The sequence below is a fragment of the Hylobates moloch genome, unplaced genomic scaffold (assembly GCF_009828535.3).
Source record: "Hylobates moloch isolate HMO894 unplaced genomic scaffold, HMol_V3 SCAFFOLD_14, whole genome shotgun sequence".
Classification (NCBI taxonomy): domain Eukaryota; kingdom Metazoa; phylum Chordata; class Mammalia; order Primates; family Hylobatidae; genus Hylobates; species Hylobates moloch.
The window spans coordinates 61,948,589-62,081,950 of NW_026652289.1; the positions used below are offsets into that span (position 1 = coordinate 61,948,589).

Genomic DNA, 133,362 nt, shown 5'->3' on the forward strand with positions numbered 1-133,362 from the left:
ATTTGGGTGTGGGGATAAAAGGCAGGGAACTTGCCATGTCAATCTCTGTGACCTTGAGCAAAAACATCTGACTTTTGCTCCAAGTCTTGGTTTCCTCATTTGTAAAAAAAAAAAAGGAAGATGGAAACCTGCCCTCCAATGTCACAGAATGACAGGGAATGACGGAGATCTGGGATCAGCCCTGGCCCTGGGAGCTGTGTTGTTGCATCAAGTTAGTGATTCATCATGGTTCCAGACTCCCGCCCCAAATCAGCCTTCCATTCGCTCAGGATGTGGCAGATACCCCATGGCCCTCAAGGCCCTGAATGCCCCCATTCCTCCATTCTCCTTCTCTCTCTTCATTCATTCCCTCTTGCTTGCCTTTCTTTCCTGCCCATAGGACACAGGCCTAAGCTGTTCCTAGAAGTCCTCCTTCCTATTCTTCCTCAAGCCAACTCGGCTCACCTGTCCCATCTCAGCAGAAGGCCGGTCCTGGAGCAGCCGCTCTTGGTCTCCCATTTCCTGGGGTAGTGCAGCTTCTGGGCCAGAGCCAGGCCACACCACGTCTCCACTCTCCTAGCCGTGGATCTTGATCAAGGCTTTCCACATATTAAGACTCAGTTTTCTTACCTGGAAAATGGTGAGAGCAGAGGCACCCACCCTGCAGGAACATGGTGAGGATACAGTTACCAAATATTGAGTGCTTTGGATGCTGCAGCCTCACAGTAAGCCCTGGCCTTTAGGAAGAGTCAGCTCTCATTATCCACTCTTGTAACATCTCATTCTTTTCCCTCCACTCACTTGCTAAATTTTGTAATTTTGGTCAGGCGTGGTGGCTCATGCCTGGAATCCCAACACTTTGGGAAGCTGAGGTGGGAGGACTGCTTGAGGCCAGGAATTCAAGACCAGCCAGGGCAACATAGTGAGACCCCCATCTCTACAAAAATAAAAATAAAAAACTTAGCTAGGTGTAGTGGTGCATGCATGACTGTAGTCCTCCTAGCTACCTGGGAGGCTGCCCAAGTAGGAGCCTCCCAAGTTGGGCCGGAGAATTGCTTGAGCCCAGGATTTCGAGGTTATAGTTAGCTATGATCACACCACTGCATTCCAGCCTGGGAGACAGAACGAGACCCTGCCTTTAAAAAAAAATTGTAATTTTGAATTTATTTGCATTGATGTGTGTGGCTATTTGTTTAAGGCCTTTCTCCCCCATGTGGACTGTAAGCCCTAGGAGGGCAAGACTCACCCTCATCTGCAGCTGTATCCCCAGTGCTGGGAATAGAGAAGGGGCTTGAAAAGTGTTTGTGGAATGAATGATGGCATGAATGAATGGTGGATGAGAGGAAGGATGGACTGTGGCCAGGGAGGGCACAGACAGAGACCCAGTCAGGGGTCTGGCAGGAGTAGAAAAGGCTTCATTATCTTTGGCCAGCATGGCCTGACTGTTACAAGGTTCATCACTAAGTCTAATCTCTTTCTATCCGCAAATCTTAAATTTTACAGGAACCTGCCCCACCCACTCCTAGACCCTGTGCAGGGGATGCACCCTTCTCCTAGGAGTTGATCACCCTGGCTGCAGCCCCAGTCCTTGGTGCCCTAAAGCCTGAGGTCTCTCCCCACCACGTAGGGAAGATCACACAATCGGGCTCACTGTCCACTCTCCCTAACCCTCACAACAACCTGCCAGGGGGCTAAAACGGCTACTGCTTCCATTTCATACAGGAGGAAACTGAGATTCCTAAGTTACCGAACAAGTCTGTCCCACATTTCACAGAAATACCCAAGAAACTAGCCCAGAGCACCCCAGGTGAATGGATGTTGGGCAGTACCAAGCTTGGGGATCCACTGCCTGCCTGAGCCTTCACCCCTGAGTGTTCAGGAGAAAGAATCTCAGGCTGGAAGGGTCAGCAGAGATGGGTTCAGCCCTGACTCCTGCCCTTAAGGGTATCCATGATGGAGACTCATCTTCTGCAGCATTCAAAGTCCTCCACCCCCACCATCACTCAGGCCTATATACTCACCAAGCAGGCTGACTGCCTCAGCCTGGACCACAGCCACCCCTGGGGATGTCTCGGTTATTTTTGCCAACCACAAATGCTGATGGGAACTTATGACGGTCTTGGATCCCTAGGAATGGGAATGAGGATTTCATCCCTGTTATTCGGGAGTGCACTGACTTGTCTATACTGAGGCTTGGCTAGGCTCCTTTCTGCACACCTTAGAGCACTGTCAGGTGAGGCTCAGTATTTCCATTAGGCAAATGGGAAATCTGAGGCTGGAGATATTGAATTATTGGCCCAAAGTTACCCAACTAGGCAGTGATGGAAGTTGGGGTGTCTTAACTGTCAGTGGCTTTGGAACCATTTTCCACTTATTTGGGCAAATGTAGTTGCTTGGGTTGCCATAGGGGAGGGGAGGGAGTCATTCCCCTTTAATGGAATTTTTCTTCCTCAAGGACTTGTCTGGCAAATGGAAAGCTTTAAAAATATGAGATGGTATTGGGGGTGAAGTGAAATGGTTCCTTGGTGGATGTCCAGCCTTTATATCAGGCTCAAGTCTCCCCTGTAAAAGCCCCTGGCCTTTGCTCCTATTCTCTGGTCATAGAGAGCCCACCACTTCAGGGGGCAGGCCCTCCGTTGTGGCCGAGCATGTGGGACCTGCCCTCCTTGAGGTTCCCAGACACTGTCCTACTCAGAGATGAAAACATGTTCTCCTTAGACCCGGTGGCCTCGAACTTGTCTCTCATTTTCTGAGGCCAGCCCATTCCTTTCCTCCCAGGGAGATCATATGTGCTTGCATAATGGAGCTGTGGTTTCCACTCCAGCCTCTGAAGCCAAACTCCGAGGAGTTTGAAATATCCCCAAGGCCCCCGAGGAGGAAGGCCCCTGAGCATGTCTGGGGGAAAGGGCTGCATCTGGTCTGTGTTATCCAGTAGCTGCTGCTGCCTTGAACCCTGTCAGGGAATGGAGGCCCAGATCGAGGGGGGACCTGGAGGAAGGACCTGGAAGGAGAGGTCTCAGCTCCCTGCTAGCCTTCCTCCAGCTGTGCCAGCCCTTTCCATGGGACCACAAAGCTGAGGAGGCCCTCTGTGCATATTTCGACCAGATGCCCCGTTTCCCAGGGTGGAAGCTGAAGTCTGAGGTGGCAGAGGCAGCTTTGTGGCAGGACCATGAGGCACTCAGGGCTTCTGATACTAATCAAGAGTTCTTTCCACTGCCCCATGCCAGATGCTTAAAACATGGCAAGTGCAGGGCAGGGCCTTCTCTCTGGAGGGGGACACGGCCCTGCAGCCTCCTCACCAGTCACGCTGCCTCAAGATGGCACAGGCAGGCAGCTGCTGGCAGGCAGCTTGCGGAAGCAGAAATTGGCATTAGAGGTTTACATGACTTCAAGATGAAGTGGGGAAAAAACACCCCCATCCTGCAAGAAGAAGAAATGATTCACAGAAGACATGTGCTTCCCAAGCTAGGAACAAAAAGAGTTTCTTAAAAACTCATGCTTTTTCACCTGCAGAAGCTCCTCCCTAACCCAAGCCCATCTTCACAGACAGGGCTCAACCCACATTTCCTGAGCTCCTGCCCCAAGCCTGGTCTTCCCTCCCACCAGTCCCATGGGTCATCCTGGTGGGTTTTCACAACAGCTCCATTTCACAGATGAGAGAACTGAGGCCTCCTCTCTCTGAGCAGGGACCCTGTGCTGGGTTGGGGAGCCAGCATCACTGGCCTGGGTTGTGAGGATCTAGCCACTTATTTCAGTTTCTTCCCTGCACTTCTGAGCCTGAGCCAAGGCATGCAAAAGTCCCCTCCTGGGGTTTTCTGGCCTTGCTTCCTGGTGCCCCCCAGACCTTTGTCCTGGGGCTCCACCCAGGGCCCAGTGGGGAGAGGAGCAGACAGCAGAATGGTTATGACCTAATTTTGCTTGTGTGCTTGCTCTCCAGTCCTGCAAAGCCTTCAGGACAACATTTTATATAAACAAGAAAGAAAGAGGGTGTATTTTTGGAGATGAGTTTTCTACCTCCCTATGTACACCCAACAACCTAATGATTTAACCTTTTTAAGCACAAAAACTTTAAGCAGTGCTGGAAAAATTTAAGCAGTGCTCATCCGTTATCCTCAATGTCTGGCAAAGAAATAGAGAGAAAGAAAGGAAGAAAGAAAAAAGAAAGAGAGAGAGGAAGAAAAAGGAAGAAAGGAAATAAAAACCAAATGAAAATCTCCCAAAACTCATGGGAGCACAGAATAGAGAATAAGAACATCAGGCAACGCTGATACTGTCCTGTTCAGATTGCGCCTTGGGAGTGCAGAATTATTTGGGCTCCCTGCTCTACTATATGATCCTTTAAAAATGTCACATCCTGGCCGGGCGCGGTGGCTCACACCTGTAATCCCAGCACTTCAGGAGGCTGAGGCGGGCGGATCATGAGGTCAGGAGATAGAGACCATCCTGGCTAACACGGTGAAACCCCATCTCTACTAAAAATACAGAAAATTAGCCAGACGTGGTGGCAGGCGCCTGTGGTCCCCGCTACTCTGGAGGCTGAGGCAGGAGAATGGCGTGAACCCAGGAGGCGGAGCTTGCAGTGAACCAAGATCGTGCCACTGCACTCCAGCCTGGGGACAGAGCGAGACTCCGTCTCTTAGGGAAAAAAAAGCGACATCCTCAGGGCACATGGCCCAGCCCGACATTAATTCTCTAAACCTTTGGCTATATGATTTTTTATTTTTCCCCATTATGCTTCTGAAACAAAATTGGAAATACAGAAAACATTGGAAATGTAAATTGCCAATATTCCTACCATTATTGCAATCAAACACACATACACACACACATAATACATTGAGTATATTTCTTTTTTCACTTAGCGACAGACAGACTTCTGTTTAAACCCCAACTTCAGGCAAGTTGCTCTGTGCCTCTGTGCCTGTTTCCTCATCTATAAAATGGGGATAACAATCATGCCGTAAAGAGTATATGAGATAATGTGTGGGAAGTGCCTGGCCCATAGTGAGGAAGTGGTTCATTAATGCTTGCAGTTATTAATGCTGTCATCCTAGACACTGCCTCTCTAGTACACCTTGTGAGCCCCAGGGGACTAAGATGACCTCTACACTCATTCATTCCATAGCCACTCAGAGGGTGTGTGCTCTGGGCCAAGCCCTGCACTGGGTGGCAAAGGCACAGAGATGAGCATGACCAGGTCTTGCCCTCAGTGCAGGAAATAAGGCAGATACATAAACAAATAAGTGACAGTCTGACAATCTTGGGTGACAAGAGTGATGGTGGTCACATAGGTGGGTGTTGTGGGACTCCTTAGTTAGGAATCCACTCAGACTCTGCAGAGAAGGTGATGGAGCAACCAGCTCAGAGAAGAGGAGGAGGAGGAGATGTGTAAAACCACTACATGGAAGGACACTTTGAATAGACGGAAGAGCAAATGGCAATGCCCAGAGGCCCAGAGGCCCTTCCTGGGAAGAGCAAGTCCTCGACTCTGGCTACAGCAAATGATGTTGACAAGAAACAGGGCTGCAGGGCTTAGGCTTGAATGATATGTGGCTTTGGGGTTCATCTTCACACCAACAAGAATGCTTTCAGCTGCAAGGAACAGAAAACCCTGATACAACTGGCATAGCAAGTAAGTGATACAAGATCTCATATGTCAAGGAGATGAGAGGAGGCATCAAGAATTGGTTAATTCAGCAGGTTAATTCAAAATTCAACCACATCTTCAAGGACTCAGTTAATTCCCTGCCTCCACCCCACCATCTTCAGTGTGTCAGACTATTCTCAGACTTGTCCCCTCGTGGACCTAAGGTGGCTGTCATAGCTCTGACATATACAGACACATGCAATGTCCAGAGGTGAAGGAAGGGCTATAGCCCGTTGGGGCTTTCCCTTCCTCCTCCAGCTCTCTTTTACAATTAAAAAAACTATTTCCAGGCTGGGTGTGGTGGCTCACACCTGTAATCCCAGCACTTTGGGAGGCTGAGGCGGGCGGATCATGAGGTCAGGAGATCGAGACCATCCTGGCTAACACAGTGAAACCCCATCTCTACTAAAAATACAAAAAATGAACTGGGCGTGGTGGCAGGCACCTGTAGTCCTAGCTACTCGGAAGGCTGAGGCAGGAGAATGGGGTGAACCTGGGAGGCGGAGCTGGCAGTGAGCCAAGATTGCACCACTGCACTCTAGCATGGGCAACAAAGCGAGACTCCATCTCAAAAAAAAAAAAAAAAAAGAAAAAAAAAACTACTTCCAGCCAGGCGTAGTGGCACACACCTGTAATCCCAGCATTTTGGGAGGCCCAGGTAGGCGGATCACTTGAGCTCAGGAGTTCAAGACCAGCCTGGGCAACACGGCAAAACCCCATCTCTACTAAAAATACAAAAATTAACCAGGTGTGGTGGCATGCACTTATAGTCCCAGCTACTCAGGAGGCTCACTCGAACCTAGGAGGTACGGGCTGGAATGAGTCAAGATAGGCCACTGCACTCCAGCCTGGGTGACAGAGTGAGACCCTACCTCAAAAACAAACAAACAAACCTACTTCCATAATTCTCCCAACTTCCCTCCACTTTTTTTTTTTTTTTTTTTTTTTGAGATGGAGTCTCGCTGTGTCGCCCAGGCTGGAGTGCATTGGCGCGATCTCTGCTCACTGCAAGCTCTGCCTCCTGGGTTCACACCATTCTCCTGCCTCAGTCTCTCCGAGTAGCTGGGACTTCAGGCACCCGCCACCACGCCCGGCTAAATTTTTTGTATTTTCAGTAGAGACGGGGTTTCACCGTGGTCTCGATTTCCTGACCTCGTGATCCGCCCGCCTCAGCCTCCCAATTCCCTCCACTTCTAACAGGCCAGGAAGGTCTGTACTTGAACCAATCTCTGGCAAGAAGAGTGAACCGTCATGATTGACTGAAACCAACAAAGCGTCTACCCTGGAGCTGGCCCCTCCTAAAGCTCCAGTTGTGGGATAAGGGGGATAAAGGAACAATGCTACTGCTCTGCCAGTAAGGCAGAAATTCGGGAGTGCATGAGGAAGGGGCAGTGAGCAATGTCTGCTAATATCCTGAAAGCAATGGGGAGTCATTACTTAACTTATCTGTGCCTCCATTTCCCCAACTACAAAATGGGAATAAATAGTACCCACTTCAGAGGGTTATGTTGTGGATAAAATAACCTTTGTAAAGCCCGGAGAATAGTACTTAGCACGTATTAATCCATTATTAAATATGTTATCATCACTATCACCATCATTACACTACCCTTCTCCCTTATCAAAACTCTCATTCTCTAAGTTCATTAAGTCCGAAGATGAAAACAAATCTTGCAATGTGACAATTAGGAGGTCTCTTCCCCTCCCTCTGCCTGTCAGTTTTCTCATCTCTAAAGTGAGGTGGTTGGGCCAGGTGACCTCTGCATCCTGCCCTTTCAGTCCTGATTCTCTCTAGGGTCCATGATGTGCACTAAACTGCTTGCCAGTCCTGGAATACACCATGCTTTAGCCATCCTCCAAGCCTTGCTAAGGCCATCTGAGCAAGTTGCTCAGTTCTCACCTTGGAATAAACCTAATCTTTTGGGGCTTATCTCAAATGTCCCATCTCAGAGTCTCTTTCCAGCCTTACCCCTCAGCTAAGCCTGCTTCACATTGCACTCCTCCTGCAGGGAGTCAGTGGTTTCTGCCCCAGGAGGTTGGTAAGTGTAAGTCTCATAGACAGTGAGCCCTGGAGGAGGACCAGTGTTTGAACTTCTGAGTCTCCAGTGACCAGCAGGAAGTGATATACGGCAAGAGCTCAGTATTGTGTTCATTTTTTCTTACTAATAATGTGAGTAGGTAATATTTATTGAGGCCTTACCTCTAGCCAGGGAGTATTTGAAGCACTTTCCATGGAATGTCTTATTTCATCTTTGTAACACCCTACCCACAAGATAGTTACGATTATTGTCCCTACTTTAACAGATGAGAGACCTAGATCTGAGGCTCAGAGAGGTTATGTGACTGAACCAAGCTCACACAGCAGGTGACTGATAGAGTCAGGATTATATCCCATGTCTGTCAGGCTCCAGAGGCCCTGTTCCCTAAACAATGACTTGATCTCTGTCACATACTAAAACCTCCAGATGTTGCTTGGATGCCAAGTACACCTAGCCAGTGGTCACTGTCTAAGGCCATGGCACTCTGAAGAGCTGCCTTGCTGGTTTTTTTTTTTAATTAATAGGCTTTATTCTTTAGTAACAATTTTAGAGAATAATTAAGCAGAGAATACAAAGTTCCAATATTAACATATTGCATGAGCGTGGTACATTTTTTGCAACTAATGAACCAATATTGATACATATTAACTGAAATCCATAGTTTACATTAGGGTTCCCTTTGTGTTGGGTTCAGTTCTACGGAATATTGTTAGAAACAGAATAGTTTCATTGCCCCAAAAATCCTTTTGCTTCACCAATCATCCCTATCCCTAAACCTCGGGACATCATTAAATTTTTTAGCCTATAGTTTTGTCTTTTCTGGAACAGTTAGAATCATACAGTATGTAGCCTTTTCAGACTGGCTTCTTTCCCTTAGTAATAGGCATGTGAATGGCTTCTTGGCCTTTGGCTAAGATGAAGTGCAACAACATGCATTTGAGCTTCCTCCATGTCTGTTCATGGCTTAATACTTCATTTCTGTTTACCGCTGAATAATGTTCCATTGCAGAGGTGTACCACAGTTTATCCACTCCCTTATTGAAGGACATCTTGATTGCTTCCACTTTTTGGTAATTATGGACAAAGCTGCTCTATAAGCACTCATGTGTGAAGGTTTTTATGTGGACATACATTTTCAACTCAACCAGATAAGTACCCAGGAGTGTGATTGCTGGATTGTGTAGTAAGAGCATGTTTAGCTTTGTGAGACACTGCCAAGTTGTCTTCCAGAGTGGCTGAATCATTTTGCATTACCACCAGCAATGAAGAGAGTTCCTGTTGTTCCACATCCTGGCTAGCATGTGGTATTGTCAGTTTGGATTTTGGCCATTCTAATAAATCTGCAGTGGTATCTCATTGTTATTTCAATTAGCAATTCCTTACTGATAACTTAGGTTGATCATCTTTTTATACGTATGTCATCTGTATATCTTCTTTGGTGAGGTGCCTATTCAGATCTTCTGCCATTTAAAAATTGGACTGTCTGCTTATTGTTACATTTTAAGAGTTCTTCATATATACATTTTGAGACAAGGTCTCACTCTGTCACCCGGGCTGGAGTGCAGTGGCAGTGATCACAGCTCAATGCAGCCTCCACCTCCTGGGCTCAAGCAATCCTCCTGCCTTAGCCTCCTAGAGTAGCTGAGACTACAGGCATGCACCACCATGCCCAGCTAATTTTCGTATTTTTTGTAGAGATGGAGTTTCACCATGCTGCCCAGGTTGGCTTCATATATTTTGAATACAAGTCTTTTATCAGCTATGTGTCTTGCAAATATTTTCTCCCAGTCTGTGGCTTGTCTTTTCATTCTCTTAACAGTGTCTTTTGCATAACAAAAGTTGTTAATTTTAATGAAGTCCGATTTAAATATTTTTTCTTTCATGGTTCATAGTTTTGGCATTTTTTCCTGAAAACTCATTGCCAACCCAGAGTTACCTAGATTTTCTCTTATCTTATGGAAATTTTATAGTTTTATGTTTTCCATTTAGGTCTATGATCTATTTTGAGTTAACTTTTATGAAAGGTGTAAAGGTCTCTGTCTAGACTCTTTTTTTTTTCTTATTCATATGGATGCCCAGTTATTCTAGCACCATTTTTGTTGAAAAGACTATCTTTTCTCCATTGAATTACCTTTGGTCCCTTGTCAAAGATCAGTTGACTATATTTACATGGGTCTATTTCTGGGCCCTCTATTCTGTTCCATTGACCTGTTTGTCTATTCTTTCATGAATATCACACTGTCTTCATTACTGTAGGTTTATAGTAAGCTTTGAAGTCAAGTAATGTCAGTCAACTGACTTCTTTTTCAGTAATTATGTTGACTGTTCTGTTAATATCAAAAATAATTCACTGAGATTTTAATTGGGGTTGCATTGAATCTATAGAAAAAGTTGGGAGGAGTCATCTTAATGATAGTGAATTTTCCTACCCATGAACATAGAATGTCTCTCCATTTTCTTTCTTTTTTTTTTTTTAAATGGAAGCTTCTGACTTATTTCAGACAAAGTATTAGACTTGCCATTAAGAATCACCTCGAGGGGCATTCCAAGATGGCCAAATAAGAACAGCTCCGGTCTGCAGCTCCCAGCGTGACTGACACAGAAGACGGTGATTTCTGCATTTCTCTACTGAGGTATCTGGTTCATCTAATTGGGACTGGTCGGAAAGTGGATGCAGCCCACAGAGGGCAAGCTGAAGCAGGGCAGGGCATTGCCTCACCCGGGAAGCACAAGGGGTTGGGGGATTTCCCTTTCCTACCCAAGGGAAGCCATGACAGACTGTACTGGGAAAACTGGGACACTGCCACCTAAACTCTGCGCTTTTCCAACACTCTTAGCAAACGGCACACCAGGAGATTATATCCCGTGCCTGGCTCAGCAGGTCCCACGCCCACGGAGCTTTGCTTACTGCTAGTCCAAGATCGAACTGTGAGGTGGCAACCCTGGCTGGGGGAGGGGCGTCCGCCATTGCTGAGGCTTGAGTAGGTAAACAAAGTGGCCGGGAAGCTCGAACTGGGTGGAGCCCACCACAGCTCAACAAGGCCCGCCTGCCTCTGTAGACTCCATCTCTGGGGGCAGGGCATAGCTGAACAAAAGGCAGCAGAAACTTCTGCAGACTTAAATGTCCCTGTCTGACAGCTCTGAAGAGAGCAGTGGTTCTCCCAGCACAGTGTTTAAGTTCTGAGAACGGACAGACTGCCTCCTCAAGTGGGTCCCTGACCCTCGTGTAGCCTAACTTGGAGACACCTCCCAGTAGGGGCTGACTGACACCTCATACAGCCAGGTGCCCCTCTGGGATGAAGCTTCCAGATGAAGGATCAGGCAGCAATATTTGCTATTCTGCAATATTTGCTGTTCTACAGCCTCTGCTGGTGATACCCAGGCAAACAGGGTCTGGAGTGGACCTCCAGCAAACTCCAACAGACCTGCAGCTGAGGGACCTGTTAGAAGGAAAACTAACAGACAGGAAGGAATAGCATCAACATCAACAAAAAGGACATCCACACCAAAACCCCATCTGTAGGTCACCATCATCCAAGACTAAAGGTAGATAAAACCACAATGGGGAGAAACCAGAGCAGAAAAGCTGAAAATTATAAAAACCAGAGCGCCCCTTCTCCTCCAAGGGATCGCAGCTCCTTGCCAGCAATGGAACAAAGCAGGATGGAGAATGACTTTGACGAGTTGACAGAAGTAGGCTTCAGAAAGTCGGTAATAACAAACTTCTCCAAGCTGAAGGAGGATGTTCGAGCCTATCGCAAGGAAGCTAAAAACCTTGAAAAAAGATTAGACGAATGGCTAACTAGAATAAACAGTGTAAAGAAGACCTTAAATGACCTGATGGATCTGAAAACCGTGGCACAAGAACTACATGACGCATGCACAAACTTTAGTAGCCAACTCGATCAAGTGGAAGAAAGGGTATCAGTGATTGAAGATCAAATAAATGAAATGAAGCGAGAAGAGAAGTTTAGAGAAAAAAGAGTAAAAAGAAATGAACAAAGCCTCCAAGAAATATAGGACTATGTGAAAAGACCAAATAGACATTTGATTGGTGTACCTGAAAGTGACAAGGAGAATGGAATCAAGCTGGAAAACACTCTTCAGGATATTATCCAGGAGAACTTCCCCAACCTAGCAAGGCAGGCCAACATTCAAATTCAGGAAATACAGACAACACCACAAAGATACTCCTCGAGAAGAGCAACCCCAAGACACGTAATTGTCAGATTCACCAAGATTGAAATGAAGGAAAAAATGCTAAGGGCAGCCAGAGAGAAAAGTCAGGTTACCCACAAAGAGAAGCCTATCAGACTAACAGCTGATCTCTCAGCAGAAACTCTACAAGCCAGAAGAGAGTGGGGGCCAATATTCAACATTCTTAAAGAAAAGAATTTTCAACCCAGAATTTCATATCTAGCCAAACTAAGCTTCATAAGTGAAGGAGAAATAAAATCCTTTACAGACAGGCAAATGCTAAAAGATTTTGTCACCACCAGGCCTGCCTTACAAGAGCTCCTGAAGGAAGCACTAAACATGGAAAGGAACAACCAGTACCAGCCACTGCAAAAACATGCCAAATTGTAAAGACCATCAATGCTAGGAAGAAACTGCATCAACTAACAGGCAAAATAACCAGCTAACATCATAATGACAGGATCAAATTCACACATAACAATATTAACGTTAAATGTAAATGGGCTAAATGCTCCAATCAAAAGACACAGACTGGCAAATTGGATAGAGTCAAGACCCATCAGTGTGCTGTATTCAGGAGACCCATCTCACATGCAGAGACACACATAGGCTCAAAATAAAAGGATGGAGGAAGATCTACCAAGCAAATGGAAAGCAAAAAAACAAAAGCAGGCATTGCAATCCTAGTCTCTGATAAAACAGACTTTAAACCAACAAAGATCAAAAGAGACAAAGAAGGCCATTACATAATGGTAAAGGGATCAATTCAACAAGAAGAACTATCCTAAATATATATGTACCCAATACAGGAGCACCCAGATTCATAAAGCAAGTTCTGAGAGACCTAAAAGAGACTTAGACTCCCACACAATAATAATGAGAGACTTTAACATCCCAGTGTCAATATTAGGCAGATCAACACGACAGAAGGTTAACAAGGATATCCAGGACTTGAACTCAGCACCAGGCAGACCTAATAGACATCTACAGAACTCTCCACCCCAAATCAACAGAATATACATTCTTCTCAGCATCTCATCACATTTATTCCAAAATTGACCACATAGTTGGAAGTAAAGCATTAAAAAGTCAGGAAACAACAGGTGCTGGAGAGGATGTGGAGAAATAGGAACGCTTTTACGCTGTTGGTGGGAGTGTAAACTAGTTCAACCATTGTGGAAGACAGTGTGGCGATTCCTCAAGGATCTAAAACTAGAAATACCATTTGACTCAGCAATCCCATTAATGAGTATATATCCAAAGGATTATATATCATGCTACTATAAAGACACATGCACACGTATGTTTATTGCGGCACTATTCACAATAGCAAAGACTTGGAACCAACCCAAATGTCCATAAATGATAGACTGGATTAAGAAAATGTGGCACATATACACAATGGAATACTATGCAGCCATAAAAAAGGATGAGTTCGTGTCCTTTGTAGTGACATGGATGAAGCTGGAAACCATCATTCTGAGCAAACTATCGCAAGGACAGAAAACCAAACACTGCATGTTCTCACTCATAGGTGGGAATTGAACAATGAGAACACTTGGACACAGGGCGGGGAACATCACACACCAGGGCCCGTCATGGGGTGGGGGGATGGGGGAGGGATAGTATTAGGAGAAATACCTAATGTAAATGACAGTTAATGGGTGCAGCAAACCAACACAGCACATGTATACATATGTAACAAACCTGCATGTTGTGCACATGTACCCTAGAACTTAAAGTATAATAAAAAAATAAATAAAATAAAATTTATTTCTTCTAGTACTGAAAAAAAAAAAAGAAAGAATCACCTCAAAGCGATCACTATTATGGTCATTACTACAACAGCTAGTGAAGCAGGATGGAGGCAGACACCTGCAGGGCCACCAACATGCCTGAGAGCCAAGACCAGCCCTAATTCTTCACTTCTGCAGCCTCCTCCTCAGCCTTTCCCTTAGCCTTCTTCTTCTCCTCCACCTCTCCACCTTCTCCAGCATTGCTACAATCTCAGCCACCTGACTGGTAGAGACGTGAACATCTTTGTCCACAAGCTCAATCACCTTAATGAGGTTGTCAATGTTGACCTTGCCATTCTTATTTTTATCCAGTGTTGAGGCCAAGCTGATCAGCTTGTTTTCTGGAATGTTCTTGATTTACTTCATGGTGCTGATGAGCTCAGTGATACTGATGACTTTCTCTCTCCCGCTCCCCCTGAGCCCTCTGCCTGGCCCAGCTTGCCAGGCCTCTGATCCATCTCCAGCTGTGCCATCAAGCTGTCTATCCGCCAGATCACCTGCTGAACTCTCTTTGTCAGTGTCTTGCTGGCTTTAGATTTTTCCGCACATTTTTCTTTGCTGGTCTTTGAAACTTCCTTCTTGATCTCCTGCAAGTCATCACTATAGTCCTGGACATCCTCCTTCAGCAGCTCCAGCTCCTCCTCCTTGGTTAGGGACTTATTTTGCTCCTTCAGTTTAGAACACGTGTCGCTAAGTACACCCATTTCTTCTTCAGTTATTTTCTCTTCCTTCAAGGTCTCCAGCACAGGGGCAGTGTCCTTCAGGGCCTCTGAGGGCAGGGTCACATCAGGCACTTCTGGCTGCTGGTCAGCCACTGGCCTCTCAGGGGTGGCTTCTTCCACTTCGTTTTTTGAGAAAGCTTCTGCAGCTCATTCTCCCTGTGCTCCAGCTGGATGGCCATCTCCTCCTGTAATGTGGCCTCCATTTTCACTTTGTTGTCCACCTGCTCACCCTCCACCTTGTCCACTTTCACCTGGGCTCCCTTCACCACTATCTCTGGAAGAGTCTGCAAGGTGGATTTGAGCTGGTCAGTAGGAGAGAGGGTGTCTGGGAGATACATAGCTCAGGACAACAAGAGCAGTGATATGGGGATCTCTTGATGCAAATGCAGGTCCAGCCACTGCTTCAGCAGGCTCCTCGGGTGGTTTTCTGAGACCCCAAGGGCCCACATCCCTCGAGTTCTACATGTCGACAGCAATTCCTTGATATTCAGGCTGTCCACCCCTTCCTCAGCAATCAACTCATTGTCGGCCTTCATGGACCTCAACCTCATGGTGAGCTGGAAGCATAGGAAGTTGTTGGTGCCTATGGCCTGGAGACCCAGCAGCTCACACAATGCCACCAGCTGCTGGCAGGTGAGGTTATCCAGGGTCAGCTCATCCTCAAATAATTTGGGGAAGCGCATGATTTCTTTGTTGTTAGGTCTTTCCTGTCTCTCGGATCTTCTGGAAAAACATGGAGAAGCCTTTGGCAGTCCTCCCCCTGGCTTCTTTGTTCTTCACGGCCATCTCCTTGATGGTGTCCTGGAGAAATTTAGCCAGTTCCAGCTCCCCCATAGCTGCTTCTTCGGTCTCTCCTCCTTGATGGACTGGGTCTCAAATGTGGACAGCAACATGTTGGGAAAGATTTTCACTATGATGGGCAACAGCAACTCCATGAAAAGCACCACCGCAAAGATGAGGAGAGGGACCAGGCAAAAGAAGTCAGCACAGACATGGACAAACTCCCTGTGCTTCCGGGTCAGCACGTGGCCACTGAGAATCCTCCAGAGCATGTGTGTGGCTATCTTGGTGTCGATCCAGAGAAGGCAGAAGCCGTGGTAATAGTGCTTCAGCCCGTCCAGGACCCTCTACCCCACAGACTTCACTGGCACCTCCAGCGGGGCTGTACCCGGGGCTGCCTTCCTCCAGCTTCTTGTCCTTGTCCTTGGGGGACATGACTACGGAGTAGTCGCCAAGGTGGGGAGATGAGTGCCAGCAGCACGCAGGAAGGTCCTGAGGTCCCGTGACCACCAAACATGGCACCACCGTAGCCACTGTGTGCCAGCGCTCTGGCCTCACAGGCCAACCGATGAGGTGATGGCCTCTGAAGGAAGATACACCGGGTAGGCGGGGGTGCAGCAGCTAAATGGAACATTCGCGCAGCTTGTCAGCCCTGCGATGTTCGTCCAACGGAGACCAACACAATCCCCCAGGTCACCCCTCAGGGCAGCGACGTGGGATGGTGGGAGCGGGAGGTCACCCGGCCCTGACAGCTCCTCAGTAAGATGGATGACAGGGGCCTCCTGCAACAGCTTCCTCCTCCTCCTCTTCCTCCTCTGAGGCTCCTGGGCCTATGTTGCACCTCAACCTGGCCCGCAAAGATGACTGACAAAGGCTGTGGACCAACAAACAGGTCCAGGACCCAGCATCAAAGGCAGCCAAGCCACTCGCAGACTTCTGGGGACCAGGTGGGCAGAGCAGGGATGGGGAGGGGAGGCGGAGTTGCCTTCACCAATGGGCACTTCCACTCCTGCACACTCCATTTCTTTAGATGGTTGATCTCTTTCATTAGTTTTATCATTTCCTTGTGTAGGTCCTGTACACATTTTGTTATACTTATACCTAAATAATTCTTTTCTTTTTTTCCTTTTTTTTTTTTTGGTGTTACTGCATTTTTAATGTCAAATTGTAGTTGATCATTGCTGGTATCTATGAAAGCAATGGACTTCTGTATATTAACTTTTATTTTTTTTTTTTTGAGACGGAGTCTTGCTCTGTTGCCCAGGCTGGAGTGCAGTGGCTCAATCTCGGCTCACTGCAACCTCTGCCAAAAGAGTTCAAGCAATTATCCTGTCTCAGCCTCCTGAGTAGCTGGGTCTACAGGCACCTGCCATCATGCCTGGCTAATTTTTGTATTTTTAGTAGAGATGGGGTTTCACCATATTGGTCAGGCTGGTCTTGAACTCCTGGCCTCAGGTGATTCACCCGCCTCAGCCTCCCAAAGTGCTGGGATTACTGGCATGGGCCATCACGCCCAGCCCTGTATATTAACTTTGTGTCTTGCAACTTTGCTATTTGTTCTAGTCGTTTTTTTGAAGTTATTTGAGATTTTCTCCATAAACTATCATGTTATCTGTGAACAAAGACAGTTTTATTTCTTCCTTCCTAATCTATAGACCTTTTCTTTCCTTTTCTTATCTTACTGCATTAGCTAGAAATTTCAGTACGATGTTGAATAGGACTGGTGAGAGGGGACATCTTTGGCTTGTTTCTGACCTTCGCTGGAAAGTATCTAATTTCTCACTATTAAGCATGATGTTAGCTCCAAGGTTTTGCAAATATTCTTTACCATGTTGAGGAAATTCTCCTTTGTTCCTACTTTCTTGAGAGTTTTGTCATGAACAAGTGTTAGATTTTGTCTCTTTGCTTTTAACCTTTATAGTTAAAGTGGCTTCCTGTAGACAACAGAGAGCTTTTTTTATTCCTCTGACAGCCTATTTTTAATTGGTACATTTAACGCATTCGTATTTAAAGTGATTATTGATATAGTTGGATTATTAAGTATTGTGTTTGCAATTGTTTTCTATTCACTGCACTTGTTTCTTATTTGTTTATTTATTTTGAGATGGAGTTTCACTCTTGTTGCCCAGGCTGGTGTGCCATGGTGCAATCTCGGCTCACTGCAAACTCCGTCTCCCAGGTTCAAACAATTCTTCTGCCTCAGCCTCCCAAGTAGCTAGGATTACAGGCACGCACCACCATGCCCAGCTAATTCTGTGTTTGTGTGTGTGTGTGTGTGTGTGTGTGTGTTGGTGTTTTTTTGTTTGCTTTTTTGTTTTTGTTTTTTTTTTAGACAGAGTCTCACTCTTGTCACCTAGGCTGGAGTGCAGGGGTGCAATCTCATCTCACTGCAACCTCTGCCTCCCGGGTTCCAGTGATCCTGCTGCCTCAGCCTCCTGAGTAGCTGGGATTACAGGCACCCACCACTATAGCTGGCTAATTTTTGTATATTTAGTAGAGATGAGGTTTTGCTGTGTTGGCCAAGCTGGTCTCGAACTCCTGACCTCAAGTGATTCGCCCACCTCGGCCTCCCAAAGTGCTGGGATTACAGGCGTGAGCCACCATGTTTAGCCTGAGTTTTTATTTTAATCTTACTATAGCTGAGCTGTGTTTAAGGTTTGCTATAGCTATAGGTGCCAAAGGCTTTGGTTTCCTCTAATTTCCTTGGTTTGTTTTTTCTCCATGGTTAACTTTGGGCTTCCCTAAGAACTCCTTCTTAAAGAGTCTGTGTCTTACAGCTGTTTCATTTGTAATTCATTGTTATTATACTGAAGACCTGTTGTGGTGGTGGAAACAAAATGTTGGGGAGTGGAGGCATTCTATACTCTTATTATTAAATCTTAGTTTTTTTAGTTGGCCTGAGTCCCTGGGCTGTGACCCTCAGAAGCATTTTTTGGCCCCATTATTTTTTTCCCTTCTCCTTAAGACAGACAGGAAGGATGGAGGGGGTTGAGTTGTCTAATTGCTCCAGTCAGACAAGGCTCTGATAAAGTAGTTTCTCAGGAGGGTTGGCCTTTGTTACTGAGAAAGCTCTAGGGGTATTTCAAATGGTTATTTATCCACTCTTTCTGTCTGGAATAATGGTTTTTTTCCTCTGATCTCCCCAATGTCAGTCTGGTAGGGTTCCTGGAGGTAAAACCCACTTACGTATTGAAGGGAGACCTACAACTAGGCCCCCAGAAGTTTTTAATTTTCAAGCAAATTCATTCTTAATTTCCAGAAATTCATCAAAATTACAATTCAAGTGTTCCCAACAGTTCCTGGCTCCAGTGGTTTCTGCTTCAAGTAAGCTGATCTTGGCTGTATTCACTCATCTCCCCAGATTTCAGAGTGGCAGTTTGCCCTGTGACCTTAATTCTCTGAAGAGAATTAAGAAACATTGTTGACTTTCAGTTTGTTCAACTTATTTCATGGTGTGAGGTTGGGTGTGACAACTTCCAAACTCTTTATACATCAGAGCTGAAACCAGAAGTACCCCCTGCTAGCATTTTAACGTATCTGCCAAAGGCCTGCCTCCCAGTCATGGGACAGGGGGACAGAAAACTGTGCAGGGGAAGCAAAGCCAGGAGGAGCCAAACCCATGATAGGTCCATTCAGTAGACCTGTCCTGCTGCCCTGCAAAAAGGAGAACAAACCAGGGGAAACCAAGGCCCTAGGGAAGGAGCCACAAGCTTCATGCCCAAGAGCTCTCAGACTCCCTGTTCTTCTGCCAGCCCTGGCCTTCTGGATCCCCCTCTAGGGCTTGAGTTGGGTTGCAGTGGAGGAGGAAGCATGGGGCACATGAGGGTGGCTGAGGTTAAGCTGGCCAGGCAGACCCATCAAGCACTAGCTCCACCCCTCACTAACTGCAATACCTTGGCCTGGTCACTGCCCTTCTGGGGCTTCCGTCCCCATCTGTAGGATTATAAAATAACAGCACTATTCTGGTGTAACTTTGGAAGAGAAGAAAGTGCCTGGCACTGAGCCTGGCATACCCCAGTGTCATACAAACACATTTCCTTCTTCCCCCTACAGGAGTCACCTCCAGTCCAGTATCCCTGCCTTTGCACTGCTTTCCCTGACTCCTCACAGGTCAGCACCACCTTCCCTTCATCCCACCCCAGCCCAAGGGCCACCCAGAGGAGGGAATGATGGAAGGCTGATAGCAAATGACGAATGTTAATGGTGGTATGTGCCAACCACTCTTCTAAGCATGATGTATATATTTGCTTAGATATATGCTCCAAAAAAAGGTATGATCTAGAAAATGTGTTACCTCTATATTACAGAAAAGGAAAACCAAGGTGCAGAGAAGTTTAGCAACTTCCAGGATCACAGTCAGTAAGTGGCGGAGCCTGGGTTAGAACCCAGAGCCCACATTCTAGGAAAAGAAATAAAGGAAGTGAAGATCCTCCACCTTGGGAAGTGGCGACTCAGCAGGGTGAGAGCATCTCACTCATTATACTAGTTTGGCTGTGGGGTTTTAAGGACTGGAGGCTTCCTCCAGTGACCTCAGGTTCCAGGGTTAACTGAGGGGATGCTTGTGCCAATGAGAGAGCCAGAGCCCCCATAGAGCTGGACTGAGCATGGTGCAGATCCCAGATCCCCATTATCCTGTAGTGGGAAGGGGTCAGGGATCTGCTGGTGTGCCTCATCAAGTACTTCTTGAACTTGAATGTGCTCACAAATCCCTGGGGATCTTATTAACATGCAGATTCAGATTCAGCAAGTCTTGAGTAGGGTCCACAGTTCTGCATTTCTAATAGGCTCCCAGGCATTGTTGATGCTGCTGGTCCAGGGACCACATTCGGAGAAACAGTTCCCTATGGGACCCTGCATTCCTCTCAGGCCTCACTTCCTTCAGGCCTCTTCTTGCTTCTCTCACTCTACTTGCCTGATTCTCCAGTTCTGGAGTGAGGGTTCTCCCCACTGCTCCACCTCTTAGGTGGCAGGACAGCTTCTGAAGGGCATTTTAAGAAAATTACCCAGGGAATGGCCAGCCAGCTACCATACTAGTTAGCCAGCATGGGTCAGTCTATGAGTTGGGCCCGGGATCATCCATCACTTCTGAGATCCCAGAACTGTGGCTTCTGGTGAAAACACAGCATTTATATCACCTGTAGAATAGAGAAATGATCATAGAACCTGACCTCAATGGGTTGGCTTGAGGATTAAATGAGTTAGCATACGCAAAGCAGTCAGCTCAGTACCTGGCACACAGTGAGCACTACTTAAGCCTTAGATCTCACTTTGTTGAATGACTCTTTAAAGCAGATGTGGGTTTGATATTGGCCCACAGATTATTGCATGCAGTGGTCCTCAAACTTGAGCATGCATCAGAATTGCCTGGAGGGTTTGTTAAACGCAGATCGCTGGGCTGCTCCCCAAGGTTTCCGATGTAGTAGGTCTGTAGTGGGGAGCCGAGGATTTGCACCTCCCTCAAGTTCCCAGGTGCTGCTGATGCTGCTGGTCCAGGGATCAACTTTGAGAACCTCTGATCTAGGAGCAACTCCTGTCCCTGCCCCACAAGGAGCCTGAAGGCCAGAGCTAGCAGTGCTAGGCCAGGTCACACCCAGAGTTAGAAGCCTTACCAGCCAGGTATCTTGGGCTCCAAGAACACCAGAGAGGGGCTTGTCTGAGGCCCAAAGCCCCTCCACAGGCCTCTCCTGCAGGCTTCTGCCTCCTTCCTGGCCCGGTGCCCTGGCCCTCGGAAGGCCCCTCCGCCCAGCTTTGTTTGCATTCCTGGAGGCTGCGTCAGCCTGGGCAGCGGGCGTGTCCATGCGGGCTGGCCTGGTGCAGCTCTGATGGCTGGCCCCGCACTCCAGGCCTCCTGGGCTGGGGCCGCAGTGGCCACGCAGGGCTCACTTAGCAGGCCGGTGACTCATGCTTCCTCCCAGATTCCGGGAAATGCCTTCCTGCTGCTGCTGCTTTTTTCTTGTTTAATGAGAAGTTCTCTGCAGACTTCCATGGCAAACTCAGGATGGGGAGGCAGCGGGAGGAGGAGGCCAAATCTATTCCCAAGAGGGGCCCCAAGAATTCCCATCTCTCTCACACACGCACACACACCCCCACTTTATTGCCAGCCCTGGCCTGAGCCCCCAACCCACCATGGTGCTTTGGTCCAGGAGGGCCAGCCCCAGAAATGCTTGCTTTTATTAAAAAGGAATGGCCTCACAAAGGCACAACTGTAGGAAAGGTTGTAATTTGCCCAAATAAAACTTAATTTGATCCATGAAATAGCTGTGGTTTATTGTGTAATAGATGTGCTATGTGTTTCAATTTAATAGAAGCCAATATAATAGGGGGCCAGTGGGGGCCTCCAGAGGCCCACCTCTTCCCCTACTCACAGTAGGGCCACACAGCCCGCTCCAATGTTGGGACCCTCCACCAGGAGAGGACAGAGAAGGGCTGCCATAGACCTCTGGCCCAGACCACAGAGGCTCGTGGGAGAGACAGCTCAGGGACAGAACAAGTAAGAGTGCTTGAAGGGGAAAAAAAGGAAAGAAATGAAAACTGCCCTTTTACCAAAGCAAGGCTGCGGGTGCGTGAGTCTGAGGAGGGGGCCGTGGGGGCTGAGTCACTTTCCTGTCCACTGCTAGAATGGGAGGGCCTCTGCTAGGGGCTGTGGGAGAAAGAAGGCTGAATCTGTCACTTAGAGTATGTTGAGGGGATCCCTTTGAAGAAGGCTTCAGGGACAGTTCCTGGGGCAGTGGGCAGCTGCTTCAGCCCCCAGAGCCTGTGCGTGCCGCCTGTGCTCGGACTCAGAGCAAAGGTAATAGAAGCCAGGGGTAGGAGAAAGACAGGAATGGGGCTTAGTTGGGTCTGGTGAGGCTCCCAGAGATGGTCCCCTCCAGCATCCCCCTGCCCCCCGCCACCCTGGTGGTCCAGACTGAGGCCCAGGGAGGATAAGTGAGTTGCACAAGCTCAGCTGGTCCTCATTCCATAAATTCTTAGTACACACTGGTGCTAGATCAGGATGGGGGCAGGGTGGGATGCCAGGCTGGTTTCACAGGACCCACCCCCAAGAGTGCTAAGCAACTGACAGAGAGCAGCAGGGGAAGGGAAAGCAGGTATTGCTCTAAGCATGTCGTGTGCATCATCTCATTTAATCCTCATGACAACCCAGTATGCTAGGTATTGGTGGCCCCATTTTTCAGCTGAGGAAATTGAGGCCGGGGTGGTGGCTTGTCCAAAAATCAGTTACCCCTCAACCCCAATCCATCTTGTGAGTGGAGACAGTATCTACCCCATCCTCCCATCCTTCTGGGTTCTGGAACTCTGATCCCTACATCCAGGTTATTCCTCATTCATTCTTCCTGTTGGGTGCTTTTCTTTAAAAGGCCGTTATTTGGCCCAGTGTAACCTTAGACAAACTTCTGAGCCTCAGTTTTCTGATTTGTAAAATGAGAACTGCATGCATCTCACAAGGGCTATTCTAAAGATTAAATGAGATGCCACATGAAAAGCACCTTAGCCAGGGCTTGGCATTCAGTAGGTACTCAGAGGTACTCATTAAATCCATCTACTTCTAACAACCCCCATTGAGAATACCATATGCTAGGTTAAGTTCTGGACATTAATTTGGGAGGGAGAATAACCGGGATTTGAATTCCAACTCTGCCATATACTCACATAGTATTGGAACAGGTTCTCATCTTACCTTTCTGAGTCTCAGTTTCATCATCTGTAAAATGGGCATAACATGACCCATCACAGGGATGATGGGACAATTAAATGAGATAATGGATGGCATATAAAAGGTGTTCAATAAACAATAGTTGTTATTTCATCATTATTATTGCTTCCTAAATGCTTTTCGGTGGGCTGGCCTCCAGTGTAAATGACCAACATGTCTAGTGTGAGGCTTCCCCCTTGATCTTGGTTGTGTTGGCTCCTTTCACGAGAATTTTTCAGTCTGTCTGTGAGTTGGGGTTTCTGCCCTGAGGCTGAGAGAACGCTCTGTGTCCTCTCTGCCCCAGAAACAAATCACACATGAATTCAATGACTGAAGGAACTGAAGGCAGCTACCCTGGAAGCATTTGCAGGACACAGTCTTCTCTTTTGTTCTTCCAAGGAAATGCCGCCGCACTGCCAAACCCACTGTTGGGCTGAGAAGGGCGTGTTTATGGGGCAACAAGAGGGGGAGAAATTAGTCAGGGACAGCAGCAGGAAGCCTTCTCTGAAAGCCAAATGAGAGAGGAGATGCCCCCCATGCCCTCACAAGGACCCTGGGGTGCTCCTCTCCTCCCCTGTTGCCTTGCCAAATCCCACCAGTGCCCACTGGACCACAGGGAGGCCAGGATGCCCAGTTAGAAAGCTGTGCAACAGCTTGTTCATCAAAAGCTGTACCATGGGGCTTGTATGAGATTGAAGCCCTTGAAGACTGTGATTCACCCAAGGCCACAGCACATTTGTGTGCGTGTGTGTGTGTGTGAGTGTGTGTCTGCTATTTCCATATGTCGTGTGATCCCCCTTCATCTCAGTACCTCACAGGGGTGCTACAGAGATCAAGGGAGGCGGTCATGTGTGGAAGTCCACTATTAAATGATACAAATGTGAGGATTTATTTATTTATTTATTTATTAGACAGAGTCTTGCTCTGTTGCCCAGGCTGGAGTGCAGTGATGCAGTCTCGGCTCACTGCAACCTCTGCCTTCTGGGTTCAAGCGATTCTCCTGCCTCAGCCTCCCAAGTAGCTGGGACTACAGGCACGTGCCACCACGCCCAGCTAATTTTTTGTATTTTTAGTAGAGACGGGGCTTCACTGCGTTAGCCAGGATGGTCTAGATCTCTTGACCTCGTGATCTGCCTGCGTCAGCCTCCCAAAGTGCTGGGATTACAGGCATGAGTCACCTTGCCTGGCCTGAGGATTTATTTATTGTCTTTTAATAGAGTCAAACTTCAATTAAGCAAAGCACTGGCAGCCAGAGATGTTTAATTGAGATTTAATGGCAAATCCTTTTTGTTCAACATTTATCGTGGAGAAACTTTTTAAAATTATAATTCATAATGAAGTTTAATAGAATGAAAATGATATATGATCTGTGTAGGAAATTTCAAAAATGTGGGAAACTATAAAAGAAAAAGGATACAAAAATCATTCCTAACTCCAGAACCCAGATATAGTCACTGGTTATTATTTCATGTTCATACATGCATGCATTTATATCATTAATATCATTATTGTAAATTTGTATGCATATATATACCATTTTATTCTGCTAGGGACTGAATTCAGTGCTTACTACATTATCTATGTATATATGTATAAATGAAGTATCACATTATATATATGTATGTTTATCACCTGCTTTTTTTCCATTCAGCATTATTTAATGATAATTTTTCTATATAATAAAAAATATTCTAAAACATGATACTTTTCTTTATAACAATAATACATGTGTATGGTAAGGTAACTAGTCCAGAAAAACAGGACGTAGAAAGAAAAAAAGCCAGTTGTATCTGCATCTCCCGCCCCGATTCCCCAGATGCAAGTGCCATTAACAATTAAGCATAATTTTTAAAACCTGTATAATATTTTGACACATAGATGTGCCATCATTTCTGTAATTTCCTATTATGGGACATTTAGACTGCTTCAGAATTTTTTCTGTTATAGAAAAATGAATATTTCTCATGAAAGATCCCCAGAGGCAGCATTGCTGGAACAAAGGGCACAAATATTTTTAAGGCTTTTGATCCAGATTGAGAAACTGATTTCCTGAAAGCAGCTGCCATTATAGCCTCATCCGCATGGAAGGAGAACATGCCTTTTGCCCATCTCATTTTATCTCAGCCCCACTGAGTGTGACTTAAAAAAAAAATACTTTGGCCAAAGTGATCAGTGAAAAACAACATCTCCCTATTTTAATAGAATCTTTTGTTTTCTACTGAGATTAAGCATTTTTCCAAATACTTAGCCACTGAAATTTTCCCTTTTGATTTTGTTTTTTATATCCATTGCCCATTTTTTCTCATTCTGGGTTTTAGACATTTTTTCTTTTTGATTTGTAAGTGCTCTTTACATATTTCTTTTTATTTTAATTTTATTTATGATGTGTTTTGATGTACAGAAGTTTCCAATTTAAGTATTCAAATATATGCATCTTTTCGTTTAGAATTCCTTCCATTACTGCTGTGCTTAGAGAAGCCCTTTCCATCCAGAGATCAAAATCATGAACATTTTATGTTAGTTATTTTATGATTTCATTGTTTTCACATTTTGCAGTCTCATCCATCTGGAATTTATTCTGCTCTGTAGTGTGAGGTGAACATGGAGCTATTTGCTCCCCTCCCCACTTCCCTCCACCATCTCCTGGGTTTCCCTAGCTCCACTTCTTAAACAAAGCTCCCTTTCCAGGGGAGTTCTGTGCAATACAGCAGCTCCAGGCACTGTGCTGTCACTATCTGAAGACCCCTCAGTCCTCCAGCATCACCTACATTTGCCCACCATGTGCCACGGCCCTCGCCTCCTCCTGGGGACACAGACCCCAACACAACACAGTTGCCAATCTCAGGCAGCTCCTAGCCTAGGGAGACAGTAGGCCTGTAAACAGACAGTCACAATAGCATGTGCTAAAGTCTGGAACAACGACGGGTGTCTGGGGGCTGTACGAGCCCTCGGAGAGGACTCAGGGTTTACCTGTGCCAAGTAAGGGGAGAGCCGTAAGGGGATGCATCCCTGAGGAAGGGACAGGTAAGCAGGAGCATTGAGAAGCCAAAATAGTAAAAGACTCCAAGGCACACAACCAACAGGTAGCTCCAGGGGATCACAGTGGCTGGACCTAGGTGGGAGGAGCCAATTGTCACTATATGCCATTTGGTCCTCGTGCATGTATCTCCTAATAAAAACATTAAATGTTCACAAGAATCACCATTTTAAACGAACAGAAAAGAATTTCTGTTCCACAATTCAGCAGTGGAGTGGGTGAAGGGCCTTCTAGGAAGAGCATAAGCAAAGGCTTGGAGTCACAAACCAGGAAGGCATGACAGCTCAGCCTAGGGAGGGTGAGAAGCTGCAGACTAGGAAGGGCCTTCTATTCCCTGGGAAGAGCTCGGGCTTGGATGGGCAACCATGGAAGGCTTTGCACAAGCATTGACTTGGCCAAGGCTGCATTTTAGAAAGATCCATCTGGCTGCATCACAGAAAGAGGAACAAAAGTCACTCCTGGGATAAGCGAAGGGACCCAGGATGAGACGGCTATGGTGATGTCACAGATCGATGATCACCTACTCAGAGCCACGGTGGTCTGGGGCTGCCTCTTCCAGCCTGGAAGAAGGTGAACATGTGGACACCTGGCATTTAGTCACTTTGGGATCCTGCCATGGGGGAGGATTCTGGGTCTGCTCTGCCCTGGCCGCAGCCTCAGTGTGCTTGGCTTCTCTGGGGGTGAGAGTCAGGGGGCTAGAAAAGCTGAGGAGCCCCAAAACAACTAGTCTCTGTGGCAAGAAAGATCTCGATCCAAACCCTGACTCTGTCTCTTATTTCTCATGAGAACTTAAATTACTGAGATCCTGTCATCCTCATTTTTCTATATCTGCACAACAGGACAAAGGGGTTAGTTAGTGTGAGTACTCAGTGGTAAGTATCCCATTAGAGAGTGTATGTAAGGTTGCATGTGCATGGGCTCCCGTTATGTTATATGTAAAGTATAATACCACTGCTCTAAAGAGGCGGAGTGCTTTAAAAGGAGAGTCTAGGCCAGGCATGGTGGCTCACGCCTGTGATCCGGGCACTTTGGGAGGCCGAGGTGGGTGGAGCACCTGAGGTCAGGAGTTTGAGACTAGCTTGGCCAACATGGCAAAACCCTGTCTCTACTAAAAATACAAAAAAATAGCTGGATGTGGTGACACACGCCTGTAATCCCAGCTACTCGGGAGGCTGAGGCACGAGAATTACTTGAACCCGGGAGGTGGAGGTTGCAGTGAGCCAAGGTCGCATCACTGCACTCCAGCCTGGAAAACAAGAGCGAAACTTCATCTAAAAAAAAAAAAAGCTGGGCATGGTGGCTCACGCCTGTAATCCCAGCACTTTGGGAGGCTGAGGCGGGTGGATCACAAGGTCAGGAGATCGAGAAAATCCTGGCTAACATGGTGAAACCCCATCTCTACTAAAAATACAAAAAAAATTAGCCGGGCATGGTGGCGGGCACCTGTAGTCCCCGCTACTGGGGAGGCTGAGGCAGGAGAATGGTGTGAACCTGGCAGGCGGAGCTTGCAGTGAGCCGAGATCGTGCCACTGCACTCCAGCCTGGGTGACAGAGTGAGACTCCGTCTCAAGAAAAAAAAAAAAGGAGAGTCTGGAAGACGCACTGCTTAACTCAAAGCCATATCTGGAATTTCAGGCACAAGAAGGCAGCTCATGAGAAAACCCCAGCCCGTACTCTGATTAGCCCTTTCCACTCTGCCCTGTCCATCCCAGGCCCTCTGGCAAGCCTTTCATTCTCTCCTGGGCCATGTCTCAGACCACATCACTGTCCACATAAGTACCTCCCGTTTTCCAAAGCACTTTCCTGCTCCTGAGCTCATTTTGTCCTTACCACAAGATCTAAGCATGTCTTAGACCCATTTCACAGATAAGGCAATGGAGATTCCCCTGTGAGTAGAGGGCACTAGGGAGCCCACTGGCTGCTCCATGTTCCCCCAGCCTTCTAAGCCTCTCAAGGCTTAGATCTGGTGGTATCCAGAACCAAGAGACATGAAATGCCACAGGCCAGGGTCTGTGGGGCACATGAAAGAATCCCAGCACGTTGGAGGAGGGAAAAAACTACTGAGGCCGAATTTAGGGAGCACTGGAACTGAAGTCAGGCAGACCTGGTCACAACCCAGTGCCAACACTTGGCCGTGTGACCTTAAGCAATCGCATGACTTCTCTGATCTTTCGCTTCTCCCCTGCAAAGCAGGCACTATCCCACAGAAACTGAAGCATTACTGTGCGCATAAAACCAGAGGCCTGATGGTGCAAGAGTTATCTCTTACCTGTGTAACAAATTATGTGTCTTTGAAGAGACTGCCTAAGGAGTCGGTCCAATCTGTCCTGTTTGTCTACACCACCAGTCGGGTACCGTTCAGCACTCCATGGAATAATGCATGCCCCACCCCGCCCCGCCTTCTAAGGCATCCGACGAACAATGTGTGTGGGGCGGGGCAGACAGCCATAAGTGCTGACAGGTGTTTTGCATGGGAGGTGCAGGAGCTGGGCTATCTCATGCTATTTCCTAAAACTTCTTAGTTTTTCAGTAAGGTTAAGGGAAATGGCAATCAGATAATGGTTAGAGTCGTCTGGTGGAGGATGATCAACCCAGCAGTCTATTAAATTTAAGGCCCTTGCAACAGTTTGGGAGAGTTGCACCAGGGCATCTTCCATTGTGAGAAAGCCTCCTGAGATCTAAAGTGTCCACCCCTTCCCAGGTGCTGGGGTGTTGCTTTCCTTCCACTAACCCAAAAGCAGTGTGTTCCATTGCAGTAGCTGTAACTTCACCTTTTTTCCAATTGTGCCTTACTTGTATCCAGACTTTTCTTCCAGAAGGGTCAGGTACAAGAGCAACAGGATATTTTTATAAAATTTAACCAGAATTCAGTTTGAATCCCCAAGAGACCAGCATGGGCAACATGGCAAAACCCCATCTCTACAAAAATACAAAAATCAGCCGGGTGTAGTGGTATGTGCGTGTGGTCCCAGCTACTCAGGAGGGTAGAGGCGGGAGGATTGCTTGAGCCTGGGAGGTCAAGGCTGCAGTGAACCTCTTGGCCAAACTATCAACTGTAGGTTGTATCAACTAGGCTGGCCATTCAGGAGAAGTAAGAAGTACAAGGCCCAGGAATTTTTTGAGCAGAATCTCAAATTTTCAAAATTGATTTTTTCTTTCTTTTTTTTTTTTTTTTTGAGCCAAGGTTCTCACCTTGGTGCCCAGGCTAGAATGCAGTGGTGCAATCTTAGCTCACTGCAGCCTCAACCTCCCAGGCTCTCCCGAGTAGCTGGGAACATAGGCAAGTACCATTGTGCCTGGCTAATTTTTGTATTTTTGTAGAGATGGAGTTTTGCTATGTTGCTCAGGCTGGTCTCAAACTTCCGTGCTCAAGCGATCCACCCACCTTGGCCTCCCAAAATGCTGGGATTGCAGGCATGAGCCACCATGCCCAGTCTCAAAATTGGTCTTTATAAACCCCCCACCTCTTTCATCCTGGTCATTACCCAGAAAGTGGCCAAGAGTAAATGCTCCCTTTCTGGACAGCCAGAATCAATGACCAAACTGCCTTACTCAGGTGTGTAGACTAGGAGATGGTGAGACAGAGTTGGAAACCTCGACCCAAGTTTTGAGGAGGTTGTGCCAGTGGATGGCAGGATTGCTTTCTGCAATCAAACGTACACTCTTTTTTTTTTTTTTTTGAGATGGACAGGGATGTAAAGCTGAGCTACTGCTGGGGCCAGGTGAACTATGTTGATGAGTCTACCATTCCCATTGGATGAATAGAACTTGTTGGGCCCTTGCCACGTTGTTATTCATTGAATCTGAGTTGACCTACCCCAACTGGGAATATCAGACCATGCAGTCACAAGGCCCCTGTTTGGTTAGGTGTTCAATTTCACTAAGCCCAGTAGCAAGCTAACAGACAATTTATAAAGGAGTATAAATCACACAAAGCTTCTCCCTTTAGCCAGAAGCTTCAATCAGCAAAATCATCTGTCACTTTTTGCTCTTATAGCTCAAAGGGGTCATTAGGATTGTGGGGCCCCAAAGGTATCAGCACTTCTCTATGTATGAACTTTCCCCATTGAGAGAATCTCAATGGCCCTTATGGGACAGGGAAGCATGAGCATTGAATCACCAATTCCTGCCAGCCATTTAGATGTAGAAGCCACAATAGCAGTATATTGACATGGCCCAAAGTATTATGTTAGTTTCCCTTCCCGTCAATGAGCCCTACTCAAGTACATTAGCTGAATCCAGGCTCCCCTCCCGCCATGGGTAGGATGTTGATTTGGCTGCCTGTCTCCCGCAAACCCATAAAGGTTTGAGTTCTTCTCCTCTCTAAAGTCCCTTGGTGTGCTTGAATGAGAGCAACTTTAGCCCCCTTAGGAACAAGAAGACTTTAGCCCCACCCCAATCTTTTTTTTTGTTTTTTTGTTTTTTCTGAGACAGAGTCTCGCTCTGTTGCCAGGCTGGAGTGCAGTGGTGTGATCTCGGCTCACTGCAACCTCCACCTCCCAGGTTCAAGCAATTCTCCTGCCTCAGCCTCCTGAGTAGCTGGGACTACAGGCACACACCACCACACCCAGCTAATTTTTTTATTTTTAATAGAGACAGGGTTTCACCATGTTGGCCAGGATGGTCTTGATCTCTTGACCTCGTGATCCGCCCACCTTGGCCTCCCAAAGTGCTGGGATTAGATGTGAGCCACCACGCCCGGCCCCACCCCAATCATCTTACTCCTTAGATCAGTTAAGGTTGGGGTAGCAGAGGAGGGGGCAATCAGAGGTATGAAGGGAGAGAGTGCTTCAGTGCCAGTAAGCAAGGTGCATTCACTTTTGGCTTCAACCAGCATGGTGGTTGCTTATGGCCCAGCTAAGCAGTCCACTCAAAGCCCTATATTGGGACATTCTAATGTTAATGTATTAGGACATTCTTGCATTGTTTTAAAGAAATACCTGAATATGTAAGACCAGGTAATTTATGAGAAAAGATGTTTAATTGGCTCATGGTTCTGCAGGCTGGACAGGAAAACATGGGGCCTGCATCTGCCTCTGGGGAGTCCTCAGGAAGCTTCTACTCATGGCAGAAGGCAAAGTGGGAGCAAGCCTGTCACATGGTGAAAGCAGGAGGAAAGAGTAAGAGAGAGGTGCCACACACTTTTAAACAACTAGGTCTCACCCACTCTCACAAAGACAGCACCAAGCCATGAGGGATCCACCACCACGATCCAAAGACCTCCCACCAGGCCGCATCTCCAGGACTCGAGATTACAATTCAACATGAGATTTGGGCAGGGGCAAATGTCCAAACTATATTATACAGTCATCATTGTTGACACCTCTAGCTTAGTTTTAGTTCTACCTTGACTCAGCAGCTGCAGCCACATTATTTTCTGGCTGGGGCCACAGGATTTATGCCCAAAGACTAAGTTGGGCCTGACCTGCAGACAGTGCAGCAACTTGTTAAAGGAGATCACCTGAACCCAGGGCATCTGCTGCCCCAAATATAAGATCTTTCAACTTCTTATGTGGTTTCAAAATAAGGACTAGGGGAGTTTTCCAGGGTGGTGGGGTTGATAGCAAAAATTTATCTAGATTTATTTGGGTCAATTTCTCATTCTCTAGTCGGTCACCATTGGTATTGCAAACCCAACATGAAGGATTAAGAGCTCTAATATCGGCCAGGCATGGTGGCTCACGCCTGTAATCTTAGCATTTTGGGAGGCTGAGGCAGGCAGATCGTCTGAGGTCAGGAGTTTGAGACCAGCCTGGCCAACATGGTGAAACCTCGTCTCTGCTAAAAATACAGAAATTAACCAGATGCGGTGCCACATGTCTGTAATCCCAGCTACTCAGGAGGCTGAGGAATCGCTTGAACCCAGGAGGCAGAGGTTGCAGTGAGCCGAGATCGCGCCACTGCCCTCCAGCCTAGGCAACAGAGCAAGACTGTCAAAAAACAAAAAACAAAAAACAAAAAAAACAAACACACAAAAAACTAATACCAACCAATTCTTCATCTGTGGTTTCCTCCAGGTGTTTGTCTCAGAGAAATCCCCCCAAGCAGGCCAAAACTCCCATATATTCCCTCAGAGCAGCCAGGGCCCATTGTAAAAACAACAACAACAACAAATAAACAACAAAAAAACTGAGACCTATTGCTGTCATCTCCAAATGGATGGCATCTCCAGTTGGCACGGTAGAAGGCAGGGGGGGCTGCGTGTTGTCCTTCTTCCTTCACAAGCGTCATGTGCCCACCCCCTCATCTCTCCAGTGAACCTGCCTAAGTTGTAACAACCCTTCTCGTCTCTGCCCACAGCAAGAGTGAGTTTCCCTCCCTTCACCCTCTGTGCATGTGGCCATGTCTGTAATTGCTATCTGAAAGGCAGTGCCATCTTCTGCCCACCTAGGACAAAAAGCTTAGTGCTTCTTTGTTTCAGTGGGGGAGGGATTGAGGCTGGCCATTAGATTGGCAAGGAAGCCCAGAGAAGAGTTAACAACCACCAAGGCACTGTTTTGGCAGCTGTCTTTGAATCTATTCCCAGTACTCAACCTGCAACCATCTCTCCAATTCCTTCTCATTAACAAGCATTAAAATAAAATAGAGGGCCACTTATTGTCCATGTGACCATACAATTTGATCAATATGTTTGGTGCTGGTTTCCATGGACTTCCCTCAAATTGCATGAATTGCCTTGTGAGACCCTTATCTTTCCTCTTCAAGAAAGCTATTTCTCTGTCAGTGCCTCATCCTGATCACCAAAACTGTCAAGAACTGTGAAGAATCTGAGATTTTATCTATTTTTTAAATAAGATAAGAAGTTAGCTTGTCACTGTTTCATGAAAGACATGAGAAGACACAAGACTCCTGGGTCAGAGACAAAGGACTTCTTTCTGTTTCTCATGACACAGAATGAGTATCATCATAGTTTCCCTTGTGATGCCAAGAGAGACAGGTGATACCACACACTCAGTGGAAGTGCCTTATAGGAGATGAACCCTGGACTTAGGGAACCCAGATCTTTTATAATGGGCAGTAAACATGCCTGCCTGTTGCACCAAAGGGAGATACTGTATCTTCTAATGCTTGTGGCTCTCATATATCCTTGAAAATATAGTCCAGAACAAAGGCCATCAGTGCTTCTGCTTGCAATATTTGCAGAGAGACCCATGGAGAATTGTCTCTAAATGCGATATGCTTTCTCATTTGATTCCTACATGGTAGAAGATATCATCCCCAGTTTACATATGAGAAAACCAAGGCTCAGGGGAAACATGAAATGCCCAAATTCACACAAACTGGAAAATGATGGAGCCAGGATTCAAACCTGTGTCCGCTTTCACATCTCTCTGAAGCTGGCCCCTCCATCATCATCAGTAGCTCAGGCATAAGGCTTGATGAAGAAGGTAGAGAAATCTCTCTGCTCAAGGATGGTTTTCATTGGCTTTGTGGACTTCAGGTACCTAGTGCCTCCTCTTTCCCCAACCACGGAAAATTCAAGAACAAACTTACCTCAGAGGCCTTTGGTTTCTCCTGGTCACTTGGGAGTCCACCCCCAAGGCTTAGAAACTGTCACAGAAGATGTTTGATGACATCTCCTGCCTCCTCTAGGCCCGGGCCAGCCCTCACCTAACAGAGCACTCAGGCTCAGACTCAGACAGAACAAAGCTTCCTAGACATATGGACTGACAATTCCTCAATTTAAAAAATCTGCATGGCTTGGCCGGGCACGGTGGCTCATGCTTGTAATCCCAGCACTTTGGGAGGCCGAGGCGGGCGGATCACGAGGTCAGGAGATCGAGACCACGGTGAAACCCCGTCTCTACTAAAAATACAAAAAAATTAGCCGGGCGTGGTGGCGGGCGCCTGTAGTCCCAGCTACTCGGAGAGGCTGAGGCAAGAGAATGGCGTGAACCCGGGAGGCGGAGCTTGCAGTGAGCCGAGATTGCGCCACTGCACTCCAGCCTGGGCGACAGAGCGAGACTCTGTCTCAAAAAAAAAAAAAAAAAAAAAAAAAAATTGCATGGCTCAAGTCTGGTTCTTTTCTGCAAGCTGTGACAAGGACACCTCTCATCATGGCCAGGGTGGAGCAGAGACCCTAGATGTGGGCCCAGATGGTGCCAAGGGGCCCTAGGAGCTAGACCTCAGAGCCCCTGGGCGCTAGAGTGAAGAGGGTTCAGGAGCCACCAGGACAGACCCAGTGCCACTCAGCTTTCTGGGGACCTGATGTGGCTTTTGACATTCATTGATGTTATATTTGGGGCAGCACAAAGCAGAGAATTTTTAAAGGGTCAAAATAGTTGTCATCAGGGCCAGGAATGGCAAACATCCTTGCCCCATTGGTAGAGAAGGAAAGGAAATAAGGGGCCAGTAGGGAGTCACCACTTCCAAAAGATCAGCTTCTAATACACACACTGTACTTGGAAAACACCAAAATGCTGCCCATTTTAGGCAATTTAAGGACCTTGGCCAACATTGAATGGCCTATTTTGGAAGAGATTTTTTTTTTCTCCTCTACAAAGATTCATGAATAGTTGTGTTTCTGTTAAAATGTTCACGAAAATGCATTTTGGACTGAGCGCATATATGCAGGGGTGTTTATGTGCATGTTTTCCTAGGCGTTCCAAAAACTCCATTTTGTTCATTGCTCAATGATGAGAAATAGAAAGCAAAACTATTTTAAAAATAAACATTTCCAATTTGCTGGTTCAAGCAGAACTTACCCAAAAAACTGGCAACAGACATAATATTTTATGTATTTTATTTTTATTTTTTTTAAATTATAGAGACAGAGTCTCACTATGTGGCCCAGGCTGGACTCAAACTCCTAGGCCCAAGTCATCCTCCCACCTCAGCCTCCTAAGTAGCTGGGACTATAGGCGCACATCACCATGCCTGGCCCAAACATGATTATTTAAAAAAATTCAACAAATACTAAATGTCACTCACGATGGGCCAGGACCTGCTTAACTACTTCACAAATATTAACTCATTTAATTTAATTTCCCTAACTACTAACTATGCCCATTTTAACAGATGAGAAAACTGAGGCTCAGAGACTATAAGTAACATCTCTTAGCTCGAGGAAGAGCTGGGCCTGGAGCCCCAGAAGTTGGCTGCAAAGCCTGTGTGCTCAGCAGCTGTGGAAAGTCAGGTTCAGAAGTGCTGCCACCAGCAGGGGTGTGGGGGTAGGAACACCAGCTCTGGAAAGAGAGATCTGAGTGTGAGACCCAGCTCTGATACTTACCAGCTGTGTGACCTTGGCAAACTTGTTTAACTTCTCTGAGACTCATCTATAAAATGGGATAAGGATTACATGACATAATATAAACATAACAAGTACATAACAAGCCCCTCAGTAAATGATAACTGCTATTATTATCACTAAGCAAAGTAAGAGTTCTGTTACTAGCAATGGTTCCAGCTTCTCTTGGCAGGTTCAACGTGAAAGTCCACCTTATCTGCCTCTCTTGGAGCATAAGACTTTTGGGTGAGGGGCAGGGGTTCTCTTGAGCCCCTGAATTCCCCCAGAAGCCATCTGGCTAAGACTTTTCATTTGAAGGGCACTTGAGGCCTGGGAAGAGGGGGATCTCTCCCAGCATCACTTACCCGGGTCTCCCGTAGTACCCCAGAGAGTCCAAGGAGGTCAAGTTGAAAACCATCTCTCCTTTGCTCAGATTATGGACACCCAGTCTCAGGCTCAGAAATCCTGGGTACTTTATCTACACTCCACTAGCCCCATTGATAGTTGTTTTAAAAATGGTTAGAGAGGGCTGGGCGCCATGGTTCATGCATGTAAACCCAGCACTTTGGGAGGCCAAGGCAGTCGGGTCACCTGAGGTCAGGAGTTCGAGACCAGCTTGACCAACATGGAGAAACCCTGTTTCTACTAAAAATACAGAATTAGCTGGGCATTGTGATGCATGACTGTAGTCCCAGCTACTCGGGAGGCTGAGGCAGGAGAATCGCTTGAACCCGGGAGGCAGAGGTTGCGGTGAGCCGAGATCGCGCCATTGCACTCCAACCTGGGCAACAAGAGCAAAACTCAGTCTCAAAATAAATAAATAAATAAAAAGGTTAGACAGGCTACAAGGCTGTTCTATGTCACTAGTGGTGATCAGCCTAGCCTGAACACCCCTTCCCCAACCCCCCAACAGCCTCCTCCAAACCCCCAAATGGGCCAGGGTGACACACACCCTCCTCTAGGTTCTCAGGGCTGCTGGAAGTCATCAAGGGCTCAAAATCCCAGGGTGAAGGATTTAAAAACCTTCTCTTCATTTGCCCTTCATTAAAAAGCATAGGGAATGCAACAATGAGAATGTGCTTCATGCCACAGGACTGTGCACTTAAAAATGGTTAAAACGGCAAATTTTATGGTATATATATTTTACCGCAGTAAAATGTAAAAAACATGGGCAAGATAGAAAAAGTTCTGGAGATGGATGGAGGTGATGACTGCACAACAATATAAATGTATTTAATGCTGCCGAACTGTTCACTTAAAAATGGTTGAAATGGGACATTTTATGATATATATATATCTATCTATATTTCACCCCAATTAAAACAAAATGAAACACATGATCTGCACCCCAACTCTTCTTGCCTCTCAACTGCTTTGCTCAGGCCAACGCTGGCTTCCCAGAAGCCTTTGCTGCATTGCTGAGGCTGGCTCTGGAAGGAGCTTCAAGTCATGTATTGGCCTCCCTTTGCTACTGCCTTGCTGTGTGATCCTAGTTAGCACCCTGCCCTCTCTGAGCCTCAGTTCAGGGATAGCCATGGCACTAGACACACTCTGAGGCCTTTCCTAGTTCAGATGGTCCCTGAGTCTGTGGTTCTAATTCATCCAATGGACTGCTGCCCCCCCACCCCGCCCGCCTCCCACCACAAACCAGGAATTCTTTTTTTTCTCCTGTACTTTAACAGATGCAAACAGCAATTCTTGCTACCACACTCTCAAGAGGGTAGAATAAGGCTGCAGGCCATGAGCCCCCAGAGCCTGGGCCTGAAGGTGGGGGAGGGGTGAGTGATCTTAGGGGGCCTGTAGGGAGAAGCCAGCTGGGGGTTGTCATGGAGACACATGATGCTAATAAACATAACCCCCTCTACATGGCTGCTTGGTCCTTTAGAGTTTATATAACTCGCCCACATCCACTACCTCCATGGTCTTTTCATTCCACAAACATCCAGGGAGTCCATCCTTTGTATCCGCCACTGGGCTGGCCCATGGCCACGGGGGCCAGTGGGATATGAGATATATCTGGCTCTCAGGAGTCTCCGGGGGAAGAAAGAGTAGACAGCGGTGTGGTCAGAGCCTGGATGGGGTAGGCTGGGAGATGATTGAGAGGAGGGGACAACTTGGGCAAAGGCTTGGAAGACAGAGACAGACAGAGAAGTCTGGAGTGCGGTGTTTGAAGGGGGTTGTCTGGGGTTGAGATGGGGCAGAACCACATCACATCAGGGCCTCACAGGTCACTCTCAGAGGCAGATCTACATCCTGAGGGTACAGGGAGTCATGCTGGCACTTGGAGGAGGAGCGGGTCAGATTTGGGTGCAGATCATCCCTGCGGGTGGAGGATGGATTGGAGGTGGCAGGAGAGGGGCAGCAGCTGTTAGGGGAGGGATGTGACCATGGATCATTGATTCTACTCCCCAGCTGAGGAAACAGGGATTCACACAGGTCGGGTGACTGCCCAAGGCCACCAGCAAGTTCAGGAATCTGGATCTGAGTCCTCACACTTGAGGAGTCCCCACACCAAACCTTTACTCGCCTCCCTGAGCTGCCTTCCAGGCCCCCAAGTCATACCTGTGAACACCTGATGAGTGCTTAATGCAGGCCAGGTCTGAGTGCCTGACAGGCACGAGTTCATCTAATCCTCCCAACAACCCTAGGAGGTAGATACTCTTATATTATTATTCCTCACTTTTACAGATGAGGAAACTGAGACAGAGAACTCAAGTAACTTGCCCAAGGTCACACAGCTGCTAAGTGGCAGGGTCGGGATTAGAACAAGGCAGCTGCAGCCATAGGCAGCTGGGGCTTTTATGTCTCTTGCAATGTGTGGGATGGGAGTTTGCCGGAGGGGACAGATGGGCAGGAAGTAGATTATGGAAGTTTGGAGCACCAGGAAGTCCCCAGAGATTAATAATGTGTGTGCATGCTATGTGACCTTGGGCCACTCACAACCCCTCTCTAGGCCTCAGGTTTTCTCATCTGAGACAAGAACTCAAAATCTCCAGGTTCTCTTCTCTCTTCCTATCTGTTCCTCTCATTCCTTAGGTCAACCCTTCCATTCCTACCCTCAACATACACACCCAGAGACTAAAGCAGGGGAGGTGCTGGAGATCGGAGTGGGGTGTGGAATAGAGGGGAGAGGAGAACGTGGGGACTAACCCTTCCCCAAAAACCTAGTCAATTGCAGAAATCCCCCTGGGGCATCACCTTGGATTTGGGGGGCAGTAAGTCCTACCAATCTTGCCTCCCAGGGCCTGCTGGGACCGGGCTCCCCTCAGCACTCTGCAGAGACCCAGGGCTTGTTTAGAAAGTGTCTCCATTGAAGCCTGAGTCACCAGATCCCTGGGTGGTCTAGGGGAAACCACAAAGTTACTGTGAAGCAACAAGACTAGGAGAGGAGTGAGGACGGCAGGTCCCGCCACCGCTGAACTCAGCAGCCAGGCCAACTCCCAGAACTTGGTTTCCCCATTTGTAAATTGAGGAGTTGGAACTGGACTCTCAGACCCCCGAGAAGGCAGCCACAGGGCCTCTCCTTGACACTTGAGGCCACCCCAGGACCTCAGGGAAGTCCTCACCTTCGGAACAGGAGATAGTTTCAAGGTTGAGATCCCTGGGTCCCCAGAATTCAGTCTTTCAGGCATGCATATTGTTCCCCAAGAGACAAGCCCACTCCAGCAAAGCCAATCACAACCAGGGCATGGGGAGAGCTCCAGACTGGCATTTGAGACGGGGGCTTGTTGCTTCCTCCAGAGAGCTTGGACAAATGACCATTAATGTAAGCATCTGCTTCTTTATCTGTAAGGACTCCCAGGCAGTGAGTTGGTGTCACTAGTCATTGCTCCAAGCACATCCTCACAGAGCAGCCTGCTATGAGCCTGCAGAGTTCAGACAGAAGGGCCAAGGCCTGAGCAGTGCAGGGCAACAGACTGGGTAGGGAGGCATGGGGACTCCCACGCTCAGTTCGGGCCTGGGGGTTGCAATGGGAAGGGGTGTAGGAGTTTGGGTTGGCAGCAGAACCAGGAGAGTTTTCCTTGAAGGCCAGGGTGGGGCCAGTGAAGCTTAGCTCTAAGAAGCAAATGTTGGCCAGGCACAGTGGCTCATGCCTGTAATCCCAGCACTTTGGGAGGCCGAGGTGGGCGGATCACCTGAGGTCAGGAGTTTGAGACCAGCCTGGCTAACATGGTAAAACCCCGTCTCTATTAAAAATACAAAAATTAGCCAGGCATGGTGGTGAGTGCCTGTAATCCCAGCTACTCGGTAGGCTGAGGCAGGAGAATTGCTTGAAACTGGGAGGCAGAGGTTGCAGAGAGCCAAGATCATGCCATTGCACTCCAGCCTGGGCGACAGAGCGTGACTCCGTCTCAAAAGAAAAATCAAAAAACAAAAAGCAATGTCATGTGCCTGGCTGGTCGCCCTCTGAGAATCTGGGAGACAGGGAGAGGATGTCAACTTTCTATCTGCATGCAATAGTCTCCAGGGTAGGGGGCAGGAAACCTGGGTCACACTCCAGCATTCCTTGACTACAGGCTTGAGACGAGCACCTCCCTGCTCCGGGCCTGTTTCCTCACCAATAAAATGGGGCTCTCAACCCATGATGATGGCAGATTATAATGATCACTTCCACATCCAGGCATTGCAGGGTGACTGGCTGCTTCCTCTAATGGCAAGGAGCCCCTCTTAGGAGACTAGCATTGGTAGGCACCAGGCTCAAGGGGAGCCAGGAAGGGTTCAGGGCTCAGGGGACCCAGCAATGATCCTTAAGCTGCCCAGGTCTGCTCATCTCCCTGGCCCACTGAGAAGCAGCCTACCTTCTCCACTGCCCCCTGAAGATCACCCTAGCTCCTCATCTTGGTGTCTGAGGGTGGCCCAGCCCTTTCCAGCCCTGGCCCTGTGTGAATAATGGCAGCTGTGTCCTGGTGACAGACCAGGTAGTACGTGGCGTGCTTCACTCTCCCAATTCATACCTACTTCTGAGGTGGGGACAATCTTATTCCCATCTTACAGATGGGAACACCAAAGCACGTTAAAAAGTTATGAAGTCACGGAAGTCACTCTGAGTGGCAGAACTGGGATTTGAACTCGGGCAGCCTGGCTCCAGAGCACGAGTGTCTGGAAACTCCCCTCCTGCTTCGTGGTCTCTGCCACCCCCAAACTCTTTGCTCCTGCACCCTCTGCCACCCTTAGCCTGCCAGCTTCCTGCTCATTTGTCCTGTGAGGACCGGAGGTCGAGGCACTGAGCCTCCTAGGAGGCCTCCCGATTCTTCCTCCTCAGCACTCCCATGGAGTGGTTGCTTATTCCTTTTAACTGTGCACCCACAACTGCCTGTGAGCCTGAGGTGCCTCCCGTCCTGCCCCTATACCAAGAGCTCTCTGAATACTCCAGTGAGACAGCCATCTCTGCTGAGTGTCTTCAGGCCAGGGCCTCAGTGCAGAGCACCCTGGCATGGCCAGCTGTGGTCAGCCCAGAAGCACCGGCATGCCTCAGTATGAGGACAGAATTACAGGGGTGGGGACAGTCTATTCGTAAATAACTTTGGGAAACAAAGTTAAATGGTTTTTCTTCTTGGAGGATGTGGTGGCCATGATTCCTGTCTCCTGGTATTCATGTCCTTGTGTAGTCCCTCCCACATTGTAACAGAGATGGTTTGTATGACCAGTAAGTATGGCAGAAGCGATGGTATGTCACTTCTGAGATCTAGTTACAGAAGACAGCAGCTTAGGTTGGGCATGGTAGCTCACGTCTATAATCACAACACTTTGTGGGGCCGAAGTGGGAGGATCATTTGAGCTCAGGATTTCAAGAGCAGCCTAGGCAACATGGTGAAATCCCATCTCTACCAAAAATACAAAAATTAGCCAGACACGATGGTGTGCACCTGTAGTCCCAGCTACTCAGGGGGCTGATGCAGGAGGATCACCTGAGCCCCAGGAGTTTGAGGCTGCAGTGAGTCATGATGGGGCCACTGCATTCCAACCTGGGTGACACAGTAAGACCCTATCTCAAAAAAAACAAAAACAAAAACAAAAACAAAAAAACCAGCAGCTTCACCCTTGCTCTTTTGCATCACTTGCTCTGGGGAAGCCATGTTGCAAGTAGCCCAGTGGAGACGCCCCCATGGCAGGGAACTGAGGGCTCTTGCCAGCAGCTACATGAGCGAGCTTGGAGCAGGTCCCCCAGACCCAGTCAAGACTTCAGATGACTGCAGCCCTGGCCGACAGCTTGATGGCAACCTCACCAGAGACCCCGAGCCAGAACCACTTGGCTAAGCTGCTCCCAGATTCCTGACCTGCAGAAACTGTGGGAGATAATAAACGTTAGTTATTTTAAGCTGCTAAGTTGGGGGATAATTTATTATGCAGCAAGAGATAATACACAGGACTTCTCAGAGCACTTAATATGTTAATATAAATCTCCAAGAAAAAAGATATACAATGCAACATTCCTCTTAGTTATCTGGCCAAGGAGACTTTCTCTTTTTGAGAATATTCTTCAGAAAGCTGATCTAATGATATGGCTCTGGTCCTACAATTCCATGTAACTTCTAACCTTGATTTTGTCTCATGAGCAAATCATTTATCCTTCCAGAACCTCAACTTTTCCCTTTTACAAAGTAGAAATAAACCATCTGCCTTTACATAAATCATTAATACAGCCCTGGATGGGCAGATTCTGAGCTATTTTTGCCTGGGGGGTGGGAAATAGCCTGTCGAGGTCCTAAAAAGATCTACTCACCATGGGGCTCGAGATGGTTCTGCAAGGTAGCAGGTGGGCTCAAGGCCCATTTCAATCTTTGTTCCCCAGGCCATTTCCACAAAATGGTGAAAAATAGTGTCTTCTTTTAGCTTGTTCATAGCTCAAAGATGGGGGGCATGGACCTGGGCCCTTCTAGGCTAGGGCATGAACCTCCTCCATCAGACTGGAAGAGCTTGTCCAGGATAAATGGTCAGTGTATTCTCCCTTTCCCCACCGCCATCCCTATCCAATGGACACCCCATAGCCATGGGCAGGAAGGAACAACAAAACTTTCTCTAGTTTACTGAAGAGTAAATGTGACTTTCCTCCCTTTTCAATTTGTTCTATCTTTATCCAATAAAAGTAAAACTTGAAAACTGAGGTCAAGTTCCAAGGTACACGATGGGTCAGAAATCCGCTGAAGCTCTACCTGCCCCCTTCGTAAAAAGAAGACAGTTTAAAAAAAACTATAATGCGAATACTTTATTATCGAGTGACTGGTATTAGCTTTTTGTCTGGGCATTAATATCTCAAAAACCATACACCAAACCCAGGCTTTTCCACCTAGCTCTGCTGTATCATTTTCTTTATATATATATAAAAAAAGTAAAGAAGAGGAAGGAGGAAGAGAAAGAAAATATATCTGTATTGAAAGAATTATAAGCCAAAGTGCGTCTTTCTTGTTTTGTCCATATACACACATTGCACCATACATAAATAATTACATTGTAAAAATGACTCCATAATTACAAGTATAATATATATTTCCATATAATATATAAAACTTTATATTAAATCTAGGTAGATGATATCTGGGGGGTTTTGTCCGTGGGGGCTGTGTCTCTGGGCATCGGCCCCTCTCCAGGCCGGCAGGTGGCGGTGGCCGCGGCCTCCCACCTGCCCTTCCGCCGGGGCCGCCACTATCTGGGGTTGTTGAGGAGGATCTCCAGCCAGCAGGGGCAGGAGGTGATGAACTGCCGGGAGTAGCAGGGCCCCCAGCCCTTGGCGAAGCTGATGCGGACGCTGTTGGGGTCATAGGGGCCGTCGGCGGCGTCGGGCTCGGGCGCGTGCTGCAGGCCCGAGCGCTCAAAGTCGAACACCTTGATGGAGTAGCCGGGCGGCACCTTGCGCACGACCAGGGCGCGGCCGCCGGGCGCGTCCAGCGTCGGGGAGTTGACGAAGATGGGGTGCTCGCCGCGGTTGTAGGCCCACACGCCGTCGGGCTCCTTGCTGAGCAGGATGCCGAAGCCGATCTTGCTGCGCGTTCGCCGCACCGACTCGCTGCGCTGCTCCAGGTTGAGCTGGCCCAGGCAGAAGCCGCTGCCCTGAGGTAGGTCGTAGAAGATGCTGACGGCCTGGTCGTACACCGCGTAGAGGCGGCCCACGCGCGTCCGGTGCTCCCAGTACGCCACGCTGCACCAGTGGCTCGGCTTGGTGGCGTCCGGAGACATGCTGGCGTCTGCGGGACAAGCACAGGGACCGCCGCGTTATTCTGGGTGGGGAGGTGGGAGGCACCGGGGAGCGGAGGTGGGCACTGCTGTCTGCACAGTGGGAGCTGGGTAAGGTTTCCAGCATTCAGCAGTCATGTGGGCACCGACTGTGTGCCAGGTTGCCCTCAGGAAATATAGCCCACAACGGGACATCTCTTTCACACACACAAACTCACACAAGGAGAAAACAAAGGTTATGAGCCACAGAGTGCAAGCCAGAGAGCGCCTGTTGTGTGCTAGGTGCTGTGGACGCAGACATGAACCCTGCACACCCTGCCCCTGCCTCTTCATGCTAGCAGGAGAGACAGACAACTGCCTGCACGCCCCCAAAGGAGGGGCTGACTGTGGAGCAACCACCACGGACCAGGCGTGGAGCACTGTACTTCTTACTCTTCACAGCACACAGGACTCACTTGGTCCTCACAATCACTCTGCAAGGACGCCACCTTCTCCTCGTTCTACAGAGGAAGGCACCCCGCCAGAATTTGAACCCACTAGTCCAAGTCTCAACCTGATAGAGTAGGGTTAGGCTACTGGGGGATGGGGGGGGAGGTTGAAATCCCATTAGAGGACTCAAGCACAGGGAGGTGGGCTGGGGGTGGAAGGAGTTGCCCCCAGGATCCCTTCCAGCCTGGAGCAGTGGGATTCCTGTGGTAGCCTTGTTATAAATATGACTGCCTGACTGCTCCCTGCCTCAGTCTTAGCCTCCCAGTACCACCCACCTGAGTTGGCTTTCTTGGCAGGAAATGCAGGTTTGTACCAGAACTGCAGCCACTTCTGCATGGCAGAGGAGCTGAGGGTCCCTAAATGACAAAGAAAATGGCTCCTTAAGGGCTCTGGAGCTGCCCAGCAATCAAAGGTGTGTGCTGCTCCTCTCTGGGCCTCAGTTTCCCCACTGTAGAGCAAAGGGGTAAGGTAACTAAGACGTTACTGAAATCCCTTGTCACTCTGACTCGGGCTGTCTGTGTGTCTGGAGGAGTTTAACAATTTTCTGAGACCAAAGTTCAGACCAACACAGGCCAGGGTGCTCCCTGCTCTCATGTGGCCAGCTTCTCAGATTCTGACATCTGGCCTCTCTGAGCTCACAGCTCTGAGAAGCAGGCAGGCACCTATAACTGCCCAGTGAGGTGACATGATTTGCCTGCCATGCCTGCTTCCACACAGGTCCCTGGCCTGGGCCTCTGCAGAGGGAGGTGTTCTGCTGGAGGCTTGACAGAGCAAAGCAAAGCGCTTCATGGCTGTTTTTCTGAGGAAAACTGATCAAAGTCCAACCAAATCCCAGAGGACAACACTTCTAACAGCTTCACCTGGGAGCCCGAGTGAGGCCAGCTCTGGCTGCCTTTGCCTTGGTCCTGCGCCTGCCTAGAAGCCCCAGAAGAACAGGATGGCAGGGCCCCTGACATCCCCTTACACACTGGGAGGCCTGCCCAGCCACCCAGCAGGAGGCTGTCTGCCTCAGGGGCCTCCCGGAGGCTGACTGCTCTGCTATGGCTTTGGGCTGGGCACAGGCTTCATGAGTGTGCCCTTTGCCCTGTGCCTGGCACTGAGGTCCCAGACACAGGTCCCCAAGTCTGCTGGGGGGTAATCCAAGTCCTCACACCAGCCCACAGCTTGGATCATTTTGCCTCAGAGTCTCCAGCGAGGCCTCTGATGCTTCCAGCTGATGGTCAGAAGAGGAGGAAGAGGTCCTGCATCCTGCTCTCGACAGAGCTGCCCCTTAGCCACTGGGCAACAGTGACAGAGACAGCTCAAGCCCTTGGGAGGTCACCAGGCTGCGGGCATCAGGCCAGTCCCAGCAGGTGGGCAGCTGGGAACAGCCAGACTCTGAGCTCCAGCCACCCCACTCCAGTGCCCCTCTCCCCAGCTATCTATCTGGCACAGGTCTGGGAGTCCCCAAGAGCCAGAAAAGCAGCACCATGCCTTCAGAGGCCAGGGATCTTTAGTGGGGTTGGGGGTCATGGCCCAGGGTCACCGCCATGGAAGGTCTCAATAAGACCGTGGATGACAAGGCCCTTTGCAAACCGCAAAGCACTTTACAAATGTTAGGGGTTAGCCCCTAGCCTGTCATCTGTGGTGAAAGATGTGCCCGGTGAGTGAAGGAATGGAAGAATGAAGCAATGAATGTCTGAATGTGTAGAATGAGCCCTGGTTAGGCTCCGTTCTCTCACACACATATGTGCATTCAGATTTCATGCAGTGTGTCCAACACAAGCTGACATGCTCTCTGTGACACCATGAGTGAGAAGGTGGGCGCCCCCTAACCCACGGTCCCCACTCTGTTCTTCCCATAGCTGCACAGCCCCCTCCCCCTGTGCCTCTCAGTCACAAGCCTGGGCTGCCACTCAGGTGAGGGGACAGTCTCTTACAGAAGGATCTTTTTCTCCTCGTGGCTCCTAGGCTGTGGTACCACCATCTCCCACGGCCATCAGCCTAATTAGGAACCAGCTCTTTAATTGCAAATAAATACCAGGGAGTCAGACCCGAGTGAACAACATCAAAGATGACCGAGCTCTGACCGAAACTCCCGCTCACTACCCCCTGCTCAGGGCCTGGCCTAGTTCCCAGCCAGACTCTGGGTCCTGCTGGGAGGGTTCCGGGGGGAGGAGGAGAGGAGCTGTGTCTGGGGTGGATCTGGCAGAGTGGCACTAGCCTGGGAGGAGTCCTGCCTCCTGGCCCTGATCCAGCAAGTCATCTCCCTCCTCTGGCCTCAGTCTTCCCATCCGAACAATGAGATGATTACTCTCCCCAGCTCTAAATTTCCATGATTTAGTTAATGTTCCTAGGACTAGTAGCTCTAGTCCTAACCACCCGAACCCAGAAACCAGCTCAGATATCTATCAACAGAAAACCAATAAACAAAAACTAGGCACATCTAGCCAAAGGAACACTACTCACCAAGAAAAAGGAACAAGCTACCGAAACCTGCAACAAGGTGCATGAATCTGAAGGGCATCCCATTGAGCACGAGAGGCCAGACACAGGGTTCGTGGTGTGTTTCCACCGAGACAAAACTCTTGAGAAGGCAAACTAATCTACGGCGATGTAAATCAGAACAGTGGCCAGGCGTGGTGGCTCACGCCTGTAATCTCAGCACTTTGGGAGGCTGAGGTGGGTGGATCACCTGAGGTCAGGAGTTCGAGACCAGCCTGGCCAACATGGCAAAACACCATTTCTATTAAAAATACAAAAAAATCACCCGGGTGTAGTGGCGGGCACCTTAATCCCAACTATTTGGGAGGCTGAGGCAGAGAATCGCTGGAACCCAGGAGGCAGATGCTGCAGTGAGCCAAGATTGCACCACTGCACTCCAGCCTGGGCAACAAGAGCGAAACTCTGTCTCAAAAAATAAAATAAAAATAAATCAGAATGGTGGTTACCCCTGGGGAGACGGAGACAGCTGGGAAGAGGCACAGGAGAACTTTCCAGCATGATGGAAATGTCTTATTTCTTGACTGGAACCATGGGAACTTAGGCATCTGTGCTGTAAAAAGCCACACCCTGCATACTTAAAGAACGGTGGATTTCACTTTAGGTATGATACCTTGAAAAAATTAAAAAGAAGAAAGTGGCAATGTCCTGTGGCTGTCCTAGAGTGGCCCCAGCAGGGCTCCACAGTGGCCCAGGGGAAAAGCCCTGTTCCCTCCCAGTGGCACCCACATTCCTGCCACCAGAGGGTGGTGGCTGTCTGCGCCGAGGAAGAGGTGGTGACTGGTCCCAACAATAGGCCTTCTCCCCTGCACAGAAATCGGCCCCTCCGATGGCTGGCATTCTTTTCCCTCTCTGCCCAGGGAGGGTGCTGCGAGCCCAACATGTAATTTTGTGGGGGTGCAGGGGCACCAAGGGAGCTGACTGCAGTCTGAGGGAGGCGGGGAGTGCTGAAATCCTAAGAAAAGCCTTTCGCTTCTTCGAATCAGCAGTTTTCTGTCAAAACAAAGGGCAGGAACGTTCCTGCGTGCTCCCCCGTGGGCTGCATGCTCCAAGAGCCTGAGCATAAACTGCAGCCTGCTTTCTTCCGGCTTCCCCCTTTCCTTTTGGCCAGACTGCCTTGGACTCAGCCACTCCTGAAGGAACCAGCGTTGTGCCCAGCTTAGACTCAAAGATTCAGGGCATTCGTGGGAGGCTCAGTCCGAGTCCTCTGGGTCTTCAGGGGTCTGGGTCAACAGGGGAGCAGGTGGTCCCTACTCCTTCACCTTCCAAGTCTTTGCTGCTGCTTCACACCCACCTGGGCCATAGCAACCTCCCTGGCTCTCCCAGGGCTGGACCGAAAGGGCCTGCTCAGCCCCTCGTTGATGGGCCTGAAACAAGGGCAGACAGGCCCAGACCCTACCGAAAGCGAAGAAGAGATACTCAAAGTCTCAGAAGCCCAGAGAAGTTAAGTGACTTGCCCAGGGTCACCCAGCAAGTTGGTGGCAGAGCTGAAGAGGGGCCCAGGGCTGGCTTTTCCAATCCCCTTTGCACAGGGCTGCACTGAGGCCTCCTGCCCTCCTGGAAAACTCCTTTCTTCTGTCCCGTGTCATGCCTGTGGCTTCAAGTTCCAGTCCAACCGGCAGCTTTTCATCTGTGGCTCCCAGGCCTGGGAGTAATTACGTGGCCCTGCATCTGGTTAACCTAACACCCCTTTTAAAGCCTTGTTTGCCCATTAGATAAGTAGTTTTTGTTATCAAACTTAGAGGGAAAAAGGAGTTTCCACTTAACTCTCCTTTGTCGTTTTAAGCTGCAGAAATGGCTTCAGGTTTTGCAGCAAGTCTAGAGATGCAGCATTAATTAGAGGCTCTTTTTCTTTTCTTTGTGAAGGGAGGGGAAGACCAGTTCTTTATCCACCGGGCTCCGGCAGTAAAAGCAGAGAAGGAATGTGCACAGGGCCATGTTAATGGTCAACAGCTTAGAACGAGCCTCTCTGCTGAACTCTTTCCAAAAGCTGGGCCCAGCTGACAGGAGTTTCCTCTTACTCGCTCCCACCCACCCCTCCCCACCCCCCACCTCAGCTCCAGCACCTTTGGCTCCTAGAGGAAGCCGGGCTTCCAAGGGGAAGTTCCTAATCGGTCATTACATCACGGGCGGTCTGGCCACCACCACAGCCTGCCTGCACAGGGCCCACCTCAGGGGCTCTTTTGGCGGCTGGTCTCTACACTGGCCACCACCCTCCAGACAGCGGCTCAGCTAGTCGGCTGGGGGGTGGAGGGGTGCCCCTAAGACAGGGAGTGTGATGGGAACAGGAGGGCAGCATGACAGAACCAGGAGGAGGGAGACTGAGGAACAAGCCGTCCACATGGCCAAGGCACAAAAACAGGCTCAGAGAGGTAAAGTGACTTGCCAAGGTCACAGTGGAAATGAGCGACACAGCTGGGACCAGGATGTCTCCTGCATAGGGTTAAAAGCATGGACTAGGGAGCAAAGGTGCCTGCATGTGAATCCCAGCTCTGCCACTCAGCAGCTGTGAAATCTTGGGCGAGTGACTTCACCCTTCTAGGCCTCAGTTTCCTAACCTGTAACACAGGGATGCAATCAGTGGTTACTTCATCAGGGTGCTGGGATTAATTTCAAGTGTGTCAAATAATGCCTGGCTCAAAATAGGTATTGCATAAGTTAACAGCTATTATGATTACTAATATTATTACTACCATGCAGCCTTATCTACACATGTATATAAATTATATGATAGGTTGACTCAGCCTGTATAGTTCAGAAGGGTATTCGTATTCAGTAGTAACACCTGTGAACATAATATGTGCCAGTGGAGTTGAGAATCAAGGGGAAATAATAATAGTCATGATAATAATATAATAAACTAGCTCACATTTAAGAAACCTTTACCAAATACCAGGCAGTGTCTGAAACCCTTTAAATGCACTACCTCAACATAGGTTAATTCTCCCATCTTAAGATGAGGGAGCTGAGGCCTGAAAGTCCGGAAACATACCCCAACTTCTCAGCCAGGAAGCTGCAGAATTGGGATTTGAGCTTCCATCTATCTAGGCTTAGGGATGTGGACTCTTTGCATTACTCCTGTGGCTGCAACCTGTGGGCTGCAAAATCCCAGAGGACTTCAGGGCAATGGCACAGAGACCATGCTATAAGATGCTAGCCACGTCCACTCCAAGCCATCATGTGGGGGTTCTGCAAACACTGGAAGTGAAGAGGGATCCTCGGAGGTGACAGTGCTAACGACACTGCCCCACGACATGCTGCCCACCTTCCTAGGAGGGCGGTGGGCTTTTCAAATATCACACCCTAACAGCTATTTCTGGTCCCCTATGCAGCCCTGGAAACACACTTTCTGGCTTTTAAGTGTAGTTTCTCCCCCACACTCAAACATTCTACCCCCTAAAATACAAAAATGAGTATTCTGTAGATGGGCTACAATCATAATAATTGATCTTGGGAAAGGGCTGCTAGCCCTGGCTAGTCCCAGGGGAGTGGGAGGCGCTCTACACGCTTCATTCATGATCCTTTTTGAACTGTGCAAGTCCAGGAGGCAGAATCATCCCCATCCTCAGGACAGACCCAAAGTCAGAGTGCAGCGCAGGAATCCCGACCCTGAGCCCACCTTGGTGCTGCCTCATATGCTCCCTTAGCTCTCTTGGGTGGTCCTCAGAGTCCCCCAGTTGCAGGAGGGGTTTAGGAGTGATCTGGGGTATCCTGACAGTCAGTGGGCACCTAGCTGGGCTGTACCCAGCTTTCTGGAGGCCAAGGGTTTTCTGCAGGCTTTTCTCTGCAGAAAGGCCTTTCTTTCAGCCTCAGCGCCCTGACTGCAGCCTGGTTGGCCCCACCTCTCTGGCAGAACAAAGTGGCAGCCTGGGCTGTGATGGGTAAGGTTTCCATTCTTTTATCTCTTGCAGTATTCAAACAAATCCTGAACAGATGAACTCATCTTGCAACCCTGACACAAAACAAGCTTTTTTTTCACCCAGGTCCTCCTACTACACAGGCCTGCTCAGTGTCTCCTCCATAGACCGTTTCCCCAGGAGCTATTAAGCCTTACCACTCCAGCAGGCAAGGGGACCCACCAGAGGATGAAACCGGAGGCCCCACTCCCATCAGCATGCCTCTACCTGCGCTCCACCTGCAGCTCACCCGTCTGGCCATGCCGAAGAGATCGTCTCCCACCCGCTAAGACTGTTCCAGGTTCCCTGGGCCCAGACAGCATGGCTTTTCTCTCCAGGTCCCGGGGCTCTGTGGTACAAGCTCCCTTCACTACACTCTCCGCAGGCAGCTATCGCTTCGAAGAGCCACACGGAGGCTGGTGGTAGAGCTATCTCCTCCATCAGAGGACTCACCCATCAGACTCTGTGCCAGAAACAGTGGTGCTGCCCTCTTAAAAGAAACTGCAACTACTTAAGCCTGAAAAGAAGAAGACCACCTGACAAGCAAGGCAGGGAACCCCCTCAGGCCCTTGGGGAGGAAAGGAGCCCAGGTGGGGGAACTCTGGTTCCCTGTGTCCTGGAGGGAAGGAGGGTGGAAAGGGAGAGCCAGGGCAAGATAAGCAGATTATAAAATCAGCCCACATTTTGAGAAGGAACCAGTTTCTGTAACAAAGCCTCTGAACTTTGCTCCCATTCCAAGTCCTCTTTTGTTTTATCATAAAGTCAGACTCTGGAGTGTGTTTGTTTGTTTTCTTACTCAGAGACCACCTGAGGTGGGAAAGCCTTGCTTTCATTATTGCCCCTGGAAAGGTTCTAAAATAACAGTGTGCAAGACAATGAAGCTGGGTACCTCGGTCCCCAGGTGGCAGTTGTGAGATGGGAGGGGCCCCCAAATCCTCCCAGCTCCATGGGTCTGCACTGCTTATGGCCAAACTGCTGGGATCACATATAAACCAGGGCCCGCACCGGCCTTACATCAGGCCGCGCTGGTTCTTACATCAGGCTGGGCCTGAGTTCTCATCTCAGGCATTAAATGCCCAAGTTCACCAACTGAACCCAACTCTGAAGTCCCTGGTTAATCCGAGACCACAGAGACAAAACTGGCCCTTTGGGGGTTCAGATAGGGACAGCCTGGGCGTGCATCAGAGGTGCAGGGATGCTAGTTTATAGCAGATGATGGTAGGCTTCAAGAAAGCCCTTCTCGGCCGGGCGCAGTGGCTCACGGCTGTAATCCCAGCACTTTGGGAGGCCAAGGCAGGTGGATTGCCTGAGGTCAGGAGTTCGAGACCAGCCTGGCCAACATGGTGAAACCCTGTCTCTACTAAAAGTACAAAAATTAGCTGGGCACCTTGGTGGCAGGTGCCTGTAATCTCAGCTACTTGGGAGGCTGAGGCAGGAGAATCGCTTGAACCCGGGAGGTAGAGGTTGTAGTGAGCCAAGATTGTGCCACTGCACCCTGGGTGACAGAGCAAGACTCCGTCTCAACAAAAAAAAAAAGCCCTTCTCTGGGCACATTCTCCATCTTGCAGGTTCCCAGAGCTGAGAGAACTTGAGGCACCTCTAATTGTCTTTTATTTCCCAAATACAATGTGTTTTATTGGCAAACCTCCTGCCTTAGACTTCTTCTTGGACCTAATATAAAGCCATAAAAGCAAAGTACCTAAAAATTGCCCTCAATTAGCCTGTCTCAGCTCTCAGGAACAGGCACCCACACTGGTGTAGAAATGTCCCAGTGGGTAACCAGGTAAGGTACCCACAGCCCAGCTCCCTCAAATCCTTGGCCTCACCATCTCCTGCCACCAGGCCACTTAGCTCCCTGGGTTTTGAACACCCTACCCAGTGTGAATTTCATCCATCCACTCTCTTGATCTGGAATGCTTCCTGAGACCACAGACAATGGAGAGGTGAACTGGTGCAAATCTTCACAGCTATGTTACCATGGGCAGGTGACCACATCTCTGAGAACCAGGATCTGCTACCTACTTTTGAGGGCCAGTGAAAAATGAAAACGCAGGGCCCCTTGTTCCAAAATTAGGAAGATTTTCAAGATGGTGAAAGCAGAGCATTAAGTTAAGCAGAGACCTCTTCCGAGCAACAGCCCTGAGTTACCCCACACATCCAACACCATGGAGCTGGCCCTGCCAGGGGCTGGTTTCCTCTAGGTGATTACCTAACTCACAGGTTAAGGGGTTTTTGAGAAGGGCTTGACAACAGTACCTGGCACTCGGTGACCATGAGTTTCTTTCCCCATTCCCTAATACTTGTCAGAAACTTGCTTAACCACCCAGACACCACTGTCACTTCCTTTGGAAAGCCTTCCTCAGCCCCTGGGTCTGAATCACACACCCCTCTTCTGTGACACTCAAATTTATGCTGTCAGCAGAAGGGTACGTGTCTCCATCCAATTCATCCACCAGCAGGCTGGCCTGGGATTCAGCTGGCTTGATCTCCCCTCCCCTCCCCAAGGACCTGGTACTATGTGGCCTAACAGAGGTGCTCTTGGCAATGCGGAGCTGAATATAAAAACTCAAAGGCTGGAAGGGCTTTTGAAAAGTCATCTGCCTCCTTTCAAACCCAGCCCCAGGCTTGAAAAAGGCACTGTGGCAATATTGTTCCCATTTAACAGATGGTACTACTGATGCTCAGAGGTTAGGATGTTAGGTAGGCGAGGAGAACCATTGTCCCCATTTGCTGATCCTCCTGATGCAGCCTGGTTAACAGAATGGCAAATGAGCTTACTATGTGTGAGGCTTGTTTCAGTGGCTCGAAATAAAATGAAATAAAATAACATCACCTAAAGCCTACAAGTCATCTTACCTGGCCATGGGAGTGGATTTAATTTCTCTGGCTTGCTAAGTCTATGAAAGTAAATGGAACAGGGAACATAGCTTTGAATGGAAGAGCCAAAGAATGGGTGGAGAAGCTGGTTTTCTTATTTGCAAAGCTCTCAAACGTAAGCTTCATATCTAACTCCGGTTTGTTCTTATTTATCAACTAGACAGAATCAGGTGACCTTTGCAAATCAAATATACCTGCCTCGATTGACACTAAAGATGTAGGCTGGATATGGTGGCTCATGCCTATAATCCCAGCACTCTGGGAGGCCAAGGTGAGAGGTTCACTTGTGCCCAGGAGTTCGAGATGTGCCCTGGCAACATAGCAAGTCCCCATCTCTACAAAAAAATAAAAAATTATCCAGGCATGATGGCATGCACCTGTAGTCCCAGCTACTCTGGAGGTTCAGGTGAGAGGATTGCGTGAGCCCCAGAAGCCGAGGCTGCAGTGAACTGTAGCTGCACCACTGTGTTCCAGCCTAGGCAATAGAACAAGACCCTGTCTCCAAAAAAAATAAAAAATAAAAAATAAAAAAGATGCAGCTTGGGATAATCACTCCAAAATTAAAGGTACAAAGGTGGGACATTAGATAATAATTCCTGCATTAAATCCTTTCCTTTAAAATAGCCTTTTGTTATACAAAAATACATGATCCACACCTCTCTGGTGAATGCAGAGGCCTATATACTGAATTTTCTTAAAGTGAGGATTACCTCAATCATTCTTATGTGTTTCTGGAACAAACAGACATGCTTTATAATTAACAAAAAGCTAATATTGACTAGAAAGATTATTAATCCACAATTAAATACTAATATTTGCTGTAGAGAATGCAGTAACATGAGACTTAAGCGTTCCCAACAAAAATATCGCCGGGCGCGGTGGCTCACGCCTGTAATCCCAGCACTTTGGGAGGCCGAGGTGGGTGGATCACGAGGTCAGGATATCGAGACCATCCTGGCTAACACGGTGAAACCCCATCTCTACTAAAAATACAAAAAAATTAGCCAGGTGTGGTGGTGGGCGCCTGTAGTCCCAGCTACTCGGGAGGCTGAGGCAGGAGAATGGCGTGAACCCGGGAGGCGGAGCTTGCAGTGAGCTGAGATCGCGCCACTACACTCCAGCCTGGGCGACAGAGCGAGACTCCGTCTCAAAAAAAAAAAAAAAAAAAAAAATCGCAAAATGCCCTACTGGCTTGGCAGAAGTACATGGCTCTGCCATGGCCACCCATCTGTTCTCTGTGGCTGTGCTACTGTGCAGGCAAGTTGAAGCTGCTTGATGCATCCATGCCCAAGCTGCCAAGCTGCCAGGAAAGAGCTGGCTTGTTACAATGATCAGGGGTGAAGGGTGCAAAGGAGGGAGGGAGCCAACCAGTATATCCATCCCACCAGGCTAATAGGCAGACACAGCCCCACAGAGACCCCAGAACCCACACCTCTATCCCAAGTCCAAGACTGGTTTCCAAGGTAGAAGGAGGCCAAGCTTGTTTCCCACAGCCCATGCCAAGAAGGCAGTTCTATCCTCATTGATGGTGATGGTGGGATGTTCTTTTGAACTGTGGAAGGTTTCCCAATTCTACAAGCCCATTCATAAATGACCTTGTTTTAGCTTATGGAATACAAAACTCACAGAGGTTTGGTGACTACCCCACGGCCCACCAGGTTAATGACGAAGCAGGATCAGATCCTCCTTCCAATGCCACTGCCTCCCGCCCAGCATCTTGAAGAAGTTGAGTCATTATCTTAGTAAGAGTTTCATATTTCTCAGAGTAATTCTTTAGCCTGTGTCTGGATAAGAGCACACACTGTGTGACTAACACCAACACAGCAATAACATGAGGGCAGTGATCACAACTGTCAACCAGCTTCTATTTGGTCTTCTATTGCAAAGGTTAACTTTTCAGTGAAGATGGGCATGCCATGTTTTCCATGATCCAGTTCATAATTCTGGATTTCTTCTAGAAAAGACAAGAGTCCCAGGGAGACATCTCGGCTGAACTCGATTGTGGCAATGCCTAAGTGCCTTCTAGAACTGTTTCCCCCTCTGGAGGGCTGTTTGCAGCTACAGGGACCTGTGTGATAGGTGGGAGGGGGGGTGCCTTTCCTGAATCACACGGAAGCCTTGCTGGGGTCTACCCAGCAGGCAACTTACATGCATGGGCCCAGCAAACATTGGCAGAGATTCACTAATAGGGACCCTGTTTAGGTTGCTGCAGACACCCTCTATTCTCACTGGGTCTCCTATGGGAACCCAGTGGCTACTGAGAATCTATGTCCACATATCCCATCTCATTTAATGCTGAGAACAATCCTAGGAGGCAGGTATCATTTTACAGAGGAGAAAATGAAGGCTCAGGGAGGTTAAACCCCCAGCCTAAGTCACACAGCCGACAAGCCCCAATCCGAACCCGGGGCAGCCAGACCCTCAGCCACTCTTCCTGCCATTTCTCTTCACAGAGTGCGTCCTGGACGGTGCTCAACTTCTAGCCTGTACCTAGTTCCAACAAGCAGTCAACACAGTCCCTCTCCCTGACATCTCCCACGGGTGTGACTTGCGCCTCCTCCACGAGGCTGGCGCCTGCCCCCTGCCCCCCATCCCTTCCACCCCCCTTCCCCATGGGCACAAATGGCCCTGCAGGCCGCCAGTGTCTGCATTCCTAGAGCACATGCCCACTAAGGAGGATCCTGAGTAATTCAGCCCATAAATCATGGCCATTGTGAATTTCCCTTTTAGCCACAGGCAAAGTCAAACTTTTCCTTCCCCCACTGTAGTTAACCACTCTTTGTTCACTGTATCTCTCTCAGCTCCGTCTGGCTGGGGGCCAGCTCTCAATTATTAATTAATCTGGGAGGCGCAGGTTGCATTCCTGGCTACCTAACCACTTCCTCCTCGGTGGGGAACTTGCAGGCCGGGACTTTTGAGTTACATCAAGTGTCGCACAACATCCCAGCCCTGTCTTGTGGCTACTGCTGCAAGAAAGGACGTCTAACACCAGAGTTAAAAATAACAGCAGAAAACCCGAATACCCAGAAGTCGCCTTTCCCAACTTTATCCCATAGCCCCAACCCAACCTGCATGCCCCCATCATCATAAAGCCACAATGCGACTCGGTTTCTCATCTGTGAAATGGGGAGATGTTCTCCCATCAAGTAAGGCAGTGGTCTGTGTGTTTGTGTAGGAAGGGAGTAATCAGTGAAATCAACGAGCTCTCCCCTCTGGTAATTCTTACTAGCTGGAAAGGGATAAACCAAGACTTAAAGTTAAGAAGCAGTCCTGGCCGGGCATGGTGGCTCACGCCTGCAATGCCAACATTTTGGGAGGCCAAGGCAGGCAGATCACGAGGTTAGGAGACAGAGACCATCCTGGCTAACATGGTGAAACCCCGTCTCTATTAAAAATGCAAAAAACTAGCCAGGCGTGGCGGCGGGCGCCTGTAGTCCCAGCTGCTCGGGAGGCTGAGGCAGGAGAATCACTTGAACCTAGGAGGCGAAGGTTGCAGTGAGCCAGATCACGCCACTGCACTCCAGCCTGGGCGACAGAGCCAGACTCTGTCTCAAAAAAAAAAAGAAGTCCTGAGCCTGAGCCAGAGCAGGTGCTGCTTCTCACCTCATCCACTCGCTTTCTCCTCGCTGGCTGAAGGAAAGTGCCAGGTGACTGGGGTAGTGGGGATAGCAGGGGTGAGGGCTGCAACTCAGCCTTATTAAAGTCATTCAAGCATCTTAAGGGGTGGTGAGGGAGAGGATGAGAGTGTGATCCCTCTTTGCTAGGTCAAGTTTTCGGGAGGCCTTTGCATGGACAAACATCCCGAGAAACAAGGGGACCAGCCTTGGCGTGAAATGGAGCCCTATGGCGGTGAAACCCAGGGGTGGAATCTGAGCAGTGTCTTTAATTCCTAAAAGTAATAAAAGTCTTTCCCTCCTTTTAAGTTACAAGTTAGAATAGGTACTTGATGTCAGCAACAATGCTGAACCTTTGCTGCTAGCTGGATGGAAGACAAAATGAAGCCGTGAGATCAAAGAAGGACAAAAATGATGGAAGCAACCTATCATAGCAAGGACAAACACTTACGTGGTAAATGCCATCAAGTACCCTAGTATCCTTTTGGTCATCTCCCTCCTCTGGGCCCATACACAGCTTACAGTATGTCAACCTTACCCACGGTATCCACCGAGCTGTCAACTGTGAGTTCCAAGGACTCAGCACCTTAGGATATACAGTCTAGGAAAGATCTTTAAATCTCATGCTTTCTGCATTCCATGTTATATCTGCTTTTGATGTGACAAGACAGATGACTTGGCCCCATATCTTCATATACTCTAGGGAGGAAGGGACGCTTTTGTCTCTTGGCTTCCCTTCCCTAAATACTGAGGCTTTCGGATAAAGCACGCATCCCACCAAGATAAATTATTGTGCACATACAATAAAGTACCATTAATGAGGACTCATAAATCCAGAGTTTGTAATAATTCCGAAAGCAGCTGGGTCGAAAAAAAAAAAAAAAAAAAAAGTTTTGATAAACAAATGCAAAATATAAATAAGGTTCAGGAGAACTGTTTATCCTATTAGCACTGTATAAACAACTGGCATACCAATTACAAATCGCTCTTATCTGCTCTCGAAAGCAGATCTCTGCATGACCTCTAACGGGAAACATTATCCAGTTAGTATCACAGTCTACAGTATTTGGAAATCACAAAACCTGGTTTCTTAGACGGTATCCTTTCCAATCACCCACCACCCAATCAGCCTGAACTGGTGAGGAGCCCCTGAGCTGTCAGTGTTCTTTCTCTGTGTATCTGGAAAGGAAGTCCCGTGGATGGCCGAGGCGCCTCAGCCCTGCTCTGGTAGTCAGTGGCTGCCCAGGAAGGAGTGGCAGCTCTTGGCTCTGGCATGCCAACATGCCACCCAGTTATCTCCATGCCCATCTTCGAGAAGCGGCGTTGCCTAGGGCGTTTGGCCAGGGGGCTCTGCCAACTCGGGCTTTTCCAAACGGACAGGGTGGGGCCCCACCCCTGTGTGGAAACCCCTGCGTCAACTGCAGTAGGTAAACCAAGGACAGCCTGTTTGTGGCTTCCTTGGTGATTTACATGTTAGCTGGGCCCCAGGTTCTCTCCCTGGGAGGAAGCAGCATTTTCAACCCTGGGGAGGACAGAGGTGAGGGGCCCCAGATAAGCTGGGGAGTGTGGAGTGGCAGGAAGAGGCCCCGGGCAAGGCTGTGAAGCCATCGCGTGGAGAGGGTGCGTCGGTCCTGGCCCGAGAGGGACAGACTGCAAGGCCCCAGAGAGGTGGGCAGGGGGCCAAGCTGGAAATACCGAGGGCTGCTCCAGCTCAAGGAGACGGCCCTGCCAAGTCGGGGAGGCGGCACTGACGAGAGAATGGCAGGTTCCGGCTGGGCCAGTCCCCAAGGGCACCAAGTCAGGAGCAACTGCCTGTGTCTCTGGGCACGTGGGGGCTGGAGCCACGCCAGGGAGACCCAGAGCCGCCAGTCTCCCCAGGGTGCCCCTGTCCTGGCGCTACCCTGCAGCCCACCAGCCTGAGGATCCCCGAGGAATGCAGAGCCCCTCCAAGTGGCATGCTGACCTTGGGCAGGGAGTCAGGCCTGGCCACCAGACTGGAAGATTGCTCTTTTCCCCTCCACCTTCCATCTCCTGGTTCTGGAGGTGCTCAGCAGATCTCACTGGGCCCACGGTGCAAGGGGTCCCTGCTGCTGCTTGCCTTGAGGGCACTTTGGACATCTTCTGGTTCAGCAAGACCCTGACTGTACCCACTGGGTGAAGGAAGCAGCCTCAGAAGGGGATCCCAAGACTGGCAGGGACCTCTCTGCTGTGTACTTTGGGGACAACTCCTCCTTTGGGACAGGGAAGCCAGGTAAACTGGTGAACTCCTTTTTCTCTCTCCCTCTACCAACTCCTCTGCATCTTCCCCTTGGGCTTCAAAAATTGCAATTGTAAGACCAACAAAAACACCACAGTTGGGGCTTGGCGCTGTGCGAGCATCCTACCACCAGATGGACATTCTGCCACAGACACCATGGGTTCTGAAGCTGACCCTTAATCAACGGTACAGTTTGATGGGAGGGATTCTTTATATGTCTGGAATCTGAGCATCCACTGAGTTCAGCCCTCTTTCCCCTCATGGCGTTTACTCTAAAACAGGCAGACCAACCCACTTGCTTGTGAAGACCCACCAAGAACCACTTCCCAGCAGGTCCTTCTTGCTGCAGTCGGACCACCTCTACCTCCTCCAAAGTGCCCCCTCCAGACAGTGCTCCTACCCCACCATGGAGGGCTGCCCAGGCCTTGAACACAGGGAGCTCCACCCAGAAACCCTGGAAGCAAATTCCCTGAGGGGAAAGAGTGGGTAGGATGTTTTCAAGAACCACTCATTGTGGGTTTGGGTTTCAGCCAGCAGAAGTGCCACTGAGATGCCAGAGAGGCGTTTCCTTGGGAGACAGGGCCCCTCTCACCCACTTGCTAAGCGCCTACTGTGTGCAAGGATGCACCCACGCAGGCATATCAGAGGAATGATTGATGATACGGCGAGGGAGGCAATGGAGGTGGAAGTGTGGAGAAAATAACGGGGGAGTCCAAGGAAATCAGGGAGACTCTTGTTTTTGTAAACATCATTCCTTCCTTCTGGTCAGTTCCAAGTTCTTTAGTGGGCTATACACGCATTATTTTTTTTCTCACACATCAAAATAGCCCTCCCTCAGACTGGAAGAAGAACACAAACATTCTTTGCTGCTGGCCTGCAGGAGGTGAGCAGTCGCCTAGGGCTAAGCTGACTGCAAGCCTGAAGACGCCCCAGCCTGGGAGTTCTGAGCATCACTTCCTTGCTCCCAATTCAAAATGGACTCTGGTGTCTGGGGAATCCGCACACCACCCCAGTGGGCCATGTGAATGTCATGGGGTGAGGTGGGCATGCCACTCTTGGGTTGGTAAAAGCTCTGAAAAGTACAGGGTGCTGTGGAATGTACTGTCTAGCAGCAAGGGCGTGTGTATTTCAAAGAAACGTGGAGGAAGCCAGGGGAATCTAAAGGATTCCTTGGGAATGTCTGGGCTAGAGATCATTCAGCCTGACCTCCTCCCTTTACAGAAGAGAGAACTAAGGCCCAGAGAGCAGAGATCACTCATCCAAGGTCATCTAGGAGGGCAGGGCCTTACAGCTAGGGTTGCTGCCTCAGAGGAAGAGCCCCCATCCTAGATACCACCAGGCCCAAGGAACGGAGACAAATAATCCTGGTGAGTCCAGCCAACATGAATTATTTTTGCAAAATGGTCTGTTTATTTGTTCTTGTGGGTAGAAGGGAGAGAGTCCTTCCTCGCATCGCTGTCGGAACAACTCCCCGCCTGTGCCTTCGAAGTGACCCGCCCTGGCTGGCCAGCACCACCACCAACTCTCAGGCAAAGGATGTGCGTTGCAAAAATGGGGCAAAGTTTCCTATTCTGAAGATAACATTGTAAGACACAGGAAGTCTGAGAGCAGAGCTTGGTTTCCAGAAAGCCTCCGCACACCCGTTCGCAACCCCTTCCATTGTACGGGGCTGCTGGAGATTCTGAGGCTTGGGGGTGGGGCAGGAGGGACAGGGACAGTGCTAGGAAGTGACAGAAGCCACAGACCAGGTAAGAGCCCAGAGAGGGGTTTTCCCGGCTCTCAGGCTCACTGGACCTCGTGGCAATGCAGACGCCCCTCTGAGTTCCAGCTTCCTCAACTGAAAAATAAACGGGTTAAAAGAGGCAGTGTTTCTCCTGCCCTGGTGTCCAGATTCCCAGGCCCCACCCCTGGAGCTTCTGATTCATGGGTCCTGGGTGGAGCCCGGGAATCTATGTTTTTAACAAGATTTAGGAGGCCCCTTTTCTGACTCTGATATGTCATGATCCCTCGAGAGGAGGGTTCAACAGCCTGGCATGGTGGGAAGGGAGTTAGCTTCCTCCAGGGAGGGATGACAAGGGCAGGAAGGAGACCAAACCAAGTCAACTTCCTAGCATGAGACAGACGTGGTTGGTCCCAGCGCCAGGCCTGGGAGACTGGCCGGGAAGGCGACACACTGGAGCCGTCGCAGACGGCCCTGACTAGTGTGTCTGGGTGTGTTTGAGGACAGGCCCTTGGGACAGTGTGCACCTCCCTGTGGGATTTGGAATCAAGGACCTCAGTTCAAATCCTAGCTCTGCCACTTCCTAGCTGTGCATCTGGGATGAATGCCTCAGCCTCTCTGGGCCTCAGGTTCCCCAGCTGTGACATGAGATCAGGAGCAGCCATGAGGATGAATCACTGGAAAGGGACTAAAGTACTAATCACTGACGAGTCCTTCGAGCCCGCCATGTGCCAGGCACACCTAGTTCTCACAACAACCCTACAACGTAGATGTTCTCAATTTTCAAAGTCACTGGTGGTATGCGATTCTGACTGTCCTGCTCTGGCATGCAGGGAGCCTTCCCCCCATGCTGCCTTCCTTTCCTTCTCTGGATTCCACAGGCACTGTCTAGCACCCATGATGGGCACTGCTCTGCATGGGGCACCAGGAGACTGAGACACATCTCTGCCTGCAAAGCTCCAAGTCCAACAGGAAGAAAGGGTGTGACCACAAAAGAGCATTATAAATGAGGGGCAGCGAGGCAAGGAACAGAGAGACATCACATCCATCTAGAAAAGGAAGGTTAACAATCAAAGATTTGAAGGCTGAGTGCAGTGGCAGGGAGGGTGGGAGGGATGGGTAGGAAAAGCGGCATTCCAGGTGTGGGGAACGGCATGGGCAGAGGCACACAGGCAGTAGACAAGGCCAGAAAGGTCTTGTTTGACCAGATTGCAGAAGAGCTAGTGAAGAGTCTGCAGAGGCCGCCTGGGGACTGGACCATGCAGGGCCCTGACTCTCTGGTCAGGAGTAAGCACCTGTGTTGGGCAAGGAGAGCCAGGACCCAACCAGTTCCCAGTCTCAGGTATGCACACCCCAACAGAGGGCAGGGACCCTGCTCACATTACCTCTGGATCTCAGGATCCAACCTGGTGCCAACAAGTGAATGTGAATAATACTAGAAGACAAGTGGATTCTACAAGTGCAAACTCTAGGATGGTACAAAGCAGTGAAGATTCAGAGCTTTTGTTCCTAGTCTTTATTTGTGAAGCCTATTTAGAGGTAGGACAGATCACTCTAGTTTAAAAAATAAAAGGAGTGAACGAAGATCCAGCAAAGTACAGTGGGATGAGCATCTATAAACATATACATATGTAGATCATCAAGTTTACTGTGCTGCAATCCATAGTCACAAAGATATGGAACTGACCTAAGTGCCTATACATATTGGGTACAGTGTACACTGCTCAGGTGACAGGTGTACTAAAATCTCAGAATTCACAGCTATAGAATTCATCCATGTAACCAAAAACTAGTTGCACCCCAAAAGCCATTGAAACAAAAAAAGTTTGCTGTGTTGTTCATGAATATTTCTCTCTCTCTCTCTCTCTCTCTCTCTCTCTTCCTCTCTGTCCACTAGGTCTGTGCACTTTTGAAAGCATGATAATAAAGCCCCACTTTTCTGGGGATTTATCAAATTCTCTTATTTCTGTCTATTTTTGATTTAGGTATTTCAAAGACATGTTGTCAGGTGTACAAAGATTCTTGATTATTATACCTTACAAATCGTTTTGGCTTCGATATAAATAAAGAATCAGCAAAAGAGAAATTTAGCCTGCCAGCTGTTTTTACCGAGTTTTATTGGAACGTAGGCATACTCATTGTTTTATGTATTATCTATAGATGTTCTCGGGCTACAGTGGCAGAGTTGAATTGTTGCAACAGACACTGTGTGCCCTGCAAAGCCTAAAGTGTTTACCATCCTTTTTACAGAAAAAGCTTGCTCTGAACCTCTTGGTTCCTGCTTTTTTGCCTGGAATTTTATTACTTCATATATATTGCTCCTCTTCCTTTCTTTTTCTTTAGCATTGTCTTTTCCCCATTCCCTTTAGTTTCAACCCTTATCCATAATTTTGTTAAGGTAGGTCTCTTCTAGGTTAGCATATAGCTGGATGTATAAAGACAAATTCTGAGAGCATTTATCTTTTTTTTTTTTTTTTTTTTTTTTTCTGGAGACAGAGTCTCACTCTGTCACCCAGGCTGGAGTTCAATGGCACAATCTCAGCTCACTGCAACCTCTTCCTCCCGGGTTCAAGTGATTTTCCTGCCCCAGCCTCCCAAGTACCTGGGACTATACGCACCTGCAACCATGCCAGGGTAATTTTTGTATTTTTAGTAGAGATGGGGTTTCACCATGTTGGTCAGGCTGGCCTCGAACTCCTGACCTCAGGTGATCCATCCACCTCGGCCTCCCAAAGTGCTGGTATTACAGGTGTAAGCCACCACACCTGGCCCTGAGAGTGTTTATCTTTTAACAGATTATTTTAACACATTCATATCTATTGTTATGAGTGTTTGGACCTGCCGTGCTATTCTCTTTTTTGAAATTTATCATGTTTTGTTGTTGTTTCCATCCTGCCAAGCTTTGGAACTCCCTCTCAGGAGAAGAGTGGGATGGGGAAGAAAGAGAGGATTCTGCTTTAGCAGTATGTTTAAATTCTATAGAGAGAGAATGTCACTATATTTCTTGCATAATCAAGTATTACTTCACTATTAATAATAAAAAAGAGTTTCCAAGAACCAAGAGTTGTGAATGTACAGGGATCTCTGTGATTAATTCTCAGGTCAGCAAAAGTTCCAATCACACTTTCCTGCCACTGTGTCTACCCGCAGACACACAATGACAACAACTTTCTATCCATGGAGTAAATGTGGAATTCACTTCAAGGAGGGTCCCACGCCCACTCCATCAGACTAACAAGAAGCTGGCCCCTCTGGGCTCTGCTGGTGGCCACGGGAAAGTGCTGTCTGAGGTAGGCACACATGCCTGAGAGCTGTCCCTACTGCCCCTAGTCAGGGCACCACCACCACGTCTGCAAAGCCTACCCCGGTGCCCAGGATATCCAGGGCATTCCATGCCACTCTGTTGTCCTGCCAGCACTTCCTTCGCGGCTCAGTGGACATTCTGGCATCCAGGCTGTATGAGCAGAATGCGGCGCCGAGGGCAGCCCTGGCCACACCCCCTCCAGGTATGAACTGCTGCCCTCGTGCCTCTGCCAGGGGGCCCCACCTTCAGAATTCTCTTCAGCCCTCCCCAGAGTGTCAGAGCCTAGCAGGACCTCCAAGAGACTGTGGGACGAGGGCCAGAAGGGGCCGGAATCAAGGCAGACCAGCCCCCCGCCTAAGAAGCAGGGAGACCCAGCCTGAGGGTCCTGCTGGACACCCCTCAGGAGTGAGCCTGGGTTCAGCTCTGCCTCCAGCCAGCCCCACACCATCTCTGGGCCTCTGCTCACTGCCCTGGGCTAAATAACGTGTCCACTGTCTCCTGAGTCCACATGAACCTCTGTCATTCTGGGAGACTCCTCCTTAAGGAAAGGGTGGCTGGAGGGGGTCCCCAAGCCGAAAGGAAAGCAGAACTTCTTGCTATGTCTGATACCCCTAGACACTAGGTTCACTCCTTCAGAGGCAGAGGCCGGGGCTGCACACCACGCCTCCTTCCGTACCCTGCGTATCAGAGTTGGCAGTTGGTGAGGAATTTTAAAAAGTGTTCCCTGGACGTCTGCTGTGTTTCTTGTGTCTCGCACCAGCCCCCTCTATTAGATCCTTATGGCGTGGCCGGGAGACGAGGACTATCACGTACACTACAGATGGGGAAACTGAGGCTCAGGGAGATTAAGCTATGTCCTCAGGTCACCAGAGCTAGTCAGCAGCAGAAGCTCCCCATTGCTAACCCAAAGTCTAAGGACTCCCAGTCAGGGATTTTTCCACTACACCACAACCCTCTCAGGTAGACATGAGGCAGAACTTCCCTCCCAACATATGAGTATCGGGCCCAAAGCTCCCTGTAGGGGAGGAGGAAGGAATCTTCCCAGGGAGGAGAAACAGCCAAAACAGACACAAGGGTAGCATCTCCCTCCCATCCTCCACCCTCACCTCTGTCCAGAGGACACAGCTCATGCTGCAAACCACTCTGCCTGAATTCGCTTTGTGATTTTAGGCAAGTTAAGCCCTGGGCTTTGGTTTCCTCAAACCTAAGAGGATGGACTATCGGAAACTCTGGTGTCCCTTCTGGCCCCACCAGTCCAATCTCCACTGGCAGATTCTGCCATGTGTATGGGACCCTCCCCTTTGTGGGTATGTGGGATGGAGGGGAGGGCAGACAGAACGATGGAAAACAAATATTTTCAAGGGATGGGAGTAAACACCACTGTTGGCATGGCAGCGCCAGTGGAGCTGCTGAACTAGAATCCTGAAACCGTTAAAAATAGGAAAAGAAACGGTACAGTTCACATATTTTGCAAAGCTAAGTTAAATCAACATCTGCAAAAAATATCCCTGTTAAACGGAATAGCAGGATTTCATTAAGTAAATTGCAAGTTGGCAAAAATTCTGAAAGAAAGGGGAAAAGCCACGGGCTGGCCTGTAATTTAAACCTTATTTTAACTGTGACAGCATGACTGCAAAGGGCTCCGTTTCCAAACGAAAGGAAAAAAAATAAAATAAAACCTAAAAAAAAAAAATTTTTTTTAAAGGGCCTCCTGCACTCCCAGGCACCCCCCACTCCTAGCTTCCACATACCCACAATATTTTCAGTAATTATAATGTTACCTAGTTTTCCCATGGATACAACAAATGAGGGACAGGGAGAAGGGGGAGGTGTGGGGAAGAAGGAGGAAAAAGTGAATACACAGACAAAGTCACCATTGTCACCTCTAATTAGTTTTTTTTTTTTTGTAAACCAAAATGGCTTGAAGCATAGAACTCTGGGAATCTGTTCCTTCCTCCAGGAGGCCTTTCTGTTTAACCCCACTGTGGGTTCCCCTGGCATGAAGCCCCATACAGTGGTGGGGGCCAAACCCAGCTCAGCCCAGAGAGGAGGAGATTGCCCCCTCACGTGCTGGGATGACCCTGCTGCTCACCTCGGGCAGGCTCCTCCCTCCCTGAGCCTCAGGTCCTCAACCCTGGAATGAGGTTACAACAGCAGCCACTGCCCAGACCCTGGAGTACCAGCAGAGCAGTGGAGAGGAGGACAGGAAAGCCCTCTGTAAAACCCAGAGCACCTGAAAGTCCAGGGACAAGCTACGGGCTCTTCCACCTGGAGCCCAGGTAAGCAGATGGCTGCAATGGCAATTTCATGAACCTGTAAGCAATTGCAGACACAGCTTTCAACACTCAAGATCCTGCTCCTGAGCACCGCAACCTCTCCCTTCATAGCTAAAACCCAGGGTTCCCTGCACCAGTCCCTGTGGTGTCATTCAAGGATGGTTCAATACCTGGAATGTGCTTCTCATAAAAAAAAACTTGAGCAGAAGGGATCATCTACTTGGCTGTTAAAAAATCTGTTTTCTTATTTGGCAACGGAACACACACTCACTTCTCTCCTCCCATAAAGAATCTTACTGTTAACCCCCATATCTAAAAAAGATCAATGTAAACCCAGCCTATCACGCTGGCTGGGGCTGTGAGTCCATGAGAATCTGTCTGGCACCATCCTGCGAACAAACAGTAATTTCTGCTGGATCCTCAAACTGGTGGTGATTCTTCAACATGGCAGTGGCCCTTTGTAGTGGGCCATGACTCCTCCTCATCACCCCCATACCCTTAGGAAGGCTTTGAAGGGTAAAGACAGCACTGGAACCAATAAACAGCTTTTTTTCTGCACACAACTGATCTGCTGCTAGTTTCTAGAAAAAAACAAAAATGGACCATATGAGAGTGTGCAGTAATTTACAGGCCCAGAGAAGGTAAGGTGTTTGCCTACAGCAAATAAGCAGTAGAGGAGGGGATTACAGATAAGAATAAAGCAGCCTGTCCCTCAGCCCCTACTGGAATCTTATCTGCTTGGTGAGGTGAGACACATAGCACCCCCAGCCCACACAGCCTCCCCTTACCTAGCACCCCTCTGCTAAGAGCCACAAAGCCTCATTCTGTCCTTTTCACTGTTGCCTTAAATGGACTTTTAGCTCCCACCCTGTTGGAGTGCCTTTCCTCTGAGCCTCAGTGAATCCATCTGTAAAATGGGGATTATAATTAATCATATCCCATACTCAGGACGGTTATAAGGATTCTGGGAGACACTCTATGTAAAATGCCCAACTCTGTGCTGAACAGCTAGTAGGCACTCATTCTGCATAACCCTACAAAGCCCAGCATAGAAGGCACTCAGAGAAATCACTAAATGGTATGAAAATGAGAATAAATGAATCCTATCCACCTCATAGTATCAATGCTGAGGGACAGAAAATAAAATGGGCACATGCATTCACTGAGCTCCTGCCTGGTACCACTGGATGTAATTCACACAAGGGACCTGGGTGAACAGTGTATGTCCACGTGCAAGTGGAAGGTGGTCAGAGGAGGCTGTTTCGAAGATGCAAGTATGAACTCCTGAATGCTGCAAAGCTCAGTCCAGTCTTTCTGTAGCACAGGGAGAGCCTGCCCATTCCCCAGGCAGTGACACTCAGAGCCAGGTAAAGGTCTGACCTTTCTGCAAGGATAAGTTTCAGCTTGACCCCTGCCTTTAATTTGAGAGCACAAGCAAGAAGTTGGCCCACTTATTGAGAGTGGCAGAGGTTGAAGGAGTCCAGAGAATACAACAGAGTCAGGTGGAGAGACCAGAGGAATGAGAAATATGCCCCTGTTTTTGAAGACCAGGTAGCCATAGCACCCATTTATGGAGCACTTACTGTGTATATTCTTAACTCAATCCTGAGATGGGATTTTTACTTTTACAAAGCAGGGCAGATGAGCCCATGACCACCCACCTACATATCACTCATGTAGAGGTGACATCTAAACTTGAGCTCCCAGGCACCCTGCACACTGCCCCTTGGGGCCTCCCAGGGCAGGCGGTGCCAGGAAGCTGGCAAGGAAATGAAACCCGAGTCATCCAGCTGGGGCACCCCTGAGCCAGGACCGAGGAGTCCTGGCTCCCTGTCTGGGGCTGTTTCCTTCAGACCTAAATCTCCAAAAGAGTGATGAAGTCTGGCAAGAAGAGGAAGAAAAAAAAATGTACATTTCCTCTTCAAGTTCAGTGAGGGTCTTTGAGGAAGGGAGGCCTGAGGTGTGCAAGGTGGGGAGCAAGTATTAGGTCCCGTTGGTCCTCCTACCATGGCAGAAGGCTAGAGGAGCCACAAGGCTCACTCCTAGTTCTGCTCAGTTCCTAGTATGGTACGACTTTGAGTAAGTCGCTTCCCTTCTCCAAGCCTTGGTTTCTCTATCTGTGGAATGGACTCAGGCCCAGAAATAAGACGCTTACAAAAGGCCACCCAAGGGAGCCGAGGCAGGAGGAGGGAACAGAAGAGATGGTGCCTAGAGCAGCAGTGCTGAGCGTTACAGGAACAAGGAGGTGCCACTAGGGCTCCTTGGAGACGACCCAACGCACAAGGACCCACATCTGCCCAGATCCCTGCGACTGGGGTGACAGGAGGGCAGGCTGGGATGGGCACTGGGATGTCCCCACCCCTCCCTGGGCACACTCTCTTACAGGACCCATCACCTTTCCCACATCCCAGATCCTAAAAGTACTGGGAGGGTCTGATCAGGCCTCAGGGACCTTTGTGGGAAATGCATGGGAGGCTGTGGAGAAGAGGAAGGAAGACAAAAGACTTTAAAACCTGGGCTGCAAGACCCCAAACAAGCCTTCTCCCCTCTCTGGGGCCCTTCAACTTCACCTGCAAAATGGCAATAACGAAACAACCTTCCAAGAGTTGTATGTCATGAGAATTCAGTAAGACAGCACACTGAAAGCATGCAGCACATGTACGCCTTTAGCAAACGTTACCCCTGTCCCTCTGTACCTTCTCCCTGGATGCCCCTTGCTGTCCCCTGTGCCAAACATCACCTCCTCCGTGAAGCCTTCCCACACTTACCTAGGCAATTCTGTTGAGTTCCCACAGCAAAATATTCAGATTTTTATAAAAGCTTTCTGTATGGTTTTTTTTTTTTATTATTTTTTTAAAGAGATGGGGACTCACTCTGCTGCCCAGGCTGGAGCGAATGATGCAGTCATAGCTCACTGTAGCCTCGAACTCCTGGGCTCAAGCAATCCTCCCACCTCAGCCTCCTAAGTAGCTGGGACTACAGGCATGTGCCACCACACCCAGCTAATTTTTAATTATTTTGTAGAGACAGGGTCTCACTATGTTGCCCAGTCTGGTCTCGAACTCCCAGCCTCAGTAATCCTCCTGCCTCAGCCTCCCAAAGTGCTAGGATTAAAGGTATAAGCTACTGCACCCAGCCCTATGTATGTATTTTTAAATCATGAGTCTGTTTCCATTCAACTGTGAGCATTTTGAAAGCAGGGGCAAGAGCTGGTAGAGTGACACAAGACCATCTATCCTAGTGGAAGAACTCAAAACACCCTCCAAAGTCACACAGAGAGCGAACGCCAGACCTGGCCTTGAACCTGAATCTTCTGAGCATGAGCCTGGGGCTCTCCCCAGAGGATCTCCTCCAGCAAGATCTGTGGTCTGTCAGAAAGTGGGGAGGGCCCCTCACAGAGGCAAAGCTGCCAGCACTGGCCTCAGCCGTCCTGACCTACAAGAATCCCAGAGTCCTGGGAGTCCCGAGACCCAGAAAAGCTTCCTAGGCCTCAACGACTCCAGCTTGAAAGTGGGCAATTCTCATTCCATCTCCCTCAATGGTTTCCCTGAGGAGCAACTGAAAAGCTGGATTATTAACTGCCTGAAAAAAAAAAAAAAAAAAGAGGTGCCATTAAATGAAGGGGTTTTTATTATGTTTATAAGTAACTATAATAAAACATACCTTACATAGCAGCTTCCTACGGAAGGAGTAGGAGGAAAGGCAGGCTGGCCCTCCAGGGCCCGACTCCAATTCTGGCTGTCACTAAGTCACTGTGTGACTCGGAGAAGTCATTGGTGTCTCTGAGACTGTTTCCTCTTCTCAACAAAACAAAGGTTTGGTCTGGCCGATCGCCAAAGTCCCTCCAGCTCTGACATCCTGCTCTGTGCCTGGCACCGTGCAGGTGTGGGGGGTAGAATGGACAACTCAAGCACCCAAGCTCTGGTGAGTCAAACATCTGGCACAATGACCCACTGAAGACAGGGTGAGGGCCACAGCCAGAGCATGACCAGTCACCTCCTCCCCACCACTGGCTTCACCCTTTGCATTAACCTTGACACAGGCCTGCCACATCAGGAAAGCAGTGTAGACTAGGGGCTCAGGAGGCCAGGGCTTTGGGTCTTAGTTCCTATGGGCCTCAGTGTCCCATTGTGGAAGAGGCAGCAATAGACCCACCCAGCCTGCCACCTCACAGCCTGATGGGAGGGCCATGGGAGGGCATGCACTATCAGCCTGGAAGGGAAGGGAGTGGGAATGAATAGTCCTGAACATCCACTATGCGCTAAGCACCAGGCACTGTTCATGGACTACCATTCAAGGCTCACAATTGGTGGGCAAGTAGGTTCAGCAGCTTCACCACGGCCACGGGCTACCAAGAGGCCAAGCTGGGACTGGCCCCACCTTCGGATTCTGGAGTAGGAGGTAAAGCCTGCAGGTCTGAGCCCTCTATGCAGAGCAAAGATGATCACCACCACCACCACCCTCTGACTTCCTGCAGAATAAGGCTCAACATTTTGCAAAGTACTTTTACTCAGAGAATCTCAGGCACGGGGCCTTCTTGGTATTTGTTCTCCAAAAGGCAGGGGCTTGCTGGGCTCTCCTTTCCTTAGAACTACTGCTCTAGGAGACCAGTGCAGGGGGTGGAGGTGTCTCTGGGTTACTCATGGCCTGGCACGTGGAGGCCCAGCAAACACCTCTGCCGGTGCTCTGCTCACATCCCCTCAGCCCCCACCAATTCCATGCAAACACCAAAACCTGCTTTTGTCCTAGGACTCGCCCTGCCTGCTAGGGGCTTGTTCTGCCTGAGTGCTGGGGAGTGCTGGGAAGTGCCAGGAACAGATGCACCAGGAGTGGGGGATTAATACCCCAGCTCAATCACCCCTCAAGGAGGATAGCTGGGGTGAGTTCTCTATTGCTTCCCTAAGTTCCCGGCAGGATTTGGCTCCGACTGCCGACAGAAGTAGCTGGCTTGATAATGCTACCTGCACTGGCCCCTTCTCTTCCCTTCCCAGTGCTCTCCTAACTGCTGTTTCCTGGATCAACCCCCCTGCCTCGATAAACTGTGCACTCCGATTTATGGTGCGAGGTCTGCTCCTGGGAAAACCACCCCTTGGCACCAAATAAATCAGACCACAGCCAAGTCCAAGTCCCTCAAAAGATGGGAAGCACTGTGAGAACAAGGCTTGGGTCCTATCTGCTTTGTACCCCACACTAGGTACAGGGCTGGGCTCAGAGGATGTTCCCTTAAATGGAGCAAAATGAAATTCAGATGAGTCATTCAATGAGCATTTACTGGCCACGTGGAATGTCCCAATCTTCTGAGCATACAGAAGAACACTTGTCCTTGTCCTCAAGGCACCCCCAGTCTAACTCGGAGCTAAGATATGCAACAGTTTATGAAGATACCCACAAAGAAAGAGGGGTGGCCGGGCGCAGTGGCTCACGCCTGTAATCCCAGCACTTTGGGAGGCCGAGGCGGGCGGATCACGAGGTCAGGAGATCGAGACCATCCTAGCTAACACAGTGAAACCCTGTCTCTACTAAAAATACAAAAAATTAGCCGGGCGAGGTGGTGGGCGCCTATAGTCCCAGCTACTCAGGAGGCTGAGGCAGGAGAATGGCGTGAACTCCGGGGGGCGGAGCCTGCAGTGAGCTGAGATCGCGCCACTGCACTCCAGCCTGGGCGACAGCGAGACTCTGTCTCAAAAAAAAAAAAAAAAAGAAAAAGAAAAAAAAAAGAAAGAGGGGTTTGGTACCAAGGGGGTTTTCTTATGCATCTAGATTTGATGTCTCTGTCTTACTCAGCGGTGACTGGCCCAAGGTCACATTACTTTGCTGTCTACCTGTAAAAACAGATTTCAAGCCATTCCACGGCAGGGTTGCAAAGAAGCCCCCCTATGTCCCCCACAGCAGTCCACAGGGTAAGCTGGCAATCGATACAGGGCCACTGGTTAATCTCTGAGGAAAGAACACGTGTGTGAGGGCTGTGTGTGCTTCCCATGTGTACACATTAACCTCGAAGGTCAAAACCTCGCCAGGGCTGGAAAACGTGCTGAGGACACATGATTTTCCCTTTCTCTCTTCAGAGCCAAATCCAATCTGCAGCAGGCTCCACTGTCCCGGCAACTTTGAACAACTGTCCATGCACAAAGACTCTATTCCAGCACACAGAAGGGGGTGCCACCTGGGTCAGTCCTCCTTGGGTAGGTATCAGCCGAGATTAGAATCACAGAGTCCCTGGACCCAGGAGGATTCAACCAGGCACCTTCCACCATGCATTGAGCTCACTGGACATAGGAAGTGCCCAATGATCGCTGTGTCTCTGCCCCCTAGTTTCCTAGACCTGCAAGGGCCTTCTGGAGCTTCCACTCTGTTAATTTTTTTTTGTTTTTTTTGAGATAGGATCTCTGTTACCCAGGCTGGAGTACAGTGGAGCTATCATGTCTCACTGCAGCCTCCAACCTTCCAGGCTCAACTTTGCTCCCATCTCAGCTTCCTGGGTAGGTGCATGTCACGACGCCTGGCTAATTTTTGTTTGTTTTGAGATGGAGTTTTGCTCTTGTTGTCCAGGCTGGAGTGCAATGGCGTGATCTCGGCTCACTGCAACCTCTGCCACCAAGGTTCAATCGATTCTCCTGCCTTACCCTCCCAAGTAGCTAGTATTACAGACACCCACCACCATGCCCAGCTAATTTTTGTATTTTCAGTTGAGACGGGGTTTCACCATGTTGGCCAGGCTGATCTCAAACCCCTGACCTCGTGATCCGCCTGCCTTGGTCTCCAAAAGTGCTAGGATTACAGGCCTGAGCCACTGCACCTGGCCAATTTTTGTATTTTTTGTAGAGACGGGGTTTTGCCATGTTGCCCAGGCTGGTCTTGAACTCCTGTGCTCAAGCAATCTGCCCATCTCAGTTTCCCCAAAGTGCTGAGATTACAGGCATGAGCCACCACACCCAGCCCACTCTGGTAATTTTGAACCAAGAAGGCACAACAGAAGCACCTGGGGAAGCAATTGAATTAGACTGGGCACCGGGCATGTGTATTACGACAAAGTTCTCTAATCTGAATTCCTGATTTAACAGAGGAGAAACTGAGTCCCCAGGGCTGGTGACTGATCCAGGAATCCACAGCTCATATCAAGTCCTGGCAAATAAAATATTTGGAAAAGCACATCTCATCCAAGTCTCTCCCTATAGCTTTAAAAGGAAACTCCCATCGAGTCTCCTTTTCCTGATAGTCTTGGGCAAAAGCAAGTTAGGGAACAGCAGGGAAGGGGAAAAGCCTGGGGAAGGGCAGGAGAGTAGGAACTCCCTCCCCTGAAAGGGCCTTGCAATCTAATGAAGTGAAGAGAGGGAGATTCAGGTGGCAGTTCAAACGCTAACGTTTTAAAGATGAAAGTATGCAATTCAATTAAATGTTTAAATAGTGTTTTCTCATACTAAATCACTGAAACGTTTGTGCATTCCTTGAATTTCTCGGGGCACTGTTCATTTTTATTTATTGTTGTAACCCAATGCCCTTAGCTGCGTGAATGGTGCTATTTGAAGGAAACTTGTTTTGCAAAGGGGAAAGTTGTCCCAGGTCTCTTAAAAGGTTCATTATGTGCGTGGTAACTAGGCTCTATTAATAATCCCGGACTATATAGGCACGGCTTACTTTCCATTTAGCATTATATTTTCCACAATTCTGTAAACAGCTCCTCCACACAAACTCTTTTGATATTTAATTCCTCCCTATTTTTTTGCCTAACCACTCCTCTCTGGGCCTACTTCTTATTAAAAAAAAAAAAAATGGGAAGAAAGAAATCACCAAGCACACATATTTTTTCAATTAAGCCATGCTTGGTGCCAAAATATATGGATCCCACTAATAGCCATAAGTAATCTTAAGGTCTTTTCCCCAAATATTTTGATTATTTTACAAATCCCCCAAGGAATGTGCTCTTAGGATGATTTATGGAGCCCAGGGAGGCTCATGATTGGAAGGAGTGGTCTGGCTACAATAGGGCAAGTTAGGGCGTGGGGGTGGCTGTGTGCACCCCCAGCCACTGCCTCGTGCTGGAGAAAGAGAAGTGGGGTGCAAAGGGCTCTCAGGGAAGACTTTAGGCCATCTCTGCAGGGGTGAGAATGGGAAAGATTAAGGGTTCCTACGTGGGACAGATGGCTGCTGTCAGTCCTGAGGAAATGGTGGCCAGAGCATAAGTAACCACCACAGACAATCCCTAATGTCCAGTGATCCCCAAGTCATTTGCATTGGCCCTGCATTCTAAGGCAGGTGTTTCGTTCAACCTCTATCAAATTTATGCTCCTCGTTTTCCAATTATCCTAGGTAGGTATGACTAAGGGGGAAACTGTGGAGTCAGTGTCCGAGGAAGACTAACCTAGTCTTAAAAACTACCTGTGAATTAGCTTCAGGTGAGAAGCAGCAATGCCAGTAGGCAGATGGGGTGGTGCCAATGCCAGGCGGGCTCTGCAATCAGCATCTCCCAGCCTCCTGACCATGAAGCCCCTGAACCCCCCCGAGGGAACACCCAGAAGAGAAGGGGGCCAGGGCCCACAAAGACCAGCTGGGAGGAGCAGGCTTAGTTCCCCACGGGGAAGCAGAGTCTGGCCAGAGCCTCCTGCTGACGGAGGGAGTCCAAATCAAAGCCAGGCTCCTTAGCACCGGCAGGTAAGGCGCTCATGGGGAAGGGCAGGTGTGGTGGGAAGGCCAGGCCTTGGCAGCAAGAGGCCCATGGCCCATCCATATCCCGCCGGCCTTGCCATGCAAACACGGCAAACCACACAACCTCTGGCCAAGCCTCATTTTCCCCACTTGCCACGTGGAGATAAGAATTTCTGTCCTCCTGGCAGGATCCTCTCAGGGAAGATCAATTGGATCAATTAGATTGGTTGGATTATTTTTGTAAAATGAAAATCAAGCCAGAAGAAATTTTACGTATTAGTGCTATTCTAGCAAGAACTGACATACTAAATGTCCAAAAGCACGATATCCCAGAAAGTCACTCAAACATACTCTTCCCTTAGTAATACTTCAAAACAAGATTAACCCTTTGGAGCCCTGGATCATGCCCCCAACTCTGGGGAATTCAATTCTTCCCCCATGGTCAACTCTGATTTGAAGGGTCTGTGAATCACATGGAGCCAGGAGACTTGCTGGATTCACTTGTGGGTCACTGTAACTTCAAGTCCAGAAGCGAGCCCTCTGCACTACTTCCGCCAGCTGCTGTCAAATCAAACCTCCCCCTGCCTGGTCACCTGAGCAGTTTGATTATCATGCGCACCAAGGACACAAAATCAGCCACAGCCAAAAGTGTCCAGGCCTCAGCTTGACAAAACTCAGGATACAAAAACCTCAGCAGTCACTGTCTCAGCCTCCCACATGCAAGAGGGTGTCTCAAAACAGCATTTTTCTCTGAATGAGTGAGTGACTTTTAATAAGCAGGTATGCACAGATCCCCAGCCCCCACGGCCAACACCAGGACCCCCCACCCTCCTAGTGCAAATCCAGAGAGGAACTTGGAGCCTCTGTGTCAGCAGGGGGAACAATAGGCTGAAGTCAGGGTCCTTGAGGATGTGGAACAAAGAGCTGGCTCGCCAGGGAGGGAGACCTTTAACTTCCAGACCTTTAAACCACACGTCCCAGCCCACACGTCCCACATGCTCCTTGGGAGGGGGGAGGAGAGCCTATGGGTCATGCAGCCTTTTGAGGGTTCCAGCTTTGCTGGGGCCGGAAAACCCCCATTTTGCAAAGGATTAATAGGACAGGAGTCACCGAAGTTGCACAGCTGCCGTGTCCCTTTCAGCAAGTCTAGCATTTATCATGAAACTTCCCTCACCTGTATTGGAGGGCTTGGGGAGGCTCCAGAAGGGGTGGGCAGAGGCTGGTGAGCCCAGTGCTAGCCTGCTCCATCTCCCCCACCCCCAGCACCCTCTGGCTGATGCTTTGGGAGCCTCGGCCTCTTATCTGGGCCTGCCAGCCAGGCACTAGTACACATCCCTACTGGCCACACCTGCCTGCAACAGGCCTTTGTCTCTGGCTCTGAACTGGCTGTGGGAAGTGGGGACAAGGAGTGGGGGTACCACCGGACTTCGGGGGAAAACAGAGGAATTGAAAGGGGCCTCCTCACTTCACACCATGTGGTTCTTATCTAGACAGAGAAACAGAGGTGGAAAGAACTCAAAGAGCATCTACCACCCACTCATTCACTCTGTGGGTGAGCAAGCTTAGGCCCGGAGAGGGATAGGGACTTGTCCAAGGTCACACAGCAAGCCAGAGGCAGAGCCTGGGGTGGAGCCTGACTCTGGGTCTTAGGCCAGGCCACTGCTGTGCCATGTACCCTGCACAAGCAGCATCACTTTTCTAACACTTGGTGTCCTCATCAACAAAATAGATTCAGTAGTCAGATCACCAAAATACCAGGAAAATCTAACATGGGTGTTTTTGCCAATGTAAAAGTGTCCTCCTGGAGTAGGAAGCCCTTTTCCCCTTGGCCCATGGGGAAGGGGCGTTTAGGTAAAGGAGTAGAAGAGAACAGGAGGGAGAAGACCACTGAGAGCTGTTTAAAAGTGGGGCCCAGGAAGCCGGGTGGGGTGCGGAGAGTACTCTCTCGGGGGAGGGGCGTCTGGAGCTCCAGGCAGAAGGTATGCCAGCTGGGATGGGGGTGCTGTGAAAGAGGGACCTGGGGTAGGAGTGCGGGTAGGGGGCTCAAGGCCTAGAGGGCTCAGCTAGAGCTCCGGATTTTAAAAGCAGGATGTGTGGCTGGGGCCTCTCTTCTTTCAAATAAACAATCCACAACCTTATTCAAAACAGAGGGCAGCCAGGGAAGAGTTGGATCACCTTATTTCCATACCCCCTGGGGGTGCCACCAGCCACCTTGGAGGGTCCTGCTAAGAGGTTTTGGGGAGGGCAGGGTCCTGGGCTGGAAAGCAGCCACCCTCTGGCCGGAGGTCACCTGGTGGGGGGCAGGCTTGCCGGACCCGTAGGGCTAAATTCTTGGCAACTGACCCTCTCCCAGCCCCCATCTTGACCACAGGCACCCAGATTCTTGTCAAGAACCAGAAAGGAGCCCCCAAGAACAAAGTCTAGTCCCTTAAGAAAACTGAGGCTCAGTCAGGCAACTGCCCAGGTCCCATAGGAGCTGGGGACAGGAAATCAGCCCAGACTCCCCACCCAGTGCTTCCTAGCACTCACTAGAGGGACTGGCGATGAGGGCTGTGGGCAGCACGCTGGCTTATCCCACTTTCCTGCTGGGATCTAGACCACTCTACCAAACTTCTTGGATTCAATGGTCCCACAGAGCCTTTGTTCACTTGGCCAGTACTTATGACAACAAGGTTCTAGGCTTAGGGGGTGTAGCCAGCCATGAACAAGACTCAAACCTTACTTTAAGGAGTTCACAATCAGCTTCTGTGGTTAACACACTGCTTTTTGTTGTTCAACAAATATTCACTGCACATCAAGTCCACGTGGCCCTGAGCAGGTGCCAGAGATGGAGGTGGATGGAGTGGATGGAGCGGACGTGGTGGCCATGGCCCCACCCTCAGCCTGGACTTGGGATCCAGTGGCCTTCCAGGTGTTTGCCAGGTGTCCTGACACGTGTTGTCTTCCCCCTTGAGGCACATGGAAGCCGCCTGAGGACACAGACCTGGTCTCTACTCTGTAGTACGTTCCCAAATGGCCTGGCCTGAGGCAGGCCACACAGCATTCACTCAAAAACTGGGAGTGGACTATTTACCAAATGCCTCCCTTCCTCTGGCAGGAAGTCGCTCCCAGAGCCGTGGTTTTTGTTTTTTTCGACTCTTTCTGGGCTCGTGGTTTGGAAATAGCAAAGGGTTGTGAGTTACAGGATCCGGGCCCTCTCCTCCAGGGCTGCTGAGAGAGAAAACGGATACAGCCTTTCCGGAGGGCACTCTGACCTTAAATGTGTGTGGCCTTTGACCTGGCAATCCCACTTCTAGGAACATACCCTAAGGAAGTCACCAATGATGTGCACAAAGACATAAGATGCTCACCAAGCAGCAATGTTTTAAGATAGTTTCTTTAAAAAAAAAAAAAAGTCACTGCAACAACCTAAATATCCAGCCCTGGGGGATTGGTTAAGTAAATATGGCATGGAATACTAAGCAGCCATGAAAAATCACAGACTATGTGTTGAATTGAGGACAATGTTTTCAGTATTGCTAAGAGAAAAGAGCTACAAAACACCTATATGAACTTTTTCATTTGGCTGCATAGAGACCACTTCTACTTCCCATATTTTGCTAAAAAGAGAATGACAGGAAAAATAACGTCTAAATAATTTTAAGAAGAATAATATAATTATTTTCTTTTAGGGCGGTAGCATTACGGGTAATTTGTTTTTCCTTTGTGCTTTTCTTGTTTTGTAAATGATCTGCATGAATCATGTATTGCTTTTAAAACAAAAAAAAGAAAGAGGAAATGCTATTGAGGTAGGGCTTGGGCCCAGCTCCTTCACTAACTGGCTGGCTGAACAAGCCATTTAATATCTCTGAGAGCCTCTTTTCTATATAATGAGGGCATCAGTGACAATGATAGCTAGGAGGATTATACTTGCACATATATGGGCATACGTGATCTCATTTTACACTCACAAAAGCTTTTTCAGGTATGTACCCATTTTACAGACGCAGAAACCAACTCCATGCCAGCCCAGAGGCCCCTGCTCACCATTCAAGCTCAGCTACTCCAAGAGAATGCAGTCCAAGTCAGCCTTGTGAGATTGGCTTACTGGGGGTGCCCTGGGAGATAACTACCCAGCCCAGAGCCACCCTCCTTCTTAGAAAGAAAACTCAGCTGCCACTCTCACTGCAAACCACAGGGAGCTCTCAGGATCCCACGAGGAATAAGGTACTGGAGGGGTCTCTGGCTGGTGGGAGCATCCATCCATTCACTACACCTTCCCTGGGCAGCTGCCACATCAAGAGCAGGGTGACACATGGCAGGGCAGGGCTATAAAGGACCTGTTATTTGACAGAGGGGGAAACTGAGGCCCACAGAGGGAACGGTCACACGGTCAAGGCATGGACTGCCACCACATGCTAACCGCGGAAGGGCAGCTGTTCTGGAATACCGGACTCCAGGTGGGGGACTCTAGGGAGAAGATTTCGTGGCTGAAGATTAAGGGAAGAACCCAGTAAGAGCACTCAAGCTCAGAAACAAAGCCAAGCCTCAGGCCAGGGAGCGCAGCGGGCAGTCCAAGCAAAGGCAACGTCCACCAACCCCCCCTGGCTTCCTTAAGGACAGCTGGGGGCCTGGAAATGGGTGCTGATTGTCGACAGGGTCAGAAATGCTGGTGGTGACCCTGAGAGCCACGAGCTTCATTATGAGGGGGTGCATAGACAGTCAGCTACTCCTTCCCAAAAATGGGGTCAACTGTGGCTGAATCCCGTTTTCAGAGCTACCAATTACTGTCCAGAGGGGCTGGCTAGACGCCATGGGGCCTCAAGACCACAAATATCGAGGCTGCAGAGGATCTTGTATAGGGTCTCACTTCCGGGGAGACCCAAGGGTGAGTGTCCTGGCCAAGACCACCAGACATACCCTCAGCCAGGGCAGGCGCACTGGGAAGAAGCCCATCCCTTTCATTGGCAAGGTGGAATGAAAGTAACTTGTCCCCCGACCCTAAGACTGTGACCCTCACAAAGGTCTGTTAGTGGTGAAGCTCCCAGGTACCCCAAGTTGCTCTGAGGGAAACCAGACATTGGTGGGATTATGAGGCCAGAGCCTCAGCCCCTAGTGGCCAGAGGAAGGGCACGCGCTCAGGGCGGTGAGGGGATGCTGACTCCTGTGAGAGGCAGGCTGAGAAAGGCGAGAGGGCCTTCTCCGGGGTGCGGGGCCACCACTGTACCTGTGTCATGGCTGTGAGATGCTCAAATTGCCACAAGAATGCCATATGCTGAGGCTTAAAGGGTCACTAGCTCTGAGTAAGTGACTACCCACCCCGCTCACAGAGTGTGGGGCACTGGGGACAGGGAAAGGCAGCAAGACCTCTGCTGCCCTGGAAAGTTGTAGGGAAACAGGGCAATCTCTCCCCCAGTCTGGCTTCCTCCTCTCAGAAACTTCTCATCTTCACTCATAAAGGGCCTGAAAACCTGATTCTGTCAGCAGGGAACCCCAACCAGGAGAGCGGCCTTGCACCCTCAGTACGTAAGGGTCCGAGTCAATGCCTCAGGACACGCACTTTTAGAGCTGCCCGGAGGGACTGGCAGCAATTGGAATCTCTCGGGGCATTTGAGTGGGGGAGTGGTGACAGCTGCAGAATGTTGCAAATATACTAAAAACCACTGAACTGTGTACTTCAAAATGGAGTTCTGTGCATTTGATCTCCATTTTCTAAATTGCCCCAAAAATGTACACTCAGAGGCCCTACCCTAGAGATTCTCTCTCTGATTAGTGAGCCTGAGCCCAGGAACCTGCATTTAACACATGCTGCAAGGGATGATGGTTCCCAGTCAGGGTTAAATACTCTCAACCCCAGGACCCTAGTTTCCATATAACATTGGGTCTACAAGTTATATGTCCTCCCACCCAACCTCCTCCTCATTTTACAGATGGAGAAACTGAGGCCAGAAGCAGGAAAAGGACCCAAAGTTCTGTAGGAGCCAACGAAACACAAACCTTCCCACCTAAGAGCAGGGTCTGCTACAGAGGCGAAGCCCCTTGGCAATCCACCTCAAACGTGGTGGATTTGAGGATGGGGTTTGAGGCAATCCACCTCAAATGGGGTACAGTGGCCCAATCTTCTGGCAGATAAGGGAGGGTCGGGGAGGGCCAGGGATGGCCTTTCTTGTCCAGTTGCCCTGAACAGAGAGCTGCTTACATGGCAAAGGCATCCACCATCTCCCCACCTGGGCCTGAAGAAACCAGAAGGCCAGAGGAGATGGAGGTTTTTTTTTTTTATTATTGTTATTTTTTAAACACGAATTATTTCCAGCCGGAAGGCAGAGGGATGAGGGCCATTGGAGGCCTCCGGCCGCCGGCACCCAGCCAGCCTCGTAAATGTCTGGCAGCTGGAGGGAGACTCAGCTCATTGCTATCGAAATGAGCTCGTTCCTGCTAATTTCCCTGGCTCACCAACTGATGTATCCAGTGTGTTCCCAAATCTCCAAAGACATTTCCTAAGCCACCCTCCAGAGATCTGAGAAAGTCATGAGGTGTAGGTGGGAACTTCAGGGTGGCCTCAGTTTCCCCAACCAAAGTGTGGGAGGAAGAAAAGGGAGCAAAGATCATTCACTCAACTATAGTTGAGTCAACTATAGTTCTGGCCAACCTTTACTCACTGGGCTGCTCATTCCTGTGGGTGAAAGGAGAGATGGCAGGATAAAACAGTCCCACTGCTGACACTCAGAATAACTCCCATCCCTTATCAAGCACCCAACATGTCCCTGGCACAGAACTCAGCACCTGGCATATAATCTCTTGGTTTTCACAAGAACCAGGCAAACAGTCCATTATTATAACCTTATTTTACAGAAGAAACACCAAGACTCAGAGAGGTTGAAGAATTTGCCCAAGGTCACACAGCTAGTGAATGGCAAAGTGTTACTCTAAAGCCAGGCTCTGCAAAGAAATCAAGAAAAAGAGACCAAACATGGCAGGATCGATCCCACCGTGCCATCTCGGCAGCATGTACTAAGGATCAGATGTGTCTCCTTCTCGGGAGTTCAGAAAGGATAGCAAATACCCACTGGCCACCCCAAGCTGGGTGACTAGAGAAGGCTTCCTGAAAGAGCCTTCAATTCATGCCCAGGGCTGCCAGAAGCTCAAAGAGGGGAATGGATAATGCTGGATGTCCACAGGACTGGGAAGGATGTAGCACAGCCAGGAATACACAGGGGAGGACTGCCAGGGTGAGTGCCACGGCCTGCCATGTGGGCAGACCCCACCTCCCAGCCGGGGCTCTTTCTCCCACCTGGGAGACCAGGTGTCCAACTCACAAGCTAAGAACTCAGCCCTAGTAGATCCATAGGCCAGAATAGAATGCAGCCATCAAAAACAATGTTTATGAAGAATGTTAATGACACAGGAAAATATTTATGTAATGCTGAAGAGAAAAGGCAGGACGCAAAACTGTATTTTTTTTAACAGAACAGCCAGGTGCAGTGGTGCGTTCCTGTGGTCCCAGCTACTCGGAAGGCTGAGGTGGGAGGAGCGCTGGAGCCTCATAGTTCGAGGCTACCCTAGGCAACAAAGCGAGGCCCATCTCTTAAAAAACTAATTAAAATTTTTCTTTTAATTTAAACAGAATACAACAAAATGTTAATAGTGGTTATCTCTGGACAGTCAGATTATGGGAGTTCCCTCCTTGCATCTCTTTGCACTTTTCTCGGCTTTCCAAGTTTTCCCTAACATGCCACATGCTTATTTGCAAAACAAAAGCAAATAGGTATATTTAAAGCAAACCACAAAGATGCCACTGCCAGCCCCGCCACCAACACCTTCTGCACCCTTCACCAAGGGCTCTTTTTTTTTTTTTTTTTTTTTTTGAGACGGAGTCTCGCTCTGTCGCCCAGGCTGGAGTGCAGTGGCGCAATCTCGGCTCACTGCAAGCTCTGCCTCCCGGGTCCACGCCATTCTCCTGCCTCAGCCTCTCCGAGTAGCTGGGACCACAGGCGCCCGCCACCACGCCCGGCTAATTTTTTGTATTTTTTTAGTAGAGACGGGGTTTCACCGTGGTCTCGATCTCCTGACCTCGTGACCCGCCCGCCTCGGCCTCCCAAAGTGCTGGGATTACAAGCGTGAGCCACCGCGCCCGGCCAAGGGCTCTTAACAATGCACACCTGCAGCCCCTGAGTGGCTCTTGCCAGCCTGCCTGCCCACCCATGCTCCATGTGGGACAGAAGGGGCTCTGTGTTGGCAGTCAGAAGGCCTGGGTAAGGCCGGGTACGGTGGCTCACATCTGTAATCCCAGCACTTTGGGAGGTCGAGGTGGGCAGATCACGAGGTCAGGAGTTCTAGACCAGCCTGGCCAACATGGTAAAACCCCGTCTCTACTAAAAATACAAGAATTAGCTGGGCGTGGTGGCACGCGCCTGTAATCCTAGCTACTTAGGAGGCTGAGGCAGAATGACTTGAACCCAGGAGGCAGAGGTTGCAGTAAGCCGAGACTGCACCATTGCACTCCAGCCTGGGTGACAGGGCAAGACTCCATCTCAATTAAAAAAAAAAAAGAAGAAGGCCTGGGTAAGATTCCTCTCTTAGAGCCCTGGGAAGATGGACACATAATGCTAAACATTCACTGGTCACCTCTAGTGTCCAGAAGGCTGCAGGATAGCACAATCCACACCCGGGTCCCATGTGCAACCAGATGAGGGCCTTAGCTACTCTCAGGTGATACAGGACCCAGAGAAGGATGCCTGTGAATGCACTGCAGTGATTCAAAGATGCCACCTACACAGTCTCGGCCTCCACCATCCATGATCTTGCTCCAGATAGATGCCCTCAAACTGCCAAAGCGTCCCTCCTCACTCCTCCTCCATTTCAGCCCACCCATCGGAACCCGCTCTCTGGCCCCAGATGCAGCCACTCCCACACCCACCCTGCTGCTTGGAGGGGAATTCATGGCGGACACGCTCCCTGGACAAAGCAGGGTTATTCGTAGACATTTGAAAGCCTGGGTGCAACATGGAAAAGTGTTTAATGTGACGTAAGGTGAGGAGGGCAGAGAGGAAAATGTTATCTTCTCTGCCACTGGGCTGTGATCAAGTGGAAATATATGCATGAGACAAGAAATCGAAGGACAGAAAGGAAACTGGGCATGGCAGTTGTGGAACAGGCAATATTTTTCTATTTTCCAAACTTCCTGGAGGATTGTGACACTCCTCTCACAACCCCCTGCAATGTCCACGGTGACACGAACAGATCCGTGTATGAGAGCAGCACATGTGCCCAGCCCCAGTATCCTGTTCAGAGCTGAGCCTAGAGCGTGCACCCGCTGCACACCTCCAGCTGTGCCTCATCATCCTCCCTCGAGCAGCCTTCCCTGGCTCCATGGGCCTGTCTGTCCTGGGATTGCCTGGCCCACAAGCGTGGAAGCTTCCCACGGGCAGGGGGCTGTTTTCTTCATCTGTGTCCCCAGCTATTGGTATAAAAATAGCCTCTCGGTATACATTTTCCACAGGATAAAATATGAGGCTTTACAAAGCCATTCTCCTTTTGCAAGATTCAAAGAGTTCTGTGGATAGATGGTGGTGATGGTAGCACAGCAATGTCAATGTCCTTGACGCCACTGAACTGAACACTCAAAAATAGTCCAGTCAATTGTATCAGCCTTTTTATTATTACCATAGAGCAGGTACCCCAGGGTTCCCTCTCCTAACCAGGGTCCTCCCAGCCCTATGTCAGAAGGGAGGAGGCGGCACTCCTCACTTCCATGTTTATCCAGCGTGAAGTTCTGGGAAGTGGAGGCTCAGCTCCGCGTCACTAGGGCTTGGGTCCCAGGCTCTGGGTTTGCCACACGGGCCTTTTTCCACCTCCCCAGGCCTGAAGCTGGAACTGCATGACTTCCTGGCTCACTTGCTTTTTTTTTTTTCCTTTTTCTCTAAAGTCGTTATAAACCTGTTTACCTTTGGGCTGCAAAGGGCCTAGGCTCCAGGCAAACAGAACTTATGTGCCAAGCAGGAAGAGGAGTGGTGGGAAAGGGGGATCTCTCCAGGGCCAATGGGGTGAGGAGGAAAGTCGGGACCCCACTCGCCCAACAAAACCCTTCCTCCTTCCTCCAATTCAACACCCATGTGCCAAGTGCCTACACCATGCCAGGCACTGCCGTCGGACGTGGAGAAGTACTGAGCTAGCAGCGAAGTGGGTGAGCCGACCTGCGCTCACTTCTGCTAGCAGAGTGCTACTCCTGAAGCCTGTGCCATGAGTCAATGAAGGATGGGGTGGCCAGCTCTGCTCTGGGGTCAGGCTCCAGAGAGAGGTGGTATGTGTGGGACCTTCAGAAGGAACAGGAGGAGCCAGCCAGATGGGCAAAACCAGTCTGGCAGAGCATTCCAAGTAGAGGGACTGGCAAAGGCTGTGAAGGAGCCTAGCATGCAGGCAGTTTGGGGCAGAGCCTGTGTGCCAGGCTGAACCTGGGCCTGCTGGAGGCAGGGACCCGGGGAGGATGCTGAAAGGAGAAGTGATGCCAGCTCCTCTGGAGGCCTCTGCTCCCTGCCTTCCTCCTTGGTTTATTCCTTCCCAAATTCATGAACAATGAGAGCCGGCGGCCCAGGCCAATGATCCTTGGCCCTGGGTGCATGTTAGATTCACGTGCAGAGCTTTAAAAAGGAACTGAAGGAGCCAGGTGCAGTGGCTCATGCCTGTAATCTCAGCACTTTGGGAGGCCGAGGTGGGTGGATCACGAGGTCGAGAGATTGAGAGCATCCTGGCCAACATGGTGAAACTCCGTCTCTACTAAAAATACAAAAATTAGCTGGGCGTGGTGGCGAATACCTGTAATCCCAGCTACTCGGGAGGCTGAGGCAGGAGAATCACTTGAACCCAGGGTGGGGCGGAAGTTGCAGTGTGCCAAGATCACGCCACTACACTCCAGTCTGGCGCCAGAGCGAGATTCCATCTCAAAAAAAAAAAAAAAAAAGAAGGAACTAGGGGGAAGGGGAGAGTGTCTAACAGGTACTCTGATGTAACTGGTCTGGGGTGGAGCCCAGGCATCAATATTTTTTCAAAGCTGTACGAATGATCCTAATAGGCTCTGCTGTCAGGCAGCACCCTCATGAGGCCCTGGTGAGAGAATGCCTCCAAAAACCTTTTGTTAGTGCTGTACCCATCGGGGTGAAAAACATTACGGTTCGGGGTCAGCCCCACCTCACTACGAATCTTAGCTCCACCACTTACAAGATGTGCAACCTAGGTAGTGTTATCAGACAAAATACAGGACACCCAGTTAAAATCTGAGTTTCCGATAAACAGCAAATCACTTTTTAGTATGCGTATGTCCCCAATATTGGATGGGACACATCACACTACAACTCATGCGAAACTTTTTTCATTGTATTCTGAAATTAAAATATAAATGGGCATCCTGTTTTTTGTTTGTTTTTGCTAAATCTGGCAACCCTACACCTAGAGCTGGTCCTTTAACTTTCCTGAGTTTGATTTTCCCACTGGTATCGGTGAAATCACCGAGATGGAAGAAGGCAGCAAGATGCTTGGCATACAGCCAGCACGCGGTGGGTGGCTTTGCTTCCATCCTCCTCAGGAAACTTTGTTCTAGTAGAGGTTTTTTATTTTTTTGGAAAAATTTCAAGCATCACCAAAAGTGAAAGAATAGTAACAATAAACCCCCATACACCCATGTCGCAGATGCTGTGACACACCCTGACCAGGTCCTCTTCACCTCTAGCTACTGGGAGTTTTGGGGCAATGGCTCACAGATGTCCCTTTATCAGGAGAATTGTCCTGGGTCAGGCAATGATTCCCCCCTCCAATTTGGGTGTGTGTATGTGTGTGTGTGTGTGTGTGTGTGCACACGTGCCTGCTTGTCTGCCTGCAGCCAATGACCAACTGACATGGAACAAAGGGCTGGGCCTCACACCTCAAAAGTGTGACCATTCAGAGGAGTAGTTCCCTCTCCACGTCCCCAGGGATCAGGCTGAGCTGGACTCCAGCGGAGACCACATTCTTGCTGCCCCATCATGCTCCCCTCACTCCTTTCTTCTGAGAACACGCTCCCCAATAAACTATGTGCATCCGAATCCCATCTCAGGCTGTGCTTCTAAGAACCCAACCTAAACTACCTCTCACCCAGATTCAACAGTTATCAAGATTTTTGCCACACTTGTTTCATCTAGCCCCTTTTATTTGGTGTTTGGTTTGTTTGTTTTGGCTGAAGTACCTCATATCATTTCCACCTACATCCTTCATGATGCATCTCTAAAAAAATATAGGCAGTTAAGTTTTGACTTCCTTCCCTGATTGCCCTCCCAAAGGAGAAGGCTCTTGTTGGGGAAAGAGTCATAACTCCCAACAGTGCCAAGGGACAGAGACCAGAGGCCAAAGAGGCAGGCACCCAGCCATCCACTCTGGCTCCCAACCAGCCCTGGACTATGGTGTGGCTTTGGTGGCCAGCAGGCCATGGTCACCTCAGGTCCCACCTCTTTTGTGTGGACCAAGAGCTCTGGGATGGTGTCCTGGCATCCTCATGATGATGCTGCCAGGGCCTGAGTTTCTCTCTATCCTAAAAGCAGGGGATGGCATGAAAAGGCCGAGCTGGCTGTGGCTATCCTGCTGGCCACAGCCCCCGAACACCCTTCTGCTGGGACCCTGGGCGGTCCTACCCACTGGGAGACACAGCCACGAGGGTCCACACTCTACCATGCCATGGAGCCTGCTATGGCAGGAGGCAGCATGGAAGGCACAACAGCTTTTATTTAAAAATACGGTAAAATACACATAACATAAAACTTACCAACTTAACATACATAGTTTTAACATGCATAGTTCAGTGGCATTAAGTACATTCACAATGTTGTACAGCCATCACCCTATCTAGTTCCAGAGCTTTTTCATCATCCTAAATGGAAGCCGTCTACCTAATAAACAGTCACTTCCCGTCACACCAGCTTTTGAGCTCAGGGAAAAATTGGGTTCTCATCGCAGCTCTTTCACTTACTATCTGTGTGACTCTGGTAAGTAAGTGAAACCTCTCTGGGCCTCAGTTTCTTTATCTGTAAAATGAAGTAACTTACAGGGTGTCATAAAAGTCAAAGCTAAAGGGTAGTGCCAAGTACTTAGAGCCGCTCCTGGCACTATTAAATAAATGCCAGGCTAGGGCCTCCCCAACTAAAAAGGCTCTTCCCCTCCCTCGACCTCCGCTCCCTGCTCTGTTCCCCCTTCAGTTTCCCAAGCTGTCTGCAGTGACCAAGGGAGAGGAGGTTGCTTCCCTCTCCCAGAGGCAGGGCGAATGGAATGAGCACTAATGCGTTCCAGTGTTTTCCCCTTGCCATGCCCAGAACCCAGTTCCAAACCAAAGAGTTACAAAGGCCTTTAAACTCCACACTCAGTACCTCGGGGTGAGGTCAGCCAAAACCTGCATTTCCAAGCACAGTGCTTTTCTACTCTGAAAACAGCCAAATGTGAACTGGCCACTCCTGAGGGTCAGAGCTCCCGGAAGAGCCTTGGGCCTCCTGGCTGCAAGCACTGATGGCTGCCTCTCCAGCCTCTCCCTCCCTCCAGGCTGTGGAGTCGCCTCCCAGTCACCATGCTGGGTTGCCTTTCCCAGTCCAAATCAGGAGTGCAGGACCGCAGCTCGGGCACAGGAGACCTGTCCTTTCATCAGCCACTGTGCAACCGCAGGCCAAGTGCCCTGCCCTTTCAGTTCTGTAAAATGAGGAAAGGATTCCCCATGACAAGGACTCGGCTCTCCTCCAAATCTCCCATTCTGCAGTTTATGTGAACATCAGTGCCCAAGCGGGATGGGACCTCACCAGGTCTTTGAATCCAGTTTTCTCCATTGCCTTCCATTTTACAGACAAGAAACTCACACCCAAAGGCTGAGGCAACTTGCCCAAAGTGTCACATTTGTTTCTGGGAATCCAGAAGAAATAAATTCTTCACTTTACAACTCTTCCCCTGAAAAAACACACTCAACACCAAGAATCCAAGCCATGAAAGTCCTATGCATATATGGTCAGGATATAAAAATCAATTATTTTTCTATACACTAGCAATAAATAACTGGAGAATGTTTAAAAGTAACATTTACAGTAACACCAAGAAACATGAACTACCTAAGTACAAGTTTAACAATAATGTGCAAGCTCTGTATGTTGAAAACTACAAATCATTGATGAGAAAAATCAAAGACCTAAATATATAGAGAGACATATTATGTTCATTGACTGTAAGAACCAATATTGTCAAAATGACAATGATGTCCAAATTCATCAATAGATTCAATGCAATCCCAATCAAAACCCTAGCAGGCCTTTTTTGTAGAAATCAACAGCTAATTCTAAAATTTATATAAACAGGCAAATGCCTAGAATAGCCAAAACAACTTTGAAAAAGACAAAAGACTCACATGACCTGATTTCAAAACTTACTATAATAAGCTACAGCAACCAAGACAGTGCAGTATTGGTAAAAGGATAGACACATAGACAATGGGACCAAGTTAAGAATCCAGAAAGAGAACCACACATATATATCAACTATTTTAGACAAAGTTAATTCAAAAAGAAAAGAGTAGTCATTTCAACAAATGATACAACAGAACAACCTCTATATGAAAAAGAACCTAGACTCATATTTATACCTTATACAAAAATTAACTCAACATAGATTATAAACCTAAATGTAAAACCTAAAACTACAAAACTTCTAGAAGAAAACATAAAAAAAATTTCTGTCCTTGGGTTTGGCAGAATTATTCATATAACTGACATAAAAAGCATGAAAAGAAACAACTGATAAATTGAGTTTCAGCAAAATTAAAACCTTCAAAAGACTTCATTTAAAAAAAGACAAGCCACAGACTGAGAGGAAATACTTGCAAAACACATATATTTTAAATGGCTGCTAACTAGAATATGTAAAGAACCCTCAAAATTCAATATAAGAAAACAAACAACCCAATATTTAAAAATTGGCTAGGTGAGATGGCTCACACCTGCAATCCCAGCATTGTGGGAGGCCGAGACAGGAGGATCATCTGAGGCCAGGAGTTCGAGACCAGCCTCGGCAACATAGCAAGACTCTGTCTCTAGAAAAATATATAAAATAAAATAAAACTTAGCCAGATACAGTGGGACACAGCTGTAGTCACATCTACTTGGGAAGCTGAGACATGAGGATCACTTGAGCCAGGAGTTCAGGGTTACAGGGAGCCATGGCTGCACCACTGTACTCCAGCCTGGGTGACAGAGTGAGACCCTGTTTCTTTGGGGGAGGAGGGGAAGTGCAAAGATTTGAACAGACACTTCACCAAAGAAGATATACAGATGGCAAGTTAGCGCATGAAAAGATGTTCAACATCATTCATCATTAGGAATGTGATTTAAAACCACAAGGCCAGGCGTGGTGGCTCATGTCTGTAATCCTAGCACTTTGGCTGAGGTGGGCAGATCGCTTGAAACCAGGAGTTCAAGACCAGCCTGGCCAACATGGTAAAACCCCACCTCTACAAAAAATACAAAAAATCAGCTGGGTGTGGTGGCGCATGCCTGCAGTCCCAGCTACTCGAGACGCTGAGACACAAGAATCACTTGAACCCGGGAGGCAGAGGTTGCAGTGAGCCAAGATCACACCACTGCACTCTAGCCTGAGTGATGGCACGAGACTCTGTCTCAAAAAAAAAAAAAAAAGACACAATGAGATACCACCACTTATCTATTAGAATAACTCAAATAAAAACAAACTGATCATATCAAGTGCTGGGGAGGATATGCGGTAACTAGAATTCTCATATACTGCTGTTGGGATTGCAAAATGGTACAACCACTTTGGAAAACAGTGCCTGTTGTAAAGTTATATGTACTTTCCACCATATACCCTGCAATCCTACTCCTAGGCGTTTACTCAAGTGAACTGAAATCCACCTTCACACAAAAACCTGAACACAAATGTTGGTAGCCAAAAAAACTGGAAATAACCCAAATGTCCATCCAAGCAACAACATGGATGAATCTCAAAGCAGTATACTAGTTTTAAAAAAGGTACAAAAGGCTATTTGCTATATAATTACATTTGGAAGATGGTCTGGAAAATGCAAAACTATAGAGACAGAAATCAGATGGCTGAATGCCAGCAGCTCAGGGTTGGGGTTGGGCTGACTACAAAGACTCACCAAGGAACTTTAAGGGTAATGCAAATGTTCTCTATCTTGATTTTGCAATAATGGTTACATAATTATAAAAATTCATACAATAATACACTTCCACAAAATTTTACCGTATGTTGATTATATCTTAATAAACCAAAACAAAAACAACAAACTCTACACGGCCTCATGAGGGCTTCTCATTTCTCCACCCAGTCTCTGAGCTCACTGATAGAATGTGACAACCATTCTGGCCCAGAAAATAAAGTGACTCATCCAAGGACACAAGCTCTGGAGGCAGGCAGGCCTGGGTTCAAACCCCAGCTCTGCTATTTACCAGCTTGGTGCCACTGGGCAAATTACCTCTCCCCTCTGAGCCTCAATTTTTTCATCTATCAAGTGGACATAAGTTATAATAGAACTCGTCTTGTTGGTAGGACTAAATAAGCTTAAGGAACAGGAAACAGCAGTGTCTGCCATCTGTTTTGTACTCATCTTTTAGCCACTGTTATTACTACTCCTACTGCTGTTGTCATTATTACTATGAAAGAGCCAGCACTGACTCGTGGGTAATGACTCCACACCGTGTCCTCCTGGATGAGATGGGCCATGCCAGGCGCCAGGGCCACCAGTTTCCTGGTTACAACCCCAAGACACAAATGCAGACCAAGGTCCTGCCCAAAAGTCACTCACAGTCTGACTGGGACAGCAGATAAACTCAATGCAAATTCAATGCACTACAAGGGAGCAGTACAGAGATGAAAGCCACTGAAGGTTCAGAAGAGAGAGGCCACTGTGGGCTGTGCAATCCCTGAAGGCTTCCTGGAAAAGGAAGGCTTTTCATGAACCTTACGGACAAATCAGATGTAACAAAATCAAAGGAAAGAAGCTGTCAGAGAGGAACCAGAAAATCCCTCTACCCCAACTTCTCCCCCATGACCCAGCCAATCCCTCCATCCATCCCTGTCAAAAGACAGTGGGCAGTCCGCATCCTTGGCATTTCCTTCCAAGGAACAGCCCTGCACCAAGGAGAGGTGCGGGCACGAAAACAGAGAATCCGGACACCATGCGTCAGCGGGGCACCCACATGTGTCCCCGCATCTGGGCAGGAGGGTCTGATGGAGGGCTGGTCTGGGATCTCGGGCTTCAACTCCCTCCCCACCTTTTTTTTCCATAGACCTGAATTTGAGTTTGTCTGGGGAGTGTTTTCTTAAGCCCAAGTGTTTTTCCTGCAGCCCAGGCCCACCCCCTCCCCGCCCCTTCTGCGGGCCCAGGCCCTCGTCTGGAGCAGAGAGCCCAGCGAAATGCTGACTGGCCCGGCCGCGGTGCCGCCTTTGATGCACACCACTCTCCAGACTTCAATGTCGCTGTGTGCACGGCCCCTTTAATAAGTTATTTCCGTGGAAAACCCTGGTAACTCGGTCGTGAATCAAGCCTATAAACACCTCAAACCCATCAAAGCACCCAAGAAAGGGAGGGGGCGGGCCAGAGAAGAAAATCCCTTACGGTAACTCACACAGTGCTCCCTCAGAAGGGCCTGGGAGTCCACGATGTCAGAGGGGCCCAGCGCCCCCTCGCCTGGGGCCCAGCCAGCCGGCAGAAAACACCACGCTGTCACCCTGAAATCCAAGGATCCAAAGCCCCAAAGGACACTGCCCGTCTGTGTGTCCTGGGGACAATCCTGACCCAACTCCCAGCAAGATTTACAGCCCAGAGAGGCAGACCCAGCCGGCTGCTCCCGGGGTACAGGAATGTAATGTTTTGGCTACCGGTGAAAGGCCCAGTTTATTGGAAACACACTTCTTTTCCAATGTTTAGTTTCCTTTCACTCTTTTCTCCTTTTTGTTTTTCCCAGAGTGCACTGCCCAGGGCCTTAGGAAAGGACATCATGGAGCTTAAAATCCAGCCTCAGGGGTGCTGGGGGATGCAGGGAGATGCAGGGGGACAGGACTCAGTTTTGTCTGAGTAGCAGGATGGCCACCACCTCCGTGTGGGCAGAGGTCCTGGACGCAGAGAGGGGAGACCCTGCTCTAGGCCGAGCTCTGCCACTTGGGAACTGGGGACCCAAGCACAGGCGCTGCCCCTCTCAGGGCCCCATCTGTAAGAGGGTGAATGAACCAAATCCCCTCTAGAGGGGCTTCTGACTAAAACGCTGTGGTCTTGGAAAACAGTCTGGCACAATATCTAATAAGGCTGACCACACATATAATGTAGAGCTCAGCAATTCCACTCCCAGGTATGTAACCAAGAGAAGTATGACCTTGTGTCCTCAAAAAGGATGGTATAAGGTACCGATTGTAACATCGTGGGTAGAAATCAAAAGCTGGGCACTATCAATAACTGGAAACCATCAGTAATAGAATGGATATGTTAGACTAGTAGAATCACGGTCCATTCCCACAGAATATTATCCGGCAATGGGAGTGAGCAATCGGCAATACACAACAACAATATGGATGAGGCCGGGTGCAGTGGCTCACACCTGTAATCCCAGCACTTTGGCAGGCCGAGGCGGGCGGATCACGAGGTCAGGAGTTCGAGACCAGCCTGACCAACATAGGGAAACCCCATCTCTACTAAAAATACAAAAATTAGCTGGGTGTGGTGGCGTGCTCCTGTAATCTCAGCTACTCAGGAGGCTGAGGCAGGAGAATCGCTTGAACCTGGGAGGCGGAGGTTGCAGTGAGCCGAGATCACGCCACACATTCCAGCCTGGGCGACAGAACGAGACTCCGCCTCAAAAAAAACAAAACAAAACAAACAAACAAAAAAAAACAAAAGGATGAATCCCATGAATATTCTGTTGAGTTAAAGAAGCTATATTCCAAAAAGCCAATAGGGTATGCCTCTGTGTGCATCTGATTCAAAAACCAGAAAACTAGACAATGGGGTTAGAAGTCAGGATAGAGCTGAGGTACACTTGGGGAGTGGGGAGTGGCTGAAAGGGGACATGAGAGGGGGCTTTTGAGGTCATGGTCTGTTGCTTCATCTGGGCTACAGTGACACAAGAAAGCTCACTTTGGCCAGGCGTGGTGTGGCTCACGCCAGTAATCCCAGCACTTTGGGAGGCCAAGGCGGGCGGATCACCTGAGTTCGGGAGTTTAAGATCAGCCTGACCAACATGGAGAAACCCCATCTCTACTAAAAATACAAAATTAGCTGGGCGTGGTGGTGCAGGCCCGTAATTCCAGCTACTTGGGGAGGCTGAGACAGGAGAATTGCTTGAATCCAGGAGGCGGAGGTTACCGTGAGCGGAGATTGCGCCATTGCACTCCAGCCTGGGCAACAAGAGCAACACTCTATCTCAAAAAAAAAAAAAAAAAGAATGCTCACTTTGTGAAAATTGTTCACATGTGACATCTGCACTTTTCTGCATGTATTATGCATTGGCAAAAAGTTTACATTAAACAAACAAAAAAACTCTACACTTTGGGGCCACATAAATCTATTCGCTAAGCCCACAGTCATCTGTGTATCAATTAAAAGGATTTCTGGGATGCCCATCCCTGACCTACCACAGATAGAAGTCCAGCCCTCCCTGAAGTGGCATTCAAGGCCCTCTCCCTGTAGGCCTCATTCCTTACTGCCCTGCCAGAATTACTCCCCATTCCCAGAACAAGTGTCCTCACATCTTCCTGCCTTTGCCCAACAGTTTCCTAGGCTGGGATGCCCTTTCTCTGCTTAAGCCTGGTGAAACCTTGCACCTTCCAACCCAGCTCTGACCCCAGCCTCCCTGGCAGCCGCCCTGGCACATTACTTATTGGAGAAACAGCATTTATGGCTGGGCACAGTGGCTCACACCTGTAATCTCAGCATTTTGGGAGGCCAAGCCAGGCGGATCACTTGAGGCCAGGAGTTAGAGACCAGCCTGGCCAACATGGTGAAACCCCATCTCTACTAAAAATACAAAGATTAGCTGGGCATGGTGGCGCACACCTGTAGTCCCAGCTACTCGGGAGGCTGAGAGAGGAGAATCACTTGAACCTGGCAGGCAGAGGTTGCAGTGAGCCGAGATCATGCCACTGCACTCCAGCCTGGGTGACACAGTGAGTGAGACCCTGTCTCAAGAAAAAAAAAGAAACAGCATTCGCCTTGCCTCCCTAGGAAGCGCTTTTCCCCCAGTCTTTTCTATTAGATTCTAAGTTTGCTGAGACTGCCCAGTCTCCTGGGTATTTTCTCCTTCTCACAATCCCATCCCTCAAGCTAACACTTGATTACCAATTCACTAAATTACCATTCACTGAAAATTACACGTGTGCCAGGCACACCGTGCTACATATTGTCACTGTGATCTCCATGGCCTACTACAAGCTGTTGCCGAGCCCACCTTTCAGGAGAGGAAATGCGGGAAGCAAAGTGCTGTTGACGGCAGGTCTGCCTGGCCCCAAAGCCTGGGCTTTCAGCCTCTGCCAGCCATCCCTGCCCCTCACTCCACAGCCCACTGCAAGGTCTGGAAGCAGGACTTGGGAGGGCTGTATGGCTCTTTATTTTTTAGTAAAACTGTTCAGACCCAAGGGAGGCATCAGGGCAAGGGCATATCAGGGCTCAGGTGGGGCTAGCTCCGGCTTTCCTGAACAATCACAGAGAATTCTACCTGGATAGGATGACAACATCCATTGGGAGGAGTGGTCAAACCACCGCCAGACTCAGTTTGCTCATCTAAAAACTGGAAGTTACAACACCTGCCTCACCAGGTTGTGGTGAGAATCTAATAGCTAACCCCCAGAACACAAATCACAGCTATAGAGACTAGAGCCAGCACAGCTCACAAAAGAACAGGCTGTTTATCCCATGTATGCTTATGCCCAGAGGTAATCAGGCACCGGCCAGGGGCTCTGATACAGAAAGGACTCCTGCCTTGAGGGGGAGACAGTCTGGGGGCTCTGCGATCCTTCCAGGTCCATCTAGATTTGGGTTCTTAGCCCAGGCTGCGCATTAGAGTCACCTGGGGAATTAAAAAAAAAAAAAATCCCAATGCCCAGTCCAGCCCCAACCATTTTTGGAATGGGGTCTGAGCTTTTCCAAAACTCTTCACAGGATTGATGTGCAAAGAGGGTGGAGAACCAATGATTTGGACCAACTGACCCATTTATACATGAACGAGCCCAAGTGGAAGTAGTTTGAGGCCACCAAGAAACAGGAAACAGAGTCAGGACTAGGAGCTGGGCCTCCTGGCCCCAGGTAGGGGTGGTGCTACCTTTAGACTCATAGGAAACCTCTGAGCTCTCTCTGGCCTTCGCCCTGTGAGGGAGAATGCAGCTAAGACAGCTGGGCAGCCAGGTAGCAGGAGACAGGGTCTGCCTACTTAAGAGCCTGGGCCCTCTCTCCACCCTCCTTGGCTTCCCTCTCAGTCAAACAGCACAGGAAGCCCCAGAGATCACCTAGCCCTCCAACCCCAGTCAGAGTCTCCTTGGGCCTGAGACAGACGATCCCAGCTGAGAGAGTCTGGTGGTGTGGAGACGCCTTGGCCTCTCTGTGCAATCTGTCCTGTTTTATTTTGAACCCTCAGAGGCAAGGGGCAGTGGACCCCTCTGTGAATCACGAACATAACCTCAACGCCTACTACACACCAGGCTCTGCCCTCAGAGCCAAGTCCCCCAAGCCTCATTCCCAACATCCACCCTCGGGGAGCAGCCTAGAGTCCTCGCTTTGGAAACAGTGTCTTCTCCTCCCCAGTGATCCCGGGGTAGGGGGCGGGTGCAGGGAAGGGGCCTGGGAGTGACCCTGCACATCCCTCGGGCCCAGTAGCCTCCTTAGGGGCCAAACCTGAGGTCCAGAGTGGACGTGTGGTTTGCAGACCACACAGCCACTGGGTGGCAGGGCCAGGGACATTTCCCCTGAATGTCATACATAAGGCAGTGGGCAGGAGGACTGAGGAAGGTGAGTGAAGGGGTGGCAGGTGGGGGAGAACCAGTCCTGGGACACCCGGAGGACACAGGCCCTGAGGGGCTGGCATGGCCACCTGTCTGCAGCGGTGCCTGCTGGGTGCCCCATTTCACCTCATTTCTCCAAGGAAGCTGGAGACAGACAGCTGTACCCACTCCAACCCCTCTCCCAATGCTCCCCACTGACCACATCTGCCCAGCAAAGCCCCTCACCTTAGCTGCCTCCCATGGCTGCTGAGGAGCCAAATGGTGCCCTGCCCCTCCCAATTTCCACCCATGTGACAGAGCTGGCCTCCCCTCCTTCTTCCCCACCTGGCATGGAAGGCCTCCCAGCCCAGCTTCTCCCTGCTCTGTCCAGCACTGGCACTATCCTGGACAACTCAAAGAGATCAAAATGACTTCCAGACCCCTATCTGTGAGCTCCCATCTTTTTTAAAGATCAATTAAAGTCTTGGCAATGATTCACCTTGCAGTCTGGGATGGTGGCTTTGATGTCCGCTCCAGACATGAGACCTCTGTTTTTCCAAATCTAGAAACTGCTACCAAATGGTGAGGGTAGGGTCCCTCCCTGGGGCCAAAGGAGCCCCTGCTTTGCAGAGATGCCAGCCCCAAGGTCCTACCCTCTCTGGCAGGGGGTGCCAGGCCCTGACTGGGGGGCATGGGGAAATGGGCCATGAATATCAGGAATTCCTTCCACAAAGGACAACTGGGAAAGCAATGCATCTCTGCTTCCCTTGGCAGCCAAGGGCCATGGAGGAAAAATGTTTAATATAAAAACATCTGACAAAGTGCCTTCAGGATATATTTTCTGCATCAAAGAAGTAGCTCTTGGCAACAGCCACTCTACCCTGACAAGGAAACTTTCGAGCGCAGCTCCCGATTGTTACAGACGCCCGGGGAAAGCATGCCAGTGGGGATAGGAGGAGGGGGACCCTAGAGCCCGGCAGGCAGATGGTTGTGATTAGGCTGGACGCAACCAAGTACATTTTCTGGAATTTCAGGTCTCCTCAGACAACCTGCCGGTTCCCCTGATGATGCAGGCCGCCAGTGTATAGTGAGGGGTAGGGGCCATCTGCAGCCAGCCCTGGACAGGCACCCGACACCCTGCCTCGCCAGCAGCCTCCCCTCAGAATCCCACCCACCTGCCATCTCACTGGTCATTCATTTATCCACTCAGCAACCACCCAATGAGCAGAGCCACTGGGGGGCTCGAGGTGATCACTGTTCATGCTGAGTCTCAGGTACCCAGGGACACAGAAGCCCCAGAAGCTCAAGAACCATGTTTGTGTCCTGAGTCTTCCAGGGCCGGCAAGGGCACCTCATCAGACACTGAGGAACCCAACAAGTGCCAGACTGCCTGGGTTCCAATCCCAGCTCTATTGCTTTCTTGCTGGGTGACCTTGGGCGAGTTACTTAACCTCTCCGAGCCTGTTACTTCTTCCTTTAATTTGGCTAATAAAAGTGGCTACCTCAGAGAGTTGTTGGGAGTAGTCCGTGAATAAATATATTTATGGCACTTAGAGAGTACCTGGCACAGAGCTCTGTGTTAGCTGTGATTATTAAATATGTGTGATGATCTTTCTGTCTTTAAGGGCTCTCTCTGGATCTCTTTACCCCAGGCAAAAATTCATTCATTCATTCATTCATTCATTCATTCATTTATTCCACAATGACTCCCTGGCTGTGAGCTAGGCCCAGTATTAAAAGCCAAATGAGGTCCTTCAGGACCAAGTATATCCCAGGGTTCCCTGGTATCCATGACCATGATCAGCTGTTTCAGCTCATTCCTAAATTAGTGTTCAGGACAACCTCTCTGGATTCATCTTTCCCCATTCCTCCATCTCTCGCTTATTTACTTTCTAGCCACAAACTCTTAGAACATATGGTATTAACTGCATGCCTCCTTGCTTCTGCACAAGCTGTTCCTCCTACTTGAAAGGTTATCTATAGCCTGTTGTCCGCTTGGTGAACTTAGTCATCCTACAAAACCCAAGTCAGAATCACCTTCTCTGTGAAGGTGAATGCTCCCTGACTACTCCCATCCCCATCCCAACAGAGTCCCCTGCTTTGAGCACATCTCTAGGGCAGCACTCAGCATGATCAGTCACCACTGTCTGTTTGCTGTCTGCCTCTCCTCTAGACCAACAGCTCCTAGAGGGGAAGGTCCAGCCTTTCTCCATTTTGTATCATCTGCCATGTGCATGTAGTAGATTCTTTTTTCCCCCTTTTTATAATAAATTCTTCTTTGTTTTTAATTTTTATTTTTCCTATTTTTTTAGAGACAGGGTCTTGTTCTGTCGCTCAGGTTGGATCAGAGTGCAGTGGTGCAATCACGGCTCACTACAGCCTCCAACTCCTAAGCTCAAGTGATCCTCCTACCTCAGTGGCTGGGACTACAGGTGTGTGCCACCATGGCCAGCTAATTTTTAAATTTTTTTAAGAGGTAGGGATCTTGCTATGTTGCCCCCGGCTGGTCTCAAACTCCCAGGCTCAAGCAATCCTCCTGCCTCAGCCTGGGATTACAGGCACAAGCCACCACACCCGGCTGCAGTAAGTTCTGAATAATAAATGTTCAATACATTGACTTGTCATTCAAAAGCCCACACTCAGGAAACACAATAGCCCTGAAGTCCTTTGTCTGAGGCCATGAGGAGTCTAAAAGCTGTTACCTCTGCTGAGTCAGTTGCCCTCTCTGGACTTTGCAAGTATACCCCCACTGCGGCCCCCAAGTTTAGTGCCTCGGGATAGAGGGGTGGAAGTCCAAGACACTCATCCCCTCCCTCCTCATGACTTTGTTCCATGCCACAGTTTTGCTTTTGGCCAACGACAGGAGAAGCTAAGATGCCCCAGGACAGAAGCCCTAGCTCTTTGACTACTCCCCACCCCAAGGCCTGGGAGCTGGTACGTACAGCCTGGAACACATCAGCACCAAGGAGCCCCTGAGATCAGTGACCCATTGGACCCAATATACAGCTGAGCAAACTGAGACTAGACAGGTGAGGAATTTGCCTGAGGTCACATGGCAGGAAAAGGGCACAGCTGAGCCTAGAAACCACTCTGGCACACTGCCCACCATCCCGCATTGCTTCTTGGCAGACACAGGTTGGCTGGGCCCTCCTTCAGCTGCCTGTTCCCCCAGGACTGCTCTAGTCACCCCCATCACTCCTGCCAACCACCCCTCACACCTCTACCCCAGCCCAGGAAGAATGGGTTCTTCTGTGAGATACTCAGGAGGTGTTAGGAAGGGAAGGCATTTTTTTTTTTCCTTTGGTTGGTCAAAGCTAAAAAGACACATGGCAAGGGCTTGATGTGAGTAGTAAATACCATCCATTTGGAACTGGAGCTGAATGCTCCTTCTCCCCTACCCATTTCTGAGTTGGAAATGGCAGGGTGGTACTGGCCAGAATTGGTATCAGTCTGGCAACCTGTCCACTGCCTCTAGGCTGGAGCCTGACCCCTGGGGATAGGCAGAGTGGGCATGGGTCATGCCCGAGGGCCACCTCTTAAACCCAAGGGTACTGGGCTAGGTTCAAGTCTGATTGTTTCAGGGCACCATTCACCCAGATGAAATGCCCTTCCTGCTCTCCAAAACTTAATGAAATGTTCTTTTCAGCTAAAACGTATCCCCTGCCCTCCTGCTTTCCCTTTGAAACCACTCTGCATACAGCACCCCAGACCCACAGGCAATGAGCACTCTCATGTGACAGGCTTGAGCATCGTCATGTGATAGCAACATTCTGCAGGCCCTGCCTATCGGTCAGGTGTGATCAGTCTGTGAAAATTCATGGAGCTGGCACTTATATGTCCACTCTGCATGTTTGGATAGAAGTTTTTTAAAAAAATCTTTCCCAGGTCCTGGCCTCTGCCCATCTCGTCTCCCACCAACATCTGGAGCTTTGCTTCCCAGTCCCTCGAAACTCCTTTGGTTTCTCAACATAAAGCTCCTTTACACACCTCCAGGTCTTTGCATCTCCTATACCTGGAATGCTCCAAATCCTGTCTTCCTGACTTCCATTCATTCTTAAAAAGATATCGCCTCTTCCAGGAAGCCTTCCCCAGCTACTTCCCTACCACGCCAAGAGTTGATCACTAATCCCTTCTTTCTCTGGACTGCCTCTTGTTATTGTTTGTGTCTTTACCTATCTGTGAATACCTTGAGGGCAGAAATAATGTAACTTTTATCTCTGTGCCCCTAGCCCTGTGCACAGTGCCTGGAACACTGTGATGGCCACACCCACCACGTGCAGTGTGACAGGCCTTGGCTGACTCACAGGCATCATCTCATTTAACCCTCACCACTAGGGATATGTTGTTATTATCATCCCCATTTTACCAGTGAGAAAACTGAGGGACAAAGCAGCTGAGTGACTCTCCCAAGGTCACACAACCAATAGATGGCTGACTTGGGGCTTGATCGCAGGGCCCACTGGTGCAGAGCCCATGCTCGTCAGCCCACTACAGCTATAGGGACTCAGAACACACTGAATGGACTGAACCACACACCCTGGAACACAGAACTCTTAGAGTCTGTTAGATGAGGGTGTTGGACGAGAACACACTTGGTCCCTGTAATCAAGAAAACAGCAGGAAATGACACCACACACACACACACTCCTCTCCCAGCTTCAGTAGGCACTGATGGTAACACCAGACAGCACCAACCCCAAGGGACCCCGGAAATGGGCAAACGGCAGGCACAGTTGCTACCAAGTGGCAGGTGGGTAAGCAGTGTGGACCCACCTTGGGTTGCAACCCTAGGTGGGTCCACACTGCTCTGCTTGCTGTATGGCTCTGAGTCAGTCTCCCAACCTCCCTGGGCCTCTGTTCCCAAACTCTGCCAACTTACGCAATGCAACAATCTACAAAATGATCTGCGTCCTCAAGGAGCTTACAGTCTGGTTGGTGGAGGAAAGATACCCACATCCAGCTCAGCCCCCAACTCTCCACGTAGCCTACTGTGGCTCCCTTCCTTCCCCTGGCATCCTCCTTTCTAAACTGAAGGGCCTGCTCTCACTAACACAGCTCTGAAGAAACCCACATGCTGTGAGGACTGAGATACCAGGCACAGAGGGCCAAGGTTCCAGCAAGAACTGCCTGATCCCAGTGATGGGCAGCTTAGACCATGCCTTGCATATAGCTGGACAGTGACTGCCCAGCTCCCACCGTGAGGGCCCTGCCCAGTGTTCCATAACAAGCATCCCCATCCCCTTCCCAGCGCCAGACCCTGGCAGGGGTAAAATATCTCATTTAACCCTCACCATTAAGGATATGTTGTTATTATCATCCTCATTTTACAAGTGAGAAAACGGAGGGACAGGGTGCTTAATAAAGCACTTGAATGGTTATCTTACAGGCACTAGAATAAGACAGCAGAGGGGAGCCACTGGTCCTAAAGAAGCTTGCCCAGTGCGCCGCCTCCAGCCCCACAGCATGGAGTCAGGCAGGCCCGGGTGCTTAAGTAGCCCTGCCACTTCAGGCTCCCGCTAAGTGACTCAGAGCTCACCCAGCCCGGCCTGGCCAGGGCTCCTTCCCTCACCCAGAGCTTAAAGCTCCTTATGACATGTTCATTGTTTTTCTAGGCTGGAGTCAGAGATGCTGAGAGAACAGAACCCTGCCCTCTGCCACCAGCCTTTCTCGGAACTGCCATTTCTTCATCCTGCAATTCTGAGAATTATGGCATGTTCTACTTTAAAGTTGAAAAAAAAAAAAAGTTTGCCTACCAGCCACTCACACCTTAGTATGAATTTATTTAACTAGCTTCTCTTCCTTTCCTCCCCAAACTAAACTGAAATCAAGCAAATGGAAGAGGAAAGGAAATACAGCAGAGAAGAGGACAGCCTGACAGGGGCCTTGGACAGTCAGGTGACAGCACCCCAGGCCCTGAATTAGGTGAGGAAACCAGAGTGCCAAAGTTCTGATGGTACCCCAAAAGTTCTAGGCTTTCCATTCTTCCCAAATCCCATCAAAGACTCCACCAGGTGTAAGGTCTCCAGATTTGGTTAAAGCTCTGCATTCTAGCCTCCCTCCACCACCCCCCTTCCCCAGTGACCTTGGTGAAGCCACTTGCCCCCTCTACACTGTTTAGTGGGAATCACATATCCAAATTGGGAGCTGATGTAGAGATCAAATGAAGGTTTTCCATCAACTACTCAGCAGAGAGCTGAAGCAAGTGCGTCTCCTTTCCTGCAGCCCCTCGCCCTGCCCACTCATGCCTCCTTGCCTGCCTGGGCCTGGGACTAAGCCTCAAGAGGCCCATCCTTCCCCCAGGTGGCCTCAACAACAGGACAGGGAAGCAAAGCAGAGACCATGGAGCTGGATAAAACAGAGTCCCAGGCCCAGCGCTGGGATCGTCATTGTGCGAGACAAACTAGGGCAGTCTCCATCCTGGGGCTGCAGACACCCTGTTTGGGGATGACGTGCATCCCAGGACACTGAGGGTGACAAGGCTCTCAGGATCGGCAGACCCCCAGAACTCCGGGAGACAGAAGGCCAGGCCAGCGAGTGGTGTGATCTCTGGGTGGTCCCCAAGGTTTGTCCAGTAGTGGCCTGGAAGGGCACGGAGCCGCCCGGCACCCTTGCTAGCCCCTCATCCCCTTCTCCAGTACTTAAATCAGGACAGGTGCCCACCAGGCTCCTTTTGATCATTTTACTTTGCTCCTGCCAGGGTCTGGCTTGGGGAAGGGAACAGGGATGCTTGTTGTAGGACACTGGGCAGGGCCCTCAGGGTGGGAGCTGAGCAGTCACACTGTCCAGGCTCATGTTCCAAGCCTGCCACTTACATTATGGACAGTTGGCCCAGCAATGAGCCTGTTTCCTCCTCTATGAAATGGGGAGAATCACACCTGTCTCACTGGGCTGTGGTAAGGAGTCAATGAAATGGAGAATGCTGGCACTTAGCAAAGTGCCTGACATGTAGTGAGTGTCGATAAATGTCAACTGCTGTCATCATCAGCACCATCATCATTATTTGTCCTTAGACATCAAATGCCCTGGCCTGGCCCAACACATTGTGCCCACCTCTGCCCCTCACCTTTCTGACTTCACCTCCGGTCCTGCCCTCCCACACAACCTTGTATTCCATCTTGCAGAATGACTCGTGCCTTCACCATCCACCAGAACCTGTCACCCCCTAGGTCATTTCCCTCCCTGAATATGTCCTCCAGTGTGACAGCCAGCACAGCCCCATGTCTTTGGGCTCCCAATAGGCAGGCGGGCAGCTTAACCCACAGGACCTCAGATCCCCACAGCACAGAGCAAGCTGGAAAAGCTAACAGTGGGCCCTCGGGGGGAACATTCCACGCATGGCATCCCTGGAAGGGACCAGGATGACACAAAGGGAAACACTCCATTCACCTACTGAGGCCACCCAGAACTCAGACCAAAGTCCTTCAAGACCTCACTCAATGTCCTTGGCATAGGAAATCCCCAATTTCCTCCCCAAATCCTTTGGCTCCTTAGAATTCTACGGCATTGGACACATTTTCCAACACAGTCCTTTTGCAGAGTCACAAGTAGCAGGGACCTTCTCACCACCCGGTACCAAAGACTGCTCTGGGATATCCGGGTGGAAATCTCAGACACAGGCCCAATGAGGCCCAAAGGCAACAAAACTAATGGCCTTGGGGTCTCCTGAGACGTCCCAGCCTCTGGATTGAGGGAGAGGCCTCCTGACAGTGCTTGGGGGTCTGGTCCTTCCAGCCTGAGCCATACCAGGCCTCCTCTGGAATGGCTGGGATCTAATGAGACTACTATCTGCAAACACCTTAAAACTGTAAGGTATGCACATGCACAGACACACACAGACACACACACACACACACACACACACACACACACACACACACACACGGACTTTCCACCATTAACAATAGGGAGAAAGAGGATGCCAAAAAATTACCCATCTGTCCAGACAACCAACGCCAGTGGAATCCATCTGAGGGCTGGCAATGACACAAAATCGTAAATTCAGAAATACTTTTTAGCCCCTTGCTTCAAAATTATATGTGGCTTTCACTCATGTAGGTGAAGAGGAAAAAGAAAGGACTGAAATTTTAATTTGTGTTCATCTGGTTGGGCCTTTGAGGGAAAGATATTATTAGAGAAGGAAGTACCCTAATGAGGGGAGCCACCAGAGACCAGAAGGCACTCAGGAATAGGACCCAGAAGACCTGGACCCCAGGACCACTAGAGCCCAGGACCAGGTTGCCCACTGTGGGACCCTGTGTGGCAAGTCACATTCCTGCTTCTGCTTCCAGCCTCCCCATCTCTGCAACAGCCATACTTTCGTGAGCTCCCATGCCTTGGTGAGAAGGGAATGGACGGGCGAAAGCTCTGGGCTGGAGAAATGGCCAGGCAGCCATGAGCAGCCAGTGCTGCATTATCCTTAGAGTTGCAGAGAGACTACATCAAGAATGACAGGACTTCAGGGGAAATACATTTATTGAAGGTACATTTGGCCCTTGCAGAAAAGTGGGGGACAAAACAGTGATGAAGAGCACAGACCCTGGAGACAAACAGCCCATGGCTGTTCCAAGAGAATGCACATAAAGGCGGCCAAGTGGAGTGCTGGCCATAGCATACACTCAATAACCGGCTATGATTTTGGCAACTGCTACCATGGCATGGATGTGGGGTGAGGGAAGAATGGCTCAGATGGAGACCCACAGCCGTCCAGCCATGCCCACTAGGTATGCAGCCCCAGCCTGGGGGCTGTCAGTCCCAGCCAGCACGCCGACAGGCCACCATGCCACCAGCCATGCTCCCAAAGGGCCCCACAGACCTTGCCCCTGGCCCTCGATGTCCCCAGTCCAACACCAACCTCTCATTTCTCAAGGAAAGTTTGATTTGGGTATTCTTCCAGATGTGGGGGTCCCTATGACCAGCTTCTAACTGCAGGGGACAGAGGACTCCAAACCACGGTTCCCTCGGCTTCCTATCCCAGCATCTGCTGCTCAGGGAGAAACACAGAAACCACTGGCCTTTGCCAAACTCCTCACTTGCCAGATCCTCCCTGCAAGCTCATTCAGCCGGCTCCAATTCCCCCAATCTTCTGACCCTTCACATTGGTCCCTCCCCCAGAGTGGGGACAGGAGGAAGACAAATGTGTACCACATCCACTTTGCTGCCTCTCGCAGCTGGGGGAAGAGGATCTCTTTCTAAACAAGAGACGGAGAGCTGTGCTGAGCTTTTATCATTTCCAAGCGAGACAAGAGAGAGACAACTGGTTAAAACGTGGTAGACAGGTGCTTTAAAAGTTATCTTCAGGTTTCACTCATACAGACTGTTCTTAACCCCAAGAACACCAGCGACTGAAACATTGGCAACCTTCCCATCCAAGGATTGGAGGAAAAGGGAAACAAAAAGAAGAGGGGAAGTCAAAAAGTCTTCCACCAAGCCCCCTCCGCAGCTGTCCCCTTCGATAAATTTCAACAGAACAGCAATGCACAATGAGAAAAAACGCTGACCTGAGAATTCACCCGGAGCAGTGATGAGGGAGTTGGTAGCCTCCGTTTCAGTGTAAGACAATGTGGAATCGGACAGATCTGTGGGAGGAAAGAAAAAGAGAACTTAGTTGGCTGTGGGGCAGCACTCTCTTTTTTCTTCTTTCTCATGCATCTGTGTATGTGTGCACGTGTGTGGATGTGTGTGCTTGCAAAGGGCAGCATGTCCCTCCCAACTTTCTGCTGTCACCCTGTAACCCCATCTCAGGATCACCCCAGACCAGACCAGCCTGCCCAGGAACTCTTCTGGAAAGTGCTGACTGTGGTGAAGCTGGTACCTGAAAACATTGCAATTGCCCTGACCACGGAAATAACCCAAGTTCAGGGGACCGAGCAAGTAGCAACTTGGAGCCTCCGTGGGTAAAGTTAAATTAAGCCCCTAAACAATTCATAGTTGCTGTACTTAATTACAACCATTAAAATTCTTGAAGTTGTTCCTTCTTGCTTCCTTCCTTCCTTTCTTCCTTCCTTCCTTCCTCCCTCCCGCTAGAGCTGGGGAAACTGTTTTAACAAGTCACCAGCTGTCCTCACTCTGTCCCGCTTACACCCCTCTAATTAAGGGCTCAAGCATTTGCTCCCAGATTAACTTTGTTTTTTCTCTCCCCTCCCCCACTCCCTAACATCCAAACCTGCTCACAAGAGCAACTTTTAATGTCTGGACTGTTCTTTTTAAGGCGTTTTTTTTTTTAAGTAGTTTTAAGTACTTCATATGTACATTATTGGTTTTCCTCTGTCTGCAGAGCAGTTAGATGAGAAAGAGAAATTCTTTTGCACATTTTCTATAGAACACTGAGCTGCTAGCTTGACAAGCCGACGCCTTTTGGGACAGGCAGACTTGGAAAATTTTTCCTGGGCCTGTGCCTCTGCTACCACCAATGGGTGTTGTCCCTGTTAAGGGACAGGCCTGTCTAGGAGTTGGAAGGCCTGCAGCACACACATCTTCTCACCTGGCACAATCCAGGACTGGTTCGGGTGGTCCCACCTGGCCCCCGCCGGCCCAGCACAGCTACTCCAGGCAAAAGATTCCTGGGATAAAACTGTTTGCCCAGGCCCTCACTAGCTAGAATTCCATTTGATCCTGCAGGAATTTTTTTCCTTTTACCACATGGCTTGGGGAGCGGGAAGATAAAACATTAACCAATTTGGCCTTTTTTTTTTTTTTTCCTCTCTCGTTTCCCACTTGCCAGATGCTGACTGGGTGTTCTGGGTTTTATTTTGTTTTTTGGTCTCATGTGATCACAGAGGCTTAGAAGTGAACTAGCTTTTTGTTTATGAAAAAGCAACAATGCAAGGAAGAGAAAATAATACCAAAAAATAACGCGGGACTATTTATCAGGGAACGAAAAAGTTATCTGCTGGAAAAATATGTTAGGAGAAAAATAAGGACACACAGAAAAATCTTTTAAAAAAAAAAAAAGCTCAATGCTCAAGTGGGAAGTTCTTAAAAGAGTTTTGCTTTTAACACCTAATGTTCCCAAAGTGCTCAGTGCCCACAGCCCTGCTGCCACTTCTCATCTGAAGTAGCAACATCACAAGCCGAGTCCTATTTCTTAGTGAACTGCCTTACAGCCAACACAGAGAGCATTGTGAGGTTTCCAGAAGACGAAACGACAAGCGGTTTCCACCTTTCACAGCTAGTAAGTCCCTATCACGCCCTTGCCAAACCCTCACATCTAGTGTTTCTAGTGAGGCCCTGGACAGTGTCTCAATGGCTGCTGTGCAAAAGAATGTTCACAGCCTCTATCACTGCTCAAGCCTCAAGGGGGAAGAACTCCATCTGCAAGTTGGAGCTCCAGGTTCAGGTCCCGCCTCCACTATGAGTCAAGCAACATCAGGGCTCACCAGCTTTTTCTATAAAGGGCCAGAGGTTAATATTTTCAGCTTTGTAAACTATACAGTCTCTGCTGTAACTACTCAACTCTGCCTCAGCCATGGACAAAATGGAAATGGACAAGCCTGGCTGTGTTCCAGTAAAACTCCACTTCCGGACACCAAAATCTGAATTTCACATAATTTTCAGGTGCCACAAAATATTATGCTCCTTTGGATTTTTTTTAACCACTTCAAAAATAAAGACCATTCTTAGCTTGCAAACCATATAAAAACAGGTGGTGGGCTGAGCTATTTGACCACCGGCAAGTGTCACTTCCTCTTTCTGGGCCTCAGTCGTCTCATTTGTAAAACCATGGGGACAACTGTTGGTTTCCACATGGTCACTCTGCAGGGCTGGGCAGTGTCTTGATTTTTGCTGCTTTATCACAGGCTAACTGACAAACCCTCAGGGCGATGATCCTTGACATTCAAACTGAGGTGCTAAGAACTTTCACTAAGAACTTTTGAGGGTTTTTTTTTCTCTAATGGAACTAGGGATCGTACAAGCAACTAGTGCAATTATGCTGACTTAGGAAATGCTGAGACAGGCCTCCGAGGGAAGGACAGTGAGCCACCCACCTGAGTGGGGGCTGCTCTGAGTTTGTGCCTCAACCCTGCAGCTCATTAGCCGGGCAGCTCCTCCCCCTCACTCAGTTTGATTCTTCATCTCTTAAGTGACAAGCTTCCACCAGATCATCTCTCCAGTTCCCAAGAGAACTAAGGCTCCCCCATTCATGGGACAATCCTACTTCTGGAACAACAATAGGGTGGCCACCATGGTTTGGTGGCTGACTCCCACACCCTCGTGGAACAGCCTCTGCCCACCCAGCCTGAGAAGGTCATACTCCTGAAGGGACCTGGTGGGCACTTCTGACTTCACAGCAGGTGAGGGGTCTGGAAGGAAAACTGGGGTGGATATGCCTGAGTGTCTATGACACTAAGAAGTGACTTCCCTAGCCAGGCGCAGTGGCTCATGCCTATAATCCCAGCACTTTGGGAGGCCAAGGCGGGCAGATCACGAGGTCAGGAGATCGAGACCAGCCTGGCCAATATGGTAAAACTCCGTCTCTACTAAAAATAGAAAAATTAGCCAGGCGTGGTGGTGCGTGCCTTCAGTCCCAGCTACTTGGGAGGCTGAGGCAGAAGATCGCTTGAACCCGGGAGGCGGAGGTTGCAGTGGGCAGAGCTCACGCCACTGTACTCCAGCCTGGGTGACAGAGCGAGACTCCAACTCAAACAAAGAAAAAAAGAAGTGACCTCCCAGATGATGCTGACACACACTACTGGGAGGAGGCCTTTACCGAAAACCAAACAAAACCCACTTTTTGCGGTCACTTGGTAGAATGTTGCAGCATTGTTGCCACGCCATCTGACTTTTAAAGCTTGAGTCCCACGGGAACTGCTTGGGTCACAAAGTTGCTCTCCTGGTACTGTCAGGGCCAAACTAACTTGCACCACAATCAGGATCCTACAGATTCCATCACTTCTCTGCCTCAGAACCCATGCTCTGAAACCCCACTAGAGGAAACAGAGAGCCAAGCAATCTCCATTTTTATTTTATTTTAGAGATGAGGTCTTGTTCTGTCCCCCAGACTGGAGTGTAGTGGCACAATCATACCTCACTGCAGCCTCTAACTCCTGGGCTTAAGTGATCCTCCCACCTCAGCCTCCTAAGTAGCTAGGATTACAGGCCTGAGCCACCACGCCCAGCTAATTTTCATATTTTTTACAGAGATAGGGTCTTGCTATGTTGCCCAGGCTGGTCTGGAACTTCTGGCTTCAAGCAATCCTCCCACCTTAGCCTCCTAAAATGCTGGGATTACAGGCATGAGCCATCGTTCCCAGCCACAATCTCTACTCTTTTTTTTTTTTTTTTTTTTTTTTTAGACAGAATTTCACTCACTCTGTCGCCCAGGCTGGAGTGCAGTGGCGTGACCTCAGCTCACTGCAACCTTCCAGGTTCAAGCAATTCTCCCGCCTCAGCCTCCCGAGTAGCTGGGATTATAGCTACTCGGGAGCATGTGCACCACCACACCCGGCTAATTTTTGTATTTTTAGTAGAGACGGGGTTTCACCATGTTGGCTAGATTGATCTCAACCTCCTAACCTCAAGTGATCTGCCCTCCTTGGCCTCCCAAAGTGCTGAGATTACAGGCGTGAGCCAACAATCTCTATTTTTGAAACCACTTACATCTACCCCAGAATATGGGCTGATCATCTAGGCTCAAGATTTTACAGAAAATATGTTCTGCCTCTGAATGGGAATTGTCTAAAATTACCAACTCCACTAAGCTCACCTAAGGGACAGTCCATGCCGGGGGTTTTTTGTACCAATATACATTCCTTTTTAACACTCCAATTGTTGTTTCTGCTCAAGTGAACATCTTGGCTTAAAAAGGGGGAAAATATACAGCTCCTCTCAACAAAGACTTCATGCCCAACCTATTTGTTATACTACTAATTAATACACTCTAAAGGAGAATAACCCAAGGCTGGGGGGCCCAAGAGAGAGGAAAGAGACACAGAAATAGCAACCCACCTCCAGTGAGATGCGTAAGTCAAAACCCATTCATCTTCAACAGGCCCATGTTTAAAGGTCACAGAGAGGTTAATGATGAGCCGTGGAATTTCGAGATGTAAATAGCCTGCTGCAGAAGCTGGGTCTGCTTTGGCCCAACTGTGGGAGTGTTTGTGCAACTTCACCCCATTTCACAGCAACCAGTCTGGCTTTCACCCCTCCCCTCCAGCCCTCTAGCCCTGAGGCTGGACACACACTGGGCTGAAGGGGACCCAGTTTGGGACACACCTCTGCAAGGGTAGGAAGGAGGGCATACTTACCCAGTGGCTTGTACTCGTCGCGAGGAGACAGCCGAGAGTAGGGAGGTGGCGGAGATTCTGGAAGACAGGAGACAGCATGTCACTGCCAGGGTGGGGGAGCTCACACCTCAGGTTCTACATGCTTTTAATTACTGGTTTCCTCAAATAATAAACTCAGCCTTCAGGAAGCCCTCCCTTTGTCCCACCTCCTCTGCTGCCCAAATCCCCTCAACAATTAAAGCCACAGGCTTGGGGCTCAAACAGATATGGGCTCAATCCCAGCCCTGCCACCTTTGGCTGTGTGGCCTCAAGCAACTTACTTCACTTCTCTGAGCCTGTTTCCTCAGCTCTAAAATGAGGATAATAATCATCTAGACCTCCCAGGTTTGCTGGGATAATGTATGTAAAATGCTTAGTGCAGCTCTTGTAACTGTTGAAAAACACCTCCATAAACAGTAACTGTTACTACTTTAACAAGAGAAACGTGAGTGCAGGGAAAGTCAGAGCCAGGGTTTGCTGGACAAAATACTGGATGCTCAGTTACATTTGAGTTTTGGATAAACATGGCACCATTTTGTAGTATAAGTGTGTTCCTTTCAATATTGGGGGTGTACTTATACTAAAATATGGTGCGTTATTTATCTGATATTTGAATTTAACTGGGCATCCTGCATTTTATTTGCTAAATTTGGCAAGCCTAGCGTGAGCGCAAAGGCCCAGACACAGAAACTCGTGTCCAAACAAGCTGCACTAGGGCTAGCACTCCTAGGTGCAGGGGAGGACAGTAGAAAGGGTTAGGACCCAAAAGGCCAAACCCAGCTGTCTCAATAGGAGGCCTTAAGCCAGTCACTTCCAGCTGTTGGCCTCAGTCTCCCCTTTTGTAAAGGACGGGGGAGGAACACAAGCTCTCTACAGCTCAGACGCTATGATTCCTTATTGTCTGTGATATTTTTCTTTGGGTTTCCTTTCATTTGCCTAAAATACTCCTCCTTAAAAACATATACTTTGCCTTCAGAAGAATTCCTTGGCTTCTTGCTTTATGGGAAGTAACAATTTGCTAAACTAAGTAACAATTTGCATGAATGAAATGACCCTTCATTTTCGGTAAATGAAACTAAACACAATCAAATCGCAAACTAAAACAAACTCTCAGTGGTAATAAAGTGGTAATAACTATTATTAGGCGGGTATCAGTAATGACACAAGGGGTAATAAGTGTTTTTCACAATTGTAATAAGGCACAATTAGTTATAGGAGCATTTGTTTTGCTCCATACACCCAATGAGGCCTCACCTCTTCCCCACCCTGGCTTTTCCAGCTCAAAGTTACTTCCAACAAAGTCAAAGCTCTGAGGTTTAGAAACAGAGACTTTCTGTGGACAGAAATTAGGGAGAAGGAAAGGTGAATCAGAGTAGCCACTGAGAGAGATGTGAACATTTGCTCGGTGTCTACCTTGTCTCACTCCATGCCAATCACTTTCAATTTTATTATTTTAGACCTCAGGTACAGAGTAGTTAATTATGCTCATCAGGCACCTATTTTTATTTAATCCTTTCTCAAAACACAAAAGATAAATGAGATGACATCATCCCCATTTTACAGATGAGAAAACTGACTTGCGCATGTGCCCTGAGCCAGTCATGGTGGAGCTGGGATTCCAGTCCAGGCCTGACTCTGCTCTGCCACCCAATGAGGTGGAATCAAGAGATGCCCTGACTTACACCCCTTCATCCCCGCTGGGTCTGGGACACCACCTGTACAGAATGCGCTCACTAAATGTGGACACAGACAACTGGGATAAGGATAATGGTAAAGTTGAATGCACCTGTGGACAAAGATGTGCAAAAAGAGGATCTAGGGGGCTCTCAGGCCTAGAGGCCAGCCTTGAGTGAGGACCAGCCTCTCAGGATAAGAGACAGGGCATAGGAAGGGTTGGTGTTCCACAGGAAAAGAGAATTGAGGCCAGTGCTTCCACTGTACAGAGAAGGAGACTGGTGAGTGGAAGTGACTCCCTCAGGACCTAGGTATGGAGCCAGAACCAAAGCCAGGTCTCTGAACTCCATGCCCTTCCACTACCCCCATGAGCTTATCAGAAAGCCTGCAATTCCTTAGGGTTACTTTTGCAAAAATCTGACTGGCTGAGGTCTAGGCCACACATGGCATGGAGCTCTGGACATCTGCCCCCAGGATTTGTCCCCAAAGGTGAATCTTGACAACTATGGGCAGTAGTGGCTGGAGTCAAGCCTCTGTAACCAATGCCAGCATCTCTTCCAGGGGCTGCTTACCTGGGACTCAAAAGGTGGAAGGCAGGAAAGGCTCATGAAGTCCCACCTGGAAGAACTACCTGGGCCTTGAGTTGTGACACCTGCTACACATGGCCATAGCTGAGCTGGGAGTTCCAATGTCGTGAGATAGAAAGAAAATCTATGAACCTGAACCATGAGACATGCCAGCTAGTGGAGCACTACAAAGCGTTCAGGAGGGACCTCACCAGGCTCCCATTAGCTCTGGCAAAATGGTATGCACACAACTGTTTAACAACTGCAGGGACTGAAAGCTAATCACTAGATTCCATTGTAGGCAACTAAAAAAGTATGAAGGCTTTAGACTCCACCCCACAACACAAGTATTTAGAGTGTCACAGACAGAAGAGGCCTTGGGGTTCACCCAACTCAATTCCTTCTTTTCACTGATATGAAAACTAAGGTCCCGCTTGCTGAAGGACCTGCCCGAGGCCACACATGAAGGTAGCTGCAGGTGTTATAGGGGAGGCCAGCTAGAGACCAATATCAGGTAACCCTTTCCAAAAATTGAGATATAATTCACATACCCTAAGATTCATCCTTTTTTAAAATATACCATTCAGTGGTTTTTTAGTATATTCACAGTGTTGTGCAACCATCAACCACCATCTAAACACAAGACATTTTTTTCATCACAAAAAGAAACACCATCCCCATTGGCAGTCACTTCCTAGACCCCAACCCCAAAACTCTGGCAACCACTAACCTACTTTGTGTCTCTATGGGTTGCCCATTCTGGACATTTCATTTCATACAATATATGGCCTTTTGTGGCTGGCTTCTTCTTTCACGTGGCACAAGGCATCGAGGTTCATCCATGTTGTAGCACATTTCGGTGCTGGACTTCGTTCTTTTTCATGGGTGAATGATATTCCGTTCTTCGATGTACCATATTTCATTTATCCATTTATCAGCTAATGGACATTTGGGTTGCTTCCTCTCTTTGGCTGTCATGAATAATGTGCTATCAACACTACTGGGTAACAATCAGCCGCCACTCCCACATGGCTGCACCCTGTGGATCTGGACTGGTGGAGCCCCAGGGCATTACCTCAGGTGGGCAAGGTGGGCACTCAGGTGGGACACTTGGTGGGTGAGACTAAAGGTCAGAAAAGAAACTGTGAGCTGCCACCAGGCCCTCTGTCTACTCCCCTCTTAGAAGTTGTCTTAGTATTCTTAAAAGTTGTATTGATTTTAAAATAATAACCAATATGCTCTAAACTTCAACAGGAGAACTTTTAGAGCACTGCAGGCCCCTCTGAAAGAAGTGGACCTAGTAGGGAGAAAAAGAAAAGAGAGGGAGACAGCAAGACATCAGAAACTCCAACCCCCTTAGACATCCAGCCTGAGGCATCTACTTCAGGAATCTCCTCCAACTTCCTGCAGAAGCAGGAGCAGTCAGCCAGGGGCCAGTGCACCAGAAGGTTCAGCTCAGCCCAGGCATGCCTCTGGTTAGCCCCCAGGGGGTACTTAGCCTTTTGGGATCTAGACCTAAATTCTAAAGCCAGAAAAGAGTTCACAGCCTCTCCCAGTGCCTGGCAAAGTTTCAGTATGGGACATTACCTTCCACCCCATCTTTGCAGCTCAGCATCTTGCTTAGGAAAAGATCCACATGCCTCCCGGGTTGCCAAGTTTCCCCCCTCCCAGAGAGGAGCTGTGGGTGGGGAGGGGGCCTCCTGAGTGCCCGTCCTTCCTGCCCCCAGAACCTGAAGACTCAACCCTAAGCCCCATGATGGGAGACGCAGAAAAGGAGCTCCTGGCACTTTAAGGCCGGCTGAGCCTAATTGCCCAGATTCCCCTGGCAGCCAGATAAACAGCGCGGCCGGCTGGCGCCAGCAAGAGGCAAACTGCACATTATCACCCCTTCCTCACCTCCAGGAGGAGCTAGGAGGAGCAGACAAGCAGGGCTAGGGGCCGCTGAGCCGGGCAGGGCGGGGGCTTGGAAGCCCAACTTGAAATTGATCTCATTTCAAAGGGATAATGCCAGGCCAAATAAAAGGAAAACTTTCTAGCCCATTCTAATTCCTATAGTCCTGGCCTGGGAACCCTGTGTTTTCCTAGGCGGCCTCCTCCAGTCGTTTAAAAGTTCTCTCTCTCGCTCTGTCTCTCTTCCCCGGGCGCAATTTGGATAATAGTAATTTACTGAATATAATTACAGAAAAAAAAAGTGGGGAAGCAAAGAGCAGGAGATTTATTCCGAAGTTAATGGATACTTTCAGGAGAAAGGAGCTCTATAAACACAGGTTAGAGCTGTGATTAAAGTATTTCTCCACATTTCCGTCCACATAGGCACCCACCGAGCTCAGCGAACTGGCTTTTCCTGGGACAGAAAGACACCCAAGGGGGAGGCAGAGCTGGGCCTGACTCCCACGGGTTGGGAGGCCAGGAGGCCCCCAGCCCATGCCCAGCAGAGGTGGGTCCCCTCCTGAGGACCCCAGTTTCCGAGACAAGCCTGGGGCAGAGTGGGGGAGGGGACGGAGGCCTGTGTGGCCTGGAATCTGCACATCAGCCCTCAGGGATTCCCTCCAACCCCTTACTTTAGATATGAGAAAAGAGGCCCAAAGGGGAAACTAGCCCCAAGGCCACAACTCAAGTTGATGGAGAGTGGGCTCGGAACAGCAGGGGTCCACACTGCCCAGGAAGGGGTCTCCTGTCACCGGCGCTGCCTGCGGTGGTCGGTGAAGGTGCGGAGGTGACTGCTGCCAGGTGGGAGTCCCTCAGTGCCGGTGTTCCAGTGTACTTTGCCGGCTAGCGGTGTGCCTGCGCTGTGTGTGTGCGCGCATCTGTCTGCCCGGAGCCCCGGCCCTCTCCCCAGAGCCCTGGAAGGCACAGTCTCCTTATCAGGACGCGCACCGCTGAGCCCCAGCTATGCGCCCGCCCAGTTACGGGAGCCAGGCTGGCGGCCAGGCGGTGGAGGCGGGGTGGGCAGCCCAGGGCTCCCCCAGCTCTCAGGCCAGGGGCAAGAGGGTCAACCTGGCACATACTGGAAACTTCCCTGACCATCGGTCCTCCCAGCTGTCCCCAGGGTGGCTGAATGGGGGCCCCACAGGCTAGCAGCTAGCAAAGAAATGGGAGGAGACTTGGGGTGCTGCAGCCCTGACAACAGCGCCTCCTTCTGGGAGAAGGAGGGGAATCAAGTCCCAAGGCTTAGTCCAGATTTAGATGGAGAGAATATTCCTAGAGCCACCCCCACTGACCAGCACGGTGGCTGAGAGGGGAGGTAACTCATCCAAAGTCAAGCTGCAGGTTACTAGCTGGGCAGAGCCTAGGACTAGGTCCATGGTCAAGAACCGTTCTACTGCAGCTTGCCAGGTATCTCTTGACCTGTACCTCTCCAAAACCACCAAATGCAAACCAACACCCAAGCCAACTCCTAGTCCCAGGAGTAGTAGTAGCAGGAGTGGTCCTGTCCATCGTCTCCAACTTCTTCACTCCTCCCCCTCCCTGCCCACCCACCTGAACGTGCCTGACACCTTGACTCTGAGCTGGCTGGCTCCCTCTCCTCTGACCCATCCTCCAAGGTCCTGCTCCAGGTTGGAGCTGTGGAGCTCCTGCATGCCATCCTATTACATACACACCCATAGCCTTCTGGTAATTCACATCCAATGACCTGGCCCTGCACACTTCCCTTCTTCCCCCATCTCTCCCCCATAAATCCCTCGTGGGATTATGTTTCTTGAGGGCACAGATCCTACTCATATTTCCACTCTGTTAGCCACAGCACCCAGCACAGTGCCTGGCCCAGAGTAATTGCTTAACAAACATTTGCTGCACACTGAAGTGGCGAGAGAGAATACACCTGCCAGGGGCTTCTACAAGAGTGGAATGGACCTACTTAAAAAAAAAAAAAATGACCAGGAGCAAGACAACCATAAATAGGGGTCTCCTTCCCCAGAGGCAGGGAGGAGACATAGTTGGCAGAGGAGAGAAAGTCACTTCCAGGGAAAGCTGTCAGGAAGGGGAAAAGAATATATAGAAAGACTGGCATGGGCCACAGATCACGGACTGCTCATAGCTCCTAATTTGGGACTGGAGTGACCATGAGGGGAGTAGGGTGCCTGATCAACACTGCCCCTCCCCACCCGCCCCCATCAATGCCCTCTATGCAGGAATCATCACTGAGGGGAAACTTCTTTTCCTCTCCAGACACTATTCCACACGCAAACAAGACACCTAGGACAAATGCACCGTCCTAGGCCCACTTTCCCCTTCCACACAGAGAGTCAGGAGACCTACAATCTGACCCTCTCTGTGCTCCCAGCCTGGGTGCTGACTCTCCCCAGGGAAGCCAGAATAGAGGGATTCAGAGCCCTTCCAGGCTCAAGAGCCTGTGACTCCCTGCCAGTCCCACCCCTGCAAAACCCCAGTGCCACCTAATGGATTCCCATACATCCCTCAGAGGCTAGCTACAGGCTTAAATGTGTGTTCCCCGCAAGACAGAGGTCAGAGCAAGGCAAGTGCAAGCTCCTGGCCTGCTGGAGCCTCCTGACCTGCTGGGGCCTCCGCCTGTCTGCACCTGAGCACGACGGCCTGGCCAGGTAATCAAGGCTGAGGGTGGGGTGTGTGCAGGAAATCCCAAGAGGAGAACAAAGAAGGGGGGCAGTTCTCAGAGGTAATCCAGTATCTGGCTTCTTCACCTACTCACCGATGCCTCCAAAACCCTAAACTCTATACAAAAGCTGAACACAAAACTTGAGAAGGACTATGGAAGACCCTGGCACTTGACACCCAAGGGATGTGGGGAATGATAATATGTGGGGAATAAATTTATGAGGGTGCTCTTTACTCCAGAGAGCGGTTATCCTGCAAAGCTTTGTCGAAAGTATACAAAGGCACAAATTGGACATTTGATGAACACTTCTGATTCTAGCTATGATTTGTGTACACCCAATTTCACAACTTACAGCTACTTGGACATAGAAAAGCACAGTATGGGTAAGGGCACGTGCATACAAACGCTAGAAGCCTGGGCACAGACTGGGGTAGATTCCGGAATTGAGGTAGGAGGAAATAGCACCTACTTCTTTGGTCTCTCCTTGGCCTGCCCTCCCCTTTCACTGCCTATGAAGTTGGAGCCTATATCATGTCCCTGAAACTGCACAGAGAAAACTACGACATGTACCCTTTTAAGTTTACCGGAGCCTTGAGATAAAGTTGCCACTTGATGTGTGTGCTGGGACACCCACTCCCCTCGGCCGGTCTGAGGCGCCTCCCCTGGTGGCTCCCACGCTCCAAGGGCACCCGGGGAAGCACCCGCAGCTGCACCGACCCGCAGTGTCACAGAGAGAAGGGCACGGAAGAGGACGGGAACGGGGAGCCAGGGCCCCCCCGGCCTGCGCAACGCGCTCACCTGGCCCGCAGAGCCGGCTGAAGTGGTAGGGGTTGCAGCACACGGTGGGGCCGTCGGCGGCGGCGGCGAAGCTGTGGCAGCCGCACAGGGGCTTCAGCTCCACTGCATGCTGCAGGTCGGGCCAGCGGAAGAGGCGGCCGAGCAGCAGCTGCGGCGGCGCGGGCTGGCCGCCCAGGCGGAGGTCGGCGCGCGGCACCAGCACGCAGCCGCCGGGCACGCCGCCGCGAGACTCCACCGCCTCCAGCAGCGTGTCCAGCGAGCGCTCCTTGAGCCGCTTCAGCAGCGAGTACGTGACCGTTTTGAGTTCCTGCTCCAGCAGCAGCAGCCGCGAGCGCGCTTCGCGACTCCGCCCGCCGCCCGCCGGCTCCAGGGCTGCCCCGGCCAGGGGGTCGCTGGCGTCCCGGGGCGCGCCGGCGGCGTCCCGCTCCGAAAAGAGACAGCAGGTCACCGTCTCGCAGTCACTCTCGGGCAGCCAGCCCGGGCCTCCCGGCTCCGCCACGTCCAGCAGGGAGCTCCCAGCGCCGGCCCCTGGCTCCGACATGGGCCTCGGGGGGCCCCCTGCGCGCCGGCGCCTCCCCGCGCCCTGGGCGCCTCGCTGTCCCACTGCGTCCCGGGGCCGCCGCGGGGCTACCGGGCGGACTTCGGAGCGGCCGCAGCCTCCGCCCTCTCTTGCCCGCGGGGCCGGCTCAGCTCGGCTGCCCAAGCTCCCATCCTCGTCGCCGCCGCCGCCACCGCCGCCGCCGCCGCCGCTGCCGCCTTCCTCCCGGTCGGGGACCACACGACTTCGCCAAAGTCGCCGCACCAGCCCCGAGCGTTTGGACCTGAACATACGATATCCTTTGGCGCCAGGGGTGGGGGGGAGACGGTCTCCAGTTACCGGGGGTCCGTTCCCTCAGCGAGGCGCCGGCTGCGCGGGTCGCAGCCCCACATGAAGCTCCGCCGCGGAGCGCCGTGCAGACCGCGCACAGCCTGTCGTCGAAGGGGCGCCGCAGGGCGACAACATGAGGGAGCTCGCCGAGGCGGGACGGCCGGGAACACGCGCACGCCGAGCCGCAGTCCGCGCGCGGCCAGCGGCTACATGGACCGCAGCGGCGGGGCTGCTCAATAACTCCAGCCCCCACGCTTTAGGGGGGCTGCAGGCGGCGCGCCGCCAGAAAGACCCCACATGGGCCGGCGAGCCTTCAAAAGTTGCGCGGCTGGTCCATGAGCACAAAGCGCTCGCGCGAACCCCCAAACGTGTCTGGAAAGCCCTGCCTTTACCCTGCCTTTTTTTAAACCAAAGCGCTTAACTACATGGGCTTTTCCTGCAGGATCCGAAAGGCAGGCTTGTTGATACCCCCAGCTCCCTTCTTACTTACTCCCTGCAAAAAGGAAAAAAATAACAAAAGGAAAGAAAGAAAAGGAAATCCCAAACAAAACCTAAATCCCTGGATTTGCATGCACGAAAGGCCAACGCCGTCTCAGGTCCCAGGCGCTAGATGCACTTGGAGCGAGTTTCTCCTGGACGCGGGTGTCAACACATGAGTGGAAGCTGTAAAAATCCCAAAGAGCTGCTGGGAATCCTTAATTAAAAACGCAGTCCACCGAGGCAGAGGTCGCAGCCCGCCCCACGCTGCCCTCGGACGCTTCGTGCGCCGAGGCCGCCCCCCCTCCCCCCTCCACAAAAGTGCCTCCCGGTGGCCCCGGGGTCCCAGCGAGGTCTGGCAAGGCAGCGCCCGGCGGCTCTTTCTCTCGGCTCAGCTCCCTCGATCGCTCCCCCGCTCGGCTCTCTCTCTCTTTTTTGTTCTCCTCAAACGCACACTGAGGGCCCCCGGAGGAGCGCCGCGGAGTCATTGGCTGCCTCCCATCATATGCCAGTCTAGACACTTTGGCGGCTCCGCGGCGCTGATTGTTGCGCAAACAAGGTTTCAAGTTTCTTAACTCTTAAAGGAGAACACGTCCCATTGCAGGGCCGGAGGCTCCAAGGGGCCGGCTCCCGGGGCGGGCCGAGCTCGGGCCTCCGCCCCACACCACCCCGGCACCCCCGCCGGGGGCCTGACAGCGCCCGCGGCCCGCTTTCTGCCTCGCGTTGCGCCCAGAGCACGGATGCGAGCGAGCACACATGCGCGCGCGCGCGGACACACACACACACGCACAGGGTTACACGAGCCACGGCCAGGCGCGCGAGGCTCGGCGGACCCAATGAGACTCGGACGCAAACGGGGCGCTTTGCCTCTCCCTGGCTTGTGCACAAACTTACAAACACACTTTGCACTTTAAAGTTGTTCCAAACCCCCATCCCAGGGCAGGCTAATAAAAATGGGTGTGCGTGTGTGCCTTCATGGGTTGAGCCTCTGAGGAGCAGGGGGCGGCGGATATGTTGGGGTAGCGGATCTTCCGTGACTGCACGAGGGACTTTACGCTCCTTGCACAAAGTCGGGGGTCGCTCTGCTGGGCCAAACAGGGAGCTCAGGACGCTTTGCGTACGGTGGCTGCAGGCTCGCCCGGAGTGGGGAGATGGAGAGGGTGGGGTAGAGGCGGGGAGTGTCTACTCGCTGGCTCCTCTCGGTCGCCACGGCCCTCCCTCGGAGCGAGGCGGGCCGCCGGCCGGCCGGGCCCCCTCCAGGACGGGTGCTTCCTCTCCCTTCTCCAGTTTACTCTCCGCACCTCGGAGAGGGCTGTAGGTGAGGGATCACGCTTTCCCTAGCGAGGTTTCCACGCGAAAATGGGGGTGGGTTGGGGGCGGAATCGGAGGCGCGGCGGCGGCAGCCTGACGCCCGGCGCGGGAAGGGTTAAGGCCGCTCCTGCCCCTGGAGCCGGCGCGGCGGGGTACCTCCTCGGGCGCGCTCGCTCGTCCGAGGGTGGCAAAAGTTCAAGCTTGTAAAGTCGGGATTGGTCCCGCGCGGAGGGGAAAAAAGGCCTGGGCCCCCCTCCCCCCCCGGGCGCGGCGCCGATTGGCCAGGCAGCGGGGCCGGCCCCGCCCTCTCCCCCGCGCGCGGCGGCCCCACCCCCGGCGCGGCGCCCCGCCCCTTTCCGGGCAGGAGCCTGGCCCCGCGCTGAATGAAAGAAATTCCGCTACTCTCATTGGCCCGGGGCTGGGCGCCATTCCCCCGCGGTGGCCGCGGGGCGCCGGCGGGCGGGTCTCCATGGAGGGTGGCCACGCGTGGGGCTGGCCTGGGGAGTGCGCGGCGGTGCGAACCCCCGGCCGTTCCCAGAGTCGGTGTGCGCTGGGGGAAGGGTGGCATTTGCAAGGAGGATTCAGAACCCTTTGCTGAGCTTTACCTGGAACCAGGTACTGTTCGCACTGCGCTCTCTGAGAGTGGCGGTTGCTCCCCGAACGAAAGATCGGACTGAGACACTTCCTCACACCCATCCCCTACTACTTTGGCCAAATTAAAGTAGCGGTCCTAGGCTGTTTCTTGTTTGAAACCGCGGATGAGGATGCTTGCCCTTCGTGCTTCACAGAACCACGAAGGTCCCTGGAGATAGTGCACGTTAAATGCACAAATCGCAAGCGAACAGCAGGATGAATTTTCACACGTGAACAAACATGATGTCACCAGCACCCAAAAAGCAACGTGACCTGCACCCCAGAAGCCTGTCTTGTGGCCCCTTTCAGTCACTTCTCGCCCACGGGGAAATTAATACATCTTAAAATACAAAGAGAAACTCAATGTATTTTCTTTTATCCCCGTATATGCTCTTTGTAGATTATCTTTGACTGTGGATTACAATAGTAATAGTTCGTGCGTATTGACCATGTTCCAGGACTTAGTTAATGCTCACAACACTTAACATAGGTACTATTATTATTAATATATAAGGACTTAACATAGTTACTATTATTATTATTATTATTATTTTTTTTTTTTTTTTTTGAGACGGAGTCTCGCTCTGTCACCCAGGCTGGAGTGCAGTGGCGCGATCTCGGCTCACTGCAAGCTCCACCTCCCGGGTTCACGCCATTCTCCTGCCTCAGCCTCTCTGAGTAGCTGGGACTACAGGCGCCCGCCACTATGCCCGGCTAATTTTTTTGTATTTTTAGTAGAGACGGGGTTTCACCATGGTCTCGATCTCCTGACCTCGTGATCCGCCCGCCTCGGCCTCCCAAAGTGCTGGGATTACAAGCGTGAGCCACCGCGCCCGGCCAACATAGTTACTATTATTATCTCCAGTTACAGATGAGGAAAACTGAGGCACAGGAGCTCACTCATGTAACTTGCCACTAAAACGAGGATGGCATTGACAATGCTAACATGCTAAAACCAGAGAGGCATGAACCTGCACGCCTGCTCACCCCCTGGCTGGAAGTGGTGTGTAGGTCTGTGTTGCCAGACTATACTCTTCAGGCAGGGATTTCCAAAATGTGGTTCAAAGGCCCACCTACTGAATCAAAGTGTCAGGGGTTGAGGCCCCAGAATACAACGTTTTGGGGATAGCTATAGTTGTTACCACCATTTTATTTTTATTTTTTATTTAATGTATTTATTTTTTTGAGACAGAGCCTTGCTCTGTCCCCAGACTGGAGTGCAGTGGTGGGATCTCAGCTCTGCACTCAAGTGATTCTCGTGCCTCAGCCTCCCAAGTAGCTGGAACTATAGGCATGCACCACCATGCCTGGCTAATTTTTGTATTTTTAGTAGAGACGTGGTTTCACCATGTTGGCCAGCCTGGTCTCGAACTCCTGACCTGCCTGAAATAACCCGCCCGCCTCGGCCTCTCAAAGTGTTGGGATTATAAGCATGAGCCACCACGCCCGGCCTGTTACCACCATTTTTTATTTTTTGAGACGGAGTCTCACTCTATCCCCAGCCTGGAGTGCAGTGGTGCGATCCTGGCTCACTGCAACCTCCACCTCCTGGGTTCAAGTGATTCTCCTGCCTCAGTCTCGCCAAGTAGCTGGAACTACAGGCATGCGCCACCATGCCCAGCAAATTTTTGTATTTTTAGTAGAGACAGGGTTCTACCATGTTGACCAGGCTGGTCTCGAACTCCTGACCTGCCTGAAGAGATCTGCCGGCCCTGGCCTCCCAAAGTGTTGGGATTATAGGCATGAGCCACCATGTCCGGCCTATTACCACCATTTTATAGATAAAGACACTGAGGCACAAAGGCTTGCCAAAAGTAACTTGCACAAGCTTGTAGTTAGTGGCCGATGCCGGATTAAAACCCAGCCAGTTTGGCTGAAGAAGGGGTATGCTTGTGTAACGGGAAGCAAAGGAAATGGGCCGAGCAGGAAGGATTACCAGCAGGTAACCTGCAGGACCTCCTGAGGGCAGGGACGTGTGTGCTTCTACAGATGCTCAGCACATACCCCCAGGGGCTCCCTTCTCCCCACTTCTACCCCCATGCCTCTCTGAGGTACCATGGCATCCCAATCTGCAGAGTTCCTGGGGGAGTGCCCTGAGAGATGCCCCAACAGCCTCAGACCAAGGAGAGATTGAAGCAGTGACCTTTCTGGGGAGATCTGCCTTCTTTGCTGGGTAGTAATGGCAAAATCTGGCATGATCTCTTGCTCACTGGGAGATGTGGCATCGTTCCTGATGTGCTCAGGAACGATGCCACCTGAAGCTCACTGAAACCAGAGTCCGGTGGGCCTAAATTCAGTACTGACCCTACTTACCTCCCTCAACTTTATGAGCCTTGGGATTCTCATCTGTGCAGTGGAAATAAGAATCATGCTGGAGGTGGTTGACAAAATTAAGTGACAAGAGGACCTAGAAGCAGCCCTCCTTACAGGGCCACTGCATCTGAGTTGAGATAATGTCAGGATGGGAAGAGCAGTGACAGTCCTGCTGTCCTTGGATTCCTAGGGCCCATCCAGCCTAGTGCCTGGCATGCGTTGTGGCCACTAGAGGGTGTGTATGGCGGGGCCCAGCAGGACAGGGCTGTGCTACGAGCTAAGAACACCCTCCCTCGAGGCTGCCAGACTGGAGAGCAAGCTCCAAATCCCTAGGGATGTAGGGAAAAGAGAGGAAAGGAAGAAGGTGGGGTCCCTGATGCTTATCCACAGTAGTTACTCACAAAGTAACTCACAGGTAACTCTGACCCCCTCAGATTCAAATGTGCCCCCACTCTCTTATTCCAGTATTTTCCCCAAAGCACTCTATGCTTCCTCTTTACTGGGCTTGTCCCAATTCAAAACCGTACCATCTTTTATCTGTTCTCCTCTACCTTTGGGATGTAAGCTCCACAAGGGATGAGATGGTGAAAGTGGCAGGCCCAGGCCACCCACAGCAGCGTGGAGGCAGTGGAGTCAGAAACAGGCCATTTGATGCCATTCTGCCTGTGCCATTGAAAAGCTAAATCACATAAGACAGCGCTTGCCCCATTTCTTCTTCCTGGTCCCTAGTTCAATGCCTGTCACATAGTGGGCACTCAATAAATATTTGTAGGGTGGTTGAAATAAAATCCCCCACTTAACTGAACTCCATACTTATCCTTGTGCCAAGCACATCAGTATTTCATCATATCCCTGCAACAGGACAGTGAAGAAGGTTTTATTCTTCCTAGACCCATATTTTTAGAGGAGGAAACAGAGAGGTTAAGTAATTTGTTACAGATCACACACTGAGTAGGTAGCAGAGTTGAGACTTGAACCCAGAGCTGCCTGAGACGTGTGTGCATCTTCTTAATACCTAGTCCTAGAAAAGAAAACCAGTCCCTTGTCCTTGGGAAATGTCCCACGCTACTGGAAAGGCACAAGGCATGAAACAGCAGAAATCATGCAAGGGAAAAGTTACTTCTGGGTGGTGGCAAAGGGGCAGTATTTAGGGGCTACCGCTTATGAACAGAGATATCACAGAGGGGATCTGGGCCACCTCTCGCTATAGGCAGGTGGATTGTCAGGGAGACTGAGTCATCATGACCCACTTCATAAGAGACTGATGGATAAACCAGGGTCCCACTTATTAACTCTAATGGCCCAAATTTTTTAGACTAACTATAGGCCCAAGTGGCTAAGTGGTATTGTCTCCCCCTTTGGAGGGTAAATCTGCTTGGTCAACACTGCCCCAAATGGGAGAGTTGGGCACCCTTGGGCAGTGGTAAACAACCCTTTTGAAGCTCTGATGAATGCTCTAGACCCTCTCTACCTTGGAAAATGCATATGTGAATGAATGGAACTTTGTGTTCATTCATTTAGCACAAATTACTGAGCTCCCACTGGGTGCCAGGCCCTCCTATAGATGCTAGCCATCCTGCAGTAAGCAAAACACAAAAATTCCTAGCTCAAGGAGTCTAAGGGGAAGATCATAACAAAATAACCTGGTAGCCAGTGTATTGAAGGTAAAGGTGCCAAGGTCAAAAATAAAGCAGAGAAGAAGGGAAAGGAATGTTGGGAGACGGCAGGTTGTGGTTTAAAGGAAGTGGTCAGGGAAGGCTTCCCTGAGAAGGTGACATTTGAGCTAGGTCTTGCTGGTGGGGGTAGAGTGGGGAGGAAATTAGCTATGATGCTATCTGGGGGAAGAATGTCACAGCCACAGAGAATAGCAAGTGCAAGGGCCCTGAAATAGGAGCAGACCTGGCACGTTCCAGGACCATCAAAAAAGTGATGAGATCAGAGTAATATTGGGGGCAGATTGTAAGTTCATATAGGCTATTGCTGGGTCTTTGGCTTGTCATTTGAGTGACTTGGGAGCCCCTGGAGGTTCTGAGCAGAGAAGGAACAGGATCTCCCTTCTGTTTCAAGAGGCTCCCTTGAACTGCCTTGTGAACTGACTGCAAGGGTGGGGTGGGAGCAGGACCTGGTAGGAGGCTGTGGCAGTGGTCCAGGCCAGAGGCCATGGTGGCTTGGACCAGGGTGAGAGCAGTGGACGTGGGGGAGCAGAAGTTGGATCCTGGACATTTTATATATTCTAAAGATAGAGTCAGCATGATTTGCTGTCACATCTTTGAAAGTATAAAAGAACATCTGAACAGTATACTCATGTCATTGATGCTTAATCTTTTGCTGGTAATAGTAATAATAATATTAGGAGGTTGTTTTGAAGATCAAAATGCTTAGTGCAGTGTCTGGCATCTAGTAAGGGCTCAATCAAAAGTAGTTTTTATTAGTGAAATGAGCTTGGAGTCAGTCATTATCAAGTTAAGCCACTGAACTAATAGCAACCCTGCAAACTATTTAACCTTTGTGACCCTCACTTCCCTCACCTGTAAAGTGGACCAACTTGACCAAGGTAGGAGTTAAATGAATAAAGTTCTGGCACACTATAGGACTCAGCAGCTCAATAATCTGATTAATAAAGTTACTAAGCATAGGTACCTATCTCATATGGTCATTGTGAGAGTTGACTGAGATAAAATGTGCAAAGCATTTAGAGCTGCCACTGTTATTCTGCTCCTTGTGTACCCATAGGGGAGGGCAATGCCCTGGACATTATCAGCCTTCAAAAATATTGCATGAATGAATGAATGAATGAATGGAAGCATGAATGAGCAAAGTGCAGTGAGTTTCATGGTTGTTAAAAGGGATGGAGGCAGTTGTACGGAGGCCAGGGTCAGGAGTGTGAGCCTGCATTACCTAAATCCATCCTCCTCAAACTGGGCTAATGTGGGGCCTTTTGGAATCAAGGGATTTTTCTGGAGAGGTTATTTCATTCACAGATGTTGGGGAAATTTATATTTTATTTTATTTTATTAATTTATTTTATTTTATTTTATTATTTTATTTTTGAGATGGAGTTTCGCTCTCGTCGCCCAGGCTGGAGTGCAATGGCGTGATCTCGGCTCACTGCAGCATCCGCCTCCTGGGTTCAAGCGATTCTCCTGCCTCAGCCTCTCAAGTAGCTGGGATTACAGGTGCCCCCACCATGCCCAGCTAATTTTTTGTATTTTTAGTAGATACGGGGTTTTACCATGTTGGCCAGGCTGGTCTCGAACTCCTGACATCAGGTGAACCACTGGCCTCGGCCTTCCAAAGTGCTGGGATTACAGGCTGGGATTACAGCCACCATGCCCCACCCAGAAACTTATTTTTATATTACATTTGTGGATATTCGATCTTTAATATTCAAGCTAACCCAGATATATCAGGGAATAGAATGCACAATTCTCATGAGTTCTGAACAGAGATGGGAGACTTCTAAAGTATGTCACGGTCACTGTGAGTAGCATCAGACCTTGACCCCAGACTGATCACAGATCTGACCTCGGCCCTCCTGGAGGAGGTTCACTCTTCTAACCTTTAGGGGATTGTAGAAGCCCTCAGTTGAGAAATGATAACCAGAGATGTGTCACAGTTTGGTGCCTGGCTAAAATTCAACAGAGCATTTCTACTGGGCACTTACTATGGGCCAAAGGCATTTAGTGCAGGGAGCCCTGCCCTTCAGGTACTAGGAGTTTATTTAAAGAAATGTCTGCATTCAATCAATCTTTTATAACATGGCCAGAGAAAGCCTCTAGTAGTCCTCTCTGACTATCAGACTTCCTGATTGAGAACACTTTAGTGGATCCCCGTGGCTAACAAGCTAAAGAGTAATCTCCCAGCCCTGTTAGGAGCAGGTCCCACTTCATCTCCCCACTGCTCCACTACATGAATCCTGAACAAGAGAGGGCTGCTCTCTGGAACACCCCAAAGTGCCCCACCTGCTCTCTAATATCCCAAATTTTGCACTTCCTGGTCCATCTGCCTGGAATGTCCTTCCTCCTTTTCCTCTGGGCAAATGTTTTTCCCCCTTTCTCCCCAGCCACTAGCCCAGGGCTATCTTCCTTGCACTGCCCTGGCATCTTACATTCCTACTTCCTAGGGCTGGAGATGATTTGTCCACATTGGAGAGACCCTCAAGAGCAAAGCCTGAGTCCTCCTCATCTCTGCACTCCTAACCCAGCAGCCAGGAGGTGCTCTCTTTTAGGGAGAGGAGACAGATCTTAACTTTTGATAGATATAGCCAAACTGGGTACCCCAGAGAAATTGTACCAATTTTCCCTCCCTGCAGCAATGCCCATACGTTGACCCTGCAATTCCAGTTTATACATATACCATACAGATGTACTTGCATATGAGTGAAACGATACATGTATATGGTCATGTATTGTATAGCTGAAAGGGGGGAGTTAGGCTCCATAAGGTTACTTTATAGCAAAAAGAAAGAGATTGGAAACAACCTTAACTTTATCAATACAAGATAAAGAAATTAGCAGTAGTTAAAGAAATTAAGGTATATCATCCAGCTGTTGAAGATGAAGGAGGGGGCCTCCTGTATAAAAAGATCAACACAGGCCAGGCGCGGTGGCTCACGCCTGTAATCCCAGCACTGCAGGAGGCCGAGGCTGGCAGATCACCTGAGATCAGGGGTTCGAGACCAGCCTGGCCAACATGGTGAAACCCCATCTCTACCAAAAATACAAAAATTAGCCGGGCGTGGTGGCGCATACCTGTAATCCCAGCTACTCGGGAGGCCAAGGCAGGAGAATCGCTTGAACCCAGGAGGTGGAGGTTGCAGTGAGCTGAGATCACACCATTGCACTCCATCCTGGGTGACAAGTGAAACTCCATCTCGAAAAAAAAAAAAAGATCAAGGCATTAACTAACAACGATGTGTACAGTGTGCTACAATTTGCATGAAAATTTTAAAAGCATATATGCTTATAGACACATAAATGTTGGAAAGATACATGATAAGCTGGTATAAATGGTTGCTTCTGGGGAAGGAAACCAGAAGGCTGGAAAGCTGGGTGAATAAACTCTTCAACCCAAACCCATCTGGTTTTTTGTTTGCTTGCTTATTTTTATTATAATAAATAGGTAATACTTGAACTTGGTACAAAATATAAGCGGTACCAAAGATTCAGTACAAAAGAGGCCTCTCTCTCTCTCCTGCCCTCAGCCTTCTTTGTGTATATCCTACAGTACCTCCTGAATTTTTGCACCATGAGCTCAATTACCCATTCAAAAACTATTAAATCAGGGCCAGGTACAGTGGTCATCCCTGCTACTTGGGAGGCTGAGGCATGAGGATTGCTTAAAGCCAGGAGTTTGAGGCCAAAATGTGCTCTGATCATGCCTGTGAATAACCACTGCACTCCAGCCTGGCAATATAGTGAGACTCTGTCTCAAAACACACACACACACACACACACACACACACACACACACACACACTCAAGTATGTTAAAATAATAAATATATTATTAAAATAGTAAATATTTGTTGAAGGAAGGAAGAAATCAACAAAAGAATTGTTGATTAAATCATTAAGTACATGAAACAGTTCAGTAACCTGCAAAGCAGAACACTGACTAAATGACAAATGAAACGACAAAAACAAGAAGAGATCTAAGTAAGAACTGCCGACAGTCAGAGCGTGCATCCTGTCTTGTCTTGCTTTTAGTTTCCTGTGTGTACATCTCCTCTTCCTAGGCAGACCAGGACAGGCTTTATGCTCTCATTTACTTCCCAGAGTGAGGCGTACAGAAAGTGTGTAATAAACATTCCTTGCTTAATTCCTACTAGCCTGAGCCATGCTCTGGAAGGGGCTGAAGGACACAGTCACCAGTGCTCTCCAGGGTATTATGACTTCCAAGGGTCTTAGACATTGTCTTCACAGTCCCCTTCTCCCATACCATTTTTAAAAAATATTTTTTACAAGTGTATTGGCATCAAGACAAATGAAATCCAGGCTGGATTTGTCGTTATATATTTATTATTACTATTATTATTATCGCTTTAAAGAAAATTAAAATTAAAACATTTTGTAGGCCACCTAAAATATCATGGGCCCTAGGCCCTGGACCTGCTAAACCTAATGGATAAGTCAGCTCTGGGCCTGTACCTTGGGCATGACTGCTATTCAGTAAACAGGCAATGCTTCTAGGAGCAGCCTAGCTGAGGGAAAGACACATTGGCTTTGGAGCCGTGAAGACCTGGATTTGATCCCAGCTCCAGCACTTACCCACTAGACCACTGTAAAGCAATCACTAAGGCTTCTTGAGCTCAGTTTCCTCCCTGCTAAAATGCAGGGCTGCCCTGAGGATTAGAAATAATGTATGATGCTTAATAAACGCCCATTACTACTGGTTGATTTGTCCCCAAAATGGAAGGGGTGCACTGGAGGTGGGCCAGGTACATGGTTGGCATTGAGAACACTGACCACAGCCAGGAGTCCCAGCCCCTTCAGAGGCAGAGGCGGAAGGTAGTGGTGGGAGGTGCATTCACTTGGCATTCTCTTAGTGTAAGTCTGGAGCAGATAAGGAAAGATTAAAATTCAGAATCAAGTCTCTGCTCAGCGGGTCTCAGCTTTGGCTGTGTATTAGAATCACCTGGGAGTTTTAAAAAACCACCAAAGCCCAATCCCCACCCCAAACCAATTTAATCAGAATATTTGGTGTGGGGCCCAAGTGTGTTGGTTATTTTTGCTTTTTTAGCTCCCTGAGGTGATTCTAGTATGGGGCAGGGCCCAAGATCTCCATGGCTATACCTGTGGATGGAAGGGGTCAGCTGGGGAGTGATCTGTCTTGTCTAGCAAACAACTTCTCACCTCAACAACTTCTAAGACCGTGAATTCTTGGTGGCTGCCTGGGTGGATTGAAAGTGGGCAAACATCAGTTGTAGGAAGCCCTTACAAGACCCTGTACCCAACAAAGTATTCTTTTCTTAAAGACAGCTTCCCAAATTGCAGCTTCAGGCTGCATCCAGCCTGGATCCACCCCTGTGGGTGCTGCTTTCAACCCAAAACCTTTCTGGTACCCCAGATAAAAGAGACCAGAGCATGCCCCACCCCCCAACAGGGGAGTAACTAAGAAGACACAGGGCTTATCCCAGGAAGCACTGGGTGGGTTTCTGCAAGAGTGGACCAGAGGCCCCTCTACCTGAAGGCCTGGGTGTAGCTAACCTGTAGACTCCTAGGCCATCCCAGGCCCACTGAATCAGCATCTCTGAGTTAGGCCAGAGGCTGCATTTTTTACCTGCTCCTGAGGGGATTCTTACACACAGTAATATTTTTTTTTTCTATTTGCTTACTTGAGCCTTTATTATGTATTTTCTTAAACTTTTTTTTGTTGTTATTTATACTTTAAGTTCTAGGGTACATGTGCACAACGTGCAGGTTTGTTACATATGTATACACACGCCATGTTGGTGTGCTGCACCCATTAACTCGTCATTTACATTAGGTATATCTCCTAACGCTTATCCCTCCCCCCCTCCCCCGACCCCACGGCAGGCCCCGGTGTGTGATGTTCCCCTTCCTGTGTCCATGTGATCTCATTGTTCAATTCCCACCTATGAGTGAGAACACGCAGTGTTTGGTTTTTTGTCCTTGCAGTAGTTTGCTGTGAATGATGGTTTCCAGCTTCATCCATGTCCCTACAAAGACATGAACTCATCCTTTTTTATGGCTGTATAGTATTCCACGGTGTATTTGTGCCACATTTTCTTAATCCAGTCTATCACTGATGGACATTTGGGTTGGTTCCAAGTCTTTGCTATTGTGAATAGTGCTGCAGTAAACATACGTGTGCATGTGTCTTTATAGCAGCATGATTTATAAACCTTTGGGTATATACCCAGTAATGGGATGGCTGGGTCAAATGGTATTTCTAGTTCTAGATCCTTGAGGAATCGCCACACTGTCTTCCACAATGGTTGAACTAGTTTAAAGTCCCACCAACGGTGTAAAAGTGTTCGTATTTCTCCACATCCTCTCCACACGGTAACATTTTTTAGTTAAGAAAGGATGTATATTTTGATCTGGAAAAAGGCTAAATGGTATATACATACATAAAAAAATCATCAAGGTTTACACTTAAGATGTATGCTTTACACACCTGACTCAAAAGACAAAAGAGAATCTACCTACCATGAGTCTGCAGCTTTGGGAAGGAGAATCAGGGGAGGCTGCCTGGAAGAGGGGCTCTTTGAGCTGGGCCTAGATGGGCAGAAAAGCAGGGAGCAGAACAGAGGGAGTTGGGAGGTCCAAGAAGAAGAGACTCTTGTAGCAATAGCAGTGGAGAAGGGGGGTGGAAATGGAGGGAGGGTTGCTTCTGAGGCCTTGTCAGGCAGCTGCCTCATCCCCACCCAGGAGCAGGGTGTCCTCAGAGGACCAGGGCCTGTGTGGTCAGCAAAGGTAGCCCATGTAAACTCCCAACTTGCCTGCAAGCGCATCCAGGTCATTCTCCCCAACAAGACAGCATTGTTTGGGGTTCCAATGCAGGGCAAGAAAAACAGAGAGCCCAATTGTCCCTGTCATCATGGGTATATAATTTATAATAATGTCAGCTATTAAAGGATTTTTAGTAATTAACTGACAGTGGTGTGCTATTTCACTGCATTTTTGCCTGCCATAATGATCTTGAACTTTGCAAGGCAGTTTTGAACTTGCTCAAAATAAGCCCTGAATACAAAGAAGGGTGAGATAATTCCAAATGAGGGGTAAGAGGGGTTAGACAAAACAAGGCTGTCCTCCTCCCAGGAAGAGGGATGCACTGTGCAGAGCCAGGGAGGCTGAAGCCCCCTGTATTTCCAGGGAGCTACCCACCCAGTAAAGTGCCTGCCAGGACAGAGTGGTCAATAAAGCAAGTCAGCCGTTTCATGATAATATGATAAGTTGCATATTTTCAACGCACCTCGTTTGTATGATACACAGCTAGGAATATGTTTCCCTTCCCCAAAGAAATATGCTTCCTTTTTTGCTTTTCCTGAAATATATGACTGTCTTGGTATATCCTTTGCTCTTTTGATTTTTAACAGAGACATAA

At 49.5% G+C, this 133,362-nt stretch overlaps 1 protein-coding gene and 1 pseudogene across 1 annotated transcript; both read right to left on the minus strand.

Moving 5' to 3' along the window:
• Nucleotides 1–13,776: 13,776 nt before the first annotated feature.
• Nucleotides 13,777–41,914, minus strand: LOC116481580 (mitochondrial proton/calcium exchanger protein-like; annotated as a pseudogene).
• Nucleotides 41,441–120,699, minus strand: SMAD6 (SMAD family member 6). Its single transcript, XM_032175277.2, has 4 exons — nt 118,690–120,699; nt 111,058–111,114; nt 106,312–106,389; nt 41,441–43,299 (listed from the first exon to the last, which is right to left on the minus strand). Exons 1-4 carry the CDS (start codon nt 119,516–119,518, stop codon nt 42,761–42,763), a joined length of 1,503 nt encoding a protein of 500 aa, XP_032031168.1. The 5' UTR covers nt 119,519–120,699; the 3' UTR covers nt 41,441–42,760.
• Nucleotides 120,700–133,362: the final 12,663 nt, after the last annotated feature.

What these genes read in the sequence shown, in the direction of transcription:
- SMAD6 (XM_032175277.2), bottom strand. Translation starts at nt 119,518, where the DNA reads ATGTTCAGGTCCAAACGCTCGGGGCTGGTGCGGCGACTTTGGCGAAGT. An exon ending in CAGCCGGCTCTGCGGGCCAG is followed by an intron (nt 111,115 to 118,689) that starts GTGAGCGCGTTG and finishes CCTGTCTTCCAG; the next exon opens with AATCTCCGCCACCTCCCTAC. An exon ending in CGACGAGTACAAGCCACTGG is followed by an intron (nt 106,390 to 111,057) that starts GTAAGTATGCCC and finishes TTCCTCCCACAG; the next exon opens with ATCTGTCCGATTCCACATTG.